At 39.3% G+C, this 109,511-nt stretch overlaps 11 protein-coding genes across 15 annotated transcripts; 6 read left to right on the top strand and 5 right to left on the bottom strand.

The window, feature by feature from the left end:
- Positions 1-892: 892 nt before the first annotated feature.
- med28 (mediator complex subunit 28) lies at positions 893-2,499 on the bottom strand. The gene is made up of 4 exons (XM_005809382.3): positions 2,287-2,499; positions 1,608-1,674; positions 1,416-1,528; positions 893-1,314 (listed from the first exon to the last, which is right to left on the bottom strand). Exons 1-4 carry the CDS (start codon positions 2,443-2,445, stop codon positions 1,111-1,113), a joined length of 543 nt encoding a protein of 180 aa, XP_005809439.1. The 5' UTR covers positions 2,446-2,499; the 3' UTR covers positions 893-1,110.
- Positions 2,500-3,385: 886 nt separating this feature from the next.
- Positions 3,386-9,850, bottom strand: lap3 (leucine aminopeptidase 3). Its single transcript, XM_023334614.1, has 13 exons — positions 9,643-9,850; positions 9,445-9,560; positions 8,248-8,302; positions 8,064-8,169; positions 7,816-7,975; positions 7,056-7,220; positions 6,201-6,356; positions 5,961-6,085; positions 5,787-5,875; positions 5,600-5,702; positions 5,394-5,473; positions 5,113-5,225; positions 3,386-4,376 (listed from the first exon to the last, which is right to left on the bottom strand). Exons 1-13 carry the CDS (start codon positions 9,733-9,735, stop codon positions 4,190-4,192), a joined length of 1,548 nt encoding a protein of 515 aa, XP_023190382.1. The 5' UTR covers positions 9,736-9,850; the 3' UTR covers positions 3,386-4,189.
- A 1,296-nt stretch (positions 9,851-11,146) lies between these two features.
- Positions 11,147-14,039, bottom strand: clrn2 (clarin 2). Its single transcript, XM_005809391.2, has 3 exons — positions 13,787-14,039; positions 12,859-13,038; positions 11,147-11,761 (listed from the first exon to the last, which is right to left on the bottom strand). The coding sequence occupies exons 1-3, from the start codon at positions 14,037-14,039 to the stop codon at positions 11,493-11,495; spliced, it is 702 nt and encodes a 233-aa protein (XP_005809448.1). The 3' UTR covers positions 11,147-11,492.
- A 1,426-nt stretch (positions 14,040-15,465) lies between these two features.
- tapt1 (transmembrane anterior posterior transformation 1) lies at positions 15,466-25,680 on the top strand. Its single transcript, XM_014472653.2, has 14 exons — positions 15,466-15,687; positions 17,372-17,502; positions 17,598-17,716; positions 19,010-19,172; positions 19,260-19,395; positions 20,398-20,495; positions 20,571-20,640; positions 20,808-20,888; positions 21,043-21,152; positions 22,645-22,704; positions 23,818-23,886; positions 23,984-24,060; positions 24,149-24,321; positions 25,058-25,680. Exons 1-14 carry the CDS (start codon positions 15,510-15,512, stop codon positions 25,309-25,311), a joined length of 1,719 nt encoding a protein of 572 aa, XP_014328139.1. The 5' UTR covers positions 15,466-15,509; the 3' UTR covers positions 25,312-25,680.
- Positions 25,681-29,399: 3,719 nt separating this feature from the next.
- LOC102235921 (prominin-1-A-like) lies at positions 29,400-62,595 on the top strand. Of its 4 annotated transcripts, XM_023334256.1 has the most exons (28): positions 29,400-29,973; positions 42,254-42,315; positions 42,708-42,734; positions 42,814-43,019; positions 46,202-46,322; positions 46,435-46,498; positions 46,714-46,803; positions 47,887-48,104; positions 48,961-49,035; positions 49,138-49,201; positions 49,322-49,330; positions 50,497-50,656; positions 50,894-51,046; positions 51,999-52,122; positions 52,244-52,347; positions 52,992-53,076; positions 53,162-53,308; positions 54,094-54,165; positions 54,330-54,422; positions 54,752-54,769; positions 55,403-55,456; positions 55,543-55,623; positions 57,206-57,274; positions 57,595-57,684; positions 59,044-59,159; positions 59,768-59,859; positions 60,695-60,730; positions 61,364-62,595. In XM_023334256.1, the coding sequence occupies exons 1-26, from the start codon at positions 29,712-29,714 to the stop codon at positions 59,829-59,831; spliced, it is 2,628 nt and encodes an 875-aa protein (XP_023190024.1). In that variant the 5' UTR covers positions 29,400-29,711; the 3' UTR covers positions 59,832-59,859; positions 60,695-60,730; positions 61,364-62,595. The 4 variants fall into 4 exon arrangements, with proteins under 4 accessions (XP_023190024.1, XP_005809449.2, XP_023190025.1 ...); XM_005809392.2 differs by lacking the exon at positions 49,322-49,330 and having other exon boundaries at positions 29,401-29,973; XM_023334257.1 differs by lacking the exon at positions 54,752-54,769 and having other exon boundaries at positions 29,401-29,973.
- A 2,837-nt stretch (positions 62,596-65,432) lies between these two features.
- fgfbp2 (fibroblast growth factor binding protein 2) lies at positions 65,433-67,529 on the top strand. The gene is made up of 2 exons (XM_005809393.3): positions 65,433-66,350; positions 67,312-67,529. Exon 1 carries the CDS (start codon positions 65,586-65,588, stop codon positions 66,318-66,320), a length of 735 nt encoding a protein of 244 aa, XP_005809450.2. The 5' UTR covers positions 65,433-65,585; the 3' UTR covers positions 66,321-66,350; positions 67,312-67,529.
- A 1,047-nt stretch (positions 67,530-68,576) lies between these two features.
- On the top strand, positions 68,577-70,357 carry LOC102232425 (tripartite motif-containing protein 16-like). Its single transcript, XM_005817617.3, has one exon. It carries the CDS (start codon positions 68,597-68,599, stop codon positions 70,259-70,261), a length of 1,665 nt encoding a protein of 554 aa, XP_005817674.3. The 5' UTR covers positions 68,577-68,596; the 3' UTR covers positions 70,262-70,357.
- Positions 70,358-71,803: 1,446 nt separating this feature from the next.
- LOC111608533 (tripartite motif-containing protein 16-like) lies at positions 71,804-74,653 on the bottom strand. The gene has a single exon (XM_023333309.1). It carries the CDS (start codon positions 74,562-74,564, stop codon positions 72,903-72,905), a length of 1,662 nt encoding a protein of 553 aa, XP_023189077.1. The 5' UTR covers positions 74,565-74,653; the 3' UTR covers positions 71,804-72,902.
- A 1,891-nt stretch (positions 74,654-76,544) lies between these two features.
- Positions 76,545-78,994, top strand: fgfbp1 (fibroblast growth factor binding protein 1). Of its 2 annotated transcripts, none has more exons than XM_023333449.1 (2): positions 76,545-76,801; positions 77,237-78,994. In XM_023333449.1, exons 1-2 carry the CDS (start codon positions 76,730-76,732, stop codon positions 77,858-77,860), a joined length of 696 nt encoding a protein of 231 aa, XP_023189217.1. In that variant the 5' UTR covers positions 76,545-76,729; the 3' UTR covers positions 77,861-78,994. The 2 variants fall into 2 exon arrangements, with proteins under 2 accessions (XP_023189217.1, XP_023189218.1); XM_023333450.1 differs by having other exon boundaries at positions 76,715-76,801; positions 77,263-78,994.
- A 7,151-nt stretch (positions 78,995-86,145) lies between these two features.
- Positions 86,146-98,878, bottom strand: anxa10 (annexin A10). The gene is made up of 13 exons (XM_005809384.3): positions 98,782-98,878; positions 98,495-98,529; positions 94,439-94,523; positions 94,023-94,117; positions 92,491-92,604; positions 92,308-92,398; positions 90,315-90,394; positions 90,185-90,235; positions 88,118-88,211; positions 87,826-87,921; positions 87,661-87,719; positions 86,563-86,685; positions 86,146-86,476 (listed from the first exon to the last, which is right to left on the bottom strand). The coding sequence occupies exons 1-13, from the start codon at positions 98,861-98,863 to the stop codon at positions 86,414-86,416; spliced, it is 1,068 nt and encodes a 355-aa protein (XP_005809441.2). The 5' UTR covers positions 98,864-98,878; the 3' UTR covers positions 86,146-86,413.
- A 3,511-nt stretch (positions 98,879-102,389) lies between these two features.
- Positions 102,390-107,504, top strand: uchl1 (ubiquitin C-terminal hydrolase L1). The gene is made up of 9 exons (XM_005809385.2): positions 102,390-102,509; positions 102,599-102,610; positions 102,985-103,113; positions 104,622-104,763; positions 105,835-105,920; positions 106,128-106,175; positions 106,320-106,389; positions 106,462-106,520; positions 106,710-107,504. The coding sequence occupies exons 1-9, from the start codon at positions 102,477-102,479 to the stop codon at positions 106,791-106,793; spliced, it is 663 nt and encodes a 220-aa protein (XP_005809442.1). The 5' UTR covers positions 102,390-102,476; the 3' UTR covers positions 106,794-107,504.
- The last annotated feature ends 2,007 nt before the right edge of the window (positions 107,505-109,511 follow it).

The raw sequence follows: 109,511 nt of genomic DNA, 5'->3' as shown, positions 1-109,511 counted from the left end.
ATTGTATAAATATTCACCACTCCAGACATTCGATGTTAGCTTTCCTTATCCATCCCTGCCCCTCAAAGCCAACCAGTTGAAACAAACGAGCTCCACTGTTTCTGCTCAGAAGTCAGATATTAACTTCTTACGCCAGAACTTTGTTGATGGCTAAAAATAAATAAATAACTTAAGTTTTTCTGCAATTTGTGGGATTTACCCAACTCTAAGTATAGATATAAAATACACCTGTTCACCAACTTGCTGTTTTTGTGTTAGACTCTATTCATTCAAGTGAAAAAAAAAGTCCATTAATGGGAAGTATTATGTAAAGAAAAAAACATTTTTTTGAGCTTTACATCATGTTACTATTATTCTCTCATCAAAACATACATGGAGTGTTGCTTTGATCCTTTCATCTCCATTCATTTCATCAACCATTGAGCTGTACTTCCTCAGAGCTGCAGTTTCCAAGCTTTTGCCTCACAGAGAAGCCTTCCGCCGTGACTCCCCCACTCAGCTCCTTCAGACTAGCCAGCAGCAATTAGCAAACACCTGGTGGAGCTGCACATTAGCTGGGCTCATTATGGGAGCTACTTCTCAGTGAAACACTGGTAAAAACGTTGTTAAAGGGTTAATAGAGGAGCCATGATGTGATGACTTTCTGAAAGTCATCGACAAACATGGAAGGTGTTAAATTATAAAGTCAAATTTCTACCTCATATTTGATATATTCACCGTTTTTATAACAGCTGAAGGTAAGTTACTTGATTGTGCTATAAAATAGCACTATGTGCCTAAAAAAACACATGATGCTGCCTCTTTAATATCACATTCATGCGCATGTTGAGTGTTTGTACTGAAAGTTTTACCAAATTACAGACCAATGAAAATCCTTAGTCATGCTCTGACGTCATGTGGTGAGAAAATAGTATCAGACTCGTTTATTTTATTTTTACATTAAAAAATATTTACATCAAACACTAGAAAAAAACTCCGTAAAAGTAAAAATGTACATCGGTCCAACGACAGTCGTCTATACAGTCTACAAACCTAAACGCATGTATCCGTCCTGATGGAGCTTCTCCTTCAACATGGCGGCTTCTACAGATGAGAAGGCGCTTTGGTGTCTTAGCTGGGTTTTAGAGGAGCTGGGGGCAGACTAGCCGAGGCCTGTTCCAGGAAGGCTAGTGGTCCCGGAGGGGGAAGGTCTGTGGGTTTACGATGTTGACCGCTAACGTCCTCCAGCACCTGCTGCCAGTGGTGCAGCTTGGCCAGATGCTTCTGGACCAGCAGTTCTTTCCTCTGCAGCTCATTACGCAGGTCCGACACGTCCTGGAGAGAGAGAAGAACTGGACTTGAGAGGAGGGAAGCCACAGTATACTGAAGGCAAGGAATTAGCAACCCATAAATGTCAGTTTGGTCCAAATGTTTACCTCTTTCAACACCTGCTCTGGTTTCTGCACAGAGAGCTGAAGCCTCTTCTGTAGGAAGAAGCACTCAGTCTGCCGAGCCACATCCAGGAACTTCTGGATGCACTGGTCCACGCCTTCAACATAAGCATGAACGCTTTGAAACACACACTACCACGAGCAAACGATTCCAATATAACAATGCAGCAGACTGACCGGTTCGAATCTCCTCCTGATCCGTACCGTTCACATAGTCCTGACTTACTAACGATGAAAAACAAGCCTGGAAGATAAACAGAGCAGCTTTCAGAGAGAAACTATCAGAGACTTAAAGTGGAATTTTTAAAAATATATTATATATATATATAATATCAATATTCAGAATTAACTCTGCTTTTCTAGTCATGTGTGTTAAACTGTCGTCACCTACATTTATGTGTGTGGTTTTTTTTGTTTGTTTTTGAAATTGTACGACCGTGTACTAATGCCATCGTAGAAGAAAGAAATGAGTAAATTGCAGCTAAAAAAAAACGGAAAAATTTTAAAGCATTTTTTTCTAGAAATATTTTTTGGGAAATTTCTGAGTTTCAAGTCAAACATTTTCCACTTTGAAAAAAAAATTTGCAAACTTTTTTTTTTTGAGTTTGATAAAGAAAAAAGTTTTTTTTATTTTTGCGGACTATTACTCTTTCTTTCAACCTACAATGGTCCCATTATGTTGTCGTAAAATTGTGATTATGGTTCGGTGAAACGGCGAGTTGAAGCTCCAGTTTGTAACTGGTCAACTCATAGAAAATGCTACATTTTAACTACAGTTAGCTCATAAATGAGTATGTGTGTTAGCCACAACAGCTAATGCTAACAACAGAGCTAATGTAGCCCTCTAACCTCCTACCTCGAAGGAAGCCTCCAGTTCGTCCACCAGGGTGTTGTTCCCCTGAACCCGGGGAGCGGTACCGGAAAAGCTCGGCTGAGCCGGTCCAGGAGGCCCCCCAACGGGATGAGCACCGGGCGGCTGCTGGCCTTGAAACATACCGTTCATGGACGAAGCCATCTTCCACTGTCTGCCATCCGGGTAACGCGCATGCGCACTGCATTGATACAGCGATAAAGGGTACCCGGCAAAGAGAACTAAATAACTAATGAACGAATATAATAATTTATGAATATAAATGAGGTGAAAAGATGCACAACGAGCAATACTCTACAGTAAATAATAAGTGGAAGAAAAATAACGAGATCCAATCTCAAAATAGAAATAATCTGACAGAATAAAAATCGGCATTGATTAATAATTTATTTATAATTGTTTAGATTCAATTTTGCTGTTGCTGCTGAAGTTTTGATATAAACAGTAATTCTCCAAGCTTCATCAAGGTGTTTTTATCCATAAGGATAAATCGGCTGATTTATACATCAAAAATAATTTCTAAGAGTCAATGTAGCTTATGAAATGTAGAAAAACAATCTGACTAAAACCAAAAAAATCAAGATAAGTTTACAATGCGATATCCGATTAGGAACAAATACAAACTAATAGGCTGGTTGATGGAGGAATTTACAACATTTGAACAATGGACAATGTCTGGCATTTTAACCGTGGTGGTTTTGACATGCAGGATACAGTGCTGGCGAAACTATTGACACCACCGAAAAGATTTGTAAAAACTGTAAATGTTTCTATAAATGTAGAAACATTTATAGAAACATATATTTCAGCGCCAAAGAAAAAAAGATAAAGAAACGGCCGACTGGGTCTCATACTGATACCCACAGATAAAAAAAAGTAATGGAGAGATAATTTAAACTCCACAGATACCCATCAACACAAAAAACCAAAGCATACAATATGTTTTAGTGAAAACAGTTATTTTGTAAAAAAAAATATATATATATATATATATATATATTTTTTTTTTTTTTTTGTCACTGAATAAATATTCTCAATTTAACTGATGGATTTAGTTTTTAAATAAGTGGTAGATAAGGCAATATTTAACAGTATTAAATGTTTAATTTTCACATTCCTTCAGCCTGGGCGGAACATACTCTGTAAAAAACAACCGATGATTTTAATAAGCAATTACAGCTCATTTTAAAAACATGTCAATTGCAAAAAATGTGCTGGAAACAATGATTGCTGTAACAAAATATGTTTGTTATTTTACGATGCCGTGAAACTGATCTGTCCCTCACAGATTTCATCTTGATTTTTTTAACCCCCATTTCAGATCAAATTAATGTTAATATGAGAAAGATAACCCCACAAAAAACATACAAAAAAAATGCAATTTTTGAATTTAGACTTGCATTATATAGAAGAAAATCTTCCCAAACCGACCTGGACCTATGTTGACAAGTATTTGCCCTCTACTTGAGGTTAATCACGCTCTGTTTGAGCAGCCACACAGAGGGTGATTGACAGCACTATGACCCGCCTCCTGGCTCTGATTGGTCATTTCTAGTTATCACTGGGAGAAGGCAGAGGAGCTGGATTTTTTCTCAGATTATCCATCTCATAAGACATAGTGACAATTTCAATAAATATGTTTATATATATATATCTATATATAAGTTACATATTTTAGCTTTAAGTGTGAAAAAATAAAAACAGGAGAAATCTGAAAGAGGCCAAATATCATTTCACAGCACAGTGTAATACTAATACTCAATATAAATCTGTATTAGCTCATCTATGTTACCTATGTAACATCTGTTATATTCATATGTATGTTAGTTGTGTGATCTCTGACTCAGGAGAGTCCCGCTCTTCGTCAGATCTGCTCCTGATCCTCCTCTCAGCCGCTGTGGGCCAGCCTGGCAGCAAACTCCACCAGCGTGCGGGTCGGCCTCCCGGACATGCCCTTCCTGAGGTAGGGAACTTCATCTTTGTTGCTCATCACTCCAGCGATGTCCAGGTGAGCCCAGTGAGGAGCCGTGACGAACTCCCTGAGGAAGGCGGCGGCTGTGCACGCGCCGCCAGAACTGCACAGGATAAACAGAGAGCTGGGTCAGGAGGCGGTCAGGCCACTTTCACCCTGTTAATGACTTTGTTTTTATTAACCAGTTAATAAAATTACTTTGTTTTTCTGAAATAAAGTAATTGCTCACAGAATTGTCTTGCATTGAATCAATCAAAAAGAAAAAATTAATTATGGTTTTTTTATTATTGTTGAATATTACTACAATTATTATTATAGTTATAAAACAAAAATAAGAAAAGAAAAAGAAGCCATCAAGCCTTCCTTCATAGTTATCATGCTCAAATGTCAGACTGATCCAGAATTAAATTCACGGACTTTTCTCAACTTTACAGTCAGTTTTATAAACACCATAAATCTATATTTCTTCATAGCAAAAATCATAAAGCGGACAAAAAATGTGAGTAAGGAAGGAGGGAAAGGACAGGAGGAAGAATAGAAAAAAGGAAGGGAGACAGGAAGGAAGGAAAGACCGAAATAAGAAATGATGGAAGAAAGAAATAAGGAAGGAAGAAAGAACAGAATGAAAGAGTAAAGCAGTAAGAGGACAGAAAGAAAGAGAAGAAAGAAAGAGTGCAAGCAAAAATAAATCACAAAAGGAAACAAGGAAGAATGAGTGAGAAGGAGTAAAAAAAAAAAAATAAGAGTCAAGCAAAAAAGCAAGAAATGAAGAGAAGGGATTCAATGTAAAGCCACTCAGGTAAAACTGGATCAGAGTGTAGCAGCGGTCCGCTACGTACCGACTGTATTTGCCGATGTTGTTGAGGTCAGCCAGCTGGCTGTCAGTGACCTGCTTGGTGTAATGTTGGAACAGAGGCATCCTCCAAACTCTGTCACCTGTCACAACACTTGCCTACGCACACGCACACGCACACGCACACACACACACACACACACACACACACACACACACACACACACACACACACACACACACACACACACACACACACACACACACAGAGCATAAGCCAACAGAGAAGCTGGTACAGTAGTGAGTGTTGCTGTGCTTCCTGTCTACCTGCTGCAGCTGCTCCCACAGCCAGTCTGAGTTGGTAAACACTCCTGTTGCCGCCGAGCCCAGAGCTACATCCATGGCGCCTGCAACAAGAGGTCCTACACCGTCAACCACCATTTCTCTACAGCGCTTCTATTCAGTTAATAACATAATAACAACACATATAACAACACAGAGTAGCAGCGGTAAATCTTGCTACCTGATCTCACCTGTTAGCGTAGCAACGTTAACGATAGCTCTGGGGTTAAAGGTGTGTCCATAACAGAGAGCATCAGCCAGGATCAGTCTGCCCTCTGCGTCTGTGTTATCCACCTTCATGAAACAATAAACCTCATTAGTAAACACACAAACACACAGTCAGGGAGCTGCTTGGACCAATCACACGTCTTCATTTACCTGGATTGTCTTCCCGTTCTTGGCCGTGACAACATCGCCTGGTTTAGTGGCCTTCCCGCTGGGCATGTTCTCACACAGCGGCGCCAGACCTGCTCCGAGCACAAACATGGAGGATGTTGGTCTGGGCACAATAAAAATGGAGGCATTGGCAGAAAGGAATAAGAAGAAGCCCACCAACGATATTCACTGGGAGCTTCAGAGCCGCTGCGGCAACAATGGAGGCGCAAACCGTGGCGGCTCCGCCCATGTCGGCTCGCATTGCGTCCATGGATTGAGAAGGCTTTAGAGAGATGCCACCGCTGAACACACACACACACATGGGGATCAGTGGGGGGCAAAGCTCACACACAGCCTACTAACAATGAGACAACATGATCATAATCAATATGAGTCGTGAGTGTGTTTGTGATGAACCTGTCGAACGTGATGCCTTTCCCCACCAGCAGCAGTGGCTGCTGGCTGTCTGCTGAGCCGCTGTAGTGCAGCTCCAGGAAGACAGGGGGCTCCTCTGAGCCCCGCGCCACGCTGAGAAACGCTCCCATCTGCTGCTCCTCCATCCAGGCCTTTGATCTTCAGATAAAATACACAAACACCAATAAGTAATAATAATAAATCTGGTTATGTGCTAAGTGAGACCTAGTCTTCTCTCTCTGCTATTGTCAATAATCATAATCTCACAAGATAAACACTGGAAATATTTAACCACCAACATCAGCATATTCTCAGTCATAGCAGCAAACAGTTGGTAACAAATAAACACAATAAATAAAAAGTTACAAAGTAAAAAAGAAGTTCATAAATAAGTAAAGCAACCAAGTCAATACATATAAGTAAGTAAGCAAATCATACTAATATCTCAATCATTAAAGTTAAGATAGTTGAGTAAATTAATAACTTAAAATGCAGATATTTAAGCAAGGAAAGAAAAAACAGTTCGGCAAATCTAATTTGTCAGTGGAAAAACCAGAAAGAATACAAGTAATTTCATAAATAAGACAATAAATTAAGAATTACAGTATTTACAGCAAGAAAATACAGTACATAAATAAGCAAATGTACAAATAGGTAAAAGGTAAATTAGGATGCAAGTATAAAAACAAGTTAATAAGAAAGCAAATATATATAATATATATATAAATATATATATACAGTATATATATAGTATATATATATTTTTTTATTTTAATTTTTTTACAAAAATAGAGTTTATGCAATATTATATCATTATCAATATATGAATTGGAAATGGTCTCAAAAAACCCAACAAACCGTTTTTTGATGGTGACTCGTTCAGCGTGCGGAGCCAGTCTCTCTTCCATGGTGTTGGCGAAAGCAGTAGGAGTGATCCGATTGGCCGGAGCTTCCATGAGAAAACGTGCCAGGTTTTGACCTTCTGCATAAATGATGCCTTTCTTCCAGCCGTCCACGTCAGCGCTGGTGAGACACAGAGAGGGACGGTCAGTGGTGCCAGAGAACCTGCAGACTGAGAAATACTCAAAATACAGAAGAGTAAAAAACTCAAATGTTCAGCTGAATGTAAAAAAAGAGAGAGAGAAAATAATGAAATACAGAATCTCTATAAAGATTTAGAAAAAGGACAAAGGAAAAGATAGCTTGTGGAAGTCAAGTTGTAATATTGGGTGGTTAAAAAAAAGATTGAAAATATTTTTTGTTGTTTGTTTTTATCTTTATTGAACCAAAATGTGCAAAACAGACAGATATTGCATTAATAAACAGCACATCAAAAGCAAGAGTTCACTTTGAAACAAACACAGGACAAATTTAAGCAAGGTAAATAGAGATACATGTTTTAAGGAAAGAAAATACAATAATACAAAATAGATTAATCAAGGGGAAAAAAAAGAATAAACCTTTTAAAAAAATTACTTAAACAAAAAAAACAAAAACAAAAAATTCTTTTTAAATTAAAAAATGTAGTCAGAGGTTTTCAGAAAATACTTTTTGTACTTAGAAAGAAACATGTTGCTCTTTTTCTTGTTAATCAAAAGATTTTAAAAGCTCAGGTTACCTTCCATGGAGCTGTGAGGTCACTCTGGTCTTCTTCTTAGACTTCAGTTCATCGTAGGAAAACAATCCCAGAACGGCGCCTTCTGCTGCCGACTTGGCGTCACCGCAATCGTCCACCTCAACGTGACCCACCTCCAATTCCTGGAGAGTCCGACAGCCAGCTGAACAAAAAGAATATGTACATATATAAACATCAGCAAAACCATTTCTGAAACCGTATGTGAGATCAGACGCCGGAGCGGATCGTACCAGACACGGCCTGCCTGATGTTCTCCTTCCTGCTGTGCCACTTCTCAGCCCCACACACTCCTTCACTGTCTTTGCCCAACCCGACTACTGCGACACAGGGGAAGTCCTGATGGAGATCAGAGCACGTTTTACTCTGTCGCCATTAGAAGACGGGGAGTGAAGTGATAAAGCAGCGTCTTGTTACCTGGTGAATCCCATAGAACAGTCTGCTTTTGCCTTTCTTGAGACCAGGTCCAGAACTGGGGGCAAAAACAAAACGTTTAAAAACACTCAACTGCTGTCCATAAATAGTTTATTCATTTTGCAGTCATCCCATTTCCTGAATAAGTAAAATAAACATAAGAGAAAAGAAATATAGTAAAAATAACAAGCAGACCCATTGACTAGAGATGCACCGATCTGATATTAATATCTGTATTGGGCCCGATATTGAAAACATTTTTTCACTGTTTTTCTGTATTGGATCAGTATCGACCAATACTAAGCCTCAGATATCTGTATCGTATCTGAAGTAAAAATAGTAATCGGTGCATTATTACTAGACATGACAAAATAAGTAATAACTCATTTAACAGGAGCTTCATAATTTCCATTTGCATGAATTATTGTTTGCCTCTCTCTCTCTCTCTCTCTGGATGTCTTCAGTCTGATGCTTTGGTCTCAACCAGCACCTTTTATGGAGAACAATTTTGCTTACAGAGTATTCATAATTTAGTTTTATTTGTTGTTTTTTGCATTTGGATATTTAAAATGTCTTCCACTTCCAGTGTTAAACTATCATTAGAATTGAAAGTTTATTGATCTCTGAGAATGTGTTCTTGCATCATTATGCTATAACAATTATGTTACTTAAAAATGATCTCATAGCAACAACATTATTGTTTATCGCAGTAACTTTAGGGACAATTTATCATCCAGCAAAATCTGTTATGGTGACAGACCCAATCCACCAGCATCCATGAAAAGTCAAAAACTGGCAATAATTCCGAGGTAAAATGTGACCATAAACTTTCTGGTGTGTTTAGTTATTGCAGTAAAAGATGAGCCAGTTACTAGTGACAGGAGTTTTCTCCACTGCTGTTCAGCTGGCTGAAAGATGTTTAACGCACGTTCTCCAGTGTTTACGAGAAAGACACATTTGACTGTATGAAGACAGCAGTCTTCCTCATGTTGTTCAAGTCTTCCTCATGTTGTTCAAATCAAACCAAGGTCATAATACAACACTAAAGCTCTAGAAATATCCCACTGTGTTTTTAATAAATCCAGACACGTTTTTTACTTTTTCAAACTGAATCGCCAGTTAACTTTTAACGATACTCTATTTTACTGGGATGCACATGTAAACTGTGGATCACACCAGCTGACAGAAGAAGCAACTCACATTTTCAGCAGCTCTGAGAGCTTTCCAGACACAGACTGGTCAAACCTGGCTGCTGCCTCCGTCAGGTGACCACCTTCCTCCTCTCCGTCCTTCTCAAAGACTCCCAGGACCAGACCCTGCAGACACACACACACACACACAGTCCACACTCTGCTGCTGAGACTCTCAGGAACATTGAACACCTGGTAAACTACTCACCTTTCTCTCCTGCAGGTGAGTGTGTGAGGCAGAGAACGGCCTGCAGAGATGTTTCCTCGCGGCCGCCTGGGCAGCTTTCCTCACAACAAGCATTGTCACCTCCTCAACATGTAATAATCTGAGTTGATATCCTAGTTTTACCTCACTGGAAGGTCAGGCGCTTCTCATGCGGGAAAGGAAGGCAGACGACCCCGTCAGAGTCGCGTTAAAGTGGCGTCACCGACGAGATAGGACGACGGGGGTTTGTCGCCACCTAGCGGCAAAGTGTCATTTTGCCTGCGGAGTACAAAGTGGCTTTAAATGCAACTCTGATCGTTCTAGTTACACTTTACAGTTAATTGCTACTCAATGTAAGTTGTCATGTAAATTTACAATAAAATGCATTAAGGTTTATGATTCTAATTTGACCAAATATGGAAAATGTTATAGGCATGTCTGTCACGACACCAAAGTTTGATGATAAACTTCCCCAGTAATTATTGCAATAAATAATATATTGTTGATTTAAGATCATTTTCAAGTAATATGTTAATAATAGCATGATAATGCAGTTTGCCCTGTGAAAGACCAATAAATTTAGATTTATTGGTCTTGACACTGGAACTGGAAGATATGTTAAATATCCTAAACAAAACACAACAAAAAATAATAAATAAAACAGAAATAAAAGACACACACCCAACTGAAACCATAATTGAAATGGATCTGTAAATATAATTGTCTTTACAAAATTGTTAATCATCACAATTAAAGTTATTGAAGTCATTTTAATTTATTATGCAACAGGCTTATTTATCTGTGGATACTGTAACATGGGCCTACAGTGAATCATATATGTAATTACGTGCAATCTTATATTTTAAAAAATGGTTTTTGCTTGGTTGTTACAAGTTTATTGTTTGCATTGGGTGGTTTCCTAAACAAATAAAAAAACTTCCCGCTCAAACTTAGGCCACCTTAAACAGTCTTTCAGAAATGCAGGACTTTACCATAAAATTATCAAAGTTCTTGACTTGCATAAACATTCATAAATATCTACTGGTTAGAAACCAAAGATAATTTTTTTCCCCCATTTATGCTTCTTGAACAAACTCAAAATTAATTCTATGGATCCAACAGGCAATCATGCAGAGTAACATAATGCCTTAAAAGAGCCTTTGAATAGGAACCAGACACACACAAAAAAAGGATCAGATAACTGGGAATGATATTTTAAATGTCTGTAATTTACATTCTTTATGTACAATGAAAAAATAAATAGCATATTTACAGACATTTATTTACTACACAAACCGAATTTACAATACTGAACGTAAAATGTTCAGAGTGATTCTGTTGGACCACTCTTCATCGTCCACAGTACCAAAGTAAACCTAACAATAAATCCCTCTGTCTAAACTGGACAAGTTTGCTTTTTCATCAATTATCTATTCAGAACCAATAAGAACAAATAAACATTAAGGTCCTTTAAAACCAGTTTTCAGTGAGAATGAGTGTGAAATAAGTAAAACAGTGTCATCACAAATGTCAGTAAGTGTTTTTTTCTTTTCCTTTCCACGCTGAAAGCAGAAGACACAACCAATAACTCTTTTTCTGTGTGTGTGCAACACGTGTGTGTTTGTTTCTAATACCTTGTGGGGACCATTTTCCTGACTGCTCCTTGTGGGGACCGAAGCCTGGTCCTCACAAGGGGAAACGCTGTTTTGGGGCCAGGGGTTAGATTTAGGAATTAGGTGTGAATTGAGTTTCTGTTATGGTTAGGTTAAGTGTAAGGTTTAGGCTGTAGAAATGAATGGAAGTCAATGCAAAGCCCCCACAAAGATAGCCACGCAAACATGTGTGTGTGTTCTTCAGTAGAGCAGGTCAAGGGCAGAGATTGTGGGCTCTTCCGGCTTCTTGATCTCCGGTTTGGGCAACTTGATGCGACTCATAGCGACCACTCCACAAACGACAAAGTGAGTCCCAACGCTGCCAACTCCCAGCCAGAAGGACCAGTCCAGGCTGTTATCCAGAACCTCCAGGACGAAGAGGTTCTCTCCATGGTTTGCCACCCGCTCAGTCAGACGGTGGTGCTTCACGGCTGCCAGGAAACAAAGAACACCCAGGGCGCCAAAAAGAGCTGCAAACAGAAGAAAGTACTTAACTTCCCTTCAGATTTAACTATCTATATTTATCATATCTGTATACAGTATTAGGAGCATTGTAGATATAAAAAAAGAGAAAAAAAACTCCTAGATTAGTTACAGAATTTTATTAGAAAGAAATCTTAGAAATTTCTAAGGTTTCAAAAGTCAAAACTGTTTGATGTTTGTTGACTTTTGAAACTCACAGCCTTGGTTCTAGAACTTTGCTCTAGAACATTTCTGAGATTATCCTCAAAATGTCATGTTTTTTTCTGGCAAATGTTTAACTTTCAAGCCCAGAAATCTCCACGTTTTTTTTTTCCTAAAAAATCTAAAAATGTTGACTGATGTTATTTGGCTGAAATTATGGCCCGTCCACCACCACAGGGGGTATCAGCCTGAGCAGAGGCCAATGTTCTGACCAAGAGTCTCACCTTGTCTCTGAAGTGGATCAGACCACAGGACATGTCTGCAGAAATGAAGATCTTTGTCCTGGTGGACATTTGCAAACTGGAATATGTCTTTTTTATGTTTCATTTGGGTGAATGGCTTCTTCCTCACTGAGTGGCCTTTAGGCTCATGTCATTACAGGACATGTTTCACTGTGGATAATCACTCTGTTATACCAGCTTCTGCTAAATGAGCTAAAGATTAGGGAGATGGCAACAAGGCCTTGGAACCTCCTGGACTTGGGCCTCATTATCAAAGATAAATCATCAAATATCAGTGAAACGTGCAAAAAGCTACACTTTTTTAGTCAGCAACACTCATAAGTGTTTGATTATTGTAAAGCTATTAAAATTTGTTTTTATGAATTATTAATTACTAGTATTGTTTTTAATGAATACACTTTTTACATCACTTTGGATTGTGGACACAAACCACTTGATTGAATGAAAAATAATTTTAAACCTAAATATTCAAGGGATAAAAAAAATGTTTGGGCTTAATTGTTAGTAATTTAGTTGAGACAAATTGCAAAGATAAATAAATAAATAACACAAAAAAGCCTAAGAAAGGCAAAACATGTTGAAGCAAAGCAGAAAAATGAAGTGTTTTTTTTGTTTGTTTGTTGTTTTTTTTTTTTTTTTACCAGCAATGAAGTTCCATAGGTAAAGTCCTTTGTGCCCTTTTATGCTCTGGTAGGGGACCTTGCGTGCGTTGTATATGGAGAAGGACAGACTGACCAGGGCGAAGCCAACCGCCACCAGCAGGAAGAGAATCACCATCATGTGAAGACCCCCATTCAGCGTCTGCACCAGCTTTGGAAAAACTGCAGAGGCACACAGACCAGAGGGACGAGCTTAGGGAGGAAAACCTAAGAGCCTTTCTTTATTTTTACTTGGATATTTATTTTCAGTCCAGAACCATTTGACAGCATGTTCTTTATTTGCTTGATAAACAACTTAACTTTGACCTGTGAAGCATTTAAGTGAAAAAAAGCTCCTAAAATTAAGCTTTAGTTCTAGATAATAATAATAATAAAAAAAGATCTAAATCTGATCTTAAGTTGTTGAAGATTGTGTTTAAGCTCTAAGGCTTGTTTTTTGTTTTCCTCACTTTCTATATTTTTAATCAGAGATGAATAGTCAAAAAAGTACTCTAGTAAAAGTAGCACTACTTTGACATATTTTTATTTGAGTAAAAGTAAAAAAAAAAAAAGCTTTTACTCAGCTATATTAAAGTTTAATAAGTTTTACATTCAAATTATTTTTTCTTAATCTGATTTTGTTATTTTGTAATTCTGTTATTTACATGAATTATTCCCATTTTGGTCCTTAAAATACCAACATTTTCATATAACTTCATATTTTGATGATGTCATTTTTAAATATTAAATGATGATTTGATCAGTCACATGACTAGCCTTTTTATTTTTTTACCAAACTCTTGAGTAATATCTTGGGTGGCTACTTTTTACTTTAACTTCAGTAAAGTTGAAGCAGTGCTACTGTTACTTGAACGTGTATAATTATTGGGTACTCTCCACATCTCTCCCTTACAGTCACTTTGGATCTTACTGTATATTTTGGAGCGCCTGTTCCCGAGTCCGCACCTCTTGGTCTTTCCTCCCTGGAACAAACCGTAGTAAATGTCCCCGATAAACTGGTCCATCTCCGGACTGGACGCGTTCACGATGTCCACCCCGGTTTTACACAGAATCCGCCCGATAACCCACCGCTCTGTGGACAGGGCCACCACCAGGAGGGCCACCGAGCCGACACACAGTGCCGAGGCCACCGAGAATGTTATTCGTTTCCACAGAGAAGGCATCTTACGAGCCCATGGTGCCCCGGGAAAGGTAAGAGGACGCCGGGCAGCGGCCGCGGGGCGGGCTCGGTGATCACCATGGGTTTACGGAGTCGTTCATCGTCTCCTCTCAGCTCGGGAAGAGAGAAGCGATGAAGCTTCATGAAAAGCCGCTGGGCCCGGCGTGATGTTCCATCTATTCATGTGTAAGTCACACGGGAGGAGAAATTGAATCTATGGGCGTCAGGGAGATCTCTTACCGGGAGAAACTCTATCCGCGCATACACAAACAAACACACACACGCACACGCAGACAGACGCCCACACACACATGTATTCACAGGAGAAATTAACCTTTTCCAACTCCAACTTTGAATCAATCATTCCTTATGGCTTATAGTCTATAGCTGCTCAATCAGCTGTAAAATTAAACGCATTCTTAAAGTCAAATGACAGATGTGGTTGACATACAACAACGACCCTAAAGGTCAACAGAAAGCATCAACTCAACATGTTGTCCCATCCATCCATCCATCCATCCATCCATCCATCCATCCATCCATCCATCCATCCATCCATCCATCCATCCATCCATCCATCCATCCATCCATCCATCCATCCATCCATCCATCCATCCATCCAGTTTCTGTTCACCCTTGTCCCTAATGGGGTCGGCAGGGGTGCCGGTGCCTATCTGCAGCTACTTTCCGGGCAAGAGGCGGAGTACACCCTGGACAGGTCGCCAGTCTTGGACGGTGTCCATTTTCTGTACACCCTTCTGTAAGGGTGTACAGAAAATGGATGGATGGATATATACACACTCATATGTGTGTGTGTGTGCTGATTATTTGTCAAACTGCAATATGACTTAAAATTATATAAATTTGTTTATTATTATAGTTTAATTTCATACCATTAGTAAATTATTTCTTTCTCAGCAATATGTAAGAAAACATATCTTAGAGAGGAATATTAAGATTTTTCCTTTTTGTTATCAAAGAACATATATTGAGAGGTAAGCAATAAACTACACATTCTAATGGTTATTGTCATGGTAAAAACATAAGATTTTTCTTTTCTGTCTATATTTATTAGGACAAAGACCCAATAAACAGCTAGATTTCACCAAAGCAGTAAGAAGATAGAAGACCAAAATTGAGCAAAATAAAAGTAAACTTTCCGCTGAATACTCTGCAAAAACGTCTAAATCACTTCTTGGTCACTGATCACTGGTCAATCTCAGTGTTGTAAACACTGACTCTTTTCATTTGAGGAGCTAGAAAGTCCTTTATGGGCAGAAAAATCCCCCCATATTTATTAGCGTGTATTTTGGTCAAACAAACTGTGAGCAGTCATCGGGTTTTGAAGATTCAGGCAGAAGCCAACAAACACTTTGGCGACACCTTCTGGTGAAATTGTGAAGTTACGGTGCGTGGTGACGTCACGGCGCGTTGCGCAGTCTCCCTGGCAGCAGCTGAGGCCGTTTTGTCGAAGATGGCGGATTCGCTGTCGACAGGTCTGGTAGAGGAGAAGGAAAAAGAGAAGGAGGACAGGGAGAGAGCCACTAAGGCCGTTAACGCGGACCAGAATAAAAAGAAAGACGGACTTACTGACACGCGGGGGTTTCATGATAAAAATGGCGGCGCTAGAGGCCAAAAAGGCAACCTGTCAGGTGAGAGTCAGCCTTGTTTCTACAATTTCACTATACAAACAGGCTACTGGAGCTGTTGTTTCTATTTGTCAATAAGCATTTACACGCATATTTGCTCCTTGCAGCACAGCAAAGACCTTTAGCTCGCAGTTTAAATGAATTTCAGTGACGTGGGGCTGTGCAGCAGTGCCTAGTCAGATGCAGCAGTTGTGTTTACAACACTGAGATTGACCAAAACAACACAAAGACATATCCGGTGGCGATGCACCCAACTATTATGTATTTTATCACAGCGGTTACTGGTAACAAATTGATGTAGACGTGCAGGACAGGCTGCTTGCGTCTTCGTTTAGTTGGACGTAGATACATTGCGCAGGCGCATTAGCAAGCTTTTGCACATAAGCGTGTTTATGTGCAAAGTTAGTTTTTTATTAATTACAGCAAATCTTATCAAGGAGTAATGATCAGTGTTCTTGCCTATGAATTTCGTCTGTCCAAAATCGGAGTGAACGTGCGTGACAGGCGTTGTCTTGTCTGTGTGGCTTTTTTCTCAGGTTTCTTTACAAGGTCCGACAACTACAGCGTGCATTCTCTACTGAATTGAGTTCGTGAATGCACACAATGAATTGAAAAATCATATATATATATATATATATTTATTTATTTGATAGCTGAATTAAAAAAGAAGCATTTTCATATTATGTAGAATTATTGCACAGATAATTACATACTTTAAGTGGCTAGATCTGTACATTTAGATTTTTATAATATTTAATGTTTTGGGAAATCAGAGTATTACACAAAACTAATTATTTATATATATATATATATATATATATATATATATATATATATATATATATATATATATATATATATATATATATGTGTGTGTGTGTGTGTGATTCAGAAACCAATCTTTCTATTCAAACGGTCTAGAGATTATGTTTAAATTATGTAACTGAAAATGGGAAAATATGGTGTAAACAAATGTAACATTAATTTCAAACAATGCTGTAAGGTTCCGCTCTGTATCAAATTCCATCAGTTTATATTTAAACAAAAATAGGTTGGGGGGGAAAAAAATTCTGTAACGTAAATGAGCAATATTTAAGTTAGTTTAACTGCTTGGCTTTTTCTTAACTAAATATAAAACAAGAATTATTCAAAATATAATGTTTTACTTCAAAATCTAATGATTTACTGAAAACTAAGCAGGCTAAAATCAGTTTTTGAGCATTTTGAAATGTTTCCGAATTCCTAGGCCTATGAATTGCAATTCTTAAAGTCATTTTTTTCTCTTTCTGCACCTCCACTCCAGATCATAAAACATATTTGGTTTTATGTCACAAAAAAGAGAAAAAGCTCCACTAGCAGCAGGAGGAATCACAGCCATGAGAAAACTTTGAAGCAGAGTTTGGAGGAGGCTGAAAGTCTGAGCTTCAAGAGCTGCCAAACACAAATATGTCCAGGATATGGGAGTTGTCACATTCCTTTTGTTAATCTACTCCTTAACTAGATCAGATGAATGTAAATTTAGCATTTAATTTAGAAATTGATGTTCATATATTATCAGAAGAAGGTCAAATCTCATCTAGACAGCTCATGATGGCTTCAGAAGAAGACCCGATGAAGGAATTTATTTAATAGCTAATGTCCATTTTTCTTCCTTTAATTATTTATATGTCTGTGCGATTACTTCCAGATCTGTCTCTGGTCAGATTCATAACCACTGAGCTAACCAGAGGCTACTTTCTGGAACACAATGAGGCCAAATACACGGAGCGCAGAGAGAGGGTCTACACCTGCCTCCGCATCCCCAAGGAGCTGGAGAAGGTAAACACACGAGCGCCAGAGAAATCCATCATCGATCACTCCCACCAGAGTTAAACACACACGTTTACATGTCCGTCTGTCGGCTCTCCCTGCAGCTGATGACTTTCGGCTTCTTCCTCTGTCTGGATACTTTTCTGTACGTGTTCACCCTGCTGCCGCTCCGAGTGATTCTGGCCCTTTTACGACTCCTGACTGTGCCATGCTGCGGTCTCGGGTAATCTGCACTAATAGCTATGGGGAGTGAGACAGGTTGAAGCCAAACTCAATGGGTAACTAAGCAGGTACTAAAGTGAAACCAGATATAGATGTTTAAAGAGGCGTTAAATCACATTTTTCCTTAGCTTCTCATCATGTTCTAATGTTGTCCTCTGAACTGTTGCCTTGATTCTTTCATGCTTGTTGGAGAAGTCCTTTAATCTCCATGGCTACCATTCAGCTGTGCAAAACACCTGGGGGGACTGAGCTCCGCCTTCAAGGACCCAGTTGCAGGAAGGTTCCAAGGCTCTCCCTGACAGAGCAGCCCTCTCCTGCAATGCCCCCCTCCTATAGACTAGCCAGCAGCAATTAGCAAACATCTGGTGGAACTGTGCTTCTGTTGAGCTCATACAAACTACGTGTTTGTGAAACGCTGGTAAAAATGTTGTTAAAGGGTTAATAGAGGAGCCATGTTGTGATGACTTCCTGGATGCAGAGTTTCAGAAAGAGCAGGAGTCTTTAAAGAGACAGAGGCCCAATTTCAAGGCATTAAATTACAAAGTCAAATTTCTTTTAAGTCATATTTAATATATATTTCACTATTTTTTGCCAACTGAAGGCAACATATTGACCCTACGTGATTGTGCTGTAAAATGGCACTTTGTGCCTAGAAAACACATAATACTGCCCCTTTAAGCAAAAATAAATAAGACAGAAGATTAAGCGATGCTGTAAGTTTGAAATATGTTATTATTATACATCTGCAGTTATGTAATTTGCAGATGATTTTAAATACAGATTTATTGAAACTTTTCCAGATATTGTCTTGTCACAACTCAATGACTGGACCTCAGCATTCCTGGTCTAGCACATAAAATGCCATTCAAATAGGTTTAAGTTTGCGGGGATAACATGAGCATGTGTGGAAAAACTCCAGCACTCCAGAAACTTTTGCAAGGCAGAATCATTTATAGTTACTAAGGGATTCCTTTACATTATAAGTCTTTAGGAAAGTATGTAATTGTCTGTGAAAGTGACTTTTTTTTCTATATTTGATCTGTTTGATTAAATCTAGTATCTATACGATTCGTACAATTTGATAGTTGTAAGTAAAAACCCATTGAAATTGTGGGAATGTTTTGCTGTGGCGATGATGGTTTTAACCACCAGAGGGCAGCAGATTTCTACACGACTCATTCAGTTTGATTGGATAATAGTAAGCAGCATTTTGTGGCTCTTGTGTTTTGGATTTTAGCTTGGATGTTTCCCATCGTGTGACATTTTGTTCCTCGTAATGTTTTCTGGGCTCCAGCGGCTCCCGTTTGCTGCAGCCTGCCCAGGTGTGCGACGTCCTGAAGGGCTTCATCATGGTGCTGTGCTACTCCATGATGAGCTACGTGGATTACTCCATGATGTACCATCTGATCCGGGGACAGTCCGTCATCAAACTCTACATCATCTACAATATGTTGGAGGTAGAGTCACATGGTTGTCTCTGGGTTCTGGCTTTGTCAGCTGATTTCACATCCACCCACTGATTTGCCGTCGGTGCTTTCCTCCAGGTTGCCGATCGCCTCTTCTCGTCGTTTGGCCAAGACATCCTAGATGCTCTGTACTGGACCGCCACCGAGCCCAAGGAGAAGAAGAGAGCACACATAGGAGTGATTCCTCACTTCCTCATGGCTGTGCTCTATGTCTGTATCCTCACTGGGACCGACCTCTGAGAGTCCAAAACACTGAGATGAAAACAGACTTAATGATAGTAATATTTGCCAGACTGCACTCCATCTGGATTATTAAAAATAACAATCTTTATGTTTTTGTTTATGGACTAGTTGTCCGAAAGACAGTTTGAGTGGAACAGCTTAGAAACACACACCAACAGCTTAGAAACACACACCAGCCTTTCATTTCTGAATGCAGTGGAACATAGCTGGAGGTTTTCAGTTTGTATTATTGAAGCCAAATGATCATGTTCTCGTCCTTTATTCTGATCTGAATGGAGCATTTTCATCTGTTTTACACCATTTAAGAGTTTATACAGTCTGGAAAACCAGAACACTCCATGTGTCATAGTTAATCTGAGTATGATTGGAAACGGATAACAAATATGGAAACATTTATTTCCTATATTCCTTCCTTCCTTCCTTTGTTCCTCCCTTCCTTCCTTCCTTTGTTCCTCCCTTCCTTCCTTCCTTCCTTCCTTCCTTCCTTCCTTCCTTCCTTCCTTCCTTCCTTCCTTCCTTCCTTCCTTCCTTCCTTCCTTCCTTCCTTCCTTCCTTCCTTCCTTCCTTCCTTCCTTCCTTCCTTCCTTCCTTCCTTCCTTCCTTCCTTCCTTCCTTCCTTCCTTCCTTCCTTCCTTCCTTCCTTCCTTCCTTCCTTCCTTCCTTCCTTCCTTCCTTCCTTCCTTCCTTCCTTCCTTCCTTCCTTTCCTTCTTTTTTCCTTTGTTCTCTCTTTCTTTTTAACCCCTTCCTTCCTTCCTTACTTCTTTTCTTTCTTTCCTTTCTTCCTTTCTTCCCTCCTTCCTTCCTTCTTTATTAGTATTCATTCATTCATTCACTCATTCATTCATTCATTCATTCATTCATTCATTCATTCATTCATTCAAAGTAAACATTTGTATTTAGAATAAGCGTTACTGATGGGACTCATCTTGTATTTGACCTCAAACCTGTTTTCCTCAGCTTTTACTGATCTAGTCCTTCATGCCATTCTCATCATGGTTCAGGCCACTACACTGAATGTAGCCTTCAACTCCCATAACAAGTCTCTGCTCACCATAATGATGTCAAACAATGTGAGTGTAATTGTTTTCAATATTTACTCTTAAAAACTCAGCAGAACCACTGAGGCTCTGATTTTGTTTCCCCAGTTTGTGGAAATCAAAGGAAGCGTGTTTAAGAAGTTTGAAAAGAACAACCTGTTCCAGATGTCCAACAGCGGTAAGTCGGAAGCCATCGGAGCCTCCGCACTAAAATCACACGTTTGGGATATTTTTATCCTCCCCTCTTTAACCTGATTTAATCCAAGGTAAATTTCTGAGATCGCACTGAGCGGCAGTGGGCAGAAAGTAGGTTAATCCAGGATTGATTTGTTTTGTTTCCCACAGACATAAAGGAGAGGTTCACCAACTACATCCTTCTGCTCATTGTCTGTCTGAGAAACATGGAGCAGTTTTCATGGAATCCTGGTAACTAATACCAGCTCAGAATGCACGCAGCATGACACGACTCCCAGCGCAGATCCGTTTTCCTTCTGCTTTAGCCCTTAACACAAACTTCCTTTCTCATCAGCCTACGTATCTGAATAATTATATTGATTTCAGCTTCCTGTGTTTGTTTTAGACCACTTCTGGGTCCTGTTCCCAGACGTAGTCATGGTGATTACATCAGAAGTGGCAGTGGACGTTGTCAAGCACGCCTTCATCACCAAATTTAATGACATCAGTGCTGACGTGAGTCCCCTAATGTCTCTTTAACAGGTTATTTACACTCACTGATAAAAACGTTTAAATCAGATTTAAATCAGAGATGGGTTTGAAAATGATTTGATCCTCAGGTAGCTGGTATGTTTAGAAACGGCACTAGAGAGTGGAGTGACAGCGTTACAGGCACTTTCTGGAGCGTCTGTCAGTTGTCAGAGGATTGGCTGTCATATAAATGTGTAATTTGACATTCCAGAAATACATTTGCTCAATAGAAACATGACAAATTTTTCAATTAAAAAGTCTTGGTACTAGGATGAGGTGTTTTTTTTTTTTTTTTTTTTTGGCCATATCAGAATTGGTTTATTTTGCAAAAGTTAAATGGAAACACTTTTTTAGCATCACACGTCACATAGCCAACAACCGGATGCTGCCACCGGCACAACCCGTGAAGAAAAAGATTTTTTTTTAATGACTTATCACGAGAACAAACTTATTCACATGTGATTTTAATTCCGTTTCTTTAGTTATGTTGTGTTTTTTCGGCATTGGCGGAAAATGCACAAAGTTTGCTCATGTTTGAAATGGAAACGCAGCTGGTGTTGCAGTTATGCAACGAAAACCAAATCATTTTCTTTTCAGCCGCATGTCGTCCACCTCTTAACACAACCCCTCTGATGAACTTTCACCCCACTCTGCATGTCAAACTGTTGTGTGATTGGTCAGAATTTTGTTCACGTCTGTTCACTCAGAAAAGTTAGATAACAATGTTGTGCAATGTGCATCTCACTGTCTATCTGCTGCTTCTGTTTGACCAAAACACTCAGCTTCTCACCAACGCCTTCCGTTCTTTTGTTTCTGATAACATGAAAAATAAAATGGGATGTCCAAAATGAGGGATGTCCCGATAGGGCTCTTTTTTTTGCCACAGAGTCCTTTGATTTAGCATATGTGTGGTTCCATAGCAACCCAAGCATAGCTCCAGCACGTTTGATCAGCTGTATGCGCTGTACAATGGCTGCTGGAAAACAAAAGTGTTGTTGATTTACCATCCAGAAACCACTTGCTGCATTCTTGTTGCTGGTTGTAAAATGTTGTGAGGTGTATTTTATCACTCAGGTGTTTCTTTATCCCAAACTCCAAAAACTCAACCTGACCTGGATCATTTTTGTCTCTGTGTTTCTTCTCCTCTTCCACCTTCCGTAAATGTTGATTTACTCATGCATCTCTCACTCATGCATATTTCAGTCTGAAACAGGATCTGCCTGCAGCTGAGCCACCGTCTCTCCGTTCATTTCAACGTTGGTGGCTTTAACACCTCCTTCCTTCCTCCTGTTAAAGGAGGAATTTACTTGATTTTTTCACACTGTTAAAGCCAACCACACTTTTTTTTTGCAAGAAACATCTTTTTGCCATCACTTTTTAGACACACATACCTTCTGTCGGCTGCTTTAACGGAGCATTTGGTTATTTATGGGTTCCTTGACTGAGAGCTATCAATTCTCTCTGTTTGTGTTCCCAGGTGTACGGAGAATACAGAGCCAGCCTTGCCTTCGACCTCGTCAGCAGCCGACAGAAAAATGTGAGTGAAACAACTTGAATTAGCAGCTGTCTTTACACCGATGTTCAAGTATTTCTCATATCGTAGGAATCATTTTGGATCGTACTGTATTTGTGGAGAGGTGGCATAATAACGGACCTCTCAGTATTAGTTGGGGAGCAAAAGGTGAATTGGGGGCGGTGCAAAAAATTCTTGCTTTTCTGTAGAGTTGAAATATCTCACAGCCAGTTATGTTGATGGTATGATTCCCAGTGATTCCAGTTTTTTGCAATAATTTTTATTGCCACTATAATGGACTCTAATTACATACAGAAACTGTGTACTTTTAGCTGGTAAGAGTTATTGAAGAAATAAGTGCATTTGATCAAGTTTAGATGTATAAAATAACTTAAATTCCAGTCAGAGGTCACGCTAGGCTTTTTCATCTTCAGTCATTTTGACCGACAGGGTCAACAAAATCCCCTCATATTCTGTATTTACATGCCAGTTTTTAAAATGATTGTAATGACATATTAAAATGCATAAAATTTTATTCGGCTTAATTAATATTCAACAGCCTCGCAAAGGGACGATACTCTAAATGTGCACAGCCTACATATACGCAGCCAAAAAAGACAAAGGCGACTTTTCTTTCCACTTTTATAAACCACCAGAAATACCAACAGGGGGAAAATTATGTTTTACAGTAAAACACCTACAGCTGGAACTGCTTAAAATGTTTGTTCTACAAAGTGCTGTTTGAGGGGCGACTGAATACAAACACACCACACCTTTCAGATTTTTACTGGTGAAAACTTAGAAAGACATTTATCGATTTCTTTCTCTTTCATAATGAAGCACTGCATGGTTTTGGTTCATCATATAATTTCCCATAAAATGCACAGACATTTGTGGTTATAGTTTAACAAATGAGGGCAAAACTTGTACTATAAAACTATTGTAATCCTGATAGGAACAACTTTAAAAAGCTGCATTAATGTTTGAACCTGTAGTTTATGAATATTAAACACAATTGCATGTTTCAGATTGAATTTTTATATTTTTTCTCACATTTCTGTCCAACAGAACAAAGTTAGATTTGTCTTTGGAGTCAGAAGTTAAATGAGGCTTTTTTTGTTCTGAAAATGTTTGCAGGCTTACACCGACTACAGCGACTCCGTATCCAGAAGAATGGGCTTCATTCCGCTTCCTTTAGCTCTGCTGGTCCGTCATTAGATGCTTACACATAAACACAGAGCACCATATCACATTTCTAAAGTGTTGCATGGTTCCAGCTGTTTTTTTCTGTTTCTGTTTTCAGCTGATCAGAGTGGTGACGAGCTCAGTGAAGATCCAGGGTTCGCTCTCCTTCATGTGTGTGCTGCTGTTCTACTTGGGGTAAATATGAAATGCAACGTTGTCGCTTGTTATGTTTTCGCACGTTTGCGTTGTACTCTCATTTTTTTTTTTTGGTCGTTGCGAGCAGGATGATCACGCTGAAGGTGCTCAACAGCATCGTTCTCCTTGGAACATCCTGCATGTTTGTCAAAGAGGCCAAGATGGAGGAAAAGCTGTTTGACCCGCCCCCGTCTGTCGCCTCCAGCCGTGCTAACTCCAGAGCCAACCGCAGCAAAAGCACTCACACCGCAGCGCCACAAGGTCAGACTGCTGCTGTCTGGGTCATACAGCAGCACATGCAATTAATAGGGCAGCTTTATGTGAAATGAACTTTTTTTTGAGCTTTGCGCCATGTTATGTTATTCCCTCATCATAAACATACCGTACTTGGAGTGTTGCCTTGATTCTTTCATGCCTGTTTGAGAAATCCTTTAGTCTCCCATGGCAACCATTCAGCTGTGCTAAACAAAGAGACAGAAGCCCAATTTCAAGGTGTTAAATTACAAACTGAAGTTTCGTTTAATATGCATGTATTTGATATGCATGTAAACATAATACATATTTGATATGCATGTATATATAATTTATATCAAAAGTATACATAGTTACTTGATTGTTTTATAAAATTATACTGTCGCTGGAAAACATATAATACTGCCCCTTTAAAATTTCTGATTATTTTTATTAACTTAAAAAAGTAGAGTGTCAAATAATAAAATGATTCATTCTAATTTATTTTGATGGGCCTGTTAGACTCACCAGTATTTGTACCAAAAGCTGTTTATTTTCTTACTTTCTCCACTTGGATGTACTGATGTTGAAGAGGTTTTGTGTCGTGCGGGAGCACGCTGCTGCTGCAAAACCTGAATTCTTTCAAGGGTTTTTTTTACACGTCTTTGTCTACGTTGAGATATTTGATACCCGACAGCTACCAAAGGAATTTCACATTGTGAACATTTCTCTGCTGCTAAACTCTTAAACACTTTCTCATCCGCAGAGCCCACGTCAAACAGCGCAGGAGTATCACTGACACCGGGCGTTTCTCCACCCACAGAGAAGCCAGAGGGCCCCTCCTCCGCCATCCCAAAGAGCGACTCGGACACGTTCCTGACGACGCCAGACGAGGACGACGAGGACAAAATTCTAAACAATGACATGAGACTGGAAGGAGACGGACTCAAACACAGAACGCCCAAGAAAGACTTGCTGGAGATAGACCGATTCACCATCTGCGGAAACCGGATAGACTGACCGTCGAAGGGAACCCCAGTCCCTGTCCAGGGATCTGACGAGGGTCACGGAGCGCGCTCAGACCCGACTCGCACTTATGCACCTGACTCTCTGAGTATTTATTTATTTATTACTGGCAAAAACCAGCCAAGGCATCAAGCTGTTACATCAGACGTTTCCAGATGGGTGCTACAAGAACACCAGGAAACCACCAAACAGAGAATAAAACCACTGAAAGGAAACCCAGTCTGGATTGTTGGAGCATTGCAGCTGGACTGTGAGGTTGTGTGTGTTTCAAAAGCACAATTATTCCCTGAACAAAAAGTGTTTTTTTTTTTTTTTAATAGAACAAAAGTTGTCAGATGTCGACTTTTTATTTAAAAGAAAATCTGACAAGTTTAACTCTTTAAAGTATGTTTTTTTTTATTGAAAATGTTTGATGTTTTTTCTAAATTTGAAGCCTTCAGCTGCGCATGAAGGCATTCTGCAGACACTGGCGCCAACACGTTCAGAAGGAGAGACGCAAACAAGCATCCGAAATCATCGGCTTATTTTTCTGGGGAGTTTTAGTGTGAAATCGTCTGTGTGGGTCTTTTTCTTTTTATATCACTGGGAGGACTGTGTGAAGGCGTGTGAAGATACAGGTGATTTTTAAATTTTTATTTTAAGGGGAGATTTCAGTTTCCAAAGTCGTGTAACTATGGTAGCAACATCGTCCTTGAGCATGTTGGAGACGTTGATCTTATCCTTAAATTCGCGACTGAAATTCCTGCTAAAAGAAATTAATAGCTTTGGTTTGGGAGCGTTTCAGCTGTTCAAACCAGCGTGGCGTTCACTGTCTGCTGTCGCTCGCCGGCTCTGATTTGTGAAGACTTGTCCTGTAAATCAGCTGTTTGTGAACCAGTTGACCCAAATTGCTGTGAAATCTGCTGTTAATCAGTTGATTACGTGAAGTCGCCGCAGGTTTCCTCTCATTTACCGCCATCAGCTCCTATGTTCAGCAAACAGACGAACACGCAGCTGAAATCTGACCATTTTAATACCAGTGACATTAAAACAGGTCTTCCTTATTAGTTTTCTTTAACTTACACTGCATTGATAAACCATGTATAGCCTTTAACCTTTATAAATTTGCCATGTCAGACTTGGATTTTCGGGGGGATTTTATGCGGTAGACAAACATAATTGTGAAGTAACAGGGAAAAAATAAGGTTTTTAAAGGGACAGTGTTGTTTAAAATCAAATTTTTTGCCTTCCTGAAGGCGGAGTTTCAGTAAGAGCAGGCGTTTCTTAAAGAGACAGAGGCCCAATTTCAAGGCATTAAATTACAAAGACAAATTTATTTCAAGTCATATTTGAATACAAACAGATTTTTTATAACAACTGAACAACTGAACCGAGTTACTCAGTTGTGCCACTTTTTGCCTGTAAAATACATAGTACTGTCCCTTTAACATTTTTTGCTCTAAACAAAATGGAAAAGTGTGACTTGCGTTTGTCTTCAATCCCACTGAGTTAAAACCTTTCTGGAACCTTCTTCTACAGTTCTGGCTGCACCTCTTTTCTCCATCAGATTTTCTCATCTGCACACTGAAAGTTTTGGCCGCTAATGTTTGCAAATTAGTTTAAATGTATTCAGACTGAATGGAGAAACTCCTAACAATCCAATTTGTAGTCCTGCCACAGATTCACAATTGACATTGGTGTTTTTTGCAACATATTTTTATCTGTACCTCACTGTGATGCTGCCTTCAAACTTCAAAAATACATACAAGTTCTGCAATAATTTCAAAATTAGTTGCTCTTTTCCTTCCGCTTTACAATTATGCTGTTGGTCTGATACATTAAATCCCAAATAAAACACACATAAGTATGTGGCTGCAGTATGACTAAAGGTGGTTTTGAAGTATTAATTAATTTTGGACAGTGCATTTATATATTTCAAAGAATTATTTTTTTTAACAGCTAACTAACTGAGAAGTGAGGATGATGAGAGGTAGAAATAATCTGAGTTAATCCAAGTCAACACAGACCAGCTGAAATCTGAGGAGAAACTTTCCAAACATTAAAACAAGTGTGACAGGTCATCTGTGATTAGTGGACAAAAGGGTGACAGACAAGTGATTAATTTCAATAGATTATACATTTGATAGGATATTAGATTTTTTTGCCATAATTTATTTTTGACCCCTAAAACATCTTTTTTTCTGCCAAAATAACTTTTGGCAAAAAAGAGTAAAAAATAAGACACATTATTTCAGGAAGATGACGATCTAGAATATTCACTGAACTCCGATCCAGAACTGCACAGCATTCTGGGAGATGTAGGGAGAGGAAAAGCGTTAGCTGCTCAACCTGACACAGTGAGCTAGGCTCCACCAGCTAAGCAAGGCTGGTTGTGTCAACTAACTCACTCGCTCTTTGGTTACCTAGCAACAACCTGCTGATTAACTTGCACAGCAGCAGTTTTCAGATTTCTCCATCGTACTCAAAAATAAAAAAAACCAACAGCGTGGAGGAAATACTAGATACATCAGGAAAAGGTCACACCAGCAGCTTGGCAGTTTCTCAGACATATTAAACAAACAAAAAAAAGTCCATCAATAATTATCGATATCGACAATTGTTGATATTGGCTGATATAAAACATGTATGTTGTAAAAGGGTTTTTAGGCATGTTGTGCAGCCCTAGCTTACAAGCCGTGTTTCTCCGTGTGTGAATCTGACATGCTGAGGTTTAAGTCTTGTATCTTTTATGATGGAAGGAAAATAAACTGAGTTTGTTTTGCAGCCGTTTCTGCTGTGATGTGAGTGAAAGCAGTGAAAGGACTCACTGCAGTGAAAGGACTCACTGCGCTCTCTGTTAGCAGTGGAAACACAGCGGCCCACTGTCTGCCTGCACAGACTCTGAAGGCTCTCTGTCATCACATACTTACACTCACATTGGCTTTTTCTTTTCTTCCCTTCTTCTTCTTCTTCCTTTCAGTTTCACGAGACGTCAAAGACTTGGATTACCATTAGCGAGTTGACCGTCATATTTCACAGTGACGTCTAACCGGTGAAGCTACAGGTCCAGTTTTTTTGTGGGAAGAAATAAGCATCAAGTTTCCCCCATAATTATCAGTCTGTAAATAAGCCCTGGCAGGTAAAATGTCTGGGTTTCCCCTTGCTGTTTCTCACAAGCTTGTGTTTCTTACACAGACAGCAGCTCTGTAAGGAAAGGTAAAAGTTCTTGTTGCAGTATTTTTATTTTTTTTCCCAAAGTTATCCAAACCCTGTTTTGCAGAGACGTGGTGGTTCAGATACATGTATCATATTGTGCAGATGTTTTGAGCCTCCCCTTGTTTTTATATTTGGCCTCAAGCAGACTAACTGTTTTTTGTAACAATCTGCTCTGATGGTGAGGAGCACAATACTGTGAGTGCTCTGCCATACTTAATAAAAAAACAGAATTTGTGCAAGTCTTTACTTGACTTCAGATTGCTCTGAATTTGTGGTGGTGTTTTATTTGTGCATGTATTGCCACTGGCAGACATGAACTATCCCTACAGCCTCCATGCACTGAGATTTGTCTGAATATTTTAATGTTTCTTTATGTACAGCAGTTGGGTGACAAAATCCTTTCCTGCTTGCAGACATAAGAATCTGTCCAGAACCACAGAGAAATCGGAACAGCTGACTGTACTGTTTCCAGAACATTAGATTGTAAATCTTATTATAATCTTAAAAAGTAAGCTTTAAACAGCTTGTAGAGCAAAAGAGGCACAACGTACCAAATAATCACACTCAAAGCAATTTCCTGCAACATTAACATGTAGGCTTTAGAAATATTTGTTGAAAAATAATCTTAACGTGTGGAACAGCGGTTCAGTCATTTTTTTTCTTCAATAAGAAAAATATAAGAAAATTAGTCATTGCTAGCTAACTTGTTTCTCCTTATTTGCTTTGAATAACTTTTTTCCTGAGGAAATCATTTGAAAATGAATGTCTTTCTATTTGCTCAAGTTATCTTTAATGCTAAATGTTTAGCTCTACATGACCAAGCGGGCGCTCCGGGTCACGCGCCGTAGATGCGCTCATCTAATTTTCCAGCGCGCACGAGCGCAGTTGAGCCCTCTCTCTCCGTGCACGTGAGATTAGGCTGCTCTGAGCTCGCGGTCCGGTGAACGCGAGGACACCGGCAGGCAGAGTGAGAACCCCACACACCGCGGCAGGATGTCCGTGATGAGTCCGTGGAGGAGAACCACCAGAGCCTAGCGGCTGCTTCCTCACCGACCGACCGCTGGATGTTCAAGGTGTTTCCGGTCCTGCGGGAGGAACAGGTGTCAGCTGCTCTCTCCATCCCGACTGGGACAGCAGCTTGTCCACTGGGTCTCTGGTCTTCTGGTGCTTTTTTTTTGCTTCTTCGTCGCCTCTGAGCCATGTTGTGGACACGGTGGCTCGTCCTGCTGCTCTGGTGCGGGGCCACCAGCGCAGAGCAGCAGGCGGAAGGCCAGCGGGAGGAGGTCAGGGCCGACCCCCGCAGGCAGCGCTCCCCTCCGCCGGTGGAGCCGTTGGACTTTGGGTTTGTTCCCGCAGCGGTTTATGATACCCACGCTTACTACGAGCCGGGGACCATAGGAATCCTTTTCCACATGGTCCACGCGTTTCTGTACGTGGTTCAACCAAACTCTTTCCCCAAAGGTGAGATTAAAATATTATCACACCATCTGCTCCTCCATTCTCACAGTCAAGGCTGACTTCTTCTTATTAATAGACTTTATTCGGGTATAATGAATAAACATACAGCAGCTTTATTATTAGATGTAATAGACTTTTTAAAAAATATATATTATTTTTTCTGGTTTAATTTTTCCACCACAAAGTTATCAGTGCAAAAAAGAGAGAAAAAAGAAAAAGAGAAAAAAGTATTTATACACGAAAAATAACAACAGAACTAAAATCTCTGACATAATCAAGTGGGGGATTTAAATTGAAGGGCCATCGCCAAGCTGAGTGTTATACTGTTAAGGTGGTAATGAAGTAAAACTTGACCGGTAAGTTATAAATCCGACTAGTTTCCAGTGGAGGCATTTGTATTAAAGTACGGGGAAATGTACAAAGAGTGTGGAGGGCAAAAAATGCCACAATTTAATAACACACCTTTTTTTGAAAAATATTTAGATATGCCATAATTTATTTTTTTATAGATTTTTATGAATGTATCACTCATTATTTTCATCTATCAAAATGTATAGATGTGGAAAGTATTGTAGTTCTACTAAAACTAACTAAATATAGACATGTCTGTCATGTACATGTAATTTCAATGAATGAATGAATAAGTAATTAATACACAAATTCCTGTGGTGTACTGAGGCATGAAAAAATAATTATTAAATAATAATAAGACACTGTGGCTCTTTGTTCATATCCTTTACAAGTGACTAATTAGCCTGAATTGCAAACCCCATAATCATGAAACAATATGGGGTTTGCAATTCAACTGTAAAATAGCTACATATCTCATTTTCTAAATGACTTATTTTAGTAATTTATTTATATTTCTTATCAATTGTAGTTATGGGACATCTAGGTAGTAGTATGGTTATTTATTTACTCTTTTAATTGTGACACTTTGGAACCTCCGTACATGTAAAGTTTATGGTAGGGTACATATGGAACTGAATTGTTAAAAGATTATTTACGTTAGTTACTTCATGGTTTCCATACTCATGTCCAAATTAGAGGGTTTTTTTTAGTGGCATATTTGCTGCAGTAAATTGATAATATCTGAACATTAGGATTTGTGATAATAGGAGCTGGTGTAGCTGTTATGTAAGTCATTCAATCATTTTATTCTGGAACCATATAATGGTATGATGGGTCTTTGGAAGACCCTAAGCTGCGTAATGTATGCTGTGAGCAGATTGTCCTGGTTAAAAAAATTATTTTTTAAAAAGTTGTTAAAACATATGGCCAACCTCACTCTCAAAGACCATTGTGACATGTAAAAGAGCAGAGTCCAAAAACGAGGAGAGTCCAAAAACAAACTGCTGTGACAGGATGTATTTGCACAGTAAACAGATCTTCCACTGCCAGGTCAGTTTAAAAGTCATCGCTCACATGTGGTAAAATACAATGTGAAATTACAAAAATAAATTTGCTCAATGGAAGCACGTCTCAAACAAATTTTTGCGGTAGGATGAGGTGGTTTTTCAGTCATATAAAAATAGACGTATTTTGCAAAGGAAACATTTTTTTTTAATCGTACGAGTCACGTGATCAACAGGCGGATGTTACTACTGGCGGAAACGACAAACAAGAAGGAAGCAGTAGGAGGATGATAGTTTGTTTGTTGTTTTTTTCAGACAATTTGCAGCTGGCTCCACCAGCTCTCACAGCATTACACAGTTCATAAAAAGTTTTGTCATTCCAACATTTTGAAGCCATAACTCTTCTGTAAAATCAGAGAATATAATTTCCCTAAAACGTAGCCGCTCCCAGAAATGAGGGGTTTGTCACTCAAACGTCTCCTCTGATGGCTGATAGATGATGAGTGCTGATGCCAAGGCTGAATTATGTATAGGCCTGTTGCAATAAACAATTATTCATCACATGATAAATTAAAACTAGCTCAATCATTTCCATTTGATGATTTATTGTTTTTCTCTTTTCCAAAAACTGGATGACAAAAGTTTTCAATCCGGTGCTTTGGTCTCAACAAGCCCCGTTGCTGAAGGACAATTTTGTTTACAAAGACTTAATAATTCATTTTATTTGTTGTTTTGCTTGTTTTGTTTATTTATTTTGGGATATGTAAGATGTCTTCCAGTTACAGTTTTAAATGTTCATTAGAATTCAGAGTCTATTGATCTTTGCGAAGGTGTTCTTGCATTATTACTATGCCATTACTAGAAAATGGTTTCAGTATTATTATTTATCGTAATAACCTCTGGGACAATTTATTGTCCCACAGAATTAGTTTTTGTGACAGACCTAAATCATGTAGCTGCCATGATTACTAGTGGCTTTTAACATGAACAAACTTATTCACATGTGATTTTTATTGAATTTCTTATTTAATGAAAAACTCCCCAGCTGGGAAATTATGTTTTTTCAACCTCAGTAGAATTTACATTTGCCTTGGTAACACAGCTGCTATCACAGTCCATAAGTGAACTTTCCCTGGTTTGACTGGTGATCGGGTTTCAGACCTGTCGGCCTTTCTCTCTGCGTCGGCCCGCTTCAGAGTTCTAACAATTGAACCCAGTTTGTTTTGTGCGTAAAACTACGAGAGGTCACGTTGGAGGATGGCACAGAGCAATTGGATTGAAGGTTTTAAGTTGCTGCCATTTTGGTTTCCAGTGTTATAGACGCTGGCTCGGTAAGCAATTAGCAAAATCAGTGCTTAGAGGAGGCTTTCTCTGTCACCTGCATCACAACGTAATACCTTAATCCACTGGGCCATATGCTGCCACTGCTGTGGACTCTCCAGTGTGACTCACCGTCCCCCGAACGCACAGGTACACGGACCACCTGGCGGGGCACGTCAACGCCCGCATTACATATCAGGAGCATGTAAAGTCATGGCGAACGCACACAGGCGGACTCTGAGGTGTTGGGAGCTGCTTAAGGAACGCGGCAGATCAGTCTCACCTGTTTGCTACCTGAACCGCCAGGCTCTCTGAGCCATTAACAAGTAAACAAGCTCACCTGTAACACAAACAGGAACATATTATTAGGAGCTAGAAGCTATTGGTGTGTGTCAGCAAATCAGGGAAACAAAGGATGAGGACTAGGGGTGGACGATACGGACTTCAAGTCTTAGCAGGATATTTTGTGGTAGTATTGTGATAACAATAAAAGTGACGATAATAACTATTTATTACTTATTTTTAGGTGTCTGTGGCTGTGACTGGGTGACAGCAATCATAGCCCAACACACACTTGAAAAACATTCCTATTTGCAACATGCATCTTTAGGACAGCATAAAAAAGTGTCATTTTTTAGCACTAAACTGCACACAGTAAGTGCATTTAATCATATTTTCATATTTATTGACACTCAATGAACAAACAGTGGAGAAAATTACAGATTCAAAACTTCCAGTGTCTAGCGATTTGATTCCAATTTTTAGGGTCACGATTTGAATCAGAAACAATTTTTAATTCAGAAACCAATTTTTCTATTTAAATGCTGTGGAGATTCTACTGAAATTATGTGACTGACAAGAGGAAAATACTGTGCGAACAAATAGAAAATTTGTTTTAAACAGTTCTATAAGGCTCCATATGGTGTCAAATTCCTTCAGTTTATATTTACACAAGGAGTTTGTGTATAAAATGCTGGAACTTAAATTACAAGTCTGAACATTTCCAGGTGACGGGTCAATAAATGAGAACAAAACCAGTGAAAAGCCAGAGAAAAACTTCCTTCTGAAATATTGTTCAAGATTATGTTAACAATATCAATACATATGAAGTTGAAATGTGAACATGAAACACTAATTAGGTTTAAAAGATGGTGTAAGAACGATGTCAAGTTCACTTGTTCTATTAGACCAAAACAGGAGAAGCATGTTTTAGTCAAGAGAAAAACTTCAGAAATTCTAAATTATTTTTAGCTCAAGACTTTTAATCTTTGGAAACAGAACTGTGACGTCATGCAGCTGCAGCTTCTCTGTTTGTGCTGCTGATTCCAACTCTCACCCAGATAATCAAGTTGCAAAAAAACCCAAAAAACAAATCCTCTCAGTTTAACCTGTTTGATTCAGAGTTAGGGCTTAAACCTTGAGTTCATATCCTGACATATAAAGTAATGCTTAATGTGTCTCAGTCAACTAGAAAGTGAGCCTTCATTATTCACACGAGGCCCCACAAAGATGGCAAAGTCTGTGTTAAAGGTGGACTTTGGTCCTGCGTGGGTATAGAAACTCAGCAGTCAGCCAGCCAGCTCGCCTTGGGGTTAAAAGGTCACAGCTCTTTTCTGCATGAAACAGCCAATATTTTCCAGTAAAAACACAGTGTAAATATGCTGTTCAGGATCAGGGTGATTCACTGCATGTCTGTCATGTAAAAAAGCATGAACTAGTTCATTTGAATGCATTCATGTAGAAAGCCGCCACCTGGTTGGTTACCTCTGCATGTTGGCTTCCTGCTAATCCAGTTGCAGATCTTAGAGGTTATCAGATTAGGTAGATGTATGATAATTGCTACAAAATGGTGGGGATAACATGATCTCCAAATCAGAAGCAGATTAGAAATAGGTCTTTTTTTATGAGGGTCCAAATGTGCCAAAAATATATGTTCATACTAGGGGTGAGGGATATTACTAGAAGATAATATCACAATATAAATATATATATAAAAAAAAAACTTGAATAATTATGTCACAAAAGATATTCCTCATTTTCTTTTTTTTTTTTTATTTTATTTATTTATTTTTTGGGGATTTGGCCAAACAAATATGTAACTTCAAAACAGTATATATATATAGATATGATGTACAGATATGAACAAAACCACTCTTTTAGACAAATCATTTTTATCATTTGATATTGCATTATTGATTTTTTCACCATGGTCAACATATCAATGAGTTTTACCATAAACCAGACAATATGACAGACCTCTAGTGCATACGTTGTTTCACGTTGTCCTCCTCATGTTGTCCTACTAATGTTCAAACTTTGCTTCCTTTTTTTTCTTTTTTGTGGAGGCAAGAAATGTGACTCTTGAAAATTTGTAATTGAAAGAATGCTTTCAGAATTGGAGTATGTTTCCTTGCATAAGTCAGCATCACTACAGGTTAGGATTTTAAATATGAAAAGTGAGAAATTCAAAATGTACACTAATTTGGTTTTAATGCCTTGAAGTAGCTCAGGGATGCTGTAGGCCAGTGGTGCCCAGAGTCGGTCCTCGAGGGCCGGGATCCTGCATGTTTTAGTTCTCTCCCTGGTGGTGGGCACAAGTAAAGTGATGAGCACTATCTTGTCTTGCAATACTCTACTGTGAAAACCAGTGGTTCCCATGGAAATATAGGACGAAAAATGAGAAACTGGTCATTGAAAAGTTGTTCAAGTTGATCAAATAAGCTCACCAACCCTGACTGTGTTTATTCTAAAATACTGTGGAAATTATCCAAAAAAAGTTACATGCTTCTTCTGCCTGTCCATCCATCCATCCATCCACCCATCCATCCATCCATCCATCCATCCATCCATCCATCCATCCATCCATCCATCCAGACCTCTGTCAGTATGAATAGATTTACTATCTATGAATTTATCTGCCATAAATTTACAGTGAACTTTAGTATTTAGCCAAGAACCAATAACAGTGGAAAATTGTGTAATCAAGTTTTCATATGAAATATGGAACAGAGATGGTCTCTACTACTCACACAGGAAGTGAGTTTTGGGTGCATTTGTTTCGCCATCCCACAGGAATAGCTTAAAACAAAGTCAAACTGATGTTAAGAGCAATGAAAGGCAAGTCAGTCCAAAACCAAGAAAAAGAAGCATGCTAGGAGTTCTTGAAAAATATTCTCCTTGTTCTCGTTTCACACCTAAATATAAAATAAATCTTTGCTAAGGTTTATTTTACTACGACGAGGCATTTCAGCCTCTTTCTCTTAGAGGCGAATCGGTTTCTTATCTCTTAGATGCACACAGGCTGGATTAGGGGATTAGCATCCACTGGGCTAATGCTAACAGTGGGCTGATACACCACTGTTACAGATGGCACAATGACACACACACCCACACACACACACACACACACACACACACCCACCCACACACACACACATGGCTGGGCAAACAGAAAGTGGGTCATATGCTGGTGTTTGTCCGTTTCACTTAATTACTGTGATTAGTTGTGAACATGTTGTTTATCAGGAAGAACTTAAAAAGTTGACAAAGTCTACTGTTCAAACTTGTTGAACAAAGTGGAAGACTTCTTACATAATGAGCTTGTTCAGCTCACAGTGGGTGTTGGAAATGTACTTTCCTCCCACAACCTTAAAATCTTCTAGCTCATAATGTCGTCTGCTGGTAAAACAAATCATGAAATGCCAGTGTCAATTAACTCAAGAACAACCTAGCTGAGCTTTTATTCAATCTCATCACGACTCAACACCCCGTTAAGATTTCTGGCAGAAATTGGGCAGCATGTCTGGAATTTAGAGCCACATTTTCAACTCCACATCCAAATCGAGCCAGGCACATTAAGTAGTTGACGTTGTAAGCATTTAGTGACAGTAGCAAGGAACTATTTCCTGATCATTGTCAAGCTTAGTTGTGCAGTTAAACAAACAGAAAACATAACATTACAGGGGTAAAATAAGAGGAAACAATGGAGACTTGTAATTAAGACCATAATTATATATTTTCCAGTTAGTAATAATCAAACGCAACTCATAACATGTGGGGTTTTAGCAATGATTTAAGGGAGCTCAGTGGTTCAGCTGTTTTACAGTTTTCAGGAAGTTTGTTCCAGATTTGTGGTGCATAGAAGCTGAATGCTGCTTCTCCTCGTTTGGTTCTGCTTCTGATGCAGAACAGAACCAGAACCAGAAGACTCGAGAGGTCTGGAAAGGTTGATACAACAGCAGCTCTTTAACGTATTGTGGTGCTAAACCGTTCAGTGATTCAAAAAACTAACAGCAGTGTTTTAAAGTCTGTTCTCTGAGCTACAGGGAGCCAGTGGAAGGACTTTAGAACCATTATCATGAAAACCATCCAGAAATGCCTGCCTCAGGATGAGCAGCCATCTGCCTGGGGATGCAGAGTGTAGGAGAAAAAAAAACAGCAGCACTAGTTCATCTGTACTTTTTATAGGAAAGAGAAAACAAAAATAGTCAGGGTTAATGGCTGCAGTCGCTCCATCAAAGAACAAGAGCACCAGAGCTCTGGGCCAGCAATACCTTTTATTAGAAAGAAAAGCAAATAAAATTGACAAAATTAAAGACAGCAACAGCTCTAACATTAAGCTAATAAAAGAAACATTGAGCCAAGGCACTTTCTGATTATAAAAAAGGTGTTAGTTAATGGCAGATCGAGTTAATGGCAGTAAAAGATAATGGCTCTGTGCACAGAAGGGACAAACACACAGGACTCCAAGTAGTTTGTTTGAAAAACGGGAACAAATAATATACATGGGAGATTTGGTCTCCAAATGTAAACATTTAGAACCGAGGCAGCTAAATACAGAACCACTGGGCCAGGGATGCTTTCTGTAATGATTGAAAACCAGGAGTATGCTTTATGCTCGATCCAGCATGAAAGAAAAAGCCCGAGATAAGTACTGAGCCAGTGGTATTTTCTGTCAGGAAAAATATGGAAAAATGCAGACATTTTTGTGCTAATAGTGGAGAAACAACATACCGTTCCAGGAAAACTGTTTGCTTTCATCAGTGGCCATGCTAACTAGCATTAGCATTCATAGCTATGTAGTGGTGAACCAGCTGCAGTATGGCAGAGAACAAGTGGGAAGGGGTGAGCATGAGAGTGATTGGCAGCACTAAGACCCTCCTCCTGGCTCTGATTGGTTGCTACTGGGAGCCTGGGAAGAGGCAGAGGAGCCTCGTGACATAACTTATCAGTATGTCATGATATATTGTTAAATTTAACAAATATGTCAATAACATTTTTTTTTTAATAAAAGTTACACGAAGCACCTTTAACTTACTACTGGTCTTTAACTTCGTTCTGCTGGAGCTACAATACAGGAAAAACCAGTTGGATAATTTACCTATAGACTATGAACGATGTTTAGCTGTTAATTCATTGAAGCTTGTTTTCAGAACCAGTTTTTGTTGCTATGTGAAGCAGAGTGATGTTACTGCAGTTTACATATGGACGCTGAGGTTGCATCAGGCTTCGTCCACACCTCCCAGTAATCTCTCCAAGCGGGTCAGAGTGGAGGATTGTGTTGTGCCTATTTTTACACTTTGCCGTAAGAAGGTTTTAGGTTCTGATTTACATATTAAAGCTGTCTGCGCTTTTAATTACAAGATAACGCTGGATATTGGTAAAGTGATGAAATACGGCAGCCATAAAGAAGGGTAGCGGCCAGATTTTGTGTGAAAACCTGCAGAAAACGGTTGCTCTGCGGTTGGCACACGGGTTCCTGCTCCGTTCCAGGTCTGATTCTGGTGGTTGTTTGTTCCTTTCTTCTCCCCTCCGTTACAGTAGTTACCTCTTATAAGGGGTCACTGAAATAAGCTGTCTAAGCTTTACTGCCCTCAGTGGCTTACGCTAGCTAAGCAGCTGAGCAACAACAGGTGGCACCGGCACAACTCAGATATGCTCACATGCTCATATCTGCAGAGTAAGCCGCAGCGTTTTCCCCCGGCGGCGTCTGCCATGTTCTCCGCACAGATTTCAAACACATCCCAACACAGCAACCAAAGAAAAGCTAAAAAAAATCTGTTTTCACTTTGAAGAGTGTATGGAGCTGAGAGGATTAACCAGATGGTCCGAGAAATATCCAAAATCACTGTTGCTTTTCCTTAAACTCACAAGAAAGGCTTATTAGGATGAGATTAAATGTATCGAGGAGAGTTTACAGCCTCTATGAAGTTGACCTGCGGCACTAAAACATTATTTAGAGACACCCTGATTAGCCTGGCCACAGCCAATACTGGTTAGAGGTTCTTTGATGGAGGTTGTACACTGTAAAACACAAGAAGTGGAGTTTATTTTTAAAAAATTATGCAAACTCGTCGACCAAAGAAATATCAGGTATTAAAAACTTAAAAATGTTAGCATGCGTACGCTATGCAGCTTACGTTTACACAACTTGACTTACTTGATCATTTTGAATAAGTTGTAATGACATAATAGTACAAAAAACTTAACTACTGTAAAACATAATTAGTTCCCTTAACTAAGAATATATGCAAACTTGTTGCTTCATAATTTTTAGGTTAATTTGCCTGAGTAATATCCGCAATTTTAGTTAGCGTAACTTAACAAAGCTGAGTATATTGTAATTACTTAAATGATACACAAATCTTTATGAAGTTTTGGAGTCTGCCTTTCCACCTTAAACATCTTTTAATTTTTGTGACAAATAAAAAGTGGTTTAATTAGTCGCTGTTGGTGATGAAACAATGCATTGTGGGATACCCTGTTGGCCAATCCAATACTGAACTTTTTCTGCATGGACTCAACTTAAATAGATTAAGTAATCAAGCATTTTTCATCCAAAGGTTCACTCCACTTGTTTTGTACAAACAAAAATTAAGTTATATTCACTTGAAATTTTTTATTATTATTGATTCCTAAACTTCATCTGATGTTTTCTGAGCATAAACAAGGTGCAAGAGTTTGGCTGGTGTGTTTACAGCCTTGAAATGCTGGGAATTCTCAACTTTGATGAGTTTGGAGAAAAGGAAAAAAAAACAACAACTCAATCACAGATCAGCACCAGTTAAGACATAATTGTCAGATCTGGATCTGCTGCCGTTTGATTGATGCAGCTCTGGTACTTTTCAAAGGTGCAACATTTTCCCAGATTTTAGCAGTAACAGTTTTACAAGTCAATGAAATTATTAGGCAGAATTTTTAAAACCAGATCTGCGATGAACATCCGGACAGAACAAAATACCGAAAGGCTAAAATCAGATGTCTATAAATAAAATCATTGTAGGTTTTTTTTCTTCTTTTTTTCTCTCCACATTTTCACTTTTTTGGGACTTAATGGTTGAAGTTTCAAAGATTTGACTGATTTTGAGTTCATCCATCATGATGGATGAATCTGTTTGTAAGCTAAGACAAGTGTAAATGTTTGAGTCAGGTAAGAACAGGCTGTTGCTAAGCATCCTGGGGATTAATCTGGGTCACTTTTCAGTCCTCTGATGGTGAGTCTAGTGTGACAGCTGTGTCAGCGTTCACATGATAAACTGACCTCCATCTGCTTGTTCTGCTTGTTTACACCTTCTGTGTTATTTTTTATGGTGTAAAATAATTTAGTCGCCAAAATAATTTACTGTGTTTCTGTTCAGGACTGTACTTTTACAAATATATTTAAGAGATCTGATAATTCAATTAAACTTGGCATTGTCTAATGGTGAATCAGGAAAGGGTAAACATAAAGCATTTAATTGGTTTCTTGAGACTTGAATGTTTTATGTAAATAAATAATATCATAGACGACCTTAGTGAACAAAAGTCAGTTTTCAGAGGGTGATTTAAACAACTAAGGGGAGAAAAAAAATACCCAAACCGGCATATGAAAAAATAACTCCTTCTTAAACCATAAATTATCTATGACCAATCACATTTCTTGGCTTAGTCTGGAACAAACTTTCAGAAACCTGCAAAACAGCTGAAACGCTGAGCTCCCTTAAATCAAGGCTAAAAACCCACCTCTTCAGAGCTGGAACATTGATCAATGTATTTGATGTGTTTTGATAATTTTGTTGATACTCATCACTTTAAAAAAAAAAAGCAATAAACATTGTGTTCTGTCAGATGCTAAGTGCTAAAGCACTTTGAACTGCATTATCACTGAAATGTGATACACAAATAAACGTAACTTTACTTAGTTTCACTTTTCATACCCAGATCTGATTACTGCCTGACATGTAGATTTCACTTTAATAGAACCTGACTGACAACATGAAGCAGGCAGCAAGACCTCAAAATGCAACACATGAAGTCCTGATTGAACGAAGCTGAAGGACAGATGAGTCTAGACAGAGTTACAGCTTCATTTCTGAGGCTTTGGTCCTCCAACAGACCCCATTGAGAGTCATAATCAACAAACAGATAAAACATGGAACAATGATGAAACTTTCCCAGCTTACTAAAATTACTGCAGAAGCACATGGAGATGGAAACTTGTACCTGAACTTGTACCTGAGTAACCTTTTGAAAAAAAAATTAAAGGGACAGTATTATGTAAAATCAACTTTTGATGCTATTATGTTATTTCCTCATGAAAAACATACCTGTGGTGTGTCATTGATTCTTTTATGCATGTTTGAGAAACCCTGTAATCTCCCATGGTAACCATTCAGCTGTTCAAAACACATGGGTGGACCTAGCCCCGCCTTCGAGGTTGAAGCCCCTCCTCTGAGCTGCAGTTTCCAAGTTTCAGAGCAGTCCCCCCCTTCAAACACCCCACTCAGCTCCTTCAAACTAGCCAGCAGCAGTTAGCAAACACCTGGTGGTAGAACTGCATGTCTGCTGAGCTCATTACAGGAGCTACTACTCAGTGAAACGCTGGTAAAAACCTGTTTAAAAGGTTAATAGAGGAGTGATCTGATGACTTCCTGAAGGCTGAGTTTCAGAAAGAGCAGGAGTTTTTAAAGAGACAAAGACCCAGTTTCAAGGCGTTAAATTACAATGTCAATTTTATTAAATTTTTTTTCTGCTCAATGTAACAGTTACTTGATTTTGCTATGAAATGGAACCATGTGCCTGGAAACAATAATACCCCCTCTAAAAAAAAACGGAAATCAACATAAAAAGTGAATCTTTTCAGATCATCAATAAACATCCGCCACTTTTTTTAACCTTCTGGCAGATGTACTGTGAGCAGATGTCCTAATAGGAGCGTATGTGTGAAGGAATCAGTTTACCTGCTGAGTAACAGAGCAGGTGAGTCAACGTTCAGCAGGTAAGGCTTAGTGTCGGCTGACCTATATACAGTAAACACTCGGACAGCTGGAGCCAGCTGGAGTCCCGCTGGCTCGCTTCAAGCGGCTCTCAGTAAACACACAGCTGTTTGATGCAAGAGGAAACACCGTCACAATACTGTCCTCGGATATTAAAAAAAGTGATTCCGTGTAATCTGTCCTGTCTGTGAGCAGATAAATGGATTTTTCCCCCCCCACTTCCGCTTCATTTCTTGTCCCGAACCTTTAGCTGTACTCTCTCTGAATCAGTGTTTATTCTTTTCATAACATTATCTGCACATTCAAAGCACTTACATAAAGAAATTGTTTTTTTGTTGTTTTTTTTTCTTTCAGATCTTATTGTTAGCATCATTCAGCAAAATATGGGAGGAGTTAAAGTAGAAGAATGGAGAAAGGTATGTTGAGTTTAAAGAGTTTAAAACTGTAATTAGAACTTCATTTTTTTCCCAGTCATTAAAGCTTTGTGGATGAGGTTTTTACAGTGGCATGTAAGGGGCAGTGAAAGAAAAAAAGGAAGGGTAAATTTCCACCAAAAAACCCAGACATTTTGTGAGTATGTGTAAGCCGTTTGCAGATTTGCAGAAAGCCTGGCTAGATTTTCCTCACTTTGCAAGAAAACAACAATAAAAACAACAGGGATAACATGGGACTACAAAAGTTTCTACAAAAACTATCTTTAAGATCATCATCTGAATTTGCTTCAGTAACAATATTTGCTGTGATTCTCATCCTGCTTTATGTTTCTGTTGTTCCTCCTGAACCTCTGTCCACGCTGTGGCTCTCCCAGCCAGAAAACGTTGTCCTGTTGCTACAGGTAAACCCTTTTACTCCTCAGATTCCACCCTAAGCCTCAGTCTGACCGTGCACTGACGAACCATCTTGTCCCTCTGCAGTGGATCCACTATGAGTCTGGATTCCTGATCTGCGGCGTCTTTGGAATCGTGTTCGTGGTCCTCACGCCCATCGTCGCCACCTGCTTCTGCATGTGTCGATGCTGCGACAACTGCGGCGGTGAGATGCATCAGAGGCAGAGGAAGAACGCGGACTGTCACCGAGGATTCTTCACCGCCTCACTCATCGCCACCACCATCTTCATCATGTGAGTGCTCCTCCTCTCTTCGGCTGTCGCCAGGCAGTTAGTTCGCCTCTTCATGAGGTTTAGTTAAGAGGAAGAGCTTTTAAGCGTGGAACAGTCTTGTCACATTAAGACCACCAACTTCAGTTTCTTTTGTTGGGATTTACTGTGACGGACCAACACAAAGCAGTGCATGCAGTGGTGGAGAAATGATTCATGGTTTTGAAAGTTTTTTTAACAACCCATAAAAGTGTAGATGTACATTTGTGTTCAGTTTCTTTAGCAAAGAAATCATAGAACAACCTTCCTCTGCTGTTACAATGGCTAGACTTTCAGTTAAGTCTGTTTGCATCGCACATTTAAGCAACAAGGCAGTTCAAAGTGCTTTACACCATAAAAACGTAGCACAGTAACAACTTATGAAACAAGCAATAAACATTGCATTTTATCAAATGCCATCATCAAAATCATCAAGCAGGTACACATCAAGCTGGAACATTAGGCCTTTAGTCCTGCAAATGTTCTTCAGGTGATAGAAGGCCGACTTTGTAACTGTCTTTATGTGACTCTGAAGGTTCAGGTCAGAGTCCATCACTACACCCAGATTTCAGACCAGATTGTCAGTTTTTAGCTGTAATAACAGAAGCTGTGTGCTGACTCTCGATTGTTCCTCTTTGCATCCAAAGATAATAACTTCAGTTTAGTTTTAGCCATGTGTCTCTTCCAGTTCTGATGAAACATTTGCAAATTTTCCATTGAAGAAAAGCTCAAACTCAGACAAATCATACAGGTTGTGTCTGTGAACTCTAGTGTTTCTTAACTGAGCCTTTGCTGGGGAATTCTAGCACATGGATATGTTTTTATGTAAACCATTTTATTGTAGCTTCTAACTAGTTCAACCTGTTCAAAGTCAGTATCCTGCTGAAAATAAAATCTGCATTCAAGTTTTTCGCAGCCTCTAATACTTTTTGCCGCCAGAAACATCTTACCATTTTTCATGCCCCTTTCTATTGCTTTTACAAATAGTCGTAAGGAACAAAATTTTTCTTTTTTGATGAAAAAGAATAACAACAAAAATCTTCCTAAACTGTCAAAGTGAAACTGATTTCTACAAAACTGACAATATTTAAAATAAATTAAGTGAAAGCATAAATATTCACCTACTTTAAAGTTAGTGTCTCCAATGATTTTAGCATAAGTATTAGTATTCCTGGCAGCATTACACTGTGAAGACTAAAGAACACTCCAACCAATAGAAAATATTAGGGGAGAGGTTGTTTAAAAGCATAAGTCAGGGGATGATACAAAGCATCTCTTAGGTACTGAACATCACTGGAATTCAGTTAAATTCATCATCAACACATGAAGGAATATGACTCATATGTAAATCTGCCTACATTAAACAATCCTCGCAACCTGAGTTCCATGAACCATAGAACTGCGCAAGTTGACATTTTGAAAACAAATTTGCTTAATGGAAACACGTCAATTTCGAAAAACCTCACAGTTTTGCGCTACGATGATGTGGATTTTCAGCCGTATTGAAATAGATTTTTTTTGCAGAACTTCAACGACAATTTTTTTTTTCACATCATCAAAGTCACATGATCAATAACCCAATGTTACCACTGCTGAAAACAATGAAGAAGACGACAGGAAGTAGTAGTAGAATGATGGTTTGTTTTTGTTTTTTTCGAACAAACTGCAGCCGGCTCCACCAGAGCTCTCACAGCATCACAGTTCTTAAAAAGTCCAACGTGTTGAATCCATAACTCTCCTGTAAAATCATAATTTCCTCAAAACGCTGCATATTTAGCTGCTTCCTTGCAGTCGGGTTAGTTGCCCCAACGCCTGAACAAGACGCGAACGTCTCCTCTGATTGGCTGATAGATGATGAGCACTAGCACCAGGGCTAAATTATGAATATGTATCACGTAACTGTTTGCAGCCATCGCTGCCATGATTTTTAAAGACTTACCGCATGAACTTGTTTATTCACATGTGATTTTACCTTCATTTCTTATTTAATGGAAATAGCAAAATTGTGGGGCGGGGGGTGTTTCCCACCATTAGCAGAATATAGACAAAGATTTGTGATGGAAACACAGCTAGTGATGCAGAGCAGAGCTCCAACATGTAACTGTAAATGTGACATTTGTTCACCTGACCTGTGCACAGGAACAGGGTCTGCAGGATCGCTATGTGTCACTGATATGACTGACTGACTGCAGAGGTCCTTGTGTCTCCATCTGAATGGGGCCTTTCATATCACAAACCTGCTCATGTTCATACAGAAAGCCTGAGAGGGCATTTGTTCTCTCATGAACTTTTTTCTCAGTTATTTTTTGGCCTTACTCCATCTCACCACTCAATACTATTCATTCAGTATTATAGAAATAAAGTAAAGTTCGACTAAAGCATTTTCTAGCTCTGGAACCATGTGGGAGAAACAATAAGGATTATGGAAAAATGTTTACTTTTCTAGAGTTGGTTTAAAATTGCACATGTAGATTATTTTGTTAGCTTTTGAAGGACAGACAAAACATCCCGAGATGGATGCAATATTCTAATATTTTTGTTGTTTATGCCATATAAAAAGTGACAGAGAAACTGAAAAATCTGACTTTGAAAAAGGTTTCATAAAAAACACCTTGAAATCCTGCTTTGTGCATTTGCAAGTCTTGGATGAAGTTAACGTTCTGAAGTTAATGTGCTTTTCCATAAAGAACAAGCAAGAAATCATTTTAATTGCAAGTGGTTTAGTTTTGATCTAAAATTTTTAAAAAAACATGACAAATATTGAAGCAGAGAAGGACCTAAGCAACGTCAACTTTGTGTTTTGTTTTCATGTATATCATGAAAATATCAGGAGTCGATTTCAGCCCGAAGAATTAAGACTAATAAATTCAGACCAGTCTAACAGATTCCACCCAGGAAATTCAAAATTGCAAATAAGTGAAAAAACACCAAACTAAAAACTGCACAGCTGCAACAACAATGTTGGAGATTAACAGCACAAAAATGAACACTGGAAATTAAAGAGTTTTTTTGTTTGCAAGAAATGAACGTTCTGTAATTTCAAAGATAATTGGTTTGCTTGATGCTGCAGGATTTCAGTTGGAGTTGGCATTTTGCAGCGATGCTGCCTCCTGCCGGTGCATTGTGGCCGCTGCATGTCTGACCCTGTCTCTATCTGTGTGTTTCAGTCTGGGAGTTCTTGTCGCCTATGCAGCCAACCATAACATCAGCACTCAGATCAAAAGCACCCGAAGACTCATAAACACCAACATGAGGGACCTGAAGACATTCGCTAACAACACCCCAGCGGTACCCTCTCTCTCTCGCTCTCTCTTTCTCTCTCTCGCTCACACACACACACCCCGACAGAGAGTTTCATGTAAGACAATAATATTTCATGTTAGTGTGTTTCCTCCCACAGCAAATCGACTACCTGACAGCCCAGTACACCACTGCCAAGAACAAAGTCCTGTCAGACCTCGACAGTAAGATTATTAACATTATTGTTTTTTTGTAATATCTCTGGCTTTAATATTTATGTTGTCATAAACCTGATGTGTGGGGGTGTATGTGTGTGTGTGTGTGTGTGTGTGTGTGTGTGTGTGTGCGTGTGTGTGTGTGTGTGTGTGTGTGTGTGTGTGTGTGTGTGTGTGTGTGTGTGTGTGTGTGTGTGTGCGTGTGTTTGTGTGTGTGATGCCAGACATCGGACCTCTGCTGGGAGCCAGAATCCACAGCCATCTGGAAAAAGAGGTGGTTCCTGCGCTGGACGTCGCCCTCCGAATGGCAGGAGGTGACCCACTTTCATCGAACGTTATTGATTATTAACACGATTAATTACATTCAATCAAATCCTCACATCGTTGTTTGTGCTTCCCTGTTTCTATGGTTCCCCTTTTTCATTTCTTTTAACCTGAAGCAAAAGTTGAGAGTGCTATTAAAGGTAAAGGAGGCAGATCTGGGTCCAGTGGTGCCGTGTTTGTGTTGTGTTTGTGGGAGTGTTAGAAACAGCCCTCAGTGCAGTCTTCATGTTTGTTATGCAGGTGCATCTAAAAAAAAAAAAGAAAAAATCGTTAAAACTTTTTTTCCAGTAATGCAATTTATAAGACAAAGCCACATCGTCATCTCCTAAAATAAGTTGGGTATTTTTGCCTAAATCATCTTTTGGCAAAAAATGACTTGGGCCATTATTTTAGGAAGGTGACTATGTGTCATATTGATTAATTACAAAATATTTTTTCTGTTAATTTTGATGATTATTGCTTATAATGAATGAAAACCCAAATGTAGATGTCTAAAAATAAAACTTTACTAAATGAGATGAGTAAAAAGGATTGTACTTGGTAGAGGCTCCTTTTGCCTAGATTATGAAGGTTGTGTTTCAACAGCCTTTCATCAAAGTTTTTTCTTCCACTAAATTTTCCTGTGAAGCTTCTTTAATAGAGCAAGTTGTCAGTGACTAGCTGCATGTTTTTTTTTTTTTTTTTACTAAAGTTATTGTAAATTTATTAAAAACTAGATTTTGGGTTTGTTAGATATAAACTATAAACATCAGAATTACTAGAAATAATTCATAATAATAATTAATTGTTTGTAATTAATTTTACATATCACCACCTTCATAAATTAATGACATAAGCCAAAAAAGGCTTTTGGCAAAAAAAAAAAAGAAGAAAGAATTTATTTTTGGAAGGTGATGATATGAATTTCATTATTTGAACTGTATTAATAAGATAAATAATATTCTGATTTCTGTAGATTAACCTGTATATATTTTATATCTTGGTTGTGGATTTTGTGGTCAGTGTGCTGAGTGTAGTTTAATAACTAAATGTAGTTTCTGACTTGGTTCTGCCTCTCTGTTGTTTTCTTGTAGCCATGCGGGAAACCAAAGAAGCTCTGGAGAACGTCAGCTCTGCGCTGGAGATCCTTCAGGAGGGAATGGGAAAGCTCCAGGCCAGCCTGGCCGGGGAGCGCTCCTCTCTGTCCAACACCCTGTCGGACCCGGCCTGCACCAACGGCGCCGTGTCCCCCACCTGCAACACGATCCGCTCCACCCTGCCTCAGCTCGGAACCAACGCCGACTTCTCCAAGGTCAGGAGAAATACTTTTATAGTAGAGGAGTTTCACACTGGTCTGATGTAGGAATCACATCCATGGATCCAGTCTGATTTTTGCATATTTTCAATATGTCACAAGTTTACAGTGGACTTTTGTATTTATACAGTAAAAATTCAGTTAAACCTGGAAAAGTGTATTTTTTTCATGAGAAATATGTGCTGAGCTGGTCCATTAAAGGGGCAGTACTGTGTAAAATTGACTTTATTGAGCTTTGCCTCATGTTATAATGTTATTCCCTCATGAAAAACATACCTGGAGTGTTGCATTGAATCTCCATGGCAACCATTCAGCTGTGCAAAACACCTGGGTGGACATAGTCCTGCCTTCAACTTCCAGCTCTTCCTTGCAGCTGCAGTTTCAGAGCTTCTGCCTCACAGAGCAGCCCTCCTACGTGACTCCCCCACTCAGCTCCTTCAGACTAGCCAGCTGCAATTAGCAAACACCTGGTGGAACTGTTCATCTGCCGAGCTCATCATAGGAGCTACTTCTCAGTGAAACTCTGGTAAAAACTTTGTTAAAGGGTTAATAGAGGAGCCATGTTGTGATGACTTCCTGAAGATGGAGTTTCAGAAAGAACAGGCGTTTTTATAGAAACAGAGGCCCAATTTCAAGACGCTAAATGATGAAGTCAAACTAGATATGTACAGCATTTTTATAAACAACTGGGGGTAACATAATAACTGCACTTGATTGTGCTATAAAGTGTTTGTATGTGGCTGGAAAGCACATAATGTTGCCCCTTTAAACATTGTAACATTAAATTAGAATAAAAATGTTCTTTATTTCTCCTGTTAACTCACATGTCTTTTTTCTCTGTTCTCCCTTTCAGCTTCCAAATGTTAACGAAGCCTTGACCAACATAAACACTGTACTGAAAATAGATCTCAGCAACATTGTCCAAAAGGTAACTGCTTGTTTCTGAGCCATCAGCGGCCTGCAGTTCAGTATATGACCTGATGCTATTTTTCCATTTTTGTTTCTTGTTCTTTTTTTTAAACGCCTGCAGGGTTACACCTCCTTTAATGACACCCCAGCGATGGTGAAAGAGCAGACCAGGAACATCGTCACAGGTAAACACACATCCCTGTGTGTTTGAGAGTGGAAGATTGCGGTTCAATGAGATCAAAATGAACTTTGACTAAATGTCTCTGTCTTCGTTCACATGCTTGCCTTTAAATGACGAACCACAGCTCTGCCTCGTAAGTCATGTTCTAATGGATGCTTCTCTTTCTGATGCTGTTAACATTAATTATGCATATTCAGAAAACTTTTCAAAGTTGGCTGGACTTTACATTCTGTGTGATAATAAAGAGAATCAATTCAGGGTGAAATGAAGAGCTACTAAGATAAGCCAAAAAATGTCAACATTGATTATATGTAAATACGTATTGATTTTATGGTATGTATTACATAATACACATGCCTCCATTTTCAAAAAACTGGAACCTAAATTTATAGATCATACACTAAACACAACAATTATCAGATCATCTGGACATCATTCTTCTAACGCAGATACAGCTGGTCTAACTTATGCTGAATCTTATGCTAAAGTATTCACACACCTTTACCTTCACAGTTTGTCACGCTATAATCACAACCTTCATCTGGTTTTATTGTGATTTTATGTGATTGACCAAAACACAGTTATTTACTGTGAGGTGGAAGAAAAATGGGTTGCCACTTTGTTTTACAGTGTGGCATGCATTTGCATTCAGCTCCCTTAAACTGGGAGTAACAGGGTTTCGACCTCCCCCCTGAAGTCCCGAAAGAGGGTCAAAAGACCTGAGTCCAAACTGACGATTCTGATGGCTCAAATTAGCATCCCTTTTTCAATTGTAAACGTGGCCATTGACCGTCAGGCCAGAAAGGAGGAGTGGAAAATCATGCAAAACTGGTTATAGGATGCTAGCTAAAATCCTTCAGGTCAGTCGACCCGTCTCTGGGCTCCAAAGGTAGAAATGTTAACATAGGACCCTTCTCTGGTACTCAGAGTGTTTTAAATAAACGCTGTAACGCAACCTCCGCTGTAAATCTTCTTTTATTTTTAACGTTTCCTCTTTTCAGACCAACTCAACCTGAGTCAGATTGGACAGAGAGCATCTGTGAATATCTCGCAACGGAGTCCTAGTTAGACCTAAGACTTTGACTGGGCCTTTCTGGCACATTATTATTGACCTGTGCTCTCTTCTTGCCTTGCATTTAGATCAGATTCCCTGACCCTGGTGACAAAAAGCATCTCCAAATGCATGATGCTGCCACTATTATGTATTAAGGACGATGTGAAGTGTAAGCTTATCTTCCTGAGGAACAGTAAATGTGTTTCATTTGAAGTGGTTCTCTGTGTCGATGTGTGTTGCTGCAGGAGTGAAAAGCATGCTGGATAAGATTGGAAATGAGATCATCAGTTTCTCCAAGATGTTCCCAGTGGAATCCTCTCTCGCCAATTTCACCATTTTTCTCAACGACAGACACAAGTTCATCGAGTCTTTTTACCCCCAGGTGGACCAGATGGATTTCTACCGGTTGGTGAAACTTGATCCCATGACATGTTGAAATGGATTGTCTTTTTTTATTCTGATCAGCTGAGACTAGCTTCGATTTGCTCAGTGACAGCAATAACCCATCAACCATTTCTTTATAATAGACATCTGAGTTTTTCCTGGGGTTTTTTTGTGAAAAACTTTCAATTGAGACTTAGATGATATTCTGGGTTCTTGGTTTAGGAAGTAAAGCGTGTTAAACGTGTTTCTGTGCTGCAGGTGGATCGCCTGCGTGGCCGTTCTCTGCACCGTGGTCTTGATTCTGGCCTTCAACATGCTGGGCCTGCTCTGCGGCACCTGCGGCTACGACAAGCAGGCCAGTCCGACCACACGCGGCTGCCTGTCCAACACCGGCGGAAACCTGCTGATGGCGTACGTTGTCATAGCAACACACCAACAGATTTATATCAGGATGAGCTTTGAAGCGACTGTGACAATTTACCTTTAAGAGAGCGGTATTATGTAAAATCAACTTTTTTGATCTTTACATCGTGTTGTTCAGAAACATAGCAGGAGTGTTGCCGTGACTATTTCATGCATGTTTGAGAAATGCTTTAATCTCCATGGCAACCATTCAGCTGTGCAAAACGCCTGGGTGGACCTAGACACCTTTGAGAGGAAGCTGCTCCTCAGAGCTGGAGTTTCCAAGCTTCCAAGCTCCTTCAGACTAGCCAGCAGCAATTAGCAAACACCTGTTGGAACTGTACATCTGCTGAGCTCATTACAGGAGCTACGTCTCAGTGAAATGCTGGTAAAAACATTGTTAAAGGAATAATAGAGGAGAGATGTTGAGATGACTTCCTGAAGGCGGCGTTTCAGAAAGAACAGGAGTTTCTTAAAGAGACAGAGACCCAATTTCAAGGTTTTAAATCAGAAAGTCAAAATTTTTTTACTTCATATTTGACATACATAGCACTAAATAACATCTGGTGTTAATTGATCATGCTATAAAATGGCATCAGGTGCCTGGAAGCATATAATACTGCCCCTTTAAATCTGCTCCAAACTCAGCTTTTAGGCCACCGTCTTCAGCTGTAACAGTCAAAACGACCCAGGCTTAGCCATCGATGGTCTTACAAATGCTGGTATTTTTTGTTGTTGTCAATAAATGAGAAAAACTGTTTAAAAAAACATAATTTGTAGATTTTTTTAAAGGTTGACAGTTGTTTAATGGATAAACATACTTTTCAAAAATGTAATATTACCTCCAAAATGTTCACAATTACAGTTGCTTTTTCTGACTTTTTTACCAACCAAATTACAGACAAATTTGATAATTAATAAAAGTGTGTTTTAGAGGTTATTTTGATCTTCTTTCATTCAGAGGTGTGGGATTCTCCTTTATCTTTGCCTGGGTGCTGATGGGTCTCGTTACCACTCTGTTTGTTGTTGGAGGCAACGTGGAGAAGCTGATATGTGAACCTCTGGCCAACCGACAGCTGTTCAAGGTACCTAAGACAGAAATCTCCCTTCAGGAAACCTGAGTTTCTTCCATATCTGTTTTCTTATATCTGATCAGAATAGTGGACTAAATTGTTGCTTTGTTGGTTCACATTTGTGTTTGTGCAGATTATCGATACACCATTCCTGGTTCATCCTGAAAAACGTAATTTTCTTCCTGGGATGCTCTTCCAGAATCCAAACATTGACTTGACTCTGGGCAGCATGTACAGGTGCCGAAAACACTCTTTTCTATCATTTGAATGTAATCCTGAAGAAACAAGGACATATCTGAGCTCCAAAGCTCAAACATTTGCAAGAAAACACTCAGAAATTGTTGAGATTCATCTCAGAAATTTTCTAGAAGCGATTTGGAAAAATTGGAAGTTTTTCCAAGTAAATTTACGACTTTTCAGACTCAGAAAATTTTTAGAAGTCAAAAGTTTTTTTACTTTTTAAACTTTAGAACATTTCTGGGGGTTTTTCTCTCAAGTTTTTACTTCTGAAACTCAGAAATATCCCTGTGTTTTCTAGAAATGTCTGAGGTTAATGTTAAAATTACTGAGTTTTTTCTAGCGAACTGTACTAGTCCTTTTCTCTTTTTTCTATCTAAAATGGCCCTAAAATTATACATTCCTTCTCAATAACTACTATGATTTTCTTTTAAGTCCTGAATTTTTTTTTTTATGTGAAACATAAATGTGTAGGTTTGATGTATGAGTGCTATTTAGCAGATAACACAAGTGATGCTGTAATCTGGTTTTGCACATTGTTTTAATATCTCACAAAACTGGTCAAGAAATCTTCAAATTCTCCTCTGAAAGTCTGAAAAATGGAAACTGAGGTCCCGTGTGTAATGACAAGTTTTGTCCACCAGGGAGTGCTATGAGAACAACGGCCTGTATCACGCTCTGCAGCTGGAGAACATCTTCAACATCAACTCGTTCCTAAACAGGACAGTGGTGAGTGTCGGCGTTTCACAGTTTGTGGTTCTGTGATGGGGCAGAGTGGCTGTGGTCGCAATGATCTGTGTCTGCTTCACAACAGTACAACAGAGATCTGGCCAAAGTGTTGGAAGGAGTCCAGGTGGACCTGAGGGACATCATGCTGCTGGACCAGGCCGGCAGAGACAACCTCATGAACTTCGCGAACTCAGGAGTTGGAGAAATCGACTATCCGGCTTACCTGGCTGAGGTGAGCTATGTGTTAAAAACTATATCAGAAATACTGTCTAGATAACTTAGTCTTTCTTTCCTTCTGTCTCACTGTCAGGTGAAAATCAACATTTTTATAACCGTCAACATATTTATGGCTAAATTTAATTGCATCTTTGCTACTTATTGATAAAGTTAGAAGGGTAAAACAGAAGCTTAGCGCTGTTAATACTAAATGTATTTGACCACCCCCTATTGAAAACAACAGCTGTGGTAGTTTGCAAATGATGTTAAACAATACCCTTAGAGAGGCAACTGTTGCTGACCATGAATCCAGGAAGGGCTGTAAGGCCAAAATGTCCCTCAAAATTTGAGTTTGAGTCCTGCAAAAATAAATGAGACTAGCTGGCAATCTGTAAGTGAATATCCTGGGAATGACCACATTTAAACAATGAGAGCTCAAACTCTGCATGCCTCAGTTAGTATCTTAAAGCTGCAGTATGTAACTTTTGTGAAAAAAATAAAAAAATATGTAAATATTTATTTGCTGAGACTGTCAAAATGTTATGATAGTACGGTCTGAGACAGATTATCTGTGAAAAAAATCAAGCTCCTCTGCCTAGAAACAACCAATCAGAGCCAGGAGGAGGGTCTTAGCGTTGTCAATCAAGCCCGTGTGCACGCAGCTCCTCCATCCTCATTGCCTTTTCCTGTTGCAAATGCTAATGCTAGTTAGCCAAATAAAGACTCATTTGTTCCTCTTGATGATCACAAAGATTTGGATTTTTGTTTAAGTCATTAATGAAAGAGTAAAACTGTTTTCAGGTGAATAAGGGAGTCACTATTGTGGATCTGCTGTCTTTCTGCTCTGATCTGGAGGATCAAGCCGACCAGCTGGTGAGTCTTAACTTCACAGCTGGTAACCCTTACACCAGCAACAACATGCCTTTCATTATACAACAGACTAATCTCTGTAGATCCGTAGAAACATGAAGGGAGAAACAATTACTCAATGAATTTTTGAATGACCCTAAATGATTTGTTCGATCGTGTTTTTAAAGCCCCGTGGAGCTTTGGAGAACGCTCTGAAGGGACACGCCAGCAGCATCAGAAGCATCCACAGGGAGCAGGTGGTGCCCATGGAGCAAGCCATGGTAAGGTTGTTGCTAGGTAACCAAAGAGGGATTGAGTTAGTTGATGCCACCAGCCTTGCTTAGCTCACAGTGAGAGGTTGAGCAGCTAAAGCCTTTTCTCTGCCTCCATCCTCCACAATGCTGTGCTTTTCTGGCTCGGAGTTCAGTGAATATTCTAAATATTGAATATTCTGTCAGATGTATTATGTATTTATATTGATCACAATATATATTGTTACTGATTTATTATCCACAAGTACGTCCAACACATTGCAGTCACTTTACATTGCAAACCCCTTTAAGTTTCTTCTAACTTCTCCTTCCCTCCCTATCTGTTCCCGTGGTAACAGAAATATGTCCGAGCGCGGGTAAGCTGCTGCATGGTGCTTTCTGTCTGTGCTTGCTGTAACATCGTGGCTCATGTGTTCCTGTGACCGTAGCAACATGTTTATAATCGTGTTGTTGCCCCTTTATTTGTATGTAGTGTCCATGCCTGATTTAGTTATATATTGCACCAGGGATGCACTGATCCACTTTTATCGCATCCGATACCGATATCAGAGGTTCAGTATCGGCCGATACCAATTCAGTACAGAAAAATGGTGCTGAATTGACTTAAAATGTTTCCTATTTTAAAAAGCACACATAAATATACTTAATTACTAATTTATTTGATAACTCTGCATCGGAACAGCACACTTAAATACACCAACAGCTTTACAACCTGGTCAAACATGTAAAAACAACTTTAATTTGTTCAGTCAGTTTAAAAAAAAAGTAGAACAGCCAACATAAAATAAATGATAAAGAAATTGAAACTGACAAAAACAACAGATTGACTACCTTAGTCAAACATGGAAAAAGTAAACTGCAACAAACGTTCTTTCAAATGGTTCAGAAAGTGCAATTAGGAATTCTAAATGTAATGTAAAATACACAATAATAATTTTTCAGTATCAAGACCTATACCAAACTGTTTGTTTTTGTGTCTTGTTGTGCAGAGCACCCTGAGCCAGGGCATCAAGCTGCTGCAGAAGATGTCCAACGACCTGCCTGTGAGTAAAACTGTCCAAATAAAACCATTTTCAGCTGGATATCAGCTGATTTTGTCCATATGAACCGATTCTTCTCTGTGTCTCAGATGAAAGTCACAAACATCCTGAGTGCCATTGATGCAGCAGAATATCTCATCGCTCAAAATGCCTCGCATGTGGTGAAACAGGTACAAACCCAAGCAAAACTTTGGAAACAGAAACCTGCTTAGCCAAGCTTATCGAGGTGTACACCCTGATTTTTCATTTGTGCCATTTCTTCTATTTAATTTTTATATACTTTAAGCTCCATTTTTTCCTGTTTTTTGTTTTTATATATAATTTACGAGCTGTGAATATTCTTATCTTTTATAACTTGTTTAGCAACCTACTCTTTCTTTACCCAGCGACATGCAGCAAACTTTACACTCTATATCCTGTTACACACACAGTTTATGTGGGCCTGTCACAATAACTAATTTTGCTGGACGATAAATTGTACCAGTAATTATTACAGTATAATGTTAATATTGTTATTTTGGGATGGTTGAAGATAAGTTTGTCCTCTCAAAGACCAATAAACTTTGAAAAGAAGGCCAAACACTGGAACTGGAAAATATTTCAAATATTCAAAATTAAGACATGACAAACAAAAACAATATATAAAACAGACATAACAACTTCTTACTGCAATGGAAACAAAATAAATGATTTAGTGTCTGTAAACAAAATTGCTCTTCAAAAGATATTCATCAGAAATGAAATGATTGAGCTCATTTTAATTTATCATTTTTACAATGATAAAAAAATCATTTTTTGTCATTGTTGACCAACATTGTTGGTCATTGTTGCTGAGGTATACAGTCAAGAACATCGGCATCATTTTAGCTTCGTACCGCATTTAGCTAACCAATCCAGCATGAATTGATTTATTGCTTATTGCTCATCAGTTTCCCCTCAAACTCATTTCTTTTCTTTTCTGCATTAAACATAATCTAGATTTTACATCATATGTGGCAAAACAAATTGAACAGAAACAGAGCTGCAGCAGCTTCTATTCTTGGTTTTCTCTCTAGTATGCGTGAGGAGCAGTGACTCAACTTCTAACTTTTAACTGACAAAAAGGGTGAAAAGTAGCAAAAAATCTTAAAACTCTTTAAAAATCACATTGGTTTTGTTCAATCAAGTCAACTTTCTGAACTGTGGAGCAACATGAGCATCAAAATGCATGACTTGTTCTCACATCTGGATCGGTTTCCTGAGAATCTGGATCAGTGAGTGATGAGCAGGAGGAGAGATTCCATCAGGACAGAAAAGAGACGGAGAATTTTACACAATGAAGACGAAATGTTCAATTTACATGTACTTACTCTTATTAGTGTTTATTATTCAATTTACAGAAATACAAGTTTGTAACATTTTATTATTACACTCCGTTAGAAAACTTTTTTTTCTCCTAAAACCTTTTTTGGATCAGAAATATTAACAGGTATGAAATGACAATGTCACAAAAATGTCATAAATGTATTCAGGAGATCAGATTTCTCTGAATGACATTGGAATAAAAACCTGACCTGATTGAGAAAAATAGATGTCATTTTTGGATTCAGCAGTGCAAAATAGTCCTAATTCAGTTGAAAAAATATAGAAAACTTCCAAAAAAAATTGTTTGTAACCTTATTAAAACCTAATTTTAATGGTAGATTGCTAATAAATAATAGCTGTCTAAAGCTGAAACCTCCATCTGATCACGATGCGCTCTCCTCTCTGCAGGAGACAAAGGCCTTCGTTCACAGCCTGGTGGGATACTTCAAGCAGTACACTGACTGGGTTAAAAACTCTGTGAGTGTTTTTCTACTCTTTTCTCTGGTTTATTTTCACTTTTCAGTTGATTGAGTCAAGACAGGAAAGCAGCACAAAGGCCCACTGTTAACACTAAGCTGGCCTTACTTTACAGACAGTGTGCCAGTCTTAATGGACTTCCTGGAGTTGGTTCACTTGAACAAGATGTTCTGGTGTTGGCATATAACAGCCAGTCCATTGACTTCCATCTGTTGATCTAAGTTGGTTTCAGCAGCAACAGAGCTCCGTACTTCCTCATCTTCCCCCCCAACACTCTGGGACTAAACTGTGCTCGTATTGTGTGTCCTTGTCCCCTGCAGCTATCTGCAGAGGTAGCCCAGTGTAAACCCATCAGCAACATGGTGGACAGCATGGAGATAGTGGGTTGCAGCTTCATCATTGACTCAGTGGTAAGAGCTCACTGTGGGTGTTTCTGTGTGTTCGCAGGAAGTCAGGCTGCCAGCTGTAGAGATATCAATGGCTGGTTTAGAGCAGAGTGTGTTTTGGGAGCAGGCTGTGTCAGAACAGGAACTCACACTGGGCCTAGACTGTCCTCTGTTTTCACTCTGGCCTGTACTAGCTTTATGTTTGCAGCACTTATTAACTTTAACATCGTGCATCATCAAAAGTTTTATTCATGAATAAAATGCTAAAAGGATCCCTTTTTCCAGTTTATGAATGATGCATTTGTTTGTTGTTTATACACAGGCATATCTTTAAGAGTTTATCAATCTACCTCTGTCACTTATTCTTGTCTGCGTGCATTTTAGTTTCTCACATATAGATAACCTGAGGCGGTTTAGTTAGATAGTCATTAAAAGTCTGGAAAAATTTGTCATTTGGTCTCAGTGATAATTTTTGATGACACAAAAATAATAATTGAAGAAAAACGTATGAATGAATTCACGTTTTATTGCACATTTAAAAAAAAAATTCCTTTAAACAAAATCACCAGGGTTACGATCAATGGCACTGCCAAGCAATTTCTGTATCACAAATCTAACAAACGTTTTTTAAATTCAATTTTAACAGTTTGTTTTAAACATGCGCTAAACATGTTGCTTTGTAGCTGTTTGGTAAGCTAGCTTTGTAGCTAGTGTCTTACTAGCTTCAACAAGCTAGAAAGACACTAGCTTCAATAAACCAGTAAGACACTAGCTTCGGTAAGCTAGTAAGACACTAGCTACAGTAAACCAGTAAGACACTAGCTATGGTATATTATATATATATATATAATATATTATATATATATATATATTATATATATATATATTATATTGTTATTATTATTATTGTGTGTTTGCTTATTTATACTGTATATATTTGACCTTTTGCACGGGAGCTGCAATGGAAATTTCGTTGAATTCTGTTCAATGACAATAAATGCTATCTAATCTAATCTAATCTAATGGTAAACCAGTAAGACACTAGCTTCAGTAAACCAGTAAGACACTAGCTACGGTAAACCAATAAGACACTAGCTACGGTAAACCAGTAAGAGACTAGGTACAGTAAACCAGTAAGACACTAGCTTCAGTAAACCAGTAAGACACTATCTTAGTGTGCCTCATTGTATAGTGCCGTTTACAGTGAGGCACAAAATGATCTAAGCAAGTTCAGTTTAACGTCTTCAGAACGTTTACTGGTATTTTCTGTATTTAAAGATCTGTCAGTCTGGTATTGACTGACAGATCTCTGCATTTGGAGTTAAATAAATGGAGAGACCATCCAGTCTCTCCATTTATTTAACTGGTGGATTTGTTTCCCAGAACACGTTTTGGATGGGTTTAGGAGCCTGCTGCATCCTGCTGATTCCCAGCATCGTCTTTTCCGTCAAACTGGCCAAATACTACAGACGGATGGACACAGAGGACGTCTTTGAAGAGTGAGTCCTAGAAAAGATTTTTGTTTTTTGCGCCTTCACCCGTAGAGGAAAAATATTTTCATTCCTGCTTTCAGAGATTCTGGGTGTTTTCTGGCTGAGCTCAAATCCAAACTAACCCGACATATTTTCTGTCTCCCTCCGTTGTTCTTTTTCTTTTTCTTCTTCTTCTTGGACTGCTGATTCTCCTCTTGTTCAATCCTGGTGTTTTCTCCAGATACTCTTATCCGTGGCTTGTCACTCTTTAATGTCGCTCAGCTTTTCAATGCCTTTTGCCTTTCATCCTCACAATTTGGATATTTTGGACCTTTCATACTTTTCCGACCGTTTTCCCTCAGGCTCAGCTCACTTTCTTTAGCTTCAGGAAGGTGTTCCCTCTCTCCTTCACCTCCCCTTCATCACGTGTTGATGGAGGGGAGGTGTTGCTGAAACAGGTAATGGTGGCGAACAGGTGTGTGATGTCAGTGGAAATGTATGAGCAGTGCTGTGCATCAAACTTCGCTTGTCTGCTTGCGGTGGAGGGAATTCCATCTGCAAATCAAAAAGAGTTCAATAAAATAAGTTTTATTATTTATTTATAAAGACTTCCCCGTGTGTGTGTGTGTGTTTAGCGCTCCCTATAATGACACACTGACTTGGTTCCCTCGGGCCTCGGCTCCACCAAGTGAATGGTGACCTGCAGGATGTGACTTCCCTGTTAGAGGTATTTATGACCGGCGAAAACCCTTCGTCTGACCATCACTAACTCCACTGACCGCCCATCAAACCGTCCTCCTCGGTTCAGCTTCGTCCTGCTGCCCAGATCCATCTTTCATCTTCATCTTCACCATATTTCTTCTTCTTGCCCTCTTGAACTTTTTTTTTCTTAAAATTTTAAGTAAAAGTGGAAGGGAAACAAAGTCTCCGTCTGATTCTGTCGTAGAAATTAGTCATGAGTCTCAACTTTTACTGAGCAAAGTTGTAAATTAGCTGTTTTGTAATGATAATACTCAATGTTTCTGTCACTTCTCACATGGACCACTTTGATAAGTTTCCCACCTTTTTTTTCTTTTTTGGCCACCATGAGTCAAAGCAAATGCTTTATGTGCTTCTCTTTATTGTTTTACAAAACTCTGCAGAAACTTTTAATTGGAATAAATCACAGAATGAGTCTGAAACCGATCAGTCTCCGAACTCTAAATCAGTCTAAGGATTAATTCTTCATCACAGACAAAACAAAGGAGCAAATTTGCCTTTATTCCCCAATGATTATATATTTTCATCATACAGAAAAGAGCAAAAGTCAAGAAGCGTTTATATTGAACTGAATAAAGAATTGCAGAAGTGAGGAAATGCTTGTTTATTCTGATTAGAGAACATATTAAAGAGCTTATCACTCTTTCAAAGCTCTAAAGAAATTGAATTTAATGCATAGTTTTGGGTACTAACTAGAGAAGGGAGTTCACTTTTCCAGCATTTGGAAAAGTGAAAATAGTCAAAGCTGAGGATTTCTTATGTGCTTCACCTGGTTTGACTTTGTTTCTGTCCTTCCTCCACAGTGGACAGGAGAACTGGAACTGATCAGTCCAGTAAAGGTGAGCGCTCACTTCTTAAACTCTCCTCTCCTAAACACTGATGTACAACATCACAATAGGGCCACTGCAGATAGAAGAAAGGAGTTTATTAACATGTACTCCACCAAGAACCTCTAAATGTTGGGTGTAATCTCAATAATGTTCTGGGGGAAAAAAACAAGGAAATACCTCAATTTCCACAGTGGAAATGACTTACTTTTAAAAATCAGAAAATTTCCAAAATTTTACATTTTAGTTTTTTCTAAAAATAAATAAATAAATAAATTTTTAAAAATTAAAATTTCAGGTTTTTCAAGCAAATTTTCCACTTTCCAAACTCAGAAATTTCCCATTTCTTCTAAAAGCTATCTGAATTTGAATTTCAAATTTTGAGTCTTTTCTAGCAAAGTTCGATTTTTTTTTTCAAACTCAGAAATAAAAAATAAAAAAATTCTGAAAAATTTCTGAGCTTTAATCTCAAAATTTTGAATTTTCTAGCAAATTTTCAAACTCAGTTTTTGTTTCTAGGGAATTTCTGAGCCAAATGTTTTGGCAAAAATGTACTCCTCATTTTGTTGTCCACCTACAACGCCCCCAATATTCCTTCAAGGTGACAGCCGTCTAACCCGTGGCTCCTTTCCATCCTTTTCCCAGGTTCTCTGGGATTTTTCCAGCTTTTAGATCACCTGAAGCTTCAGTGGAACAAAAAAAGGGAATAAAAACCAACAATCAGGAAGAGTGTGGTGGGGCGCCCCACCCCCAGCGCTCCTCCAGCTCTAACAGACCTCTGAAGGCCGTCGTCTGCAAACTCATGAAATCCTCTCTCGGTCGCTCCAGCAACCTTTTAGCTTCTCATGCTGTGGAAATCTCAGCTCCTGCATCAGAACAGAGAATTAAGCTGCACCTACATCAGTTTTACCACGAAGTCATCATTTTATACACTTTCAAAACTTTTGAAAGTTTTATATATTCTTTTGTTAATCTTTGTTTTATATACTGTTAGTCATGTTTTGTTGTAGATTTATGTTTTTTTCTCTCTGTGGATATTTGTATCATAGCTTAAATTATTTGGGATGATTGATTGCGTACATGTTTAGGGGGAAGTGTAAAACAGCACAGTCAGGGCGATATGTTTTGCTACATAATTAAACACATTCGTGGATAACTAACAAAATAAAAGTATATCTTTTGAAGATATACTCCTTCAAAAAATAGAAAATGAACTTAATAATGGCTTAATGTGAACTATTTCTGATCACCAGAGCTTTACTTTGTCTTCTAATCATCATGAATGTCTGCAGAAAACTCTGGCCCATCCATCCATCTATCCATCCATCTATCCATCCATCCATCCATCCATCTATCCATCCATCCATCCATCCATCCATCCATCCATCCATCCGGACAAAAAGCCTAAAATGTCAAACACCTGCTTTGCTAGTAAAAGGTTTAGTTTGTAGGATAACATTTTAATTGAGATTATATATTTCATTTGAGATTATACCAAGTATATCTTTGGATGGATCAAATATTCATTGAAGTTTGTATAACATTTATGGACATATTTTCTTTTCACAAACAACCAGGAAACAAAGGGGATTCCCAAAATGTTGAACTATGCCTTTAAATACTGTACAAGTTAAGTGGCAGCTCCAGTTTATCTCATAATAAGTGAGAAAAGCTGCAGTTGTTAACATATGCTGCTTTTTAGCATGATGTTACGTAAGTACTTTTGGACGGCTAACGCGCAAAGGCAGCGTAGCCCATGGTAGTCCATTACAGCAAGCCCTGTTGCTATGACAACAGAGGTCTAAGGACCAAAGAGAAATTTTGGGAGTTTCTTCAGAAGGAGCAAATCTGTGAATAAAAACTTGAGTCCAACTTGAGTCTTTTGTGTTTCTTCCTTTTGACTGTTTAATGTGTAGACCAGAAATTGTTTCAACTGTTCTCAAGGTCAGATAAGTTTAGAGTTTTTTAACTCTTAAGAAACTATAGAATTCACACCCCAAAGAGTGTTGTGTAACATTAACTTTTTTTTTTTTTTAGCTTTACATCATGTTCTAATGTTATTCCCTCTCGAAAAACATACCTGGAGTTTTGCTTTGATTCTTTGATCCATGTTTGAGAAATTATTTAATCTCCATGGCAACCACTGAGCTGTGCAAAACACCTGGGTGGACCTAGCATCTCCTCAGAGCTGCAGTTTCTGTGCTTCTGCCTCCCACTGTCCTCTCGCATGACTCCTCCATTCAGCTCCTTCAGACTAGCCAGCAGCGATTAGCAAACACCTGGTGGAACTGCAGATCCTCTGAGCTCATTATAGGAGCTACTTCTCAGTGAAATGCTGGTAAAAATGTTGTTAAAGGGTTAATAGAGGAGACATGTTGTGATGACTTCCTGAAGGCGGAGTCTGAGAAAGAGCAGGGGTTTTTAAAGAGACAGAGACCCAATTTCAAGGCATTAAAGTATGAAGTAAAAAAAAATTTTAAGTCATATTTGACATATGTAGCATTTTTATTACAACTGAAGGTAGCATGATTGTAATATAAAATGGCACTTTGTGGATGGAAAACACATAATACTCTCCCTTTAAAAGATAAGGTGGTCACATTGTGGCTGCTACTGGAGTCTGTGTAGACATAGGACAACAAAGCTGCAGTCAACTTAATAGTTTTACTTGGAATGATAGTAAAAAAGTTCATTTCAGATGAAAAAGTGATTTCTAAGTGAACTGAACCAATAAAAGTAAGTTGTCATCACCAACTCAAATGAATCTTTTCAGAGTGTAACCACATGTAAAGGGGCCAGCATAGGTGGTCAGGATCTGCATCTTCAAAGACTAATTACCAGCCCGTCCCTGGAAGCCAAATTAAACAAGTCGCCTCCCAGAGCCAGAAACTTTGTGGTCAGACTCATGTCTGGTGACGCAAAAATCCCCAGATGGGAATTCTGCCGGAGACCCGCGTTGGACTTTTCTATGACTCTCTGAGAGAATCACTGCTGCACAAATCGAAAGAGAGTTTAAAGTTGAACAAATATGAGATCAAACTAAAGCTGGTGGTCTCCAGAGCCCAGAGGCATATTTACCTTATTAGCAGCTTTACACTGACGCTTTGTCAAAATGAAGTCAACTTTTAATTGTAAGAACATGATTAAACATGATCAAAACTAGCCATACATGTCATCAGCCACACATCAGCTGTCGACTGAATCCATAATGCAGTTTTAATTTATGATTTCATTTACGAACAGAATAAAATGTTATTCAAACCAAATGAGGAAAATCGTCTCCACAGTCCTTGTTTCTCGTGAATTAGCCGGAATGACGAGTTCTGTTTTACCAACCACAAGCAGATCTCATTACAGCTAGGCTTAGAAAAATCTATGGATTACTTTAATGGAACGTGTCTGACGAAATCAATCAGGCTAAAGCAACATGTCGTGCCCTGAGCTAAAGAAGCTCAAAAACATTTAAGAAACACCATTTTAAAGGTTTTCATATTCCAATAAAATACAGATACAGCCATTATTCACAAGTACTAAAACAGAACAGAGTTGTACCTCCAGAGAGGCAGCCGTCCTGCAAAAATGATGCTAAGAGTGCACCGTTTCGATTGATCATATAACTGCGGTATTTGACATTTTGAAAATAAATTCCCTTAATAGAAACACGGCAGTTTCAGGAAAACTCTTCTTTGTCGTTAAAAAGCTTTCCCACTAGAATGAGTTTTTTTTGTTGTTGTTTTTAATCGTAACACAACTGGTTTATCTCGCAAAACTGCAAAGGAAATACTTTTTTGCATCACGTGAACAACCAGATGTTTCCACTGGCACAAACCATGAAGAAGAAGACAGGAAGTAGTTGAAGGATCATGTTTTTTACTGATCTCACGTCAATGTGATTTTAATTGACTTTCTTATTTAATGGAAACACAGTAATTACGAAATTGTATTTTTGTTTTTCGACATTAGCGGAATATTGTCAAAATCTTGAAGACATTTGTCACAGGAACGCATTTATTGACTCCAGGAAGTAACAAAAGAACCCAACAACATATAAAGCACTGCAAAGCCCCACTTGCCTCTGTTACACAGAAAGAATGAGACTATAGGCAAGAACTGGTGAGAGTATTAAGTATTTGCTGACAAACATCTGGATAAATTTCATGATTCTTTGGGGTCTTTTATGCGTTTTTTTTCTTTTGTAGCTTTTAAACCAATCATTTCAGAACTAAAACATCAAACATGGCGGTGGTAGTGTGGTGATGTGGGGTTGTTTCATTGCTTCAGCACCTGGATGACTTGCCATAACTGATAAAACAAGAACTCCTGCCCTCTATGAAGGAGATGTAAAAGTCGCGTTGTCGCCAAGGTTTCACAACCAGCCCTTGCTTTTTCACACAAAAATAAAAATAAAATCATTGGAATGCTCTCTTTTGTAGATGCTCAAGTTAATCTGGTCTCATATTAAAATTATTTGATGATCTTAAAGATCCCAAGCCTGACAAAGGAAAAAAAAAGAACGGAAGAAATCTGTAAGGAGGCAAATATTCTTTCAGGATTTTAGTTCCATTTTCCTGCTGCTCTCCTTCTCATCAATGGTCAATGGTCCTCCTGTTCCCCAACATCTGGCCTCATGTGTGAGCCTCTCTTATGCCTCTTGCTTTTCATCAGCTTCTCCTGTTTCTCCTGTGGTTTCTGCGCCCTCTTCCCCTTCCAGCCGTCTCGTCGATCATTTTTAAAACGTCCCATAGCTTAGCAAGTGGAGGAGGAGTTTACGTCTGAATCATGAATAAAACCATCTGTCAAGCTTGAAAAGTTTGCATTTGCGTGCCTTAGGAGCGAACGGAGCCGTGCCTCGCAGCAGCCAAGAGCCATGAGGACTGGGATGAAAGTCGCGATGTTGCCGCTGCTTTTGGTGGCAGCTGTTTGCGGATCCAACCCCCATAGCAACGACAGCAGCAACGACAGCAAACAGCCACAGCAGCAGTCCAGCGTCTGGGACCACACCGTCAGATTCACCACCAAGATAAAGGACTCATGCACCATGGGGGTGTCCGCAGCGGGAAACTTCACCCGTCTGCGTGTCTCCTGCAGATCCCCGAGCCAGGCTACGGGGCGCTCCTACTACTGTGACTTCCAGGGCCAACCGAACCAATGTGGAGCCTACAACAAGAACCCTCGGCACTACTTCGTCCAGATGACGTGGGAGCTGAGGAAGCTGAAGAACGCCTGCCAGGGGGCCAAAATCTACCGCCCTCATATGTGCAGGAAGTACTCTGATGAGACTCAGATGACCTTTATGACCTCCTGGCCCAAGACTTCAGCTCCAAAGTCTGCAAAGCCCGGTCAGGAGCAACGCAAACCAGCGGCGCCAGCAGTGCAGAACAAACCCACCGGCACCCATCAGCCCACAAAGCTGCAGCCTCAGCCAGCTAAACCTCTGCCAGGCAGAGGCTCCCAGGGCAAGAGAAGCACCCCCAAGCCGGCAAAGACCGCTCCCCGTCCCACCGAGGAGCCGGCGTCTAGGGCATCCCGCCTCGCCACGGAGTACTGCTGGAAGAGCTTCCATGGCCTCTGCAGCTATGTCATCGGCTGGTTCCAAAACTGAGATGCAGCTCAGTTTTTTTTATCATAACAGGTGGGTGAAGGAAAAGTTGAGGCGAAGGGGAAGGCAGAAGTAAAGTTTAACCAGTGGTGGATAAACTGCTCAGCTCTAGTGTTTGAGTAAAAATATGGGTAGTCATGGTCAAATCTTACTAAACTAGTTGTTCAATCAAAAGTTTACTCACGTTATTTTCTGAGCGCTTATCCAGAGCCATGTACAACCGCTCTGTTCCAAAAAAATTACATTATTTGTAAAAACTTAGCATAAAAATTCAGCTTTTTTCTTTAAAATAAAAAACACTCTAACTCTAAAAAAGAATTTGAAAAGGAGAATTCTTGTATAACCACAATTGAGATTGTATTTTTTTGTATTTATTGACAAAATTTGTGTGGTTAAGTCATTTTAACCACACAAACATTTCACCATGCATATCTCCATGGTGGCGCTCTGGAAATATCCATAAATTTCATGATTCTTTGGGGTTTTTTATGCATTTTTTTCTTTTGTAGCTTTTAAACCAATCATTTCAGAACTAAAACATCAAACATAGTGGTGGTAGTGTGGCACCATATTTCCATGGTGGCGCTGTTTTCTCCAAAGCGGGAGCTCAGCTCGCGAAATTTAAAGAGAATGACATAATTCTAAATCCTAGGTGTGAGCGGCGACGCTGATTGGTTCTTCTTGTAAGGAGCATAGCGTGTGGCCAATCGCATTTCAGTAAATAAGAACAACAATACCAGACTATAAAACTACGCTGAGCTTTGTAGTCTAGAGTAAACAACAAGCTTTCTCAAAATGTAGTGGAGTTGAAAGTCATAAGTTTGCCAAAAACTTATACTCAAGTAAATTAAAGATATTCTAAATGTACTTAACTACAGTACTCAAGTGTACTTTGATATTGTCCACCACTGAGCTTAACACCAGACTGCTCTTTTTGTTTAACTTTGACTAGAACAAAATCTAATTTTAAGTACCTTCTTTGCCCTTTTTTCAGATTGGAATTACTAACCTGACAACACAGACTCCTGTCTTTGAACTCTCTTCACAAAATCATCTGAAAATGAGTCATCAATAGATGATAATAATATGGAAAGAAACACAATGAGCCAAAGAAAGAAGCTCGCCTTGGTGTATTTCTGTTGTATTTTTGTTGCTAACTTTATCCCAGATGTCATGTAAATTCTGAGCGAAGAATAAATAGAAGAGTGGCGACCTCTCGTCTCCCGTGTGGCTCTGTTGCTCCTGCTGCATGCGCTCATACTCTCAAAGACGTCTTTGTATCCATCGCCGCCAACTGTAACAACATGGCCGCTGCCGGACGGCCGCTGGGCTTGAGGAAGTTGTTAGTAGGGCAGACACAATCAGTCAGTGAAGGTGTCTGAGCAGAGCCAGGCACTCCTCTGTGAGAGCTGATCAATTGAGTCCATAAGAGCCACCTTGCATGAACAGAGGAGACCTGTGTGGAGGCTCCAGAGGTCACACACACACACACACACACACCTACATCACCCCCACCACACACACACACACACACACACACACACCCCTACACACACACACACACACACACACACGTTTGTGGGGAATTTCCATTGACTTCCATTCATTTCTACAGCCTAAACCTTACTCTTACCCTAACCCTAACCCTAACCAAAACTAAATTCACACCTTAGTCCTAAATCTGACCCCTGACCCAAAAACAGGCTTCGGTCCCCAAAAGGAGCAGTGTGTCCCTACAACTTAGTATGTGTCAGGAAAATGGTCCCCACAAGGTATTACAAACAAACGCATACTCACACACACAAACATGCACACGCACCCGCCTACACACAAGTTTGTATTCCTACCCATGTTAGAACTTTTTTCTTAACTTCCATTGATTTTTCCCTAGCCATTACTAGTCTATTTCTAACCATAATCAAAACTTAATCCACATTATACCTCTAAATCAACATGCCACCAACACGATATGGACAGCTTTGTTTTTGCCTTTCTGTCTATCTTGTGAATGGATGGGGTCTTATAGCAGCTGTTTAGTAGAAATACTTGAATACACTTGCAATGTGAGAAGTATCAACAGGTGATAGTATATAGCTTTTCACAAAGGTGGCACATTGTTTTTACTGTGACTAATGCAGGTAGAAGGACACCCTTTGTCAACACATATCCTTGTTTTATCTTATCTACAAGTTTACCATAGCAACACACGATAAGGGTCAGAGTCCGCTTTTATTTATGAGGCAGTGAAATTCAGCAAGTCATTCTCACTGCGAGGAGAAATGGCGCAAGCAAGGGTTCAGCAGGATCAGGAAAGGTTCTCCTGTTCCATCTGTTGGGATCTCCTGAAGGATCCGGTGACTACATCCTGTGGACACAGCTACTGCATGAGCTGTATTAAAGACCACTGGGATGTAGAGGACCAGAAGGGAATCCACAGCTGTCCTCAGTGCAGGAAGACTTTCAATCGCAGACCTGACCTCCAGAAAAACACCCTGTTAGCAGAGTTAGTGGAGGACCTGAAGAAGACTGGACTCCGACATGCTCCGGCCGACCACTGTTATGCTGGACCTGGAGATGTGGCCTGCGATGTCTGCACTGGGAGGAAGATGAAAGCTGTCAAGTCCTGTTTATCCTGTTTGGCCTCCTACTGCCTGAGAGACCTCCAACCTCACTATGATGCTCCGCCTTTGAAGAAGCATAAACTGATCCCCCCGACGAAGAGGCTCCAGGAGAACCTCTGCAGTCGTCATGACGAGGTGATGAAGATCTTCTGTCGTACTGATCAGCAGTCCATCTGTTACCTCTGCACTATGGATGAACATAAAGGCCATGAAACAGTGCCAGCTGCAGCAGAAAGGACTGGAAAGCAGAAGGAGCTCCAGGTGAGGCGACAACAAATCCAGCAGAGAATCCAGAACAGAGAGGAAGACATGAAGCTGCTTCAACAGGAAGTGGAGGTCATCAATGTCTCTGCTGATAAAACAGTGGAGGACAGTGAGAAGATCTTCACTGAGCTGATGCATCTCCTCCAGAAAAGAAGCTCTGAGGTGAAGCAGCGGATCAGATCCCAGCAGGAAACTGAAGTGAATCGAGTCAAAGATGTTCAGGAGAAGCTGGAGCAGGAGATCAGTGAGCTGAAGAGGAAAGACGCTGAGCTGGAGCAGCTCTCACACACAGAGGATCACAACCAGTTTCTCCTCAACTACCCCTCACTGCCAGCACTCAGTGAGTCTACACACTCATCCAGCATCGACATCCGTCCTCTGAGACACTTTGAGGACGTGACAGCAGCTGTGTCAGAACTCAGAGAGAAGCTACAGGACAACCTGAGGGACATGAGGACAAATGTCCCACTGACAGTCCCCCTGGTGGATGTTCTCCTGTCAGAACCAGAACCTAAGACCAGGAATGACTTCTTGAAATATTCAAAAAGAATCACTCTGGATCCAAACACAGCAAACAACTTTCTGTTGTTATCTGAGGGAAACAAGAAAGTGACTCTAGTGGAGGAAGACCAGTTTTATTTTGATCATCCAGACAGATTCACCAACTGCACTCAGATCCTCAGCAGAGAGAGTCTGACTGGGCGCTGTTACTGGGAGGTGGAGTGGAGCGGGACGGAAGTCGATTTAGCAGTTTCATACAAGAGCATCAGCAGGTCGGAAGGTGACTGCGATTTTCGAAACACTGACAAATCTTGGACATTATATTGTCACAAGCAAATCTACATGTTTTTTCACAACAGAGTAGAAACTCGAATGTCAGTTCCGGTTTCGTCCAGAGTAGGAGTGTACGTGGATCACAGAGCCGGCGTTCTGTCTTTCTACCGCGTCTCTGGAACCATGACTCTCCTCCACAGAGTCCAGACCTGCTTCACTGAGCCGCTGCATGCTGGAGTTGGGTTTTATAGTTATGGAGACTCTGTTACGTTTATTGAAGTGTAACAGACAGAAGTGATCAGAGCTCCAGCTGGTTACAATGTGTTTATTATTATTATTATTATTATTATTATTATTATTATTATTATTATTATTATTATTATTATTATTATTATTATTATTATTAATAATAATAATAATAATAATAATAATAATAATAATAATAATAATAATAATAATAATAATAATAATAATAATAATTTGTTGATCCCCTAATCTCTAGTCTCCATCATTGTTGATGTTGGGTTTAGTTTGAGTCAAAGTTAAGTCGGACATTGAGGTTTGTTTCAGTGTGAACAAGAATGAAATTTCAGTTGATGTTTTGTTTCGTTTTATTTTATTCTTTTTGATTACTTTACGTACATCTTAATGTTTGCATGTTGTTTCTTATTGTTTGTTTCCCTATAGCCGATTTAACAATGATTTTAGCCTTTTTGGTATTATATTCATGTGATGCTGATTTTTGCTTTATTGACTTTAGCCGTTTTTGCTACATTGTGGAGGCTGCCCCTTCAGCAAAGCATTTATTTGTCTCTTCTTGACCATTGATAATGCTGTGCAAATAAAATATTTAATGGTTGTGAAATGTCTAACTAAGAGTTAAGTGAAATTCACAATAACATTTCCCTGTGGGAACAGAGCAGTTCGCAGCAGGAGTTCTTACTCAGTAATCAGGCCTGAGTGCAGTGAGAGAAACTCAACATAACTTTCTAGAAAATGTGATTTATGACATGATTAATCTAGGGAAGGTGTATGGGGAGAATTGGTGGTTACTTTTTCACGCAGGGCCAAGTGGGATTGGATGTATTTTTTCCCCTTAAGTGAAATAGTCATTTGAAAACTGCATTTTATTTATTTATTTATTTATTTTTATTATTTAAATTTGGTTAATCATATGAAGCACTGAAGTGTGTAAAAAAAAATCAGAAACTGAGAAAATCTGTTAGGGAGCAAGTCTTCAGATCAAAAATCAAAGTTGTATTTTAAATATGAACTTAAGAAACAAAACAGTATTTGTTATTTCGTACTTTAAGAATTAACATTTTATTATGAAATCTAGAATAAGTAAAGAAAAAGATTACTAAGATGAATTGAAACCAGTTCAAAATGCAATTAAAAACAAAAAGATTATATAGTTAAAATAATTTGATAAAAACACAACAAAGCTACTGAAATATGATTCAGCTTAAACAAAAATAAGATTTTAGTTTGTCCTAAAATGTCGATTCAAATGTGTGGGATTTTGTTTTTTACTGTATAGATACTAATAACGCCCATCGGCTTTTCTGAGAATACATGAGGACTCAGAATCACTAGTTTAAATTAATGGCGTCTTTGGGACGCCAGGGGGCGATGTGGGGCGCTCAAATCATGGTGCATGTGGCGTTTTCTAGTTGGCTGCGGCTGCAACTAGATCTTTCTCTATCTACTATGGGCTTTGGTGAAGTTTATTACCCACAAATCCTCGCTACATTAAAAAGTGGAAATATGGCAATGTTTTTTTTTCTCTTTATTGAAAATTTAAAGAAAATGATTTAAAAAGGCACACATCAGTAACATAAAAGGTACATTTGGCATGATAAAACTGAGCAGAAAAAAAATAATAAGTAAAAAAGAGAATAATCACAAACTAACAGTGTGAAAAAGGCAAAACAGAAAATGTTACAAATGCAAGAGAAATTTTAAAACTTAAATTAAGCTTTTGAGATATTGGTATTAAATCACTGTCATTTATAAAAAATAAAAAAGGTGGTTCTTTTGGAGTAATAGCTGCATTTCTTTAATTAGCTGAAGCAAAGCAGGAGAAATTGCCTTTAGGGCTATTAAATTAAATTTTAGTGCATTTTTTAATAAAATTATCAGGTGATAAAAAGTTGCCATTTCTTAATTGTGGCAATGTTCACCATGGAAGCTGTGTCTGTTGTGAAACAAATCAGTTTTTCAATTGCAAAGTATTGAAATAATTTCCTTGTTTCCTTCTACTGTACATTTGTGAATAGTATTGAATTTTGCTCCATATTTAACAAGTGATTTAAAAAAAACACATTTGAACAACCAAATATCTCCTGCAATCACTTGGGAAAACAAAAATACCTGTAATGTACATTTAAGAATGTTTGCTTGTTGTACTATGGCCATTTTAGCACCACAAACGCCTAAACAGCAACAAACAACCTGTGTTTGTTTTCATCTACATGGCAAAATAAGTAATTATATTAAAATCAAAGAACTCTTATACAGTGAATTAATGAAAAATACAATAAATACAGAGAATTTAATTCTTACAATCTCTGTTCTCAAATTATCATAATGATCATGGAAGCAATGTTTTTTTGTTGTTATTTCCAACAAAGGATTTTGGCAAAATCAGTTTAAAAGGTTCAGGTGAATAAAGCCCTCCTGAGCTGTGGTAGCCTCTATGACTGAACAGAAACAGGAGGGGGCAGCACTCAAACTAAACCCACCATCAACAAAACAACTGAAGAACAAAACATAACTCTCTAAAGACAACTGATCTCTGAGCAGAGAGGAAATGACCAAACAGTGAGCACTTAGCAACAATGATGGTGACTAAGAAACACATAATAACCAGTTGGATCTCCAATCACTGACCTCAACATTAAACAGCTTATTGAACTGTTTATTGTTACAGTCCAATAAACTTAGCAGAGTCTCCAATATCGTAAAACCCAACTCCAGCATGCAGCGGCTCAGTGAAGCAGGTCTGGACTCTGTGGAGGAGAGTCATGGTTCCAGAGACGCGGTAGAAAGACAGAACACCAGCTCTGTGATCTACGTACACTCCTACTCTGGACGAAACCGGAACTGATATTAGATTTCCAACTCTGTTGTGCCAACATATGTACCAGTCTGTGCAACAATATAATGACCAACATTTGTCATTGCTTCGAAACTCACATTCTTGTCCTGACCTGCTGATGCTCTTGTATGAAACTGCTACATCAACTCTTCTCCCGCTCCACTGCACTTCCCAGTAACAGCGCCCAGTCAGACTCTCTCTGCTCAGGACCTGACAATAAGAGAATCTGTCTGGATGATCAAAATGAAACTGCATTTCCTTCGTCAAAGTTCCTTTCTTGTTTCCCTCAGATAATAATATATGTGTGTTTGCTGTGTTTGGATCCAGAGTGATTCTTTTTGAATATTTCAAGAAGTCCTTCCTGGTCTTAGGTTCTGGTTCTGACAGGAGAACATCCACCAGGGGGACTGTCAGTGGGACATTCGTCCACATGTCCCTCAGGACGTCCTGTAGCTTCTCTCTGAGTTCTGACACAGCTGCTGTCACGTCCTCAAAGTGTCTCAGAGGACAGATGTCGATGCTGGATGAGTGTGTAGACTCACTGAGTGCTGGCAGTGAGGGGTAGTTGAGGAGAAACTGGTTGTGATCCTCTGTGTGTGAGAGCTGCTCCAGCTCAGCGTCTTTCCTCTTCAGCTCACTGATCTCCTGCTCCAGCTTCTCCTGAACATCTTTGACTCGATTCACTTCAGTTTCCTGCTGGGATCTGATCCGCTGCTTCACCTCAGAGCTTCTTTTCTGGAGGAGATGCATCAGCTCAGTGAAGATCTTCTCACTGTCCTCCACTGTTTTATCAGCAGAGACATTGATGACCTCCACTTCCTGTTGAAGCAGCTTCATGTCTTCCTCTCTGTCCTGGATTCTCTGCTGGATTTGTTGTCGCCTCACCTGGAGCTCCTTCTGCTTCTCAGTCCTTTCTGCTGCAGCTGGCACTGTTACATGGCCTTTATGTTCATCCATAGTGCAGAGGTAACAGATGGACTGCTGATCAGTACGACAGAAGATCTTCATCACCTCGTCATGACGACTGCAGAGGTTCCGCTGAAGTTCAACAGAAGCTTTAACAAGTTTATGTTTTTTAAAAGCATGAGATTCATAGTGAGGTTGGAGGTGATCCTCACAGTATGAGGCCAAGCAAACCAGACAGGACTTGACAGCTTTCATCTTCCTCCCAGTGCAGACATCGCAGGCCACATCTCCAGGTCCAGCATAACAGTGGTCGGCCAGAGCATGTCGGAGTCCAGTCTTCTTCAGGTCCTCCACTAACTCTGCTAACAGGGTGTTTTTCTGGAGGTCAGGTCTGCGATTGAAAGTCTTCCTGCACTGAGGACAGCTGTGGATTCCCTTCTGGTCCTCTACATCCCAGTGGTCTTTAATACAGCTCATGCAGTAGCTGTGTCCACAGGATGTAGTCACCGGATCCTTCAGTAGATCCAAACAGATGGAACAGGAGAACTTTTCCCGATACAACTGAACTCCTGTCTGCGCCATTTCTCCTCGCAGTGAGAATGACTTCCTGATTTTCACTTCCTCGAAAGTGAAACTGAACTCTGCTCTAAATATAACATGTTGCTACAGTTAAAGAGGCGACGAGCTGTTAGACCTGCCTCTAAACTCTTAGATCGGAAGGGGAGGGGAAGAAAGAAATGCATTGACAAAGTCCAATAGTAAAAGTTACCACACTGTTGATTCTAGGAAAAACTTTGAAGTGTGTGTGCATGCATGTGGGGGTAGGCGTGTGCGTGTGGGGGTAGGCGTGTGGGTGTGTGTGTGTGTGTACTATGTATTTGATGCATTATGGGGACCATTTTCCTGATACATATATCAGAAAAATACACATTGTATGGACTCACTGCTGAGAACTGCTGTTTGTCTGTTAGAGGTTGGAGGATGATTGATGACAAGGTATTTGCTAAACTTGCCAAGGAGGTAATACAGGTTTTTGATTCAAGTGTGTTGGAGCAGCAATGCATCCAAAAGTTACAGAACAGCGCTCCTACAGGACTATAGATGTCAGCCTTTGGCTTAAAGGGACAGTGCAGGGTTTGTGGAGTTAAAATTGATATCTTTATTTACATTCTGGTGCTATCTCAATCCTTCAATTTTGTAAACATTTGCTGTAAAAATCACAGAGCAGATTTTTCCCAGTGACACACACACAGTTGCAATCAGGCTTGATAAACTGTAACAAAACATGGAGAAAAGGACATAAATAATTAAAGTGTAACTAACCCCCATACACTATAACTCCACCCCTAATAAATTTAGAAAAAGCAAAGTGGGCGGAGTCAAGAGACGATGAGAGGCAAGTGACGAAAAAAAACAACACTTTTGCCAAGTTGTCCACTTACCAGACCCATATGGGAACCCAAAACTGACTTAATAAAATACTAAATCAGAAATACACCAGATGATCCAATAAATAAACCAATACACTTAAAATGGTAAATGTCATGGACTTGTACAAGTCTTCTGGACTTTATCGAGTCCAGATGACTTGAAAGTCATTCACATATGCTTTCACACATACATGTGGCTGCGGATAGTAGCTACAGCTGCTAATCCACCACCACCAGCAGGAAAGTAGGTGAAGTGTCTTGCCCAAGGACATAACAGCAGAGACGGGACTCGAACTTCCTTACGAATTTCAGGATGAACTCCATTCACTTTTGCCACCATCGATTAAGCAGCAATTAATTAAAATAAATAAATAAATAAAACTTTACATTATGTTTTATAATTTCATTGACATTCATTTTAGTAAAATTCTGTAACATTTATATTATGGTCTTAAATATATAAGTTGTTAGAATTAAGAAGGAAAAAAACAAGCATCAAGTTAAATTCAATTATAAAACACGAGGAAAGGTTCTGCTTTTTTAAAATTAATTGGTGCATTTTGTGTGTATTGATTTATCTATTGCGCCGTTTCTGTATCTCTGCTTTTATTTTGAATTTTGTCAGCTTCGGTCCTCCGTACACCAGCAGGTCTCCAACAGCTTCTGCCCTCAAACTGGACCTACGGGCCTCTGATTACAGGTAAAGCAGAAGTTTTTACACATTAATGAAACTAGACAGGTTTAGTTGTGTTGATTTAGATCCTCTGTAAAACGCAGCAAACACATTTAGCATATTACTGAATTGTGAAACTGTTTTCAGCTGTAGGCAAGCATTCAGCAAATACAGACTGATTCCATAATTTAGAATATGACTGAAAAGTTCCTTTGTCAGCAGTTCCATTACCAATTGAAATTCATTATATAGATTAGATTACGTATGTTTGAACATATTTATATTTCGTAGTATGTTTAATGCCTCCTAAAAGATTATTTTCGAAAGGTGCTATTAATCTGACGAGCCTGATCAGGATATATATAAATTTATTGAATAAGACTGTAAGGCACATGGACGTTTTGGCATCATTCTTAGCACTAGAAAAGAAAAAGTCTTCCAGTAACTGTGGGTGCATCAGCGCCCTAACGCCCCCCTTGATCGAGCCTTGATCTCCACCAGGCGTGAATTCACATGTAGACACGTCGTGTCGGCCCATGCCAGAGCTGTTCATCAGAAACTGGTGCCAGGTTTCTTTTCAAACTATTTGCCTGCGAACATGAGAGTGCATGTGTTGAATAAGTGGGCGTGCTGCACAGCGACGCATGAAAAACCACGCGCCGGGCCACAGAGAGACACAGCACGCGAATTTACGCACGGCGGCACTCCTCATTCTGGTAAGATCCAACACTTTACATGTGATTCCTTTGGCTGTAAGATGGCATACTGTATAGATATAAAGAACATTTAATATTTTCGACGCGTTAAAGCGTTAGCAGGGTGGATTAAAACATATGTTCCCTCTCAGTTAAGTAGTTTTTGGTGTTCATCTAATACCATCTGTACTCAAACATCATTTCATATTAAAAATTGATTTAGCATATATTATGTTTACATTAAACCTGAAACACAGACAATAAATTGTCTGTGAAACTATTAAAATACAAATATGGAAAAAGCAGATAATTTGGAACTTGGTGGTTTTGAGGTTTCGAGGCACAAAGATATCTTAGTTTTTGAATCAAAACCCATATTAGTTTCTATCGCTCAAATAAATATGATCCTTTAGGTCAGAGATGGTGCATCATCATCTGTTTCTCTGTCATTTTCAGGTGGATTTTGTGTTTTGTGTTTTTAGTTTTCTGCTGAAAGCAGTAATGTTTCCGCTGAGGGCTCTCTTCTCCATTGGGCTGTTCTTGGTTCTCCTGAAGCTCCGACTCCTCCGGGCTTCTGGCGCCAAGCAGCCCGGCGCCGCGCCGCGGATCGGCGGAGGGACGTTCATCACCAGCGACGGGACGCGGTGCGCGTGGCGCGCGGGAGAAGCGGGGGAAGCGGTGAAGGTCCGGGTGAACTGCGAGAGGCAGGGCGGCGTCAACAAGACCCGCTGCGAGTACCTCGGCAGACCTCGGAGCTGTCCGGGTTACAACTCGGACCCCAAAGCCTTCTGGAAACAAGTGGCGCGCGCCTTCAAGAAGATGCGGGATAAAGTGTGCGTGGACGGTCGCGCGCTGGTGAAAGCCGGCATGTGTAAGCACGCGCCCAGAGATGCGAACCTCAGACTGGATCCGAACAGCGTGAAAAGAAGCGCCGCTGCTCCCACGACGCCGCCCGTCCAGCCCACGAGCGCGACGTGCGTAAAGCGCGCGGATCAGCGGAGAACAGCGGAGGAGTTCTGCAGCTCCTGGGCCAGCGTGTGCGCGTTCTTCATGACTATGCTGCAGAGCGAGGACTGCTAGCAGGACGGACCTCAGGACGACACACCATTCATTCATTCATTCATTCATTCATTCATTCATTCATTCATTGACATTTATATCTAGTATTTTGCATCCAGTTGGAATTCCTGTTCCTAAACCAAAGTGTGTTCAAGGTCACTCTGAAAAATATGTCTTTTGAACCATCTTTTTTTTTTAAATTGTGTTACAGCAAATTTGATTAGTTGTGCTCAAGCTATAATTCTGATTTCAGAATTATTCAAATCTGAATTAGATCGAGCAAAACTAATACAATTAGCTGTAACAAATTAGAGTCTTTTTTTTTTAAAGTCGGTTCAAGCAACCATTTGTTTTTCAGTGCAGGTGAGCCTCAAGTGAGTTTTTTTGCTTTTCATTCCAAGTCACATTTTCTCTCCATATAGGGCCTTGCAATAACATCCATACCTCTCTGAGGGCTTTACATGAAACACCAACACAAGTAATAATTGTGAAGTAGTAGGATATCAGTTTGTTTTCTTTTACTTGTAAAACTCTGATAAGTGTGGCGTACACATATATTCAGCCCTCCTGAGTTGTAGCTTCAAACTTTTGCACGGTTAGAAACATTTCTGCTCGTTCTTGTTTGGAAGATAATAGACTGAAAAAGGAAAACAGGTGACAACATGGTCAGAAGTAATCAAGGTCAGTTTATCCAAGAAACAAATATATTAAACAAATGTAAATAAAGTAAGCCTGACAAGCTTAATACATTGACATGTGACATAATAACATGTATTGTTTTTAAGTTGGAACTCTATTCTCTTTTCCAGTGTGCTTTGTTATATTTTATTTAGGGGAATGAGAGTAAAATGGTCCGTTTACTAAATGCGAGCCTCATGTTTCAGATTCTTATTTGTAAAAAAATAACGTGCGTCTTCTACTTTGTGGTTCTGTCATACTGTGTTGGTCGGATACATGAAATCCAAATCAAATCCTGTGATGCTATGGTTGTAACAAGGCAAAATGTGGAAAAAATTGTTAAGTGGTAATAATTATTTAGCAAGGTATTGTAAAATATTAGATTGAAGCTGGTGGGGCCTTTTACAGTTAATGTTAAATAATTTAATGCTTCATGCTGATCCTAATGGTATTTGTTAATAAACTACTTAAAATGCATTGTTTTCTGGATGGAATTTTACTCTGAACTAGTTTAAAATGATATTTAAGTCTTCAGCAGCTCTGAGCAAAGGGTCAATATGGACCTTTTCTCCTCTTTTGATTCCTTCTGACTGGCAGTGCCACATTTGTTTGTCTCTTTGTTTAGCCATTTTACCATTTTCTGTTAAAAAATATAGAAATTAAACAGTCAGCCACAAGAACTGGTTAAAAAATCAAGGAGAATATTTGAGGATGGTTTACAACTTTTTAAAAAAGATGTTAAAAGTTGTGTCTTAAAATAAAATGCATTTTCTTTTTTACATATTTCCTGAAATATGACACCAGTACTGTATTTGTTCAAGCAAATTCATTTCGATTCAAAAATACTTCATTGATCTCAGAAGAAAATGAAATGCTGTTGAAGCTTATTCATTCAAATTATGCAGTTATTGTAGAAAGTGATGGCTGTGGGCAGGAAAGATTTCCTGTAGCAATCTGTATCACAACGAATTTGAAGAAGCTTATGATCAAAGATGCTCTGATTTTCTATGACATTGTCATGAAGAGAATGGTCAGGGTTGTCAATATTTTTCTTGATTTTATGAAGAATCTTTCCTGCAGGCATGTTTGCTTGCTTACTCGCTCAGCTCCTTCAGACTAGCCAGCAGCAATTAGCAAACACCTGGTGGAACTGAGCATCTTCTGAGCTCATTATAGGATCTACTTCTCAGTGAAACGCTGATAAAATCATTCTTAAAGGGTTAATAGAGGAGCCATGTAGTGAGAAGTTCCTGAAGACGGAGTTTCAGAATAGCAGAAGTTTTAAAGAGACAGAGGCCTAAGTTCAAGGCGTTAAATTACAAAGTCAAATTTCTTTTAAGTAATATTTGATATAAACAGAATTTTGATAACAACCGGGAGTAACATAGTTACTTGATTGTGCTATAAAATGGAACTATGTGCCTGGAAAACATCATACTGCCCCTTTAAATATTTAAACAGATAAAAAAAAAATCCCTTAGCTTTTTGTTTTTACTAGGCAAAAACTGGATTCAAAGGTTTTCATTTTTGTTTTGATCACATTTTGCTAAATCATTCTACCTCGTTCCTATCAAACAGCCTAATCCTCTTCAGACCCACAGCCTGCCACAGAACATTTCCCTGAACATCATCGTTCACAAACAGGATCACAAGAGGGGCTTCTTTGTGCCGAGGCGTCTATCTGCAGCAGTAAGTGTAGATAAAACTTTATCTCTGAACCAGTGCAGTCCCAGATGTGGACATTAAAGCCTTCCTGTCTGCTCTTGACCCCCACGACCTCTGACCTGCCCTCAGTGGGGGTCTTCCTCCTTCATAATGGCTTTGGCAGCAAAGAATGGTGTTTGAGGACCGACCCCGTCACCTGACCGTTTACAGCTCAGCCCAGCACCTGCACGCAGTCAGCCAGGAAGTAGCTAGAGGTCAGAGGTTGATAGGGCAGAAGGAAGCAGAGCAAATGTGTGTCTGTCCACCTGTGTGGGTTGTTTCTTTGTGTTTAAACAAATAAAACAGGGACAGCACACTGGTATGAAGTTGGCTTTTCACACTTTGGATCTTTAACACAAACATCAACTGCAGTAGGATTCTAACACTGACGGTGATCTGCAGCAGCGCAAGTTTCCTGACGTCTGAAAAAAATGAAAATCTTTGCTATCATCTTAAACTGACTGTAGAGAAAATTCACAACTAAACTATTTAGAAGGAAAATATAATTTAACCTTAATTCTTTATATTTCTGTTAAAAATAGCCAGCTTTTCTGATGTCTTAAACTTGTAGTGGTCAGTTGCTCTCCAGGCTTTCTCTGGTTTTTAAAGGGGCGGTATTATGTAAGTTAAACTCTTTTCTAGCTTTACTTCATCTGATAATGTTGTTCCCTCCCTCAAAAACAGATGTGGAGTGTTGATTTGATTCTTCCATACAAGTTTGAGGAATCCTTTAATCTGCCCTGGCAACCACCCCGGGTGCCTAAACGCTTGCTTTCACAAAGCTCCGCCTTTTCCACATAGCTCCTCCCTGCAGCTGCAGTTCTCAGCCCAGCTAAATGAAATTAGATTTGCTGATTATTTTAACATATTCCTATTAATTAATCAATCCCAGTTTGGACCTTTTTACTTTGACAAAATATGACAGATTAAGACCCCAGCTCAAACTAAAATAAGTGTGAGAAATCTTCTGCAGGTAGAGAATATTTTCTCATTTTCCCTACAACAGACTATAAGATAATCGGTTGAGATCTTTGGTTCTCAAAGAGGCTACAAACTTTCCCCCAGATGGTTATGAATTGATCTGTGTTGGGCACAAAAACATCAAATGGAGGTTTTCTCTTTGTCATCCCTGGAAAACGTCATGTACGAAGCGGCTAAAACTGCAAAAGAGTGACATGTTAAATAGATAAAACCACCAACACCCCAAACCTTTCAGCCCTTTCTGAAGATGTTCTGAATACCAGACAGACAGACAGACGTTTTCCTCAGACCTTTCACTCTCACCACAAGTTATAAAGAGATTTTGACATGTTCGGTTCCCTCCTGTACGACGTAAAGCCTCTGCATGCAGACACAATGGCGGCCCTGTCACCATAGATACACTCTCAAAAGCTCCCAGGAGAGAAGAGCCTGAAGGAACGTCATTAACGTCAATAATCATCGTCTCATCTGAGTGATGTTGAGGTATGAGGCACTCCGTCCTTCTTGTCTTTACTTGTTTCTTTCTCTCACGGAGGCAGACGCTGCCGATGGCCAACCAGCTGCAGACGCATCACTATAAACATCTGAAAGAAAGAATATTTCTGAGCTTTTATCCAACACAAAGCGAGGCACAATGGTGCTGTATCCTGTTTTCATTCATTATCACCAAGTCAAAAGGCAGTGAAAAAACTGTGTCAAAAAGAGTCTTCCTGGCAGATCACCTTAGACAGATGTTTTTATCCTGTTCTATTTTATTTAAAACTGCGACGTTAAACTGTTGAACGTTTCTAAGAACCAGGACACAAAAGCTGAAAAGCCATGTTGGGGCTTTGTTAAATTTCCTGACAATGACCCATTGAATCGCTTCAGTTCTCCCAGCTGTGCTACCACAGTGCTTTCACGTCTGCACAAAGATGTTTTTGTCTCGTTCTGAACGGCATGAGGGGTTTCTGCACCTCCACCATCAGCTTTGGCAGGGATCCTGTCATGGTATGGGGTTTTTAGGGTTTAGCGTTTGTTTCTGCGTTTGCAATTTTAATTATTTCCACGTTTCCTGCGTGTTGGTTCAAGCGACGAGTGACTTCACTACGCCTCTGTCTCCAACTCTGTCTGCATTTCCAGCAACCACGACGCATCCTGACGGATGTGGAGCGACAAACATTAGGACTCAAACAGGATGCAGCTCAAGTACAAACATCTCACACTCCTGAGCCGCCACCTGGGCCAACATTCTGTTCACACACCCCAGTGTAAGTCATTGGAAGGAACCGTGTTTCATTATGTGGTGCTAAACTGCTTGGGTGCAAACAGGCCACTGAGCTTAACATTTATAAACGTTTGCTTTTATTCCATTTTATAGTAGTTTTACTTTTCTCTGTCTTCACCAGACTGAAACTGAACTATCTGACTATTATTTCCTGGTAATCAGGTGGAGCCTCAACTTGGTCATTTTGATCTAAATGACTAACTTTGCTAATTATTGCATTTGGTACCTATTGATAGTACCAAATGCACGATCAATGGGTGTATTTGATAGTGCATTTGTGTGGGTCAAGCCAGCACAACATACATTCCAATTTGGGTCATCAAGCCTTTTCAGAACAATTTAAAGTCATTCGTTCTACAGAGAAAATTATTTTTCACAAGTAAAAAAACAAAAAGAGTAGAACAACAGTCCGTTGTCCCAGAAATGAACTTCCCAGAGAATTCACCTCAAAGTCGAAAGGTGGAAAGAAAACAAAGATGTTCATTCAGGACTCCACATTCCTCCTCTAGCTTGTTAAATGTTAGAGTTCGTGACAGAACAGTCAGATTAATACTGAACAACTTCAGCCTGCTCAGGCCTCTGATCCTTAAAAATGATTTTTGTCTCTCGAAATATGTTTTTTTATGTTGCAAACAGTTTTCTCAAAAGGAGTAAATTATTCGATGCTGTGTTCTAAAATGGTTCTTCTTCTTTCGCTTAGCTGTCTCAGATCACCAAACACATTTTAATATCAGACAAAGCTGATGCAAAATGCAGTTATCAAATGACAGAATCCTTCATGGAGAAAAATAGTCATCCAGGTCCACATTGTTTGACTCTTATTTTGTGTAACGTTTATGATGTTTCCTAAAATGCTTTGCTACACCAGATATAACGAGACACACACCTCCCTCGAACTTCTTCTTTGGTCTCATCAGTTTACAAAATACTTTTCCAAAAATCCCCCAGAATCATCAAGATGTTTTCACTCAGTTTGTATCTATTTTGGCCTCCCAGAGTTTTGAGCAGGAGTCCCAAAGCCTTAGAAATAGCTCAGTAACCCTTTCCTGACTTTCCAGATTTCTGTGACTTTATTGCTCATATGTTCTTTAATTTACTTTTTCACATAGTTCAAAGTTGGTTTGGACTATTTTGTCTTTATAAATAACACGGAGAAGCAGCATTCAGCTTCTATGCACTTGAAATCTGGAACACACTTCCAGAAAACTGCAAAACAGCCGAAACATTGAGTTCCTTTAAATGGTAAATGGACTGAACTTATATAGCGCTTTTCCAGTCATTTTGACCACTCAAAGTTCTTTACACTAGAGTCACATTCACCCAGTCGCACTCACAAACACACACACATTTATACACCGATACGCAGATCGGTAGGCAATTTAAATCAAGGCTAAAAACCTAATTGTTAGAGTTGCTTTCGAACCATAAGAAATGGAACACTGATTAACATATTTTATGTTTATCGATAATTTTAACAATAGCACTTGACAAAATGTAATGTCTGATGTTGGTTTTCACAGCTGTTGACTGTATGATGCGTTTGTAATATTTTGTTGTTTTTTTTATGATTTCACGATGTAAAGCACTTTGAACTGCCATGTCCCTGAAATCTACAACAAATAATCTCGACTGGTTGGCTGATTAAATTTAAAAACTAACATTTAGACTTTCTGCATTCACTCTGATTATATTTATATTAATATTTGGTGAGTTGAAACATCTAAATGTGAGGAACAGAAATCTAAAAGGGGGTAGATACTTGTTTGCAATGTGCGGGTTCAGACAGATTTAATAAAATCTGTCTATGATCCCAAATATATGACAGTAAAGCAGCGTCTCCATTCAGTTCGTCTGAATGTTTTTACTTCATACTAAGTCAGAGGCTGAATTGAAAGGGTGGCAGGTGTAAAAAAGAAAATCCAAACAAAACTGTGTTCTCCACTGTCTGACCTACAAAGCTGCATGGATACCCAGCCTGCCACCCACAGCCCAGGCCCACACAGACACACACTGTGGGAGGAGCTGGGGGTTTGTCTTCCTGTGGCTCCTAGTGGTCCGACTTCATAACCTACTGTATGGACCACCTTATTGGCTCTCTGTTTCCGTGGTAACAATCAGGAGCAAATCTGTCCATGAAAAGAATAACAAGAGAGTGGTGGAGCGGTGTAACAAAACCTCTCCTTTCACTCCAGAGACACAAACAGAGAGAGACGCAGAAAAACAGGGAAGAGGAGGATTCCTCAGAGCACTGGAAACAGTTTGGATCCTCTGGTCCAACAGTTCACGGTTAAGGAGACATGAAACCCCCTGCGCCACCACACCACGCCCCACGTTTGGAGGCCTTAGTCCACGACGCGGACGTCGCGGGTTCGACTCCCGGTCCCGGCGACCTTTGCCGCATGTGCTCGCCCTCTTTCCTGTCTGCCTACTGTCGCAAAAAGTACAAGCCACTAGTGCTGCAAAAACTCTTCGAGGAAAAAAAAAGACTTCAAACTTCAATCAAACTTTGTGGAAAAAAAAAAATGTGGATGGGGGAACCTTTAACCCATCATTTTTATGCTCTTTTGCAAAAGTCTTTGATGGTTATTAAATCAAGATTTAAATAAATAAAATGAGAATAAAATGCATTTTTATGCTACTAACTAACTAAACTAACATCATGAACTAATTTAAATTGGTTCAAATGTCTTTTGGTTATGTTTTGACAAAACTGATTAACATAATTATCAGTTTAACCCTAATTGATCAAACTAATATGTTTAATCCAAAATTTAACATTAAGATAAAACAAATAAATGAAAGAAAAAAATAACACTAAAACTTAGAATAAACTCTGGCTCAGTCAGTGGAAGTGAAAAATAAGAAAAGTGGGATGATTTAGGATTTTAAACATGAATTGATGAGTCATGGTTTGGTTGAGAAGTTCTGCGTGAAAAAGAAGAAAATTTGTTGGTAAAACACATCAGTCGTTTCAGTTCCAGTTTCATTTTTTATATTCACAGGGACCATCAGATGGCTTTAAAGGGGCGGTATTGTGGATTTTCCTGGGAGTGTGCCATTTTATTGCACAACCAACCAAGTAATGTTACCTCTGGATGCTGAAATGCTGCATATATCACATATGACTTAAAAGAAATTTGACATCATAATCTAACACCTAGAAATTGGGCCTCTGTCTCTTTAAAAACTCCAGCTCTTTTTGAAACTTTGCCTTCAGGAAGTCATCACAACATGGCTCCTCTATTAACCCTTTAACAATGTTTCTACTAGCGTTGCACTAAAGAGCAGCTCCTATAATGAGCTCAGCACCTGTTCCACCAGGTGCTTGCTAATTGCTGCTGGCTAGTCTGAAGGAACTGAGTCACTGGGGAGGGCTGCTCTTAAAAAAATATAACATGATGTAAAGTTTTAAAAAAGACCTGCAGCAGAAATTCTACTAAACTGAAAAAAATAAAATCAGCTTCGCATTGTTACAAACAACAGAACACGAGAGGAAATGAAACACACCCAACTGTTTTGCTCCATTAATCAGTTCCAACCTAATGAGTGGAATTACCATCACATCTCTACAATGAGACGCTGGGATTTGATCTAAATCTCTCTGTCTCCCTCTCCTGACCTTAAACAGTACTACACGTGTAATTGAAACCAGTACGACTGAAAAACAAAATACAGAAACAATCAACTCAGTTGATCTTTATTCAATGGAACATTTAATGTTGCATACGCTGGTCCGACATACAAAGTGCAAAGAAAAACAACTAATCTGGTCCTTTGGTTTTGTAAATGAATAATATTAGTAGAAAAGGCTGCATTAATATCGACAAAATGTTAGCTACCTTCCAAAGATTATATGTGGTTTCATAAGACCTGATGGATATGCTCTCTCACTCAAAACAAGACAAGTTTATATGAGGAGGCGCTCCAGGCTCCTGCTGGTGGAGTTATGCATCGTCTCCGCCGCAGAGCAACAGCAGAGTCTTCCTGTAGTCACCGCTGGTGTCTCCCTGCCATCAACAGGAAAAATTGTAGAGCCTTTGGGATTTCCAACATGTTTTTATGGGGCATGGAGTCATTTGTTTCGTGTACGTACCTTGATCATTGAATGCAGAGAGCAGGCAAACATCTTCCTGAACTCGGCTCGGATGTCTAGCAAGTCGACTTCACTGCGGCTCACCATCACTCTAATGAGGGTGTTGTCGTCTGTCCCTGCTCCCTGAAACACACACACACACATCATGCTGCTGGAGCTTCAGCTGGTTCCCTGCAGCTTCCATGAACCTTGCATTCAAATCATCCGTCTGCTGACAGACAATTACAAACCAAATATACAGAGTTCCCACATGACGCCACACTTCCTGCCTCCGGCTTTCCTGCCACCATTTTCACAGGCGGAAGCAGCTTCCCACTTCAAGAACAGTGACGGTTGGATATTGTTGGATTCGAGGGTGTAAAAACAAATGTGTGTAAAGAGACGTTTTCATCACATCCAGTGAAGCTGAGCAAACTTTTCACCAGTGTGGCTGACTATTAATATCCAGAGGAAACAAACACAGATGATCTAATACGGCACAGACTGACTCTGATCACTTTATTATATTATATATTATATTATATATTAATTTCTTCTTCTTGCAACAGTTGCAAAAAAATTACATTCAGAGCTGAACTTCAGCACATGCAATCTCTGTTTGTGTGACCATATTTATAGTCACATAATGTTAATAAACAGAACTTTCTCATTTTTTACTACCGGCTGTTTATTATATGTCACACACAGCAGGCAGTAGAGAAGGAGGCACAGTCTTGTTAATAATCTGATTATTAATGCATCTTTTGCCATTTCTGGTGCTATTTTCTTGACACACGGATCAACTTTACACACTTTCAATGCAATCACACTTCAATTCTCGTTGTCACATCTAACCACATCATCATCCTCCTCGCTGTACGACTCTCAAACACAAATGACTTGTTGACTGTTGCTAGTTACTGATCTAGTTCTCTCAAAGAGCAGAAAAAGCCTTAAAAAAAACACATTTAACTCTCAGTAATGATGCTCTTATGTAACACTGTTTACTGGTTGCCTACCAAGATGGCGCATTTCTGCAGTAACAGATTTCCGGCCTGGTCTTAAGGGAACTTTGTATAAATTTAATTCCAAAAAATGTACAGTAAAACAGTGTCTTACTTTCATGGCGTAGTAAAGAGTCTCCGCAAAATAGGCTGGAACACTCCTGGCACACTTCACTTAAAAACAAAAAAAACAAACGCAGTCATTTAGAAGAAGAAACAGAGAGTTAAGCTAAAACGCTAACAGGAGGTGCCTACGTTGGGGTTGGGTTAGTTTTCTTACCCACTGCCAGGAGCAGGTCCTTCAGGCCTCCAGATGTTTCCCTCTGAATACTCTCCTCCATCTCATATCCAGACATCTTCATGTAGGCATCGAACACTGAAACACAGCTCCAGATTTCAGCTCGACTGAAGGAGGTCAGAGGTCAACCTTAAAGATGTCTGAGCCACAGGTTTAAAAGTAACTTTTAACGTGTTTATTTTGCCTGTGTTTGTCTCAAAGAGTAGAAAAGCACTTGATCCAAGCCGCCATCAACGCTACGTCGTGTTCAGTCAGCTGACATGAGAAAACAAACCTTTCCTCAGGTGCTGGGCGCTCCGGTTTCCCAGGATGGTAACAAACGACTGTTCGTCGGTCCCGTACTTCTCCTCTCCTGCTTTAAACAGAGCCTGCAGGCAGGAACAAAAGCGCCTTCAACAATCACGTTGTTGCAGACGGACTCTGTCGTTTCATTTAAATTGTTCATTTAGGAGGGAGAACATTTTGAAATGAATGTCCTGAAATTTATCAAACAGTTCAGCAGCCTTTAATGAAGCCTTGAGGATTGTTGTATCGATACGTAATGCAAAGCATGAGCTAATCTGCATAATCTATTCCTCTGTTACAGTCAGCAGGTAATGTACATCATATGCCTCAGGGATCAGGTTCAGGTCCTGCTCTATTTACATTACAGGGAGTACAACATTTCCTTTCATAACTATGCTGATGACATCCAAATGTTGTCCTCTTTTAACCCCGTAAAGCTTTTACCATCATCAGTGGCTGTGCTAACTAGCCTTAGTATTAGCGGCTAGTTAACCAGCTGTAGCAAAACCAAGAGCATTTGGGAGGAAGTGAGCACGAGAGTGATTGACAGCGCTAAGACCCTCCTCCTGGTTCCGATTGGTTGTTTCTGACTGAGTGGTTTGTTTCTGTAGTTAGTACTGGGAGAATTGGGAGACGGCAGAGGAGCTTGATTTTTTTTCAGATTATCTGGCTTATATTATACTGTCATCAATCAATCAAATTTTATTTGTATAGCACATTTCAGCAGCAAGGCATTTCAAAGTGCTTTACATCATATCAAACACAGAAACACAAACTCATCAAGTGGGGGGTTCTTGCTTTTGCATACAAAAGCAAGAACATCATGACACAATGATAATTTTAACAATTTAAAAAAAAAACATAATTTTTATAAAAGTTACATACTGCAGCTTTAATCCCAAACTGTCTACTAATCTGTGTATTAGTGTGCTGGGTGTGTGTGTGTGTGTGTGTGTGTGTGTGTGTGTGTGACTGTAGAGTAAAAGCTTTCAGTGGTCAGCATGAATAGAAAAGCACTACATAAATTCAATCCATTCACCACTCTTAGAATATGACCTCTGACCCTAAGTAGCTCTATGTGACCTCCCACTGCAGTTATTTATTGGCATCATATAAACACTTATTTCCTTATACTATATGATGAATGAAGTACAGTTACTTTAAATTACAACCATGGCACAGTTGTCTATCTGAAAGTTTGTGGTTTCAGTTCCAGATGTTGATGTGGCCTTAGGCAAAGCAGTCCACCCAAGCTTATAGATGAATTACTGTATATGTATAAATAGTATTTTAAATTGTTGTTTTGCTGAAGGATGGTTGGTAGATTTTGTCGGTTACAAAACAAGCAGAACTGGTCGGGTATGAAATGGCAAAACGACTATCTCCTGTTGGTGGTTCCCCTTTGTTTATGTACAGGGAGTTTTTTATTCATCTAAATCTGCATTTACATTAACTGGTTTGTCAGACCAAATGCTGGCGTTCCTCCATCAGAGCTTTCATGTTGTCTCTTGTTTTATCAAGTTTAGTTTTGTGTTTTTCCCCGTTTACTTTTAAATGTACAGTAGATAGAAAATTGCCATCCAACAGCTCTGAATCAATTCAGATACTGTGTGTGATATGATGCAACCTGTTGGTTTGGATTTATTGTGATTATTTTATCACACAAAAAGACAGTAGCAATTTTGGGTTGTTTTTTTTTTTAGGCGTGATCATGTTAAGAATTTCTCTTATAAAATCGCAGCACGGATTTTAACAAGATGTTTTTTCTGTCTTTCAAAGTCAGGATTTGTTTTATTTCCCCGATCAAAAAAAATCTTTAAATCCATTTAGGGGCCCTGGGTTACATTTCTGGATTGCATTTATGTTGCAGTAAAGAAAAAAAAAAGAGATAGAAAGAGTGAAATGAACAGATCAAACTGGATCTGAATCACAAAGTCATACAAAGTCAAAGAAACGACACAAAAAGGCTCTTAACTGCATTCATTCAGGAGAGATAATCAGCAGATCCTGCATGATGCTACACCCTCATCACAGAGAAAACAAAATACAGACTCACCTGAGCATCAGTCTCGATGTTGCCCTCCTGAATTCCCGACTGCCTTTTCGCCTGGAAGGAGATTTAAAAAAAATACTGTAGAAACAGAAGAGAAGAGGAAAACCAGAGAAGAGGAACTACTCAGACTGACCTGAAGGAGAATCACCAGGAGTCTCTTGAAGTGACCTGATGTGTCCCCACATACATCCTCCTCCAAGTCGTCGTCATACTCTGAGGGAAACACAAACACAACCACTTTGATTTGTTTCTAACCCAGGAGCTCCTTCTGCTCACCAGAGACTAAAGAACGTCTCCCGTCCAGAACGTTGGCAGAATGAACATGTTGAGCTTAAATGTCCTTGACCAAGAACAGACAAGCGTGTGTGAAGCACAGACAACTACGTGTTAACCAGTCGTAACAACATGACCAATCTCTCTCTTGATGATAGCGGCATTAAGAGAGGAAATCTGCTGTACAAATGTCACAAGCTGCAAAAATAAATTTGCTTAACAGAAACACAGCAATTTGATTACAAAACATGGTAGCACTTTATTTGAAGGGGTGTGCGTAAGGCTAACATGACACTGTCATACATGATATAACATCTGTTATGAACACGAAGGAGTCTTCATGAATGTTTATGATGGTCATGAAGAGGCAATCGGTAAGTAATGACACTTTTAATGCAAAGTTGCACTAAAGGTTGGATTAAAAGTGTATTAAAAGTGTCAACTTTGCATTTTTTGGTAAATAATGACATTTTTAATGCTAAGCTTGTTTTGTTTTGTTCTGCTTGTTTTGTTCCATTAAGCTTTACATTAAAAATCTATTAAAATTGTCAACTTTGCATTTAACATGTCTCAGGTCTTCTGGTTCTGGTTCTGCTCTGCATCCCCAGAACCAGAACCAAATGAGGAGAAGCAGCATTCAGCATCTATGCACCACAAATTTGGAACAAACTTCCAGAAAACTGTAAAACAGCTGAAACACTGACTTCTTTTAAATCTCAACTAAAAACCCACCTGTTTAGAGTTGTATTTGAAATGTAATCAATTACAAATTTATTGATGGAACTTGACTTAATGCTGTGTTTTGATTATTGATTCTATGTTGCATTGTGTTTCTGTGTTTGTAATGATGTAAAGCACTTTGAAATGCGCTATACAAATAAAATTTGATTGATTGATTGATTGATTGATGTCTTTAGTTACCAAGTGGCACTTCAGTACAAGAGTTGTAACCATTCATAAAGTCTCCTTCATGTTCATAACAGGTGTTATGTCATGTTTCTGACAGCGTCATGTCAGTCTTCTGCACACCCCTTCAAATAAAGTGTTACCAAAAAATCTTTAGCGGTAGGGTGAGGTGGTTTTTCTGGACGTATAAAAAAATAATAATTACTTCGCAAAACTGAAATGGAAACACTTTTTTGGCATCATACAAGTCACATGGTCAACACCTGGATGTTGCCACTGGCACAAACAACAAAGAAGAAGACAGGGAGTATTTGGCGCAGCATGTTTTTTAGTAACTGATTGCATGAACAAACTTACTCACGTGTGATTTTAATTTTGTTTTGTATAGGAAACGCAGTGATTGCAAAGTCTTGAGCACATTTGTAATGGAAACACATCACTGCAACCTAATGTTGGACAATGACCTGACTCCAAATCAAGTGCTTTAATGATGCTGATGGTGCATGAGATCCACCCTCCGTCTGTTTTGATTTGAATGAATCAACCATCTCTCTCCACAGTGAGACCATAGAAAAACTCAAAATACGGGCACGGCGGTGGTGCAGGTTAGGGTAAGTACTCCTTATGAGTACTCAACCCTCATAAGGAGGCTTTAGTCCCAAAAAACAAAAAAAAACTACTCAAAAACTCAGAAATAATCCAGCATTTATCACAACAGATTCCTAGTCATGTAATGAAGCTGCACTGATTCGGCTCTCTGGAACTGAAACACCAAACCAGTTCTTAACAAGACTGGAGCCACATGCTCAGAAAAGTATTGGAAGTGTTTTGGTGGGAAAAAATCCTAATAGCTGTTTATGTTGAACAGTTTCTCATCCAAATTATAGTGTGGTGATCTCAAAGAGCTCCGTGTCAGGTGATCAACAGAGCGTCTGTGGAAGCCTCACCTTGTCTGTAAGCAGCAACTATGTCCTTCACCTGCTGAGGTGTTCTAGAGGAAAGTATCTCCACCAGAACCTTCTCATCTGTTCCTGCCCCCTACAGGTCAAAAGAGGGAAATGTCAACAAAAAACAGACAAGCATTCAATTGAGAGTCACTGAAAGCTTTAAATCAGCCTCATGTCTGATACCTTGATGGCATTTCGAAGGCATGTCACGTCATAGGTGAGAGGCGGAGTCATAAGAGCCACGACCAGTGTCTCGAATTTGCCGCCCAGCTCTCCCTTCAGGTCGTCCACCAGGTCCTGACATCATGAAGAACATATTAAAGTTACTGCATCACAACGCATCTCAAAAAATGTGTCAGATGTGTCTCTGTTTGAGACTTATCCCTGCAGGGTCAACATGGGGGCTGGTGCCCATCTAAAGAATTTACTGGGTGAGAGGAAGGATACACTCTGGACAGGTCACCAGTTCATCACACACACACACACACACACACACACACACACACACACACACACACACACACACACACACACACACACACACACACACACACACACACACACACACACACACACACACAGCTAAAGGCAATTTAGAAAGACCAATTAACCTTACAGTCATGTTTTTGGCTCTCAATTGCTAAGCTAGCTAGTGACTTTCCTTTGTAGTCATCTTTGGTTTCACAGTCTATGTGTAGCATCATTTAAATAATTTAAAGTCTATAAAGCTTTTATAGACTAATGGTGTTATAGATGGAGAGTGAAACAATTCTGGTTCCATTCCCTTCTGAAGTCAGACCCAGTTTAACCAGCTGTTTGAAAAACATTGGAGTCGGCTAATGCTGCTATGCTACCTGCTCTTGCCAATACAGATTGACTGTATGCATTTCTAAATATTTGACACCTTTAAATGTGGTAGCAATGTGTTTAATGCCAAACATTATGTGGAACTACAGCCTGAGATAAAATCTCAGGAGTTAAAATATTTTTTCACCTAAAGATACTAGATAAGGCAGCATACACAACCTTTTATGCTAGACCATTCCACTGGTCCTGCAGATAAAAATCTAAAGCAACCCCATGAAAAACATTAATCTACCTGAGCTACTACAGCCATCTGAAGAAATGGCAGTAGTAGCTCCCAGTCAAAAACCATCAGAGTCAAGAGGAGTGCCTTACCGCTGTCAATCAACCTTGTGTACTCACTGCTAATTGTGCTACTTGTGGAGAAACAACTCACTGTTACAGGAAAACAGTTTAACTGCCGTTTACGGTGGCATGGCTATCTAGCCTGAGCATTCACAACTGGCTCTGCTAGTTGCAGCGTAGCCGAGAGCAAATGAGGGATAAGCAGCGTCACACAGACGGTGATTGACAGCGCCAACACCCTCCTCCGGGTTCTGATTAGTTATTTCTAGCTAGCACTGAGAGAAGGCAGGTTTCGATTTTTTTCACTGATTATCTGTCTCATTCCATACCGTCACCATGTAGTAACAATTTCAACAAATTTGTGAAAAAATGTTTCTTTTGTAAAAGTTACATACATTTAAAAGGAAACTTCTGTCAACAGTGAATTCAGCAAATGCAAACTTGAAGGTGATTTCATAACGTTTTTAACATGCAACGACTTAAATTCAGGAAAACCACACAGAAGTGTCAGGTTCACTCTTCATTAGAGGTTAAAGGTCAAGCTCTACAGGAACTTGCACCCTGACCTTTCCAAACAGAGTCTTGTAGGCCGCCTTGATCTCCTGTCGTTGGGCGTTGCTGCGAGCAGTCAGCAGCTGCAGGATGGCATCCTCGTCGGTCCCTACGGCAACAAACCCCATGGTTACTCAGGCGAGCCACGATAGCGACTCTCACATGACACCCATGTTATGTAACCACAATAACAAGCCCAATCCATTTAGGAGGATTCTTGGTTGGATCAGCGTAACCCACACAAACACGGCCCAGCGTCACAGTCAGCAGGTCTGCTTGCGCCCACAGAGGAGTTTCATGTTACCCTCAGCTGCTCACGTGTTCATGACTCACTGCTGGCTGAGTGGGTGGGGATCACTGCTTACTACACGGCCTTCCCTAAAACATTCATCGGTCTGCTGCAGATTTGACCGCAGGATGAGGATCTTACCCAATCCTTTCATGGCTTTCTGCAGAACCTCAGCATCTGCACTGGCTTTGAAGTTAGTGCTGGCTTTAACAGTTCCTCTGGTGGCCTGAAACCAGGAAATTATGGAAAAATTACATATACTGTACATATTCTTAATTCATTCAGCAGATTTCCATTAGGTCAACTTACACCTGTGATTTAACTTGATCAGGAAAGAGAATCACATATTCTTTACCATTAGACAAAGGAATAGAATAGGTTTATGTTACAGTGACTTTGTACATGAATAGCATTGCTAAAAATGCATTGAAACGGCTACTTTTCATCTGCTTGTAATTCAGCACATTTATGTCTGTGTGTGAATAAAGACACATTTTAAGTCAGTTCAGAGCTGTTTTCTATATTGGATTTATATTTTATACCCGAGATAAAATATCAGAAAAGTTCTGATATTTGAACTTCCCATTCCAAAATTCATGGAATGGGAAGTTCTGTGAACATTCCTAACCCTAAAATCTGGGTTAGGAATGGGTTAGTGCATTCCTAACCTGAACAACAATTAAAATTTAAATATATAAAAAGACTAGCCAAGTACAATAACAGGAAAATTGTACAAATATGTTACCAAAGGGGAAAAATACTCAGAGTTCCACCATATAGTATTAAATATTCAAATATCTAGACATATTTTTGGATGGCAAGCTGGGAAAAACAAAAAGCAGTAAGACTTGTGTACTTGTCAAATGTTATGTATTTGTTCTGTTTGTTTTTTTAATATTTTAATTACACTTTTTAATTTTTATTTGACACAAGAACAAATTTGGAAAACATTTTTAACAAATCTCTCAAACAGAACCAAACTCAGCAATCCGACTATGTCTGCACTGCAGGTTGGCATTCAAAACAATCTAACACCTCAGCCCGGATGGGTTGATGCGGCTCCTCTTCTTAGTTAGTTTTTGCTCTGTTTTCGAGAAGACTGTCAGTATTAGACGAGCCAATCAAAACAAAGTTCTGCTGTGAGGAGGGCGGAGCCACTGAGAGTGAGAGCTGAGCAGCGAATGGAAAAACAAAGTGGGAGCCGACTCTTCTGCTTCACTACAAACCATCTGTTCCTATAGTTTATGTTTTTGCACAAGACCCATCTCTGTCCTTTACAATGTGCATTTAAGAACCAGGCATCTGCTAGTTGTTTATGTAACTTTATACATTTAGTGCAAGCTGCTTTTTGAATTCTGTTTAGAGATAAACCAAAGCACAGAAGCATGAAGCTAAAAAAATAACTGCAATTCAGTTTGACTATTAGTCAGTTGACCTGGATATAGCAGAAATTTTGAAAGGAATAGGCTAATGAGAACTGAAAAAAATAATGTAATACAAGTCAACCTTTTAATAAATTTACAGCTAAACAATGTTGTTCCCGAACCAGATCAGACTCTAGCACATCTGCATTGTATCAGTGAAGAGTGTTTTTTTTTTTTCCAGGAGAAGAGAGAGATGTTTGGAGAGGAAAACCACTGGAATGCTTCTGGAATTCTGATCCTGAAGTCATGGAAGGCGGGCGGGGGGAATTACTGCCGGAGCCAACAAGGAGAACTGTGCCGGTTTCAGCAGGCAGGAATGCCAACATGGCAACAGGAAACTCTCTCTCTCCATCAACGTCACTAGCTAATCAGGTCTGGTAGCTCAGCTGTCAAACAGCTGATTGGGAAGGTGATAAAACGTTTCCTCCGGAATGTGTGGGATTTGTCTACTGAGCGAGTTCAGACATGGCGGCAGTCTGAGCCGCTAAATCATAGGCGGCATCTCTCCTCTCTATTTATGTATGCCAATATGACAGGGAGACCCTTATTATGTCATGAAATGCGTTTTAAATATTAAATACATTTCAATATGAGCAGCTTGGATGTGATGAGACCTGCCCTCCAACACCTTGTGTCAGCGTTTCCACCATGGAAACCAAACGCAGCTCTAACAAGAAAATGGAAAATTATTGGGATGTTTTTGCACTTTAAACTTTTTTTTATGTTTTTTTGTACATATTTGTTAAAACCGCATATATAATATACTGAATATGAGACAAAAAAAATCTGTGAAAAGATCAAGCTCCTCCACCTCCTCCCTGTGCTGTGGTTGCCATCTGAAGAAATGCACCGCTCCCAGTCAGAAGCAACCAATCAGAGCCAGGAGGAGGGTCTTAGCACTATCAATCACCCTCATGTACTTGCTGCCACATGAGGTAATGGTGAGAAATAACTCACATTTCCACAGGAAACCCGTTTTGATGGCTATGCTAACTAATCTTAGCATTCTCACACATGGGCTTGATTGACAGCGCTAAGACCTGCCTCCTGGCTCTGATTGGTTGTTTCTAGATAGCACTGAGTGAAGGCAGAGGAGCTCAATTTATTCACAGATTATCCGTCTCCTACACTGTCACGACACAGAGACAGTTTCAACAAATTCGCAGGAAAAAAAAGGTTTTATAAAAGTTACATACAGAGAGCAGCTTTAAAGCATTAAATTAACACAGGATGTTGTTTTAAAAAGCTGGTTCATATGAGCTGACCATGTTTAGTCAGCCATTTAAATATTGAAAGTAAGCCTGTCTGTTAGGCAGAAAAATTTAACTTGAAAGTGCAATGATTTAAATAATGAAAAACATCTTTGATTTAAAATTTTTCATAATGATATACTGTCTTCACCTGTATGCAGTGTTTGTTTGCTAAAGGCATTTAAAAGGTTCAGCTTTAGTCTCATTTGACAGAAGCTGAAAGTTAAAAGTCCAGTTGGTATTCACAAACTCCACACTTCGGAGTTTGTGGTGGTAGGTCAGCAACTCTTTCCTGCATCCCTTCCAAACAACTGGTCGCCATAGAAATCACTCCTGAAGGTTGCTATGGTGACCCGACAAGATGCCCCTCTCTGCTGCAGTCCTCCAACAACAAGCAAAACTCTGTTAAGTTCTGTTTATATCTGGCTGCGTGTTTAAAACTAGTTTTCTTTTGTCATTTCCTGACTTTTGAATTTCAGTGCACATCTGCCTTTCTCAAATAACATGATTTGTTTTCACCCTTTTAAATTCTCTCCCATGTCCTATTTACAGCCAGAGAAAGCAGGAAATGGTGTATTGCTAAATAAAGTTTCGCAGACACACTGAGCAACTTAAACAGGTGGAGTGGAAATTAAAGCACACAAAATGGATGTTGAAAACATCTATTTTGTAGTTCTAGATTTATTTTTCCCTTCACTAAATAAATGTACTTAAATTAAAGTTTTCTTTATCTTAAAATGTCTCAACTTGAAACATGAAAAAATATTTATATCAAAGTGTGAAAGCTTTGAAAACCCAATGAAACATCTGGATTCAGTTTCAGCCGAGAGACTGAAGCATCATAAAAGACATCCTCCCGTCGGATTATTAAATCTGAATGCCTTAATTTGGCTGTTTTATTGGAACTTTGATACAAACTCCACCCTGGTGAGGAGAAACACGGCTGATCTGCCTTTAAGAGAAGGAGGGGAGGCAGAAATGAGCGCATTAAAGAGCAGAGAGGGATCCAGGGCCCCACCCAGTGGAAACAGAGCCCACAGTGAGTCATACACCAAACTTCCCCAAACGAAAGCTGTCCGTGTGCTGAACACGCCCTTCAGTACACACCAAACCTGATCAAACTTGAAAGATTTGAAACATTAATGTGGCTAAAAATGTATATTCATTCAAATTCAACACAGTTGCAAGAAGCCAATAAAATACCGACTCAACATGTTTCCTCATTTAGAAAAACTGAAATCACTGCCACATGATTTGGTTTAAAACACGATAATTAAAGTTTAGACAGCTAGTCTAGTAAAAAAAAAAGAAAAACAACATCTGAGTGCAAACAGAGGAAAAGCTAAAGATCACATAGTAAGGAGTTGGTGGGCGTGGCCACAAGTTCAGACGGATTAAAAATCGAGGAGTCACATATTTGCATAAATAACGGATTTAATTCCAGACTCTAATTCCATACATTTTTTTATATATTCCCAGAATTCCTTTTTGACGTTAGTCATAGCTGTAATGAAAGAACTTACCATTTTGAAGATCTTGGGAGGTTTTTCAAGATGATCTGCAGAGAAACAGGAGCGTTAATCAAAACTTTGACCTGAACATCCATTAAAAAATAGATTCGACCAGCTTTAACCGAGTTTCCTGCTCTGTCTGCTCTGCGGTCAGGCAGCTGTTAACCTTTCCTTTTTTTCTTCTCCTTTTAAATCCTCACAGGTACTTTTCCTATCCCTGCCTCACTGCAGATGCGCAGAAAGTTTTCCTAAAGTTGCCCAGCTGAGGCGGATCTGAACCGGATGTGAGCGGGACTTACCGCTGAGATGTAGCCGTCGGGAGAAGCTCCGAACGCAGCCGGCAGAGAGGAGAGAAGGACGGCAGGAGGAAACCACTAACATAAACTCTGTAGTGCGCTGACCACACCCCCGGGCGTCCCATGACGCCACGCGGCTTCTTCTAACAGCATTCTGGGAAATACGGTTGTCATAGAACCATCATTTCACATTTGAAAGTTTTCTGGAGCTCTTTTAAAGTTTTTTAGTTTTTTTTCCATGTGCCTTCTGTCCAGTTAAGTGTGTGTGTTCTGAGTGTGTGTGCATGGTTGTTTGTCCTCTGGCTGTGTTGTTCTGTGATGATCTGGAGAACTTTCCAGACTGAACTTTCCCAATAACAGCTGGAGATGGACATGATGACAACTGGTGGCTGGATTATTAAGTATTTATTTTTTTAAATGTTTTTAATAAAATGTTAATTTAAAAAATAAGAACTGTGGTATATATAAAATTGTTTTTTATATATAACAAAATAACAAATAACAAAATTCCTTTGTTATTTCTCACATACTCTCCCGTCACCAAACCTTTTGATGTGATTTTACATTATGCACAAAGTAGCTAGTGTATAATCGTGAAGTTGAAATAAAATGATGCAATCTGTTGATTTTGTTTGGCAATGTTCTCAAACAAACCTCAGGAGAGCTTCACGGAATCCCTGCATTAATACTGATGATATTTACTCCCAGCTGGGCTTCATTTGACCATTAGTTGACCTCTGTACAGACCAGTGAGGGCACTGGGTTGTATGTTAGAGGGAGCTGAGGGGAAGGGAGCAAAAGCATGCTAAACTTTTCAGATTATTACTTGAGCAAAATTTTGCAAACCATTTATGGTCTCCCAAACATTTCACCACTGTGCGCTTCTTTGTGCTGGTCTGACATAAAAATATACATATTTTTAAAAAAGAATCCAAAGAAAATGCAAAATGATTTGTTGCATGAATATTTGGGTGAGGTACTGCATGCATACACACATAGGTTTATCCCCTGAGTTTATCAGTCATTTTAGAGTCTTCATGATTGAAGTCTGAGAAAATAAAATATAAATAAATTAGGAGTAACTCATTTGATTTTCAGTTTTACATTATTTTTGCATGTTTCGCAAAAACAACTCCAGAGCTGCCTTCAATGTGGGGCCAAATGCAGGAAGATCTCTTCCTGTTAAAGCTGCAGTGAAGGCTGAAAAAATAGGTGAACAACACATCATTTTGTTCCTAAAACCTAATTAGGTTTGGTAGGACTAACATTCATTCAGCCTGGAGATGTTTTTCCTCACCACCTGATAACTATTAGGTTATTTCATGTGTAACTCTTGGGCTGCAAAAGTCTCCGCCTAAACAGAAAAAAAAGAATATTCAAAAATTCACGTTCACCTACGTTTAGATTGTCTTCTATAACTTCTATATGTTGTTTTTCAAGTTTAAAAAATGGTTCCATATTGCAGGAAACCGGGCTGCACAGTGGCGCAGTTCGTAGCACTGTTGCCTTGCAGCAAGAAGGTCCTGGGTTTGATTCCGGGCCCAGGGAGAGCATGCTCATGCTTGGGTTCTCTCTGGGTACTCGGGCTGTCAGGTTAATTGGTTAAATTCTCCTTAGGTGTGAGCGTGTGTGTGCATGGTTGTTTGTCCTGTCTGTGCTGCGACCAGTGAATCCCGCCTCTCAGGATTGATGGATTGCAAGAAACCGAAACCAGAGCTGTCGGCCGCTTATGGCGGCAATCCTGCTCATGGCAGGATGTGGCTTTATAAAACCAGACCTGAAAGAAGATCGATCCATACAGCATACCTGACACCGGATAGCAAGTCTTTAAATATTTATTAGTGTTAAATATCATAGGAGGACCCTGCTAACAGACAGAAAACATTCACATTAATACAGACACTGGAGGGCATCAATGCAGGTTATAAAATAGGTCACATAAAAGTCCAACATGATGTTCAGCTCAAAACTAAATCACATTCAGGTGCTGTTATGAGGAAACAAAACCAGACTCTTGTCAATTAAGAATATCACCATGGAAACAAACTATGCTGATTGGCATTGTTAATGGAAACACTGTGGAGCCTTGTGGACTGGTATGCCAAAAATCCTCCTCCCACTGATATGTCACCATATAAACAAAAGGCACATGCCTGAAGAGTGTGTGTTCACACATTCTAAATAGGATTTAGGTCTGGACTTGTTAGAGAACAACGAGTTGTGCAAAACGTACCAAAACACTGAAAAGTTGGACATGTGCATTCAAAGTTTAGAGCAGGTCATGTTAAGTTTATCTGGAAAGGTCATAGAGCATTTTAAATATACCATAATTTCATGGTGTATCACTAACCTTTGGTGAATAGTTGAGGTCTGTTCTTCGGGTGTATATTGTTTGTTCATTGGTCATGTATGCAAGTGAGGACAGAAGAGCCATAAACTGCTCAATATAGTTGTCATCTGACACGGAAATATGTACAGTTAAAATAAACATACACTCTCCCTAGATTTATGATAATACTTTGTCAGATAAAAATAGTGAAAATAACAGGTAAGTATCAAACAAATTACAATAATGAACATGTTGGGTAAGCACTATGTTCTCATTAGGCAGTAAGCAAAGAACTACAAATTAAGAGTTCAAATTGGAAAAAAAATGCTATTGTTTCATGTAGGTAAGGTCACTGTTCAAACTTGATTCATACTGGGTTACAACCCCATCTAGCGGACAGAGTTGCGAACCAGCGAAAGTGAAAAAAGTAGCTGACTCATTTAAAGAAGATGCAGACAGTCGATAGTCAACAAAAAATATGTAGTTCAGATATTTCTTGCGTTGTTACTTTATGAAATATTTTTGTCCTAAAGTGTCTTATATATATATATATATATATATATATATATATATATATATATATATATATATATATATATATATATATATATATATATATATATATATATATATATAATGCATGTACATTTGTATTTATATATAAAATTATTACTTTTAATGTTTAATCTATATTTTAAGGCTCTTATTTGTATTATTTCAACTGTTTTATTTATTGTAGCAGATAGATAGACTGATTGATTGATTCCAGCTGAATTTGTTTGAAATTACAGCCATTCCCCTCTTTCTAGAACCTTCTTCCAAGTCGTATCTTTTAAATCTGAAGCAGATATGAAACTTTAAAAAAAATAATAATTAAAAAAAGCTTTATTTACAAACCGACAATATGCAGCCACGGACAGTAATATACTCGCGTTGAGAGAATAACAAATAAAACTGAATTCATTAAGCAGATGAGAAATTGGCTCTGACATAAACCCTGAAGCGATCAATACGTCACACCTTTGTTTCCAGAAACAGATTCAACCACTGTATTCTGGGAGGGAAAAGAGGCAGCATCTTTCTTTCATCTAATTATTTTCCACAACAGTGAAGCTTGTTTTTTGGATGTTATTTTGTTTAGAAGTACAGTAGACAAAGCTAGCTATTTGCACTTAACTGATTTTTAATTATAAATGCGCACACCAACGGTTATTCTTTCAGAAAGACCCCCCAACGTCTGCTGGCGAATGGTTTGATCCGGGCTATAAAGGTCGGGTGCGCCGCTCGCTCGCGCTGAAAGGTCTGAAATCAGAGTGAAGTTTTCTAGTCTAACGGTTTATCTGCTGAGTCACTGCCAAACCTTCCGACCATGGAGTGGACTGCGATGGAAATCAACCCCGAGGTGGGGAAAAACGGCTGCTCCATCGATACTTTAACTGTTCTTCAACAAGAACCGTGAATTGTAATATTTTTGTTTTCATTTTATTTCAGATGCTGAACAAGGTTGGTATTAAACGTTAGAATCAATAATGGCGACAGTTGGTAACCGTTAAATCCAACCGTCAGGTAAGTTTCACAGCAACTCTTAAGTCAGGACTGTTGCACTGAAAACAGAGTACCGACAGGTTTCTGATGGAGGAATATAAAGTTGACTTATTATTGTGGCGTATTTTAATAAATTCTTGTAAGCAACGAGCGGTGGAAGCGTGTGAGTGTGTGGGGTATTAAAGGGCGACAGCATCCTTCCTGTCTGGGCTGCAGGGTGTGGTCTGGACCCCGACCTAGCATCTTCCAGTCGCCTCTGTCGCCATATCGCTCTCGTTTGCTTCCAGGTGTGAAGCTGCTCGCTCTTAATGGACGACTTTTGCGTGTTTCAGATTATGCGCAAGCTCGGTGTGAGTGGACGCTGGCGTTTCGTGGATATTTTGGGTCTGGAGGGTGAGCAGCTAACCGCCGTCCCGAAGCCATCCTGTGCCCTGATGCTGCTCTTCCCCCTGACGCAACAGGTAATTCATGGCGAGCTGGAAGGCTGGGGGGCTGTTTAGGTGGGATGGCTGGGCAGGCAGGGAGAGAGGGGTAAGAATCTGAAGACTCGGTCTGACATGCTGGGAGTCCACTGATGGTCAGGAAGTGAATCAGCAGATGTCTTGTGTCCAGATTGATCTGTAGGCTATTAAAGGCCAATCTCTCTGATCAGATGATTATAGTAATAAAATTTAAACTCATCAATTCAATACAAATGATGTATTTCAAGGAATCTGTAAGGCGTTCTATGGCGCTAATGGAGATTCAAAATGCCGTTTCTCACAAAGTTGAGACATTGCAAACCACCAATAAAGTCAAACTGTCCAGTTTATTTTCATAGTACATTTCAGCAACATGGCAGTTCGAAATGCTTTAAATCATAAAAACATTTAAAAAATCAAGTGCATCATCAAAGCCAACACATCAGACATTCCATTTTGTCAAATCTTAAAATCAACAAACATCAAATGTTAAATTCTCCAAAGCAACTTTTGGGTTTTTAGTCTTGATTTAAATGAACTCAGTATTTCAGGTGTTTGCAGTTTTCTGGAAGTTTGTTCCAGAATAAAGGATTTTGGTACAAAAAATGTTGGTGAACTGAAAAGTGAGTCCATGTACAGCAGGGTGCCCAGAGTGGGTCCTGGAGGGCCGGCGTCCTGCATGTTTTAGTTCTCTCCCTGGTTTAGCACACCTGCATCAAATGATGGCTCATTAGAGGCCTAAGAAGAACACTGACATGCTGAGGAGGTTACTGCCACTAGGGAAAGAATGTATGTATGATGATGGTATGTGTTCTGAGTAATTGTTTTTGCTCATTTTGTTTGAATTACGCCGGCATGACGGCTAATTTCAGCTTTACTCTGGACGTCCAGCAGATCGGATTCTGTGTCAAACTCATTAGTCGGACTTTCTTATCTGAAGACTTTAGAAAACTGAACCCTGGTTGTTTCCCCGCTAAGCGGAGGTTGGAGCATTCAGATTATTTTTTAGAAGGGGTTTAAATCACTTTCAATTCATCTCAACGACTATGTGGATATGTAAGTAACCCTTTCTAAAACGCCTGTATCAAAGTTGACAAAATGTTTAAACCCTTAAAAAAGGAAGCTACATTTTCCCCGAGTTAAAAGCATGGGTTTGTTTTCAGATGGGTCTAAAACGTGAACTAAAAGGTAGTGTCAGAGCTCCTGGTTCCTTTTTGTAACTATCGTGAAAATTATTTTTAAGCCTTTGACTAGTTTTGGGGGGGTTTAAGCAGTGTAGCTTGGACTTGTATTATGAACAACTGGCGGAAATTTGCCCGTCATTTGTTTCCTGCAGAAATGTTCAACTTTCAGATTTCTCTTGATAAACAGCTTTGTTGTACAAACTTGAAATGCCTCCCAGATATAGAATGGACGGCCTCGTTTTCATTCAGTGAAACTATGAATGATCATCACCAACTGTTGTTGGCTGCAGATGAAATCAGACTAACTGTCTCTGTGCATGGCAGCATGAGGCGTTCAGGACCCAGCAGGCGAACAAGATTTCAGGAGGTTCTGACGTCTACTTCCTGAAGCAGGTCGCCTCTAATTCCTGTGGCACAATCGCCCTGGTGCACGCCATCGCCAACAATAAGGCCAAAATGACTTTCGGTGAGTGCAGCAATAAAAACATTTACATATTTTGTAGTGGTAAAGGTTAATCTTTTTTTTTTTTTGTAGTTAGGATAAAAGTAAAACAAGTGTAATTTGAGGTGATTGGTGCTTTGCATCTACAAGTTGAGTCTTGATTAACAGTAGGAACAAGCTGGCTCTTGACATGAGAGTTTTTTCCCAGGCCTGGTCTGTATGTAAACAATACTTCAACCCAGTGTTGTAATATTACAACTCTATTTCAAGCAGACAAATGTGACTTTTCTCCTGGTTTTTACACAAGCATGAAGCTTGAACACTTTTAAATTTTGAAATGCTATTTAATAGGACATGTGTTTCCCTTGACAGGGTTGCAAAATGCCAAAACTTGAAAAACCTAATCCAAGCAGGATCTGACAGTACTAGAATAATCAAAGTAAATCATTTCACTTTTTTTGGTGGTCACTAAAACATCTAGAACATGTGTACATGTCACTTTTTTGCAAAATGTGGTTATTTTTTGTTTTGTTTTTTACAAAACCAAATCTCAATTGGTGTTTCCTCAGTGTATTATAAGCCTGGTGGGTCACCAGGCTTTACTAGCGACCCCACCAGGCTAAACATTTTTATATATTGTTTTTATAAATCGGTGATAAAGACGGATTAAGCTAGGTTTATAGTTTACAAATTGATTCGGGCTTTGGGGCGGTGAGCATCAGTTGTGCTGCACCAGCCTTTTGGTCTCTCTATTTCCAAATGTCTGATCATGCACCTCCAAATTTTGTAGCATGACTTAATTTTATGCCAATTAAAAATTAACCATGGTGGACTGCCCTCCCACCAGGCTTACCATGTTTCCTGGGGGAAACCCTGATATCATATTTTAATCTCCAAAGTATTGCTACAAAACTGTCCATGGTTGAACTTCTCATTTGTCTGTTTGGGTTTTCCAGGCTTAGTCAATTGTAAACTTATGAAATATTCATATTGGAGAAACAGACAATCGCCTGTCTCGGAGCAGATCAGCCACAATGTAGAGATGGCTGACTGTGCTTGAGCCGACCGCTATGCTGACTTGACAAATGTGTTTAGAGAACGGCTCAGTCCTGAAGACCTTTCTAGATGAGACGGCTGGCATGTCTCCAGATGAGCGTTCCAAACATCTGGAGGGAAACAAGGTAATGTACAGACTAAAGAGAAACGCTTTGTAACATGTCAGTCTGTTTTTCAATAAATAGAACTTTTTTTTTTTTACATGAACCCAAAATAATCCAAAGCAAATTGTCAGTCTTGCATGATTAGCTGCCAGTTTTCTTTCTGCCACAGGGGGGAGCTATAGGCTGAATTATTAACATTGACACAACCTGCCAAATCTCTTCCTCTAGGTAATCTGTGAGGCTCACAATGAGGTTGCAAGAGAGGGACAATGTCGGGTAAGATGCATTTATAAACTGTGGCAACAGTTTGATGAGTCGTACCTTTAAACCAGAAACTTTTACTCTTATGCATATTAACACTAGTATTAGGAGTTCTGAGATAAACAACTGTCAACACACTTCTTTTTTTTTCGAATGCAGCCAGAAGGTGAACAAGTAAACTTCCACTTTATCGCCTTTGTGAATGTGAACGGACAACTCTATGAATTTGGTAAGCATGTAGACACTTACCCTAATCATGTTTTTGACATTGATTCATAATGGAGCGATCTCTGTGTCAAAGATGGGAAGATGAACGGACCAGTGAACCATGGAGCAACCAAAGATGAGACCTTTGTCACTGTAAGCTAAAAAATAACAACTTACCTTTTGTATAAATTGTTCTCATTTGATGATAAACTGGCTGGAGTTGTATATGAAAAGCATTCAAAAGATCCTTATTGTAAGATTTTTTTTAATTTTATCCTAATGGTATCAAATCATTTTTGCACTTTAAATTTAAGAATCCACTTTTGAGTTTTCTGTCTGCAGGATGCAGCCAAAGTGTGCCGCAGCTTCATGGAACGAGAGAAAGATGAAGTCCGCTTCTCGGCTGTGGCTCTCTGTCAGTCTTAAATGATTGTGACCAACTCAAACAAATTGTAAGCGACATTGTTCTACAGCATTTACATCGCAAACTGTTAAGAGATGACCCACAGTTGTCTGTGCTTTCACATCTGGAGGCACTATGCACTAGAATACATTTCATCCCCTCAACTGTAACGTGTTTAGCATTAGCACAGAACTCTGAACTTTATTTTGCCAGTGTTCCAAGCTTATTGAAAATTATTCACAAATGCCACTGATCTGTGAAACATCACCTGTGCATGTCATTAAGTTTTCTATGTTCATCTGTCAAACTTCAACTGCTTTAACACCTTTTGTGCCAACAAGATTGAAACTGTGGAAACTACTTCCTGTTCTGCATGCCTTTAGTTGTTGTAGTTCACAAGGACTGGGCATTAACAACTCAGCTCCATTAGTTTCACAGTATGCAATACTTGAGTCGTTTAGGGCACAGTTTCAGGAAACTTGAGTCTTTCCCCCCATGTTTTTGAATGGACTTTGTGGAAATGGTTCTAGAATCAACAAGAAGCATCGGATAATTTCAGATTTTCCAGACATCTCATTAAAGTGACGGTGTAGTTAAAGTGCTCTTGTAGACTTGGTTGATGTGCTATTTTAAGGTAACTGCTTCAACTTTTTCATTTGTTTACCTTTATGCACTTTTCAAATGGTTTGCTGCTGTTCAGCTATGGCTATTTAATAAAACTGAATTTAAAGTTGCATGTGTCTCAGGAGTATGTATCTCATCACTCTCTACTCTGTAGGCCAAAGCCTCTGCAGATTTTTTTTCCTCATTAAAAACTCATAAAATGTGACTCCACCTCTGTGCCTTAATGAATAATCCAGACTATTTCAAACTATTTAAATTATGAAACTGCCCTAAAGTCTTGATTTGCCAAATGGTAACTTTAACTTGCCTGTCCTACAATATTTGGGTATGTTTCAATTAAAGGGGCAGTATTCTGTGAAATTGGCTTTTGATCTTTGTTACATTACTTCAAACATACCTAGAGTTTCTTTCATGCCTGTAACATTAAATTGACATCAAGATTTATTTGCACTTATACACTCTTGCCAGGTATTTTTGGACCACCTTTGAGGACAAAGATCCTCCTCAGAGCTACAGTTTCCAAACTTCTGCCTCAGAGCAGCCCTCCCCTTACTCAGCTCCTTCAGACTAGCCTGCAGCAATTGGCAAGCACCTGGTGGAACTCCACATCTGCTGAGCTCTTACCAGCTACTTGGTGAAGCACTGGTAAAAATGTTGGGAGTGATGGCTTCCTGAATGTGAAGTGTTGGAAAGTTTCTTAGAGACTGAAGCCAAAGATAAATTACAGTACAATTAAAGCATATTTGAAATCTACATTTTCACAACTGAAGGTGACAGTAATTTGTGCTATAAAACACTAAGTAGCTGGAAAATACAATACTGCCCCTTTAACTCACGTCACATCCTGCCTTTGGATGCTTGATGTAATTAAAGGCCCAAAGCCAATCAGGATCTGTGAACATAACTCAGGCAGTTTAAGTGTCTTTCCTAAAGAAAGTGGATCTTTAACTTCAGCACTAAATCTAGTGTGGCATGAATGACCACTATAAATGCATCAAGAACTTTATCCCAGAGGACAATGCTGAATTTTTTACTTACTCTGTTCCTGTTTTAAAACTTTAGTATTTTTACTAGAAATTTTTAATTACAAATTTCTAATTACATGATGTAATTTAGGAAAATAAAACTCTTTCATAAAACCTACCAAGGCCTGGTTCTCTTTACTTTGGGCTTGTTCTAGAATTTGGCTGCTATTTAGCATTAAGTGGCAAAATTAAGACATGAATGACACCAGCTGGTGTCTTAAAGGCACAGCTCTGCACCGAGAGCCTTAACACCAAATTAGAGAAAATGTTGACACTCTTACTGGGCTTGTATAAAGCTTGCATACAAGCTTATTTTTAGCGCCTGGTTTGTATTGCAACGTCGCCAGAAGCGTGATTTTAGGTAAAATCACAACTTTTATCATCCCCCCCCCTAAAAAAATTACAAATTGGCATATTTGATACCCTCTGTTGTTGTGGTTGTTTTATTTTGTTTTTTAAGTTCATAAACTGCTCAAGAAATGTTTGGAGATTGGCCAAAGTTTTCTGAATGTTCTAAGCTCATGTTGACTGAGAACTCTTCCCATTCATTTTTGTAATGTCATCACAACCTGTAACCTTTTCATTTTAAATCAAAAATATTTTCTTTGAGCTAAACTGTGAAACTCTTGGTTTTGAACATTTTGAGGGCTTCATTGGAAGAAGAAGAAGCTTTTTTGCCTAAATCAACAAGGTCCTGAAACCTGATGAGTCTTTCTACATGTTCCACCCTCCCCACAGTCTGAAAGCATGCATATTCATTTGCCAAATTAATTCTTGCTATTGTTCTCAAACCCTTTAAAACTTTCCACATTTTGTCACATTAAATACATAAACTTTATGTATCCAAAGCACAGCTTAAAGCTGCAGAAGGTAACTGATAAAACATGTTTTTTTGACATACTTCTTAAAATGGTCATATGACAATATAGGATGGATAATCTGTGAAAATATTTAGCTCCACTACATACATGAGGGTGATTGACAGCACTTAGACCGTCCTCCTGCCTCTGATTGGTTGCTTTTAACCGAGCAGTGCATTTCTGCAGATGGCAGTAGGATCACAGGAAGAAGAAGAAGGTGGATGAGATAGTT

Source organism: Xiphophorus maculatus, chromosome 5 (genome assembly GCF_002775205.1).
Source record: "Xiphophorus maculatus strain JP 163 A chromosome 5, X_maculatus-5.0-male, whole genome shotgun sequence".
In the NCBI taxonomy this organism is placed as follows: Eukaryota; Metazoa; Chordata; class Actinopteri; order Cyprinodontiformes; family Poeciliidae; genus Xiphophorus; species Xiphophorus maculatus.
Note: the sequence above shows the minus strand (reverse complement) of the source record. Positions and strands in the feature narration are given on the sequence as shown.

Coding starts and splice junctions, on each gene's coding strand:
- med28 (XM_005809382.3), bottom strand. CDS start 2,445: ATGGCTTCGTCCATGAACGGTATGTTTCAAGGCCAGCAGCCGCCCGGT. Junction 1,675..2,286: donor AACTGGAGGCTTCCTTCGAG/GTAGGAGGTTAG, acceptor TTTATCTTCCAG/GCTTGTTTTTCATCGTTAGT. Junction 1,529..1,607: donor TCAGGAGGAGATTCGAACCG/GTCAGTCTGCTG, acceptor CTTATGTTGAAG/GCGTGGACCAGTGCATCCAG.
- lap3 (XM_023334614.1), bottom strand. CDS start 9,735: ATGCTTGTTGTGAGGAAAGCTGCCCAGGCGGCCGCGAGGAAACATCTC. Junction 9,561..9,642: donor CTCACCTGCAGGAGAGAAAG/GTGAGTAGTTTA, acceptor GTGTGTCTGCAG/GGTCTGGTCCTGGGAGTCTT. Junction 7,221..7,815: donor ACCTCACAGCTCCATGGAAG/GTAACCTGAGCT, acceptor GTGTCTCACCAG/CGCTGACGTGGACGGCTGGA.
- clrn2 (XM_005809391.2), bottom strand. CDS start 14,039: ATGCCTTCTCTGTGGAAACGAATAACATTCTCGGTGGCCTCGGCACTG. Junction 13,039..13,786: donor CAGGCGCTCCAAAATATACA/GTAAGATCCAAA, acceptor GTGCCTCTGCAG/TTTTTCCAAAGCTGGTGCAG. Junction 11,762..12,858: donor CCTATGGAACTTCATTGCTG/GTAAAAAAAAAA, acceptor TTCTGTTTGCAG/CTCTTTTTGGCGCCCTGGGT.
- tapt1 (XM_014472653.2), top strand. CDS start 15,510: ATGGCGGATTCGCTGTCGACAGGTCTGGTAGAGGAGAAGGAAAAAGAG. Junction 19,396..20,397: donor CATGGCTGTGCTCTATGTCT/GTATCCTCACTG, acceptor TTACTGATCTAG/TCCTTCATGCCATTCTCATC. Junction 22,705..23,817: donor TCAGCAGCCGACAGAAAAAT/GTGAGTGAAACA, acceptor AAATGTTTGCAG/GCTTACACCGACTACAGCGA.
- LOC102235921 (XM_023334256.1), top strand. CDS start 29,712: ATGTTGTGGACACGGTGGCTCGTCCTGCTGCTCTGGTGCGGGGCCACC. Junction 52,123..52,243: donor CCAACCGACAGCTGTTCAAG/GTACCTAAGACA, acceptor GTGTTTGTGCAG/ATTATCGATACACCATTCCT. Junction 53,077..53,161: donor CGTTCCTAAACAGGACAGTG/GTGAGTGTCGGC, acceptor GCTTCACAACAG/TACAACAGAGATCTGGCCAA.
- fgfbp2 (XM_005809393.3), top strand. CDS start 65,586: ATGAGGACTGGGATGAAAGTCGCGATGTTGCCGCTGCTTTTGGTGGCA.
- LOC102232425 (XM_005817617.3), top strand. CDS start 68,597: ATGGCGCAAGCAAGGGTTCAGCAGGATCAGGAAAGGTTCTCCTGTTCC.
- LOC111608533 (XM_023333309.1), bottom strand. CDS start 74,564: ATGGCGCAGACAGGAGTTCAGTTGTATCGGGAAAAGTTCTCCTGTTCC.
- fgfbp1 (XM_023333449.1), top strand. CDS start 76,730: ATGAAAAACCACGCGCCGGGCCACAGAGAGACACAGCACGCGAATTTA. Junction 76,802..77,236: donor CGGCGGCACTCCTCATTCTG/GTAAGATCCAAC, acceptor TGTCATTTTCAG/GTGGATTTTGTGTTTTGTGT.
- anxa10 (XM_005809384.3), bottom strand. CDS start 98,863: ATGTTAGTGGTTTCCTCCTGCCGTCCTTCTCTCCTCTCTGCCGGCTGC. Junction 94,524..98,494: donor CTCCCAAGATCTTCAAAATG/GTAAGTTCTTTC, acceptor TCCTGGTTTCAG/GCCACCAGAGGAACTGTTAA. Junction 92,399..92,490: donor GCCTTCGAAATGCCATCAAG/GTATCAGACATG, acceptor TTTGACCTGTAG/GGGGCAGGAACAGATGAGAA.
- uchl1 (XM_005809385.2), top strand. CDS start 102,477: ATGGAGTGGACTGCGATGGAAATCAACCCCGAG. Junction 103,114..104,621: donor TCTTCCCCCTGACGCAACAG/GTAATTCATGGC, acceptor TGTGCATGGCAG/CATGAGGCGTTCAGGACCCA. Junction 105,921..106,127: donor AACATCTGGAGGGAAACAAG/GTAATGTACAGA, acceptor CTCTTCCTCTAG/GTAATCTGTGAGGCTCACAA.